The sequence below is a fragment of the Pituophis catenifer genome, unplaced genomic scaffold, assembly GCF_029215685.1.
Source record: "Pituophis catenifer annectens isolate HBS135680 unplaced genomic scaffold, rPitCat1.0.hap2 SCAF_1, whole genome shotgun sequence".
Lineage (NCBI taxonomy): Eukaryota > Metazoa > Chordata > Lepidosauria > Squamata > Colubridae > Pituophis > Pituophis catenifer.
Window position 1 is genome coordinate 124244262 of NW_027256881.1, and position 129788 is coordinate 124374049.

General features: G+C 38.0%; 1 protein-coding gene across 1 annotated transcript; it reads left to right on the top strand.

Moving 5' to 3' along the window:
* The first annotated feature begins 2662 nt into the window (after positions 1–2662).
* Positions 2663–71204, top strand: COL21A1 (collagen type XXI alpha 1 chain). Its single transcript, XM_070954747.1, has 29 exons — positions 2663–2750; positions 4224–4775; positions 12884–13052; positions 13213–13429; positions 14594–14767; positions 16084–16161; positions 16556–16564; positions 17899–17982; positions 19224–19286; positions 26758–26802; positions 27034–27087; positions 29985–30038; positions 31179–31232; positions 32807–32860; positions 32956–33009; positions 36735–36788; positions 44361–44405; positions 44533–44586; positions 47505–47558; positions 48261–48314; positions 50488–50559; positions 52879–52914; positions 53801–53845; positions 55252–55284; positions 58097–58243; positions 58351–58405; positions 59517–59717; positions 69549–69626; positions 71017–71204. The coding sequence occupies exons 1-29, from the start codon at positions 2663–2665 to the stop codon at positions 71202–71204; spliced, it is 2865 nt and encodes a 954-aa protein (XP_070810848.1).
* The last annotated feature ends 58584 nt before the right edge of the window (positions 71205–129788 follow it).

Consider the following 129788-nt stretch of genomic DNA (forward strand, 5'->3'; position numbering starts at 1 on the left):
TGTATGCTAGATTAAAATTTGGCATATTGGAAAGCAGGTCTGCACATTTTTATAGTGCTTGAGAAGTTTCGTAACAGATCATTGGCAGAGTTATTGGTACCAGGTCCTGGATAAATAGTGACACCTTTCCAGAAATATCTTGTGTTACATTTCTGTTTTGTAGATTTGGATAAATGTTTATTTTCTGTATTTAGGTCAAATGCCACAAATACTGAAGAATATTTTGGTGAGCCATTGTTGGACTTGGCACTTTACAGATGGCTATGGGTTTCAAGAAACTAACTTTCATAACATCGATGTTGACGAAAGGAAAAAAAATAGATAAGCTTATACAGCTATATTTATTTGGTTTGTCGTTGTATAACTATTTTTTAAAAAATTATATTTTATTAAAATTCTACAAAAAATGAAAAAACAAAAATGTTGAAAAATATTAGGGAGGGGAGAAGCGCAAGGGAAAAAGAAAATTAAAAAAGCATAATTTCTGACGTTCTTCAAAACAAATATAAAATACATTAACCTTTTGATCTGAATCAAAATTCAATAAGTATTTCGGTAATCGTATAGAGTGACTTTTAGTAGATTCACAAAACTGCAGCTTAGAAGTTTCCAAATGGGATCAAATGTAGACTCAAAGGCCCATAGCGCTGCCATTTAAATTGAGCCTGGTGGGGTCTGTGCTGCTCTCTGAGCTTGGCTGTTTGCTTTCATTACCCAACTAAGTAACATCATCAGTGCTAGAAGGGAGTGGGGTAACTCTCTGCTTATATACAAGTGGCTTGCCCTATCAGTGTTGGTGGGAGTGGTCTTGGTGGTGGTTTGATTGGGCTATTGTTTACTGTTCGATTGTTTGTCTGAGTGGTGGTTCCTTAATTGGAGTATTGTTTACTGCTTGATTGTTGGTTTAGTATTAATCTCTGCTTATTTGGATGTTGATTGTTGGGAAGGAGGTGTTTTGGTCCGTTTGTTTCCTTTTTGGTTTTTTGATTTTCTCCTTTGAACGATATCTAAGTTGTCGTTTATCTCTATGTGCCTGTTGATGGCTGATTTGATTAGGCTCGGCTAAATTGAGATCTTTGGCCCTTATGAGAAAATGAACAGATTAAAGAGTGATAAACCATATCAAACTGAAGTAGCATCAGTGGTTTTGGAATACCTTTCTAGTATGCAAGCCTGAACAATTCACCTAGAGTATTTTATCCTAGCTCTTGCAGAATTCTGAAGCTAGCACTGATTGGCAAAATAATTCTTTGTAATCTGGTCAGGCCCTAATCATAAATTTTAAATTGGCTTAGCATATAGAGTGGGAAAAATGCTTCATGGTAGTTACTATAGGAGAACATCAGGTAGAGGTGGAGTGTGGAGTAAAATGCATTATCAATTTAGAGTTTTTGCATTGCTACAAGAAATCCAAGTCCAACCCCCCCCTTGAATTCTTTTGATCCTTATCTAGTGTCAATTTAATGCTGTTAGTTGACCTGATTCATGTGTATATGCTTCAATAAATGTTTATGCTGCAGTCTGTGCGGATGGTCCTGATTTTCTGCACCTGGGAGCTGCATATAAATGCAGATATACAAAATGTTTTGAATTCATAACACTAGTTTCAAATTGTTCAGAAGTATGTCAAGCTCAAACCATATCAGATTTGAGCTAGAAAAGAACTTTTGTATTGAAAGCAGTTCTACAATAGTTAGTAAAACAATTTCAGATTTCAAAGAACTATTCCTAATTTGAAATGTTCTGCACACCTCTACTGTAAATAGAATTTATATAGCGCTTGTTTTGCCTTGAAAAATACTATAATTATTTGATTTATCTAATCTTTTGAACTAGTCAATGTAAGTCTGGTTCTGGTGAATTGCAGAAGGCCGTTTTGTATTTTTTACATTCTTTGTGGGACTGTGTCGGATTAGCCTTTCTACTTATCCTACACTTAATAACAGATGAACTGAAATCCAAAATTTCTAGAAGGTACCAGCTTGTTGAAAGAATGTCTTGGACCTCAACCTCTAGTGGATTCTTCGTATGATTTTATCTCATGTAGAAATTCTACTACACAGCAGGATAAAATGTGCACATATTTCTGTATACCCGAGGCAATTTTTTTATTCTGATCTATTTTAAGTTTTGGAATGCTGGCCTTTGTGATACTGATTTCTAATAATAAGTATTTAATACAGGAAGAATGTGCAATAATTCCACAGCTCCTTGTATATATCCAGGCTTTTATTCCATGCAGTTCATTGTGTGGTCACTAAATGTCTGATATACCTGGGAATTTTGGCAGGTGGGCTCAAGGCAAGCCACTGAAATAGTATCCCAGTATATATGGAGGTCTTACTGTGTTGAAGGTTTGACTATTATGGCACTTAGTGGTAGAGGACCCTGTTGACATTAGTTTCTTATGATTAAGGCTCTTCAGATTAAAAACTAGTATTTTAGGTCTATCATCAGTCCTAACTAATTGGAATTAATTTAGTTATATAATACAACTAGCTGAACCAATCTGTTACACTGATTAATCTTACGTAACCATTTATAGACATTGCTTTCCTATTTTCTTATATCATTGTTTTCATATTGTTGTAATACTGTTTTAAAATATTTTGTGTTTTCTCCAGTCTATTTTAGGATTTGAAGGATACAAAATACTATATACATGGCAATGACCATAACGTTTCTTCAGACAGTTTTAATGTTCTTACTGCATGGTTGCATATTGGCTGAAGGCGGTGATACAAGAGCAAGTAAGAGTTTTGCTCATCAGAGCTACTTAAAAAAATACAGAAAGTTTAAGTTTTTGCAGTTGTCTGATTATAACGTTTGGGATAGTCCTAAGTGAAACAGAAGTCTCTAGAATTTTATATTTCTGTATGATCTCATTGGTATTTAGATCCAAACTAGAAAACTTTCAAGAGTCTGTTCTGTCTGTTTTTTTCTATTTTTTTTTTTTTTAATTTGATTTATATGCCACCCTTCTCCGAAGACTCAGGGCGGCTTACAATGTGCTCAGCAATAGCCTTCATCCTTTTGTATATTTTATACAAAGTCAGCTTATTGCCCCCACAAACTGGGTCCTCATTTCACCTACCTTAGAAAGGATGGAAGGCTGAGTCAACCTTGAGCCTTGGCGAGATTCGAACCCTGCAGTAATTGCAGACAGCTGGTCTTAATAACCAGCTTTTAATAACAGGGTGCCTTAAACCCCTGTACTACCAAGACTATTTGATTCACTAGGAATATCAAGTCACCTGTTGAAAAAATTATGATTAGGTGAGCTTAGGAACATAGCATATTAGTTCTCTCTAAGCCAATAATCTTTCATTCACAGTAAATTATTCTAATAGGTTTCATAATGTGAAGCTGCAAATGAGTGATATACATGAATTAAAGCTACAATAAAATACTACAGTATGGAAGGAAGCCTGGGTTCAGGCCTTACCATTTCATTCCATTTCTATCTTCATATTTTTCCTCTCTCAACAATATATGCCCATTAAGCATTCACATACTTGTTAATTGAAGTATTATTATTTAAGTCCCTATCTTTTTTAGTAATTTTTTAAAGAAAAGTTTAAAACATGGATAAAACATGATTCTACTAGTTTAGTTAACTAATAAATCTAGTAAAAATATCCTTTTTTCTCCCTGAGAAAATAAAACAATTTGTAACTGGTGTGTGGCATAGAGTACGACTATAGCTATAGAAATCGACAAGTATGGAGCTTTTCCTCAAACACCAAGCTCATAAACATCATTTAAAATTATACTCTTATATATGAAGTACAAAAATATTGAATTGTAAGTTCCTTTCTATTTATTTTACTGATACGGAGTTATTCTTCTAATCCCATATTTACTGTAAGTTTGTTTAAAAGTTAACTCCGTGAACTGAGGCCATTCTACGCAAAAGAAGTTGAGAATAGAGTACAGGTTTCTGCCATTTTTATCACATTTTAAGTCTAAATCCACAATAGGGATTGAAATGACTAAGTCTTCTAGTCACTTGTGATTAACTAACTTGGTTAGATTGTAGCTTAGTTTATCTAGACATGAGATGAAAAATGACAACAACAACCCCAATATCTTTTTTATGTAGAAATAAGTACAGTTATATTTGATGAGGTTTCCATCCTAGTTTACAGTCTAGAGGATGCTAACTATCTTGGATTATGATGATAAAGATACAAGTAAAAGATTTTTCTCTCTGTTTGTTTTAGGTTGCCGAACAGCCCCAGCAGATTTAGTTTTCATCTTGGATGGCTCCTACAGCGTTGGCCCAGAAAACTTTGAAATAATCAAAAGATGGCTGTTCAATATTACAAACAATTTTAACATAGGACCAAAATTTATTCAGGTTGGAGTAGTACAGTACAGTGATTATCCTGTACTTGAAATTCCTCTGGGTTTTTATGATTCCAATGAGAATCTAATCAGAGAAATGTCATATGTACAGTATTTGGGTGGAAATACAAGAACAGGCAAAGCCATTCAGTTTGCAATGGACCATCTATTTGCTAAATCAGAAAGATTCCTTACAAGAATTGCAATTGTTCTAACTGATGGTAAGTCCCAAGACGAAGTCAAAGAGGTAGCAGCTGAAGCCAGGAGATATAAGATCACGCTGTTTGCCATTGGCGTTGGTTCTGAAACTGAAGAGGATGAACTGAAAGCAATTGCCAACAAACCTTCTTCCACATATGTGTTTCATGTTGAAGATTATATGGCAATATCCAGAATAAGGGAAGTAATAAAGCAGAAACTCTGTGAAGGTAAAAATTAATCATTCTTCTTTTTTAAATGTATGAGGTGCTGTTGTGTGATAATATAACGTTTTAAGAATTATGCTTAGGTGGGGTGACAGGAGATATCTAATAGGGATTGTTCTCTTTAAGTTATACTAAAACAACCTGGTATTTCAGTGACATAAATGTTGATTTCAGTTTTTCAGCAGCAACAATATAAAGACATATCACAAATCGATAAAAAAAACCAATCATCATGTTCAGCTGCAGTGATGTATGTACTGAACATAGTAATATGAAATTGGGTTAGCTGGCATGTAATTATCAAGAGCACCCAGTGTGTGCTCTGTGTCAGATATCACCATTCTTTAAACCAATGAATTAATGGTATAGGTAATCCTCCACAATTGAGCCCAAAATTGTGAGACAGTTGTTAAGTGAGTTTTGCCCCATTTTACGACCTTTCTTGTCACAGTTGTTGAGTGAATCACTGTAGTTATTAAATTAGTAATACAGTTGTTTAGTGAATCCGCCTTCCCTGTTGACTTTGCTTGTCAAAAGGTCGCAAAGGAGGATTACACAACCCTGGGACACTGCAACCATCATAAATATGAGCCAGTTGCCAAGCATCTGAATTTTGGTCATGTGACCATGAAGATGCTGCAAAAGTCATAAGCGTGAAAAATAGTCATAAGTCACTTTTTTGGGTGTCATTGTAACTTTAAATGGTCACTAAACAAACATTGTAAGTTGAGTATTATTTGTAATCAAACCTTTGGGGCAACATTTTGTTAGAGTTTGTTGCTACACTCAGTCAATTCAGCAGGATTCAAAACTTCTTTATATATATAACAACACATAAGGCAAATATACAATACCCTTGTAGGTTTTTCCACGTTGTAGAGAAAAGAAATAGTAAGTACAAACACAGCACAAAATGGAAACACAAAATGGAGGCCAACAAAAGGAGGCAAGCAAATGGAAGCAGCAAAATGAAGAAGACAAAATGGAAGAGGGAGAAGTAGTGCCCTCAAGCTTATATACAGAACAGTTAAGCCACACCCAGGCTCCAAACTGTCTCTTATGGCCCCATACAACAAATACTATGTTTCAGTTACCAAACAGTCCCCCATTGGCTGACCTGTTGCTATACCTATTCCAGTTCATGAATATACTGACACCTTTGTCTAACTGTTTAGGCAGCAGTCACGATTGTTACCATGTTGAGAGAAGTTTATGTCTTTGATTTGCCAATCAAGTGTGTGTAAAATTCATGAAACATTGACCTGCTCATCAGGAGAAGGACTGAGGGAGAAAAGTGGATGTTACAATAAAAGGAAATTCCAAAGGAAGGAATTTATTTGATTCCTCCAAAGTTATTCCCAAAGGGGAATATAGTGATATCTTCTCTGGAGGACCAGTGCTATAGCATCTCAGTGGCATAAGCAGAGATGGTTGTATTCAGTTATCCTTTGACAATTATTTTGCTTCTTCAGTAGCTTTGAAAAGAGATGTCAAGGGATTAAGCCCGATGGAAGCTAATCACATTACTTGGTTTGTGATTTTTGCAAAAAACAAACAGCAATTCCCAAATTACATTGTCCGTGTTATATAGACATTTGTATCCTGCTCTATAGATTACAGGTATCTTATACCCCTACAAGAACAAAATTGTGCATGAAGCCACAATTATAAGATGTAGTTAAACAGCATGGTATTGGGTACAGTGGTCTCAAATAGGTACTGTCCAGGGGTGGGTTCTACTTATCTTTACTACCGGTTTGCAATGGGATCGTGCTTCTGTGCATGCGCAGATCGCCAATGATGACATCCGGGGCAGTGGGTGGAGCCTCCCGCCGGTTTTACTACCGGTTCTTGCAAACTGGTCTGAACCGGGGGCAACCCACCACTGGTGCTGTCAGCCTTGTGTAACATTCTCCTTCCCAAAGAATCTTCAGAAAAGAATGATCTTAAATACTGAACTGAATGCCAATAAAGAATGGGTTATCCTAATCTGAGAAGGTGACCGGGAAGGTATTGTGATCTTAGATGAGCTTCTGGACCTGAAAAAAATTCTCATAATCTTTCATGCCATACCTCTTTTTTGTTCTTTCTGCTGTACAGTCCAACTGATGAAAGCATGCTGAAGCCTGGGGTAGAGATATGCAAAATATGATTCACTCTGGGCTCTACATCCATTTCTGGTGCTGCAGAGACTAATCTCAGTGAATTAAATGATATAGCAATTGTTCTGGATCATTGTGAAATTAAACCTAATCCCTAGCATTCAAAATTTATGCTTTCTTATTTGTCAAAAACAATACATGCTGGGTGGGACTCAGAGATTCCATTCTGTTCATGAAAGAAACCCTTTCTGAATTGTACATGGCATATTAGAAGTCTTTAGGGGTTCCCTTGACATCTTTTCAAATGATTCTGGAGCAGTGCTATTGGCAAAAATAATCTCAAATGTACAGAAATGAATTTAAAATGTAAAAGTCAACATGAAAGGTGCTCAGCAGAGGTGGGTTTCAGCAGGTTCTGACCAGTTCTGGAGAACCGGTAGCGGAAATTTTGAGTAGTTCGGAGAACCAGTAGTAAAAATTCTAACTGGCCCTGCCCTCATCTGTTATCTGCCTCACAAGTCCCAGCAGATCAGGAGGAAATGGGGATTTTGCAATAACCTTCCCCTGGATTGGGGAGGGAATGGAGATTTTACAGTATTCTACCAAGCCACGCCCACCAAGCCACACCCACAGAACCGGTAGTAGAAATTTTTGAAACCCACCACTGGTGCTCAGTATTTGCAGCTTGCATATAGCAATAGCAATAGCACTTAGACTTATATACCGCTTCATAGTGCTTTACAGCCCCCTCTAAGTGGTTTACAGAATCAGCATATTGCCCCCAACAATCTGGCTCCTCATTTTACCCACCTCGGAAGGATGGAAGGCTGAGTCAACCTTGAGCCAGTGAGATTTGAACTGCTGAACTGCAGCTAGAAGTCAGCTGAAGTAGCCTGCAGTGCTGCACTCTAACCACTGCGCCACCTTGGCTCTTGTATATATTAAAAAAAAAGATTAAAGGAAGTTACGAAACCATATGATCAACTTAGATTTTGGTCAAAGTAAATTCTGTTCTCTCCTGTATTATTCCTTAAGAGAATGGTTCCCTGGTGATTAGTTTTAAGTACAATATTCTATAGTGCTAATACAACTGTCTATTTCTTTTAAGAAACCATAGAGGATGTAATTGTGAAGTTCTATTTTGTATTTCTTGGAGGGCTGTGATGATAGCCATTTAGAGCAGAATCTTTCCTCCAGCTCTTTTGTTATGGCTTACATTCCTCTGCAAAGTGATATGGATGTAGATGGTATTTAATTATTATTGTTATGATTTATTCTTGAGAGACAGTCCATGAATAACATGCATATAATTTGCTAGTACCATTCTGTTTGTATGTAGAAACTGTTTCCAGTTTTCTCTTTAAAAAAAAAAAAAGAAGATTTAATGGAAACAAAATCTTCTTGTTTATTCTATTGTTTTAAAATATTTATATGAACAAAGTCAAATATTAAAAAATATTTATCTAATGTAGATATTAGATCTAAAAACAAAGTTTTGCTTCTGAGATTAAAAATGCTTTATATCATACAAATAATAGTGGCATTTAGTTTGTAAAATGTCTTATTGTACTTTGAACTCACATTTAAGTTTCAGCTAGTATTGGTTTACATATTACAGTATAAATGATGTTTATGTTTCTTTTAGATTGAGATTTTTCCCTCTTTTTGCTCTGGATCAGTCTCTAGAAATACTGAGAGAGTTGCCAAATGTGTGCAATTGTAACTGTTACAAGAAAGAATGAGGTTTATTAATGAAAATGTTTATTAATTGATTAATTCCTAACTGGATACAGTTCATTTTTATTTTATTATGTGGTTGTTTCTGTGTTAAGGTTTTTTTATTTGTTTCAAGCAATTGTGTTCTATGATCTATAACCGTAATTAACTCGTAACCAATCTTGGATGGAGAACTCATTTTCCAAGCTAATTCCAGAAAGTTCATAAAACATAATAGGTAAGGATTGGAAGAGGCTTTGGTCCACCCTTCTTTCCAGTGCCAGCATCTACTGGACATGGCCATCCAGATTCTATTTAAACAGCTGCTATGAAGGAGAGGGCACCACTTGCTAAAGCAATTGGCTTCTTTGTTGAATAGTTTTTATTGTTAGGGAATTCTTGCTCTCCAATAAAATTTCCTACCTTGCAATTGTAAAGTCATTGTTTCTTGCCTTCTGGAAGAACACTAAAAAAATCTGTTTGCTTTCTGAAAACACCTATCATGTCTTCTTGCAGTCTTTTCTTCTTCAGCTGACATACTGTATATCCAGAGTTTCTACCTCAATTTTTTCTTTCAATCTCCTTGTCTTGGTTCCTTTCCTTGGAATAAACTCCATTTTATTCCAAAACTGTAGTGCCCAGAATTAAACACCATATTATAGGTCAATGACTCTTAAACTGGGGATAATTTGGGCATATCTTGAAGATAATGGAGCTATTTATAATTGCTTGTAATGAGTCAAAGATTCAGTTGGGATTGCCATTGATGACGCCTTCAATAGAGACAGTTTGTTTTGTGTGGGTGAGTGTGGGGTTAATTACATTATTTGAGTCTGGGAAAATGGGTAATTGGGCCAAACAATTTAAGAGGTCTACTAGATGTCTTATGTACTGCATGTTTTCTGAACAATACAGAAGAGATATAATATCTTCTTTTTATCTTGATTCTCTTAATATAGAGTTGATCTGCATTTGCTTTTTCTTGCAGCTACACAACTCTCTTGGCTTATACTCATTTTGTGTTCCACCAAGACACATAGATGATTTTTGCCTGTACTGTTGCCTGAGATTATCACCCCAATCCTACAGTCATGCCTTTGATTATTTTTTAATCAAATGAAGGACTTTGCAATTTGTCCATGCTGAAACTCACATGAATGGTTTCTGGCTTATAAGATGTTACTGTCTTCATCCATCTATGAGCCTTCTACAAATCTGATCAGTGTTTTTGCAAATATGTATAAATCAGTGCAAATCTGAAAAATATTTTCTAAACCCTCATCCAAATCATTGTATACTGAACAGCACATTGCCTAGACTAGAGGACTGCAGTATACCATATGACACTTTCACTTGTTGAAAAACAGTTGGTGTACAATTGTTAGGTGCAATTATTCAATCAGTTCTTTATCCATCCAATGGTAGTGAAGTCCAAACCATATTTTCCTTTCTTCTTTATTAGTACCTTATACTGTATCACACTTTTTTGAAAGCCTTAAGGTCACAATGTACTTGACCATCATACTCTTACAGTTAACTACATTGATCATGCTATTAAAAAAGAACAGGTTGGTTTGATATGACTTATTCTAGATAAAGTAATGCTGGTTATGGCTAAGCAATACCTTCCCTTTGTTTACAAACAGTTTAATAATCTAATATTGATAGCAAGCATTTCCACTTATTTCTTTATTAAATATATTTTATTGTTAATCAAATGCTATACACTGCCCAGAGTCATGGTTTGTGAGATAGGCAGCTATATAAATTTGATTATATAGATCATTAGAGGATTTGGATGATGGTTGATATTGCAGAATATTTTAAAAATTGCTTTTAGATATGACATACTTGACTAAAATTCATTGCATCACAAATAATGTATGTGTGCTTCTAGCTCTCAAGTGATTGATTTAATAAATGTAATTAATAAATAATTTTAATACTATCCAGTCCATATAATCTCTGGTTGTTTATAGTTAATATTTTTGGAAATTGAAAGAACATTTACTCTTTGATGGCCTTCTATCACTACGCTTGTCCTCCACGATCTCTCAAAGATCATAGAAAGGACCTCTATAATGATGTTACTAAGTTCCTTGAAGGCTGTTGGATGTTATTGAACTGGTCCTTAATACTGAAACTCATCCATGGTAGCCATAGTCTTCTGATTATCAGCTTGCTTGCTTTGAATTGGCAATCCCTCTTTGAATATATTCTGATCTAGCTGTCATTGCCTTGATTAGAGGATTTGGATGATGGTTGATATTGCAGGATAATTTTTTAAATTGCTGTCAGATATGACATACTTTACTAAAATTGATTGCATCAGAAATAGTTAATGTGCACTTCTAGCTTTCAAGTGATTGCTTCTACTCATTGTGTTTCGGCTATATGAATAAATGGCTATTGGAACTGATTGTAGAAATTGTCCCTTGATCCGTTCACAATAGGAAGAAATGAAAAGAGTTGATTGGTCTGATTTTGCATTCTGCTGAATGTAATCTCTTGTGCCAAGGTGAAAGTTTATATTCTGTTAAGTGTTGCATAAATTCTGTATCCTATAACATGTATAGTTCTGCAGAACTAACAAATTGTTGTGCACTCTGAGCTTTTCCTGTGGAACATCATTCAATTTTGATTTGCTTTTTTTTTTTAAACGGATCTTTTGAATCCTTAATATTCTGTTGCTGTATCTTAGGGGAGAAACTGTCTTATAATATCCCAGAATGAGATTTTTCTAACCTCTACCCTTTGCTTCTCCTATTGAAACCATTTCCTTTCCCCTTCTCTAAGCTAAAATGGGCATTTGTTATATATTTATACCAGTAAAAAGAAATATTGGCACATTCTTTTTAAGAACTCTTTAATATTCTGTTTCAATGCCCATTATTGTGCTTTTTAAAAAATATATTTTAATTTTTTGAACAGTAGTCTGCCAACTTTGAATATTTTAACAAGCATGTCATGCTTCTTTGGAATGAAAGTAGTTTCAGGCCCAAAGCACGCTCAGGAGATGCAAAGATGTCAAGCCACAATTCATATAATGCAGGTGGACTTACTTGCTGATATTATAATTTCCTTGCCTTTAAATTTATTGAAGATCTACATTATGGGATCTGCAGAGGATTATCTTCTTCCAAGTTCTGTAAAGGAAAGGATATTTACAGTTAGAAAGGTTTGTTAAGGTTGGAGGAAGAGAAAATAATAGTCTAGCTCTAAGTTTCCCCTTTCTTCATTTAGGAATACATCCAGATAAGGAATGTGCAAACAATGGTAATATTCAGATCTAAAGAAGATCAATGTTTAGTCACCAGTGCTAACTCCAGGCTCATGTCTTTGCCTTTCTGTGAAAAGGGAGGAGGGAAAACGTAAGCCCCTAGTTTTTAACAAACTGTAGCTGATGTCAGATTATTCAATTTAGTCCTTTCACTGTCCCAATACAGAAAACTATGGAAGTTACACCTAATAGAATATTGTGTGCAACTTCCTCATAATTTAAGTCAATTTTGTGCTTAACACCACTAATGCAAATAAAATCCAGAGTGGGGAGCTGCTGGACTAGATTGAAAAATATTTCACATCAAATGGCTGGTTTACACACACACATGTACACACACTCCATGCCCACTCCACTCCATAGTAATTATGGTACATGTCTCTGCCACTTATGTGAAAATATAGATATATTTTGATATATAGTGCACTATCTGAAAGTGTTCACTGATACTGAACACAGCAGAGTAGTATCAAGAATTCAAGAGAATTTACCACTAGGAAAAAAAAAAGTAATATAAGAACATGATTATCATTAATGAACTTTTCATGTTTAAAAAGATTTTTTAGGTCCTTTCTCAGCCATCCAGTCCAAAAAATGCAATTATTTACTGTGATGCAAGACAAAAAGTTTTCCTATTTTGTGTTTAATGTTATTAAACACAAAATATTAAAAGAGCCTTGGTAGTTATTAAAAGAGCCTTGGTAGTACAGTGGTCTAAAGCACCCTGTTATTAAGAACAGCTGCCTGCAATTACTGCAGGTTCGAATCTCGCCAAGGCTCAAGGTTGACTCAGCCTTCCATCCTTTCTAAGGTAGCTAAATTGAGGACCCAGTTGTGGGGGCAATAAGCTGACTTTATATAAATATACAAAAGAATGAAGGCTATTGCTTAGCGCATTGTAAGCCGCCCTGAGTCTCCGGAGAAGGGCGGCATATAAATCAAATTAAAAAAAAATGTTATATACTACTTTATTACTTCATTTGCGAGTGATTTGTTCTGTGTATTCTTTATAGAATCAGTTTGCCCAACAAGAATTCCAGTGGCATCTCGGGATGAAAAAGGATTTGATATCCTTTTAGGTTTAGATGTTAAAAAAAAGGTGAAGAAAAGAATTCAGATTCCAAGCACTAATGTAAAAGCTTATGAAATCACTTCCCGGATTGATTTGACAGGATTGACAAGGTACTTCTTTCTTCTGAGCTGAAAGTTCTTATCAAAGTTTGCCACTTTTTCAGTGTGTGTGTGTGTGTGTGTGTGTGTGTGTGTGTGTGTATTTATTATACATTTTTTTGTAATTCTAAAATTATTTCATGTTTTAATTTTTGAAAAAAATGTTTTTCAGCAATGTATTTCCAGAAGGCCTTCCTCCATCATATGTATTTGTATCTACACAGCGATTTAAAGTAAAAAAAACATGGGATTTGTGGAGGATTCTAAGCCAAGATGGAACACCGCAAATAGCTGTTACTGTAATCGGAGAAAAGAAAACATTATCCTTTACTACAACAAACCTAGCCAATGGCAATCAGGTTGTTACTTTTACTGCACCCCGTGTAAAGGTAAAGAGCACATCATGTATCAATTGGAAAAATCTACAACTATACTATTTATTTATTTTAGGAAATTTATATTGCCGTCTATTTGCACATGGCGACTCAAACGACTTACAAGAATATAAACCCTACAGAAAATGTTTTTCTGTAGTTTTTAAATAGCACTTTGATATGGTCAGATGGCTAATTTGTAACATCTGTTGTATTGATTGCATTAATAATTCTCAATTGGAATTTATGCAACAGCTATTTTTGAAGGGGAATTGGAAATTTTACTTTTGTCCAAAATTTACTTTTATTTTGTCCAAATGTCCATTTCCAGACCCAAATCATAACTATTCATACTGATCTAAAAGCCTTAATGGTTTGAGGCTAAAGTATATAAATGAATGCTGTCTCAAGGTTGGGAGCATTGTCCATCTTTAGAACACTTTTATTTATTGGCTAAACAAAGATAGGTCAGTGCCACTTGTAATTGGTGGCATGTTTGATGTGACATAGATGTCTTTTCATTCCCGGCTTATGCAGCAGCCTTTACCCAGGCATTTTGGTAACATAGTTTAACTTTGGTTTTACATATTAGACTAGGACCTAGATTCAAGTTTCTGTGCGATAGGTCATAAAAAGGTGGTGCTTTTTGGAAGACGACCTCTGAATGGGCGTGGATAGCATCCTCCAGATAGTATTGAATCACATTTCCTAGCACCCCCTCACTATTGCTTGTCCTGACTTGGAATATTGAGGAGGTAATATTGTAACATTTGGAGAGTGTTAAATTCTCACCCTTATTACTATTATAGATTCATTCTATGGTCCCTGAAGGCCTTTAGCAAAGAATGGCAGGCTACTCTTTCAAAACCAATGTACAAACATTTTCTAAAGAAGATGGATATGTTATGGTCTGCCTATTCTCTTTTCCACATAGGCACCACTTGGCACAACTGCAATATATTGATTGCCAATATTAAGGAAAAAAAGATTTTGAGTCCCTCTGTGTGGTTTTACCATGAATATTGGGCTATAATATTAAGTTGTTGCAATTGATAATGCTTCAAGGTTAGATGAATGACCGTGTATGTCTCGAAAGGATGTAAATCAGTTAAGGTATAGGAAAATGACTGTTCTATACAGACAAAGAGTCATACATACATTTACTATTCTCTATTCTAGACATTGTTTGATCAAGGCTGGCATCAAATTCGTCTTTTAGTAACTGAAGCTGATGTAACATTGTACATAGATGATCAAGAAACCGAAACGAAGCCATTGCATCCTGTTGCAGGAATCTATATTAGTGGAGTGACTCAAATAGGAAAATATACAGGAAAAGAAGAGACTGTGCAGGTATACACTGGTTCAGATTGCAGTGTTTTATGAAACAGAGATAAATCTATGCACATTAGTATAATAACCTGATCTCATAGCTTAAAATTAGGCCAGTTAAAATTAACAGACTCTGCAATGAATGAGTTATGTTCATTGGTGGCTTTGATTTAGTAAAGGGCACTTTTATTCAAGTTAATACCAGTATCTATTTGCTGCTGGTTTTTTTTTTTAACCTGTTTAAGACCCTGCTATCTACAAAAACTTTTCCAGAGGGCTGGTAGATCTTCTGATCCAGAATGAATATTACTGTACTATGTCTAGGGGGGCTTAACAGTAATCAGGTACTTTTGCTAAAGAAATTAGGAGTGACTTCTGTGAGTGAAGAGGAACACAGCTCAAGGCCTGTGTGCTATGTGACCTCAACCCCATTTATGCCCTTCTAGCTTCCTGGGATTAGACATATAAAATTCAGCAGCAAAATAGGTGAAGTCTACAAGCACCCCTTTTAATCCGCTTAGAAGAAAATTAACTAAAGTGCTTCTGCAAAGAATTTGGGAAAGTGGTAGAGGTGGTAGAATGTAGAGATCTGCTGAATGGGCCTCTTTAACAATGTATTTATTGATCTGTTTTTGTTCAGTAATTTTCAGCCTGGTCATTGTTAACCAGGTTCAATCAATAGGCTGCTGCTTGTCCCAGCAGGTCAACCTGTTTTCAAAGGCATCTTTTAATTTGCTGTTAAATTGCATCTTCTACTAAGCATTGTTTGGTCAAAACAAATAGTACAACCCCATCATTTCTAAAAATGTATGGCTTTCTATGTTTATTTTTTCCTTCTATTCGGTCATGTGTGATTCTTGGAGACAAGTCCATGCAGTTTTCTTGGCAAAGGTTTTTCAAAAGCGGTTCCTTCCTTCCAAGGGTGGAGAGAGAGTGACTGGTCCCCGGTCACTCAGCTGGCTTAGTGCCTAAGGTGGGACTAGAACCCATCATCTCTCATGTTTTCGCCTGGTGTCTTAACTATTACACCAAACAGACATTTTCGTGGGACTTTTTTATTTGTTCCCTCCTCTTCCCATTTATCCAAAGCAGTTCTTAAAACTGACATTATTGGGTAGCACTTGGGAAGTGATCACCAGGAATGGGATCACATCATCTTAGTTGATGTCCATCACCTCCCCATGAAGCCCACTGAAACCCCAACAGTGTATTCTGTCACTGTCACTGACTCTGGGGGAGGACCAGATAATAATGAACTTTTTGGCTGCACGAAGACCTCTTAATAAGATGCCATAAGAAATACTTGTCTAAGGAATGTGTTAATTTCTGCTTTACAGTTTGATGTCCAAAAGCTAAGGATTTATTGCAGCCCAGAACAAAACAGCCGTGAAACAGCCTGTGAGATACCTGGCGTTGTGAGTATTATAGAAGATTACTAAGAACTGTTGGATATTTCTCAATGAAAAGCTGGGGGAAAGAGCCGAGGAAAGAGATTCTGAGAATGGGTTTGTGCTTGTGCTAAAATTATGTTAACATAAGCAATAATCTAGGAATTTAGGCTGCTCTCCATCAGACAACTTGTCTAAAATTCCACAGGGATTATTTTTTTTTCTCCCAAAATGTGTGTGATTGCCCTTGACTAAGATGAGTATTTACAGATCTCTTTGCTGAGCTGTTGGAGATCCAGAGAGACAATGGTCAGAAATTAGCTTTGTGTTTTTTGGCAGTTCTAAAGAAAGGCTTGCTTGTGTGTGCAGGTTTTAAAAGAAGTTTTAATTCCATCGTTTTTTCCCCCCCTTTTCATTTCAGAATGGAGAGGTAGGCCAAACAATGCACATTCGTACAAATGTAAGGTAACATTTGCCTTTCCTCTCTCACATTTCTAGTAAACTTACTATTATCCAGGTGAGGTAGGAATGTTTTGTGTGTTTGGAATATGGGATAGAAGGAAATGTGGGTTTTTACTGTTTGCAAAACATTTTTTTACTTCCATGCTGAGGAATTCTTCTTTAAATAATTCAATTGACGTTTGTTTCAATGTTTATGTTATCTTGATTTTTATTTGGTGTACAGACTATCTTCCATTACTCATTACTAAGCTATTTTTATATTACTAGGAACATTCATTGATGAAATATACTATGTATGTAGAATATACATATGCATATTTAATTCATATTTATATTCTTTGCAAATGCGTATGTACATAAATACACATACAATATAGAAGGATATATTCTACTTTTAAGGCAAATAAAGTGCTGGAAAGTATTCAGTTTTTGGCCGTTATAAGTTAATTGAAATAAGTAATTGACTTATTTCAATTACTGGTATACATGAAAGGGGAAAATATCTAGAATTTGGAAAATATAAGGGATGATTCAGTGGAAATTTCTCTAATTACAGGCCCAGGAGAAAATCTGTGATAGATAATTCTTACATTTAAAAAAGTGTGAACTTGTTACTTTGTTCTTTGCAGTAAACAGATAATATTTGAGCACTTCTATGGGAAACATTCTGAAAGCAGGGGTACATTCCCCCCCTAATACAGATGTTACTGTGAGGGCTAAAAGGATTTATTTTTATAGACAGTGCAAGCAAGAATTGTTTGTCTCAGAGAAGACCATCCCCTGGGCAGTCTGTATGATTTAGTGTTCTTGATAATTTTTTTGTTCAGATCAAATCAGAATTCTTTGTCAGGTGAACCCAGCCTGTTTCTCCATCTGACCCAGGAATGGGCTGACAGGGCTACTATGTAGGTGGGGATATTTTACATAGGTGGGAAGGATTACATTTGGGGAGAGTCTTCATTTTTCAATTGTGATGTGCCTGTTTAATATTTATAGTATAGAAATCAATTACCCCCTTCCTCAAGATTAGAAGAAACCATGCCTTCAGGTTTCAGCAGTTATGGTCCAAGAGGCTTCCACTCAGGGGTGCACCTTATGTAACCTTGTTCCAGTCAATAGAGTCTACAGTGAATTGCAGCTAATCACCAGGGGGTAGTTGAACTTTTAAATTTTGTTAGGCAATGCCAGAGTTTAAGCCTGGGAACTTTTGAATATAAAGAAAATGTTTTGCCAGTGATTTTAGTGGCACAAGTGTAAAAACTATATTGGAGTTGGTATTTGAAAATATTTTTTCTTTAATAGTGCAAGAATGGACCTAGCGATGTAGGATCTACACCACCTCCTTGCATTTGTCCTCCAGGAAAACAAGGACCTCCAGGCCCCAAAGTGAGTGGACTTTGGATCTAATATAGGTGGTATTTTACATATATGTTTGAGATAACAGAAGTGTTTGTGGATTAATGCACCACTGGCTAATCAAGTTGTCAAGAACTGAACTTTTTCAGTACTAGGAACTTCATTCAAAAACCACATTTCGACCATTTTGCCCTTCATATTGGCCATTTTCCTCACATTTTAACCATCCATGTCTTCATGGAAGTCTTAATGGCCACTAAGTAGGACTTGAGTTTACAATGGAATTAATCACTCTAGAGATAGTTGAAATAATAGATAAGATGCTTCACAGATTTATGCTTAAATAGTAAATTCAGAATTTAGCAATCCTCCTTTAGAAGACTAAATTGCAGAAAAATCAGTGAAATGTCAACATTACAAGTTCTCATATGAAAAGCTTTGCTGCAGTAAAAAATGAATTATTGATTCTGTGATATGTAGTAAGACTGACATTGTAAATGAGGTTTCTTTAGTGAACTGATCCATTACTATATTATTTGTTAGAAATATAGCAAAGTCCCACAATTTTAATGTTTACTTAACATGTTTAAGTTTCCCTATAGCTTTCCCAGGGTTTGATTCATATTACTGTCAGTTAAGACATGGCAGCTAAATGCTGAATGTTCCCCTATAATGTTCTTACAGTCTTATATATATCAGCATATTAAAAAACTATAATAATCTGGCCAACTCTCTGAGGCCTCAGCCAACTATTATGCTGTTTTAATATAATACTTACAAAAGTTTTTATTTAATTATGCATATTAGGAAAGTTTGTAACAGCTTAAATATCAAGAATAAGGCCACCTCCTGTGAAAGTAAGAGCAATTGATGAAAATGTTTCCCACGGAAAAGTTAAGGGCTGGATTGTAAAGACAAGTTCTGCATAAAACATCTTTGGTTTACTTCCAAAATTTTAGTTTTAAGAATATATTAGAATATGTTGTATTTTTCTTAAATTTTCTTTAAATGAGGTAACTCCACATAACAGAGAAAGAAAACAGTTCCCTAAATAGCTCCAATCTCAACCATTTTATAATTTTATAGGATGAGGAGGGAATGTTTAGGATGAGGGGAGGACAACCCCCATCTAAAAAAACTCAAACACTGAACTTTCCCTTCATCCTGTAAGCACTGCAGGGTAGTTTCAGTTTGCAGTGAAGGATCCCTTCTAGAGACCGGATAAATGTTTTGTGAGTCTCACCTTATTCTTTACTTTGTCTTATTTCTAGGGTGATCCAGGACAACCTGGGAATCATGGCTTCCCTGGAGAACCTGGTCCAGATGGTAAGCCTGTGAGTACTAAAAACTTAGTCATCTTCAGTAGTTTTTAATGCAAAACTGATAATGGTTCAGAATGTTATTGTGAATAAAAAAATAATAATTCAGCCTAGACCTACTCTTCAATACAAAGAATTAAGATTCCTACTTTGCATTGAAAGGTTTGGTATGCCAAAAAATAAGTATTAATATTTTCCTTAAAATTTAGTTCTGCTTTTTGTATAATTTCCCAAAGTTAATTCTATGTTTTGTAGCCCTCTACCTCTACTGTTATTAAAGACACTTTAATGTGTAGCAAACCCCCCACCCCCATAAAATGAATAGAATAGAATTTTTTATTGGCCAAGTGTGATTGGACACACAAGGAATTTGTCTTGGTGCATATGCTCTCAGTGTACATAAAATCTTGCTCAGTTTGGTGCCCTCAAACTATCTTGGCCATTTTTAAATTGTGAAATAAAAAAACCCTCAAAAACATCAGATTACCAAAGGAAGGTGTAGAAGTCTTTCACAATAATTTGAAATTATTTTATATTTGTAAATGGTCAGCTTTGCTGCTCTAAAAGTGTTTTTGCAGTTGCAATAAAAATGTTTTGGATGCTATGTTGACTTAATTTAGAAATGCTACCTGCATAATAGCATTATAAGATATACTACAGAACCTTCTATGTGCCAATCCAGTAAGGATGCTCTTTGATTAAGGCTTATTACAGAAGATATCTAAAAATTCAGATTAGTGTAATCTCTTTCCGAACAATTAAAGTAGGGCAAATGAAATAGTGAAATAGAATGTCTTCAAAGTTCATATCTTTCTCCAGAATATTCAATTCTTTATAATATATTCAATGAAATTAGTCTTAATTAATAAATAATAAAAGGGATGCGGTGGTTCAGTAGCTAAGACACTGAGTTTGTCAATCGAAAGGCAGTTCAGCGGTTCAAATCCCTAGTGCCGCGTAATGGGATGAGCTCCCGTTACTTGTCCCAGCTTCTGCCAACCTAGCAGTTCGAAAGCACGTAAAAAACGCAAGTAGAAAAATAGGGTCCACCTTTGGTGGGAAGGTAACAGCGTTCCGTACGCCTTTGGTGTTTAGTCATGCCGGCCACATGACCATGGAGAATGTCTTTGGACAACGCTGGCTCTTCAGCTTTGAAATGGAGATGAGCACCAACCTTTAGAGTCAGGAACGACTAGTACATATATGCGAGGGGAAACCTTTACCTTTACCTTTAATAAATAATAATAAAACAGTATGGTCTTTATTATTTTTAATGCTATTTTGGGTGCCCTTTTCTTGCTCACAATATGTTTTCCCCCTGATTTGTTGATACTTCTATATTTCTGTAAGGCTGTTGTCTCTTTGTGGTGGTCAGAGTATATTTGGTTTCTGTATAAATTCTACATGGAAAATCTGAGATAAATGCTTGCTGGAAACTATAAATTTTAGGGATATTGCCAGTTGCTTGAAGAGTTCCATGTTATAAGATGTCCAAATTTTCTTATTTTGGTTTCTTAGTTACATTTTGGCCATGCTCATAGGTAGAACAGATGGTTGAAATTATTATGGTGGTTCCCTTTGGATGCCGACACTGTACTGTTATGAATAGCAGTACCAAAAATACACATTTCCATGTATTGAAGATTATAATGGGAGAGAGTCCAAGAATAAAGAAATCCTAGTATAAGGTTCAGAGAGGACCAACAGCTAGTAGAATCAAGATCTTTAAGAAAATGGTTGGTTTTTTTTATGAGGGAGGATTTACTTGAATATTTCAGTTAATTATAAAGCTATGATTTTGCCCAAATGCTGAACTCTTCAACAGAAAAAGGAAAGTACTTCATACAGATTTTATTTAACTCTCTTGTCTGAAGAGCAACAGGAGGGCACAGGTTGGCAAAGCTTACTACAAGGAACTGTAGTAGATTACATGATGTCATCCCATAGTTCATCTTCCCCAGAGTAACTCTTTGTCAATATTCCCAATAAACTCTGTGATTGACTAGCAACCTGAGCCTAGATTTTCTCATATCAGTATTCACAGTAGAGACGGTATACAGTAGTCCTCGACTTACAACCACAATTTGAACCCAAAATACAATTAAATGGGTTTTGCCCAAATTGACAACCTTTCTTGCCATGGTTGCTAAGTGAATATCTGCAATTATTATGTTAGTAATACAATTGCTAAGTGAATCTGGCTTTACCAATGATTTTGCTCATCAGAAGGCTGCAAAAGGTGCAACTGCAGCCGGCAAAAAATACATGCCCATTTTGATCATGTGGTCATGGGGATGCTGCAACAATTGTAAATGTGAAAAACAGGCATACGTCACTGTTTTCACTACCATTGTAACTTTGAATGGTCGCTAAACAGATGGTTGTAAGTTGAGGACTCCCTGTATTTTGAACAGTTCTGAGATTAATGCGGAAAAATTCTAAAGACTAGAAATTCTGCATGCACTCTCCCTAAACATGAATGGGGCTTTACAACTTTGCTAAATGGCATGTCTGAATATTTTGATGAACATGAGAGAAAGAGCCTTGTATGGGCATAATGTTTAACATGTAATGTTTTTCCATGTTCAGAGTCTTACTTGCTATTGGAGGAATTCTTCCTATGTGAAATTGCTCCATAAGTATAGCTGTATGTGCTTAGCAGATGTTAGCTGGCTGTTTCCAGAAGGGCATCTTAAATTAAACAGTGACAGTTCATGCTTTTACATCCAGGAGATCAAAACAGATTCTATAGCTGTAATGTATTTCTTACATTTTTGCATCAGGGATCTTATGGGTCTCCTTTGCCTAGCAAGCAGGGATGCGTTGACTGGTTCATTAGTCATAACTAGGATGGACAACTTTTTCTTGACAGGGGCATGAATTTAATAATGAAGGAGTGTTAGGGCTGCTTTTCCAGTTTCTATCCTTGTCAGGAAGGAAATGTATTTTCCTGGTGCAACACAAATAAGGATATACTTTATTTAGTGGAGGAATTCTCTACTAAATAAGTAATAATGCCTTGATAAGACCACACTTGGAATATTGTATCGAGTTTTGGTCGCTACAATATAAAAAGATGTTGAGACTCTGGAAAGAGTGCAGAGAAGAGCAACTAAGACGATTAAAGGCCTGGACACATGAAGAATGGTTGCAAGAATTGGGTATGTCTAGTCTAATGAAAAGAAGGCTGGAGTGATATGATAGCAGTATTCCAATATTTGAGGGGCTGCCACAAAGAAAAGGGGGGTCAACCTATTCTCCAAAGCAGCTGAAGGCAGGAGGAGAAGCAATGGATGGAAACTAATCAAGGAGAGAACCAACATAGAAATAAGAAATAATTTCCTGACAGTGAGAAGAAGTAATCAGTTCTCACCTTGCTTTGAAGCTGAACTTTGAACTTGTAGGTGCGCCATCACTAGAGGTTTTTAAGAAGTGTTTCGATATCCATTTGTCTGAAATGGTATAGGATGTCCTGCTTGGGCAGGGGGTTGGACTAGAAGACCTCCAGAATCCCTTCCAACTCTATTATTCTGATATATCCTGAGAGCAGACTTTTTATAACTTTTAGAAGAATCAGATTCATGCCTGAGGAAATAGATGCCATGTGCACTTTGGTTATAAGAAATACAGAAACGTAATATAATTTATCATGATTTCATGTAAAGGTAGATACCTTGCTGCTCATAAAGTCTCCATAATGTAGTATAGCCTCTGGATTAGTGATAAAAAAGACTTTTTGCTATCAATAGTAAGTGGGAAGTTATACTGCTAGTATTTTTAGAAGAGAGAGCCACATCCTTGTTGTAGCTTTTATTCTAGCTGCGGACAAAGCTTCTTAGTAATGATATAAATAACATTATAATGGACCATGCAAGAAAAAAAATCAACCATTCTTGTAGATTTATAATCTGGCAGTTCTACATGTTTTCCTCAGATGAGTCAGTTTTTCAAGTTGAACATTTTTCACAGTATGGAAATTTTTTGAAAAGTTATTTTAGGAATTGAGGGGGCTATTAAGAAGGAGTATTAAAATCATGATGCAGCTCTTGGTCTGCCTAAATGGCAGTCCTATATAATACTTCTTAAACTCATTGGAACGTTTTGTTGTCTTTCAGTTAGTAATTGAGCTATAAATGAAACCATCTTTGAATATTCCTTAGCCATAGTGGGAATTACTATAGAGTAAAATGGTCTGGAAAATAATAATACAAAACCTTGCATCCCAAAGACATATGCTTCTTTTAATGAAAATTTGCTCTGTGGGTAGGTCTATTAAGGCATAGAGGCTGCTCCTAATAAAGCTTTAAATATCATGGATAGTTTGAGTTAGAGCCATATTCCTTCATTGCATACAAACCCAACTTTCCACAGGCATTCATGATCCTTGGGACACATGAACTGCTGGATTATAAGTGTAGTCAGCGGTAATTCTGAGACTGTTTATACAGAAAAGATTGGGAATGTTTGCTTAATTTTGAAATAAATCATAACTGGATAGAATTATATACTATTTTTCTAATGAATTTTGAATTCTTACATAAGTAGCAGATGGAACATCAGAATGTGTGTTATTGGATGTCTTATCTATTTATTTATATTTCACTTTTATTATTTTATGAACAAATCAAGCCAGTGTATATACACAGTACTTGTTGTTCCTCCTATTTCTGCACAGCAAAACCTTGTCAGGTGGGCTGGGGCGTGTGAGAGAGTGACTGGCCCAAGGTCACCAGCTGGTTTTCATGCCTAAAATGGGACTAAATCAGTCTCCTAGTTTCTAGCCTTCGCCAGTAGACCAAACTGACTCTCAATATCTTGATTTTTCAAAAAAAAAAAAACCTTTAAAGATAAATATTGCCATGGAATGAGAGAACTTTCCTAATCCAAATTTCCACTGAAATCTTCCTTGGTCTTATGAGAAAATGAACAAATATGAAACGTATCAAGAAAATGAAACTGAAGAATGTTGATTTAGAATAAAGTCTTAGAATGCCTACTGAAGATTGCTTGGAATGTATTGATAGCTAATCGCCTGAACCACATTGCTTTAATTCACAAATAAATATAACTGAAATAGAAAGATATTTTGCTGGAGTAATTGTAATAATATTTAAGCTGCCCAACTGGGAAAAGCATTCAGAACAAGATATATGATAGTAAAACCAAGAACCATGACTTAAAAAGAACAATGGTATCTGTCAAATGATCCCAATTTAGTCTCCAAATATATGCAATAAAGATAATAGGTAGATTTCTGTCCTCGAGTTACAACCATTCATTCAAGCAACCATTCAGTTATAATTGTGCTGAATGAAGGAGATTTACGGCTGGTCCTCGGAGTTCTTGCTGTCACCGTGTCCCTATGGTCATGTGTTTGCAATTTGGGCACTTAGGGCCTGGCTCACAGTTACTATGTCACAGCAAGCGGCAGTCTCATGATTGAACATTTTACTGTTGTGCATTTTTTACTGTTCCCTGCCAGGTTCCCACAAGCAAAATCAATGAGGAAGCCAGCAGGAAGTCCAAAGTTACTCTGGTTCCCATCCCCTACCTCCCTGTGGCACTCAGATACTTGCCTGTGCTCTGGAGCAGCTTTCAGCAGCAACACCCACCCACCCCCATGGCACCTGCACATCCACCAGCCTGCTTGCCAGGGAATCCCAGCTCTTCCCTGCCTAACAACCTGCACAATTTATGATGGCAATGGGGACCACAGTCCTGTGATGTTGTGCTTTATAGCCACGTCACTTAGCAATGGAAATTGCTGTTGTAACCTGTGGACCACCTGTAAAGATGAATGGTAGTAGAGGTAGTAGCTTCCTCTATAGCCATATTCCCACAGCTGCTTTGCTGACCTCCCTTGCCAACCAATAACTAGTAGGAAAGCATGCCACCCTACATCTCGGTCTCCCCACAGCAAATCTTTACTGTGTACACAAAATGGGCTTGCCCTGGGCTACTGCAGCTTTAATGTGCACTATATAAAGGACTGTGATTGGTAGTTTCTTTGGCAGAAATTCCAGCCCTGCCCAATGTCATCCACCGTGCAAAAATATGTTCACCAATTGGCATGACCACACTCTTGTAATTCTGCACACTGCATTTTAAAAAAAATCTTTGTCTTTCTCATTATACCACTGGCTAATTGAACTTTCTTCCCCCCCCCTTTATTTCTGGGTTGATCAGTTGACCACTAGGTTGCAAGAAAGTATTTTTTAAAATCTCTTGGCTGCCATCTAGTTGTCATCCAATATAGTTGAAACTGGGATACAGTAAAGTATTGAAGAGTTGGAGTTTGAAACCAGGAGACTGTGAGTTCTAGGCCTGCCCTAGGCAGGAAAGCTGGCTGGATGTCTTTGGACCACAACTCAGTCAGCAAAATGTTACATTTCCTGAATGCCATGCAATTATGGGGATTTTTTTCCCTGGCAGCTCATCTCTTTTCCTGACCTTTTTGTTTTTTTGGACAAAATGCTATTAACTAGTATTTATTACTTATTGCCAACAACTTTCAAATTTGAATTAATTTTTATGGAATGTACTTTATGATTCCATGTGAAAATGAACCGTATGTCATTCATAATAGTTGGTTTTGTTAATGAAGATAAAGGAGACATTCAACCCATTTCCTCCACTGAGATACAGAACTGATTTACCGTATATAGCCACATAATCATTGTGGCACTTTTAAAATCGGAATTGCTCAAAGGGGCATATGTGAGTTGGTATATTCTATGATGTGTCATGTTGTTATTCTATAAAATAGCTTTTAGACTTGCAGAAGGAACATAGAACATAAACATATCTGTTTATTAGGAACCAGATTTCTGTTCCTCTTCTATCAACCATCCATGAAAAATGTACCAATAAGTTCACTGATATGAATGTATGTGGGAATTCCTCACAAGAGGTTGCCTTCCATGTAGTTCTGATTTAAAATGGGCTAAACTGTGTAAGGTTCAATCTCTTTGTCAGCTGAAATTAATGGATGGAATAACAATAGCATTTAGACTTATATACCGCTTCACAGTGTTTTTACAGCCCTCTCTAAGTGATTTACAGAGTCAGGCTATTGCCCCCAACAATCTGGGTCCTCATTTTACCCACCTCAGAAGCATGGAAGGCTGAGTCAACCTTGAGCCTGGTGAGATTTGATCTGCCAAATTGCAGGTAGCTGGCAATCATCAGAAGTAGCCTGCTGTACTGCATTCTAACCACTGTGCCACCACTCAAATACATCTACTTCAATCTATTTGGAAAATAATGAAACAATCCTTAATGACTACTTTGCTGTTCTGCTGGAGAAGCTGGCCTGAAATGTATTTTTTCCCCCCAAAGTTCTATTGGCACAGCGATATTCCCAGTTCTGTGCACCTGACAGAAGTTCCACAACTCTCAAGGCTGAGCCATGAAAATGTTGTTGTAAATCATTTAAAGCAAAGTGCTCAAACACATAATAGTATTACTTTTGGGTTTTTCTTCTTAGGGTTATCAAGGAGTAGCAGGTACTCCAGGATCACCAGGGATTCAAGTAAGCTCACCATGTCTTTTTTTTTTTTTTTCAACACTAGAAAATGCTTCTTTAGATGCCTTCATGTTTTGGGGGGAATTGCAAAATTCTTAACCGGCATGGCCAAGATTGGGAAAAGCTGTTCTAAGAACCTCTGTGAGACAACATTTTACATCATGGTTATTATAATTATAAATAAAATCCATAAAATTCAACAAGTTTCCTAATCTAGATTATTATTTTTTTTACAAGGGTCCACGTGGCCTTCCAGGTGTGAAAGGCGAACCTGGGACAGATGGGGCAAAGGTAAGGATAATTTAATGCCTATAATTCATTTCAATCAATAAATGCGGCATCACATAATACTCAAAATATTCGAAATATATTTACTAATGTATACATTATCCATTTAAAATATATTTGATTGCCTGTACAAATTTTTTTGGTTTATTTTAAATTGCTCCTGAATACTTCTTGGTTTAGTGATATCTTCTGCCATGGTTTGCTCTTTATTTGCTGTTTTTTCTCCTACATTTGAAATTTTCCCAACAAGTCCGATGTCCAACCAAATACAAAAGATGGGTTAATTTGTGTGCACCTGTGCAATTTTTGCAAGTTTAAGTACAATGTATTTGGAAGTTAGGCTTTGCATATGTTTATGATCCTACTGTATAAGACACCAGGATTTTTGAAAGATTCACAATAACATAATCTTATATGTGATAATCCAAGTCTTCTGTCTTAGTTTGGAAATCATTCTGCACATATGAAAAATCCAAAAATTTAGAATTGTATTGAATGGTTTTTATGGGATATAGTATACTTACACTGTATATGTCATAGCTTCTCTATAGCCAACACTCTCATATAATTATGTGAAAATTCATCTTGACTAAATTACTTTATATTCTGTGTAGTATTCAGAAAGCTCCCAGTGAGCAATGATTTTCCATTCTTTATAATATCAAAGTCAGCTGTGGTTAAGAATGAATTTGGCAATGAGCCCAAGAGTAATAATGAATAATGAAATGTTCACTGTGGCCCCTTAATGAGTGTTAATTCTCTAAGGTATGCAGTAAGCATTTGGGCCACATGTTTAATATCTGCATTTCTTGTAAGATTAGTTATTGTTGTTTATTTTGCTTGTGGATCACTATAAAACTAATAATATAACAAGCACTCTAAAATAGAAGTAAAAATAAAAAATATTAATGTAAAATTGCAAGGGAATCAAATCCTTGATTCCTATAAAAGACCTATACAGTTACAGTTGGAATGCTATATATAACTAATTTAAATAACTGTAGATAAAGATAAAAGAAGTATTAGGATTTATAAAACACTGTGAAAATGTAAAGCTAACCTCTATTGAACCTGCATTCAGTTTTGGTCACCACGATGTAAAAAAGATGTGGAGCCTCTAGAAAGAGTACAGAGAAGAGCAACAAAGATGATTAGGGAACTGGAGGCTAAAACATAAGAAGAACGGTTGCAGGAACTGGGTATGTCTAGTTTAATGGAAAGGACTAGGGGAGACATAATAGCAATGTTCCAATATCTCAGGGGCTGCCACAAAGAAGAGAGACTCAAGTTATTCTTCAGAGCACCTGAGGGCAGGACAAGAAGCAATGGGTGGAAACTAATCAAGGAGAGAAGCAATTTAGAACTAAGGAGAAATTTCCTGACAGTTAGAACAATTAATCAGTGGAACAACTTGCCTCCAGAAGTTGTAAATGCTCCAACACTGGAAGTTGTTAAAAAGAGATTAGATAACCATTTGTCTGAAGTAGTCCTACCTAAGCAGGAGGTTGGACTAGAAGACCTCCAAGGTCCTTTCCAACTCCATTATTCTATTCTATTCTAATACTTGTCGATACCTACTAAAGATTGTGGAGATTAAGACAGTTATGATCCAATCCAATTTCAACATGGACAAAGCAAAAGACAAGAAAGAATGTAATGGTTGATTTGATTATTGTTGCCAGGATGAGTGTATTGCTTTTTATTGTTTTTATATTGATTTTTTTATCTGTGTAAGCCATCTGGAGTCACTGAGTGAGTTGGGCAGCCATATAGATTATTATAAGTAAATAAATGGAAAATCGGGTGGTGGAGGAAAGAAAGGACAAAAAGATTACAGAATATACTGAGTTATAGAAACCTAGATTAGATGCCATTGTGATTTAGTGATCAAAGCTACCTCAAAATGTATATCTGAACTGAAATTTGAGTTAAAGTCACTTGAGGTCAAGCTGTTTGGGTTTGTCTTTACGCAAAATAATGGTTTTGCAAAATGTCAGTTTCAGACATTTAAGGACATTTTGCTACTTCTTCAAAACAAACTTGATGACTATTGCTCATGTTCAGTTGTTTGAGGTAGAGATTATTTTGAAGTGTTTCAAAAGTTGGGAATAACCAGGACTTTAATTTATTGTCCAGATGCTGATTTATATGTGCTGGTACAGATTTACTGTTCCACACACTGGCAATATACCATTCAGTTGTCTTATTGGAATAGGTTAAGATGAGCTTGCAAATAAATCATTGGTAGTTAAATATAAAACAAGGAGGGAAAGGTCATATCTGGCAGTGATAAAGAACAGCAGAGTATCAAGCCATAAATAAAATTACCTGCTAAATTAACTTCATGAATAAAGCCATATAGATACATATTGACTGAATTCTCTGAAATAATGAAATGTTTTTACTATCCGTAATTCTACATAGTAAATATGTTCTTAATGTTTCTGTGTGGAGTATCTGTTGTAAGAAGATATTTCTCAACAAGAATGTTGGTGGGGGCTGGTTCTAGGAAGAACACCATAGATTCTATGTTTTGTGCATTCCAGATAGTTCATTTCTTAATTATTTCAAAATGAAGATGCTGGGAGCTTCTGGCTGATGGCTAATTATTCCCTAGTTTCTTTTTCCTAGCCAGAGCAGTGCCCTTTGCATTTGTTTTTGTACATCATTTCTTCATATCCTAAGATTCAGTGGCTAAATGTTAGCTCAAGGATGCCTTGGCATCCTGACCAGACCAAAGAATTCATGGCTGCGTATTGAAGAAAGCAGTGGTGTAATTCTTATTTAGAAAGCAAGTCCTGTGGAGTAAATAACTTTGTCTCATTTATGAAGTGATGCCTTTTGATACTTATTTATTTACTTAACATGCTTCACAGTGATTTACATTTTTCCCCTTCTAGGGTGAACGTGGAGTTCCAGGCTTCCCTGGATTACATGGAATTCCAGCATCTAAGGTTCAAACCAAATGCTTCTTGTAACAATGGGTAGGATGTTAAAAAAAAAATCAAGGGATTGTCAAAATAATAAAAATCCTGTCTTTTTTATCTCATTCAGAGTAAAAAAAAACAAACCCCATAGGAGTTATTATTCCATGTTTTCTTTTCTGTTTTCAAGAACACAACTTTTAGTTCAGAATATTGTCAAATAAGTAGTTGTAGATATACATATTTCTAGAAGTGGTGATATCACATAGGCTGACTTGTTTATCCAGTTTTAAATAGTTTTCTAATAAGACTGTGATGCTAGGGGAAGTATTTTTCAATATTATCACCTCCTCTTTCCTGATAATTGAAACTAGCCTGCTCTGAAGGTCTGGAATATTTAGTCTATTTATCACCTCAACATTAGTGTAAAGTTTGTCTTAGATGAACTATTGCTCATCCTTCCATTAATACTACCTCCTAATAGATGGATTTGTTTTTGAATTTTTAATTCATTATTTTACACAATAGACCTCCTAAAATATTGTAAATTTGAACTATAATAGAGGTAAATTAGAGTTGTTATTCTTTCACATTGTTGTTTTTATATGTTTTTATGTTATTATTATATGTTTTATAGCACTGTGTAGGAGAAGGAGCCTGGGGGTGGAGTCAAAGAGGAATCAGCCTAGCATCTCTACGTTCCCACAAGCAATCTAAGTCCAATCCATCTTGAAGTCTAACTCTTATCTAGTGCCAAAGTGGTGCTAACTGTTAGTTGACTAGATTCCTGTACATAGGCATAAGCAATAAATCAGTTTAATTGGAACTTAACACATGGCATTGATCTTTTGCGTCTGATACTGGCTGCAAGAAGCCAAGACAGGCAGGTGGTCTGAATACACAGTTATGAAGACATTTTATTTCTGGTGTGTAAATAAGTATTAATTTTAAACCACATTTGCACTATGTTAAAAGGTATGGCTACTATCACCATAGATATTGCTTAGCGCATTGTAAGCCGCCCTGAGTCTCCGGAGAAGGGCGGCATATAAATCAAATCAAAAAAAAAAAAAAAAAGATATCGTGAGCTAATGTTTTCTTGCTTTATTCTGAACTATTTAATTTGCCTCTTTGCATAGAAAAATAAAGTTATCTATTTATTTTATTAAGGGGGATAGAGGACCTAAAGGAGATCAAGGCATACCAGGAATTGATGGAAAAAAGGCAAGTTAAAGCTTAATATAAGATCAAATGATTTAGTTTGACAAAAAGCATTATGTCAGGTGGGCCATTCTTAGAGTAAAGACTAAATATAAATCTAGGTTGTTATAGGCAAGAAATAAAAGTTAACACAAATGGTGAGCTTAGATTTTTCTCAAAGGGATTGTAAAACAAAATCAAGGGAAGATTTGTCAACAAAAGGATATACTTGTCAATAATTTTCTTGTACACAAATCTCAAAAAGGTTTAAAATGGATAAAATATTTTATGATTTTGAACAATACAAGACTGAGTTTGAAATAAAATTATATACAAACGATGAACATGTTATTGCTAAAATATATAAATTTTTGTTGAAATATTAGAGAGAATAAGTGAAACAAATGTATGATAAAATGGGTTAAATGTATATTGGCTACAATATTCAAATGGTTCAACGGGAAAATATGCGGTTGAAAGAATTTAAATTTACATTATTTTCTGGACTTAAAGAGAATTTTTATAAAATGATATATCTTTGATATTTATCACCAAAGAAATTTATAGAATGCATATAGGTACTACAAATTTATGTTGGAAATGTGAACAAAATGGACAATTTATCGTAGATCTGTGAAAAAGCAAAAAAAAAAAAAAAAGGAAGGTGTGATGGTGGTGTAAAAATAAATACACTAATTCAGAAGATTTTAAAGACTAATATACTATTAAAACACAGACTTTCTTTTGGAATTAATAGATAAGCAACTGGATTACTATATATTCAAAAATCAAAAACACCACCCACAACAGAGGAATGGTGGTGAAGATGATGGAATTTCACAGATGACCAAATTGATTTCCTTGATTAGGGAAAAGACAGTATCTATATTTATGGCTGACTGGAAACCCCTTATATATGTATTGCATGACACAGAAAAATGAATTTATCACATGTGGTTTTGATGATTAGGGTGGAAAAAAGTAAATAATAGAAAAAAGTGAGCTTTCTTTTGTAACCATAGAGTAAGAATTAATTTTGTAATCATGCTTATATTTGTTGCAAAGGAAATTGATTGCTTTTTCTTTCTATTTCTTTTTTTTAATTTTTCTCTGTTTTTCATTTTTTTTAATTCAATGCTAGTTTATAGAATACAAAAGAATATTTGTAGTTTTCATGTTCTTTTTAAAACTTTTAATAAAATTTATTTAGAGATTTAAAAAATCCAATGGGAAGAGATCCCTTAGGGAACCTTCCTTTGCAATTTTAGTTCAGTCCTGGGAGAAATTATTGTGTAATGCATAATGAAAGATAAAACATTTTCACAAATCTCTTGGCCAATTTATATCTTAAAACAAGAGCAAGAACACTACACTTCACCCATAAGAATGTTATCACCTTGAATAAGTACTAAAAGAAGAAAAACATAAGGGAAATTTTTTCTTCCCAGTGCTGTTTTTCCACAGCTGGTCAAGCATATTTAGCACTTCATGAGAAGGACTAATGAGTCAACTCACCATATATTCTATCAGCCTTTAGAGGGTGCTGACAGTTTGATTTACTGCTGCTCTTATTTAGCTTTGTCCTATTCTATTACCAGGGCGCAAAAGGAGAAAAAGGTTCTGTTGGACTTCCTGGAATACCTGGGCGGGTTGTAAGTTTCTGACAAATTTGGGGGATTCTCTTTATTTTTCCTTTTTCTGTGCTATTATAACAGGTGAGTAACTCTAACTTTATTTATAAAAACAGGGAGAACCTGGGAGAAATGGGAAGGATGGCATACCTGGAATTCCAGGTTTTAAGGTATCCAATGTATTGATTTTGATATTGTGTTCATAACTGGAATTCAAATTAACTTCATGTATATACATGACGTATAAAAGTAGTTCTCGGCTTACAACCGTTCGTTCAACTTTGCAGTGGCACTGAAAAAAGGGACTTATGACCATTTTTCACACAATCGTTGCAACATCCCCATGGTCATGTGATCAAAATTAGGACGCTTGGCAACTGACATGAATTTATGACTGTTGCAGCTTTTCAGAGTAAGCGAAATTCGCTTCACAACTGCATTATTAACTTAACAACTGGAGTGATTATCACTTAACAACGGTAGCAAGAAAGGTTGTAAAATGGGGCAAAAGTCACTTAACAACTTTCTGTTGCTAAGCTTCTTCTGCTTAGCAACAGAAACTTTGGGCTCAATTGTGATCATAAGTCGAGGATTACTTTACCTGTATGCATATACTTCTTTCTATTTTATTAATGGATTTTAATTTTATTAATCTTATTCTCGTATGCTTGTATTTCTTTTAAACAAATGTGTTGTTTAAGAGCAGCTATGAATAATTAAATGAGACTCAATGGACTCAATGGACTGGGAGTCCATCTGGCACAGGGAACAAGGAAACAATTCATAACATAAAAAGGAGAATCAGACAACCACCTCATGCTTCCACTACTCATGTTCTTGACCGTTTAATAGCACCCTGTAAGGGTTCCAGACATGTGTATGTGCTCCTAGGTTTGCTCCATGGAAGGGAGGACCTGACCTAATTAGGACTGTTCCATACACCAAAGCTGAACCATGCTTATTGCCATGCAGATAAAGTATAAGAAGTGAGACTCTTGCAGTCCCTTGATCAACTACATGGTTTTGCTCTCTTCCATGTGATATTTATTGCATATGGAATTCTTAGGAAGTTTTTGCTGCAACTTTTTCCATCCCTTCCCTTGCTACATACCTTGGGAATTCCCTAATCAAGTTAAATTGCTCTTTCTGGCATGTAGTGTTGTTCTAGCAGCAATAAATAGAGAGTATAGGAAATTTTGAAGAACAATGCAAGTGCTGATCTGATTTTTTAAAAAATCTAACTTTTAATATATGCTTTTGTTTAAATACACTGCATTCTTTCATTCTTAGATTATAATACAGAGGAAGAGGAAGAAGTATAGCATTTATTTCTGAATAGTTTGAAATTAAAAAAACAATGGCCTCTTGTTTCTGCTGGATTAAAACGTTCCCATTTTGCCTTTTAACATCTGCTGTCTATAAAACATCACTTCACTTGGATTTTATCGTAATCAAAGTCAGAATATTTTAACAAGAGAAGTGTCTTTGAACATTTCTTCTGGAATCTTCTTCAGTTTCTTCCCAAAAATTCAGAAATAGCCCCCCCCCCCCCCCCGGAAACAGTAAATATTCTGCTACCCATCAAAATCATGAGCTCTATAAATTGGCCTCTGTAAATCCATACATTTGCAAACTTTTTGCTGTGGAATAATCAAGGCCCCACCCTTCTTTGTGGAAGAGTTTTCTTTGTCATTGGGAACTCTTTCCATTGGATGGAAAAAGTTATATTTACCAATTTTCCCACTATTCATAACCCCCCACTCTAAGAAACTCAGAACATGAGTATTTCAAAATTAGACTTTATTAAAGATGCAGTTTCTGCAACCTGGTATTCTTCAAAATGTAGGGAATGGAGATTATGTATTTATCATATAGCAATAGCAATAGCACTTAGATTTATATACTGCTTCACAGTGCTTTACAGCCCTTTCTAAGTGATTTACAGAGTCAGCATATTGCCCCCAACAATTTGGGTCCTCATTTTACCGACTACCAGCAGCCGGCAGTCAGCAGAAGTAGCCTGCAGTACTGTACTCCAACCACTGCGCCACCGTGGCTCATATGCACAGCTTACACCAGTTTTTAAATTCTCAGCCAGAATGGGTCCTTAAAAGAATATAAGTAGTCCTGGACTTACAATCACAATTGTGCCCAAAATTTCTGTTCCTAAGCGAGATATTTGTTAAGGGAGTTTTGCGCCATTTTATGACCTTTCCTGCCACAGTTGTTAAGTGAATCACTGCAGCTGTTAAGTTAGTAACACGGTTATTAAGTGAATCTGGCTTCCCCATTGACTTTGCTTATCAGAAAGTCGCACATGACCCTGGGACACTGTGATCGTCATAAATATGAACCAGACTTCTGAATTTTGATCATGTGACCATGGGGATGCTGCAATGGTCGTAAGTGTGAAAAAGGGTCATTCACTCTTTAAGTGCCATTGTAACTTTGAACAGTCACTGAACAAACTGTTGTAAGTCGATGTCTACCGGTCGACTTACAACCATTTGTTTAGTGACTGTTTGAAGTTACAATGGAACTGAAAAAAAGGGAGTTACAACTGGTCCTTGCACTTGCAACAATTGCAGCATCCCCAGGGTCACATGTTCAAAGTTTAGGAGTTGGCAACCGGCATATACTTACAATGATTGCACCATGTGTTGTGACCTTCCTAAGCTAAATCTACAATCATTCCTGGATGACATTGAGACAATGGTTTCATGTGGATGTTAAATGGACAGGGAGGGACTGTTGAACTGTACTCCATCTATATTTGAGGGACTCCCAGTGAAATCTCTCCCAGTCTGATAACAGTGGTTGAAACTAGCCACAAAGAAAGTAGGAAAACCACTGATAAATAGAGCCTCCCATCCCCAGTTCAAAAGCCATAGGCAGATCAAGGAGCACAAAGATGAGCATATTACCCACCTCCTGTCTCCACCACAGATCATGAACAAGCATGACAAATGCCGTCTCCATACTAAACCTTACATAGGTTATATTTCTGGGATTTTGTTGTTCATCTCCCATTGAAGTCTGAATTAGAACTGCCCTATGAGCTTTGGAAGGGTGAGGTCAGTCATGGTTGTTAGCTACTACTAGCTATTTTAGGGCAGTAATGGCTTGCAACCTCTATTTTGAGTGTGTGTCTGGGCATGCATTCTTCCACACATGTGTATGGAATTACAAGCATTATGGAGCACCTCAGAATGATAGCATTGGGGAAAAAAATATGCTCGGACCCTCTTGTAAAAATTATCATTTCAAAATTTCAAACACAGCGACCATTTTTGTACTATTTTCCTGAATACTCTGACAAAATAGCCAGGCAAATTTCTATATATTTTCTTAACTATTTAGTATGTGCTCCTAGTGCTTTCCAACATGAACCTTGTTCCAGTTGCTTTTAATGCAGATAATAGAGCCATAAATCAGCAAGGTCTACATCAGTGGGTCATTGTTAGCTGACAAATGCAGCCAAATCAACTACCCCTGACTCTTTTGGAAAGGTATCCATATTCTGTTAGCTGTGCCCTCTGGAAGCAGAAACCAATAGAGCAGCACACACCAGCACAGTTTTCATGTTCTGCTAAATCAGAATGTGGATGGGCTCTTGGTGCTTTCCAGAGATTTATTTCATAGGGGAAAGGGCCTGAATATAGATTTTGCATCATTGGCAAGGTCTATAACCTAAATGCAAGTGGGGGAAAAAAACGGCTTGAAGAAACATGATGTGTAACAGCAAAGTTTAGCTTTGTGTATTTTACTGTCAGATTTAAGGTATTTCCCATCTCCACCCAGATATTGGTGGAGTTAAGTTCAGGCTGTTATAGTTCCCAGTATGCTACTGGAAATTTAATAGTTTCTTGATTATTTCTCTGTCATCAACATTAAGGGAGAAGTTGGACAACAGGGTTCTCCAGGACCAGAAGGAAGACGGGGGAATCCGGTAAGTTTTTCAGTTTTGAGGTTGTTTTACTGACATTCACTTTTCCTTGTTAAAATCTATTTTTAAAAGTTGGGTGTTAAACAAACACAACCACATACCGAATCCTGGCAACTGATCTTTTAATGTTTTTTAAAGAGATTAAGGTGGATTTTCTTCTTTGCGTTACTACTGTACTTTTCTTTTTGGTGAGCAATTACTGACATTCATCAACATGACTCTTTCTTTCCATCTTAGAAAAATAGTGCTTTCATAGGGAGCTTCTTGACATAATATTTCATATAGTTTATTTATTTAATATTACTTTCTACTGCTTCCATAAAAAAGTCTCAAAGTGGTTTACGATTAATATTTGGGGGCGTTCTGAAGTCAGAATGCTAAGGAATGGAAGCTGGGATAGGTATCTGCAGGACTCACCACTTTCGTTAAAGCAAGTTACAACCCTTTCACACACATTGTGACATCTTAGCACATATATTAAAGGAACAGAGCTTTCACAATGCTGCTTTCATCATTTCCACCCTCCCTTATCCCGGTAAGTATCAGTAACCAGCATTAATATCTGCATCTCCATCTATTTCCAAAAGTGAGTGGTGAGATATGATAGATAGATAAATAGATAGATAGACAGACAGACAGACAGACAGACAGACAGACAGACAGACAGTGTACAGTAGATAGATAGATAGATAGATAGATAGATAGATAGATAGATAGATAGATAGATAGATAGATAGATATTTTTGACCCAAACATCCCTGAGCCTTTGAGGTGCATATTATCTTTTATCATAATTCCAAGTTCTTCAAAATTTTAAGTTGCCAGTATTCTTCCTCCTAAATTCTGCCTGCTGAGCCCATGATCCAGAATTTCCTAAACCTTTCCATTTTTCTGCTCTACATTTCCATTTTTTCCTTCTTGGAGGGACTGTCAACATTTTATCAATTACTTCAGTCTCTGATTCTTCAATACCCTTTTTAGTGCATGTAGTCCTCAATATATGATGAAACATGCTAGACCTCCAAAATCTATGATACTTATGACCTGGTTTCAAAGTTCCAATGTTGCCTCCGCCATGGTCACGAGGCCACATTTTGGGTGCTTAGCAACTTACCTGCATTTATGGCCATTTACAGTGGCATGACCTCAATTTACAATGGTTTTGCAAGAAATAGGCATTTACTTCCCATTTCTGGCAAAAACCGTCTCATAGTAAACAATGGGTTCACGTATTGATTGCAGTGTTGGTGTAATGACTATACTGTTTACTTAATGATTACTGCAAAAAGGTCATAAAATTGTTTTAGTCACCCACTTTACAACTATCACAACTTATGACCATATTTGCCAAGCTCAATTACAGCCATAGCCCGGGAACTACTTGTATTCCTAGCCTACACTGCTTTGATGATCATTTTACCATATAGCAGAAAGCATGTTTTACAGAAAACAATTTTTCTAGAGCAGGAGAGAGAATTGGATTGCAAATTAAAATTCTTCACTCAAATGCCAATGGAGGATATACCCTGTTAATTCCACAAAGGACTTCCCCTAAGACTGCCTTTCCTACAGCCAATGATTCATGAAATGCTCCATACAACTTTTATAATACTCCCAGAGAGTGGCACTTTTCCCATTTGTACAGCATCCAAACATTCTGTTTCCCTTGGTTATTTAACCATTGTATGGATAATCTGCTTTGAGTTAGTGTTTGATCAGAGACAGACATTCTTTATCATCTCAGTTAATGTAATGCTCACAAAAACTAGATGTTTATATGGTACAGATTAAATTGAATAAAGCCAGCAGTTTTCATTATTTAGAAACATTATATTGAAACTTATACTTCATGTTTAATTTCCTATCTGTATTTATTGTGCAATTGTTTAATTTACCACCCATTGTTTCTTCATCATATCATTTGGACAGATATACAGTTGGGGGGTCCTTGGTGCTCTCGGAGCTTGGTTGTTTTCTTGCACACCTTTTATTACCTAACTAGGCAACATCATCAGTGTTAGCATTGTAGTTAGGTCAGGGGTGGGTTCTACTTACCTTTACTACTGGTTCGCAGCAGGGCCATGTGCGCTCTTCTGAGCATGCGCAGAAGCATTTTGATGACATCAGAGTCAGTGGGCGGAGCCTCCTGCTGGTTTTACTACCGGTTCTATAGAACCAGTGCGAACCGGGGGCAACCCACCACTGAGCTAGGTAGTACTGAAGATATTACTTATACCCACAACAAAATATTAGGGACAATAACCATCTTGGTCTTTGACACACTGATTTTCAGATTGATTCTCTTCATGGAGCAGCTATAGAGTCTAAAAATCACCATATATCTGACTTGGGTTGTCAGTGAACATTAATACCTGCTACCAATATATTTCTAATGTCACTACAAGCATTCCTTATTATTCATTTAGTTTATTCATTTAGAATATTCAGAACTGTTTCAATGATGAAACTCTATGTTGTATATCCCAAAAGTACTTTTCAAAGGCAACTGGACTTTGTTTTTCCTTGAGGACGTTTTGCTTCTCATCCAAGAAACTTCTTCAGCTCTGACCGAATGGTGGAGGATGGAAGGATTTATATTCCTTGCAGTTATATTGTTAGCACTCTTTCTGAGAGTTGTTGAAGCCACTTGAAGGTTTATCTGTGTCAATAGGGTCACCTGAAATAGGGATGGAACTTTCGTGGAACTGCTGAAATGATTGTATTATAAACAGAAGATAGGTGGTGTCATATCCCTCCCGCTCTGTTAAGAGAGGGCTTTGATGGCCACTTTGACCCCTTTTGCAAACCAGTGGTCCCCTGTCCAGAATGTGGACTTTGCTGTCTTCAAAAGAGTGACCTTTGTCTTACAAATGCAAATGGATGGCTGACTCTTGTCTTGATGGGTTTGCTCTCCTATGTTGTGCCATGCATTTGTGAAGGTTTGTCCAATGTACAGATCTAAGTATATGTCTCACTGCATTGTGCTGCATATATCATGTTGCTCAGCTTGTGTCTGGGTGTTTTACCCTTGGGCTGGACAAGCTTCTGCCTTAGTGTATTTTTGGGTTTGAAGCAGTGGTGAAATTCAAATTTTTTTTACTATCGGTTCTGTGAGCTTGGCTTGGTGGGCATGGCAGGGGAAAGATACTGCAAAATCTCCATTCCCACCCCACTCCAGGGGGAAGGATATTGCAAAATCTCCATTCCCACCCCATTCCAGGGTAAGGATACTGCAAAATCCCCATTCCCTCCCCATTCCTGGGGGAAGATATTGCAAAATCTCCATTCCCACCCCACTCTGGGCCCAGCCAGAGGTGGTATTTGCCGGTTCTCTGAACTACTCAACATTTCCGCTACCGGTTCTCCAGAACTGGTCAGAACCTGCTGAATTTCACCCCTAGTTTTCCTTCCATCCGGTCAAAGCTGAAGAACCTTCTTGGATGAGAAGCGAAACATCCTCAAGGACAAAGTCCTGTTGCATTTTGAAAAAGTACTTTTGGGACAACCATGACCTGAATGACTGAGAATCTCCATAGACATCTGGATATATCACAAAGCAGATATACCTAACCACTCCACAAATTCTTTTAATCTGCTTTAGAACAGTGAAAAAGTTCACTCGGGTTGCTACATACCTTGTTAATTCATTCATATGAAAAGGTTATTTAACTTTTGAAATTAAGCAACAATTTCATAGCTCTGCTGAAGTATTTTGTATTTGTTATTCTAAAAAAAGAATTAAAAAAACATGAGACTCGTTTGCCAGTATTTGACCAAGTACCCAGCCTTTGCCAGGGACCTCTTACATCACATGATTTTAGACAGACTAGAGAAAGAAAATACTACATACTTTAGAATAACCTTTCTTCCTGGAATTCTATGCCTTTCTACTCTCTGACTTGCAGAGCGTTGTCTGTTTAAAATTTTCAGCTATAATCTTTGCCAAATGCTCTGTGCTCTAGTTGTTCTCCTGGCAGCTTTCTGTGTATCAAGGAATATGTTATGTAACAAGGAAATTTAAGTTTGAGCAGAAAATAAATGGGTTTTCCTGTTAATAAGATCCACCCAGATGCGGAGTGATTCTTCCCTCTTCAATTTTTGCTCATAAAAATGTAGGTGTAAACTCGATGAACTCCCATGTGGAGATGCCATAAGAAGAATCAAAGTGAAGGCTACTTCTGAGCACAGTTTTGGTGGAAATATATTATATTTAAGCTGAAACTGAATATGATTGCTAATAATTCTTCAGCTATCCTGAGGCAGGTTTAAAAAATAGCAATAACAGGAATTATCTGCCAATTTGAAGTCTAACAAAACCTATTAGAAATAGAAATAGAATTCTTTATTGGTCAAGTGTGATTGGACACATACAAGGAATTTGTCTCTGGTGCATAAGTTCTTAGTGTTCATATAAGCAACAAGTGATAAATCATAATCCTAAAAGACAATCATCATAAATGGCTTAGGACCCAGTTATTTACGAGACCACCTTCTGCCTCCGATAACCTCCCACCGGCCAACACGCTCCCACAGAGAGGGTCTCCTCAGGGTGCCGTCTGTCAGGCAATGTCGGCTGGCGACCCCCCGGGGAAGAGCCTTCTCTGTGGGGGCACCCGCCCTCTGGAATGAGCTGCCCCCAGGGATACGACTAATCCCGGACCTCCGGACCTTCCGCCGGGCCCTGAAGACTTTTTTATTTCAGCAAGCCGGGCTGGGTTAAAAAAATTTTTTTTAATTGGTGAATTTTATGGGTAACGGGGTTTTAAATTGGAGAAGCCTAAGATAATTTAATTTTGTTTTAATGTATTTTAATATTTGTATTGTGTGTTTTTAATTTTGGCTGTTCACCGCCCCGAGTCCTTCGGGAGAGGGGGCGGTATAAAAATTTAATAAATAAAATAAATAAATAAAATAAATCATAGATACAACACTCAGTGATACTGATAGGCTACTCAAGCAATCAAAATAAATCATAATAAAATACTAAATAAAAGCAACCAACATAAATCATGAGATACAACAAGTTATAGTCAGAAGAAACTAAGGAATTAGGAAATAGGACAGATGAAAAGGATAATAAGTAATACTTTTCATCTGTCCTATTTCCTAATTCCTTAGGGTGGTTTGACGTCCCAGGCATCCCTGGGGTGTCAAACTGGCAGCCCATGGGCCAGATGCATCACATGCAGGCCATGCCCACCCCAGCTCCACAAAGGGAAAAAAGGTCCTAATACATCATGTGACAGCATCATGACGTGGTGAGTTTGACACCCGTGGCATAGACAGCGTTATGGAAATTAGTTGTTTAACGAAGTGATAGCATGGGGGAAAAACTGTCTTTGTATGGCAGAATTCTACTTTATATATGTATAAATAATAAATATATAATATGGGCTTTGCCTGCTTTGGCATATCTCTAACTAAACATGAACTAAAATCAGTCATTGTTAACACAAAAAATATTACAGGAAACAAAGATACAGTTTTTTGTAAACTCAGAAAGAATGTAAAAAAATCTAAAAGTGCCTTCATGAAAAACAATATTAGAAGTCTGCATGTTTGAGACTGTGCATAGCTTTTCCTTGTAATGGTGGCAGAATTTTTTTTTAGGTAAATATGATTGCCAGATTGCTATTTCGATAGGACTTTTGATCAATGGAGTGATTGATCAAGTCTGTTTCAAATCTTACAGGCCACATAAATAAACCTTCTAGATCAGACTAGACCATTTAATTCTAATAGTGATCAATTTGTGCTAGTTTTCTATTTATTAATTTATAAATCAGTCCATTTCAATAAATAAAGAGAAGCCCTCCAGGCTACGACTCCTATCACTCCAAGCAAAATGGTTGGAGAAGTCTTGGGACCCCGATATATGAAAGAATGCCCATCAGTCACATTCTTTCCTTCTGCGATTTCTATTGCAAATCTAGTTGTTTTCAAATGTAGTGTGGGCTTCTCCAACAGCAATCTCATAAGATATCAATATATTTAGCTATACAGCATTTGAAATATATGTGTACAAGCAAAAATTACACCAGATAATTTATGGTCTTTGTTCCTGAATGGTTCAATTGAAAGTAGGGGTGCCACTTTTATTATATCCAAGTATACTATACATTTTAATTAAAATTAATTCTGTGCTGTCCTTTTAAAAATATTGCCTTCAGAATTTAATTACTCTGTGTTAGACCTTTGGAGGCAAAGTGTGCTTGTGCACAAATGTATTTCCTTAGCTTCTTATGATCATCACAATGTGATAGGTGAGGTCTAAGTTGGAGGTCCCCTTGTAAAATTCAGCATATGGCTGTTATTGCTCCTAGCAAGTAAATCATATGATTTGTTCAAAACTGACAAAAACTGTTGGTTTTTTTACCCTGTGGCTTCCAGTAGCAAAGAAAACTGGCAGCTTCTGTTTGTGGTATGCAAGTTGTGTGATGAAGTCACTTCTGCTAGGGTTAAATGATTGTGGGTGCCATGAGCCTTGGTGGTCATTAAATGAGTCACAGCCACTGTGAACGTGGGGAGTTCTATAGACTCAAGCCAAACCAAGCCAAAAAGCACAACTGTATTTAGATAGTCAGGGTTTTCCAGCAGAGACACCAAGTACTTTTCTGAAGTGTTTTCTTGCCAATGCTTTTTATGGTGTAGGAGGAAAGGGTCACAACCCAAACCTTGCTACAATGAGGATGGAAATTAGATTTTCTTTGTTTTAAATAAAGACCTCATTGTTTTTTGTTAGTTTCTCAGAAAATATCTCAATCCAAAAATAAAAGATAATCCAGCTGTTTTTGAGATGAAACATATTTTTCTTAATATTTTACAATATCCCCAAAATAAAACAGAAAAAAAGAAAGCAGAGAAAGTTTCATGCAAAAACATTCTCTTGAAACAAAGGTCAGTCTCTTGCAGACACAAGGGACATTGTTACAGTGAGAGAAAATAATTAAAACCAGTTCAAAAATAGTTTTGAAGATGCATTATGCACAGTGATTCCATAGTTTTTTAATGAGCTAGAAGCCCAGGATAGAAACAGCTATGTAAGTTTAATTCTTCATAAGAACAATTGTGTATGTAGTTAAAGATCCAGATCAAGATATTTCAGATGCCTCCCTCTGTGCATTGTTGAGTCATGCTCAAGAATCAGTCAAGAATTCTAATGTTGACTCATTTCCTCTATTGATTCACAGCTCAAAGATTATAGACCATGCAATCTGGGATGGAGAGGTGGACATACATATTTTATTTTATTTATTTTATTTTATTTTGAATTTGTATACCGCCCTTCTCCCTGAGGACTCAGGGCGGTGAACAGCCAAGTAAAAACATATAAATATAATAGGTGAATCTGCCAACATGCTGCTATTTCTAACCAATGTTCACGATTGTGTTTCCTCATCATGGGTAGTCGTTCACACATAAACATGAATTTACAACTTCTGTTTCAAGTCTGAGATCACAGTGGGATATGAATGCATAATTATCTCCAAGGATAATTGGAGAATGAATAAAGAACTTCAAGTGAGAATCACAGCGGTGTTTCTATTTAATATTTTCAAATTTATTTTTCCCAAGGGAATTCCTGGGATCCCTGGAGTTCAAGGAATAAAAGGAGACAAGGTATTTATCAGGATGTAGATTTAATATAGAGACATTTCCTTTTTTTTTTGCTTTAAAGTACTGCTGCCACAGTGCATTCTATAATCAATTAAATAATGTTTTGTTTTGTTTTTTAAATTTATCATAGGGTGAAAGTGGGGAGCCAGGACAAGAAGGAGGAAAAGGATCACCAGGATTACCTGTATGTTTTTGTTATTCCATTTTTTGGGAAGTGGGTGTGGCAAAATGCCATGGTTATAGGAATCATGGACTGAAGAAAATCATGCTATCTGGTTCTGTATTATACTTTGACAGCAAATGTAAAATCCAAAAGTCAATATGTCTGAATGAAATAATTTCGAAATGAATTCCTTTGTCAATGTCTGGGCTTGAAAAAACAAAGATGCTAGTTTTAAAACAGAGAAGAAAACCAGTATAACTTCATGAAAACAAATTAATTATGCTGCAGATGCGCTGTCCTGAATTAATGCATACTGAATGCAGCATGGAAATTGAAGTTAAACGGTTTTGGAGACCATTCGCTGCCTTAAGGATGCTTTCAAATGTTCTGCATGAGCTCTTAACAGGACACGTGTCGTGTCATGCACTTAGTAGGGAACTTGAAAATTATGATTCTTTCCATCACATTGAACTGTTTTAAAACAAGGAGGCGCCTCTGTTCTGACCTGTTAATAGCTTCCACAAAATGATTCTCTTTCCAGAATGGATGGTACGCTAATTTTGAACAGATGGCAACTGTCACCAATGTAAATTCAAAGTGATGGGAATTCTTCGTGTAGACATAGCTCCATTTTAATAGGGAAGGATTTTGGAAGAGGCTTCATGTTTCAGCTGTAGGTTTAATCTCAAAAAGTACTACAATACTTCAAGGAGAGTTGCTTTGCAGCATGCTGGTTATAGTTTCTCTTAGATGGTTTCTGCATGTACAGGAAGCACAGTATCAGTTTGGATAGTACATTTTCCAGATCATTTATTGTGATTACCGGTATGTTACATTCTCTTCTTCCCTGATAGGTTCCATTTACTTTCAAATGTATGGAAGATTTAAATATTTAGAATGGCTGAAGAGAAACCAGCCAGAATATAAAGTGAAATTTAGTTGCTGTTAGTTACAGTAGTTGTTCCAGAAGAGAATGGATGAAAATCTTGTTGACAATTCATATGTAATACCTGAGGGAAATTTCATCAAGAATAAGGAAAAAATATTCCTATTATAGTTGCCAGCTTCAATAATTTATTGCTATATTTGCCATTAGTAACTCCAGTTTTGGAGAAAGAAGCAGCAATAGTTTGCTATACTGTATTTTAAAAACTTGCTTCTTTCTTGTTGCATCATTTTTGGCTAATTTTGTAAAACTGCTATATTATGAGTGGGAGCCAGGGGACTTTCAGATGTTGTTGCATTATATCTCCTAGCATCTCTTGTGTTTTGCAGTGCTGGCTAGGGTTGATGGGAGTTGCAATTTAATAGCATTTAAAGGGTACAGGCTCTTCATGTCAGTGCTCCATACTGTGTAAGAAAAACCTATTTGCAAAGAATTTATATCCCGAAAAAAGACTGTCCTTAAACTTAGATGCAGAATATGGGATTGGCCCTTTTGATTTTGTAGGGAACATGTAGAGATTCTTCTGTTAGTTTTATGGATTCTGCAAGATTTGGGGGGGTTTGGGCGGGGGGCAGGCTTTTTAGTCATGGCTATCAATGAAACCAACCTTGGAAAATTTTTTGTTCTATTTCCTGCTTTAATTCTTTCTTTCTTTTGTTGGCTTTGCCTTTGGCTTATGTCAAACTAAGTGCTTCTTGGTTTATGATAAGCCATATTACAAGATATTTATACATTTAGTATCAGGCTTTTCAAATGAACAAAAAAATTATCCTAGAGTGGCATGTTTCACAGGCATTATGGCTAGGCCAAAAAAGGTTAAATCGCCCTGTGATTCCAATGAAAACAGAATTATTTGAGCACTTTGTGCTCACAGTTAAATTTAAGAATGTACTTTTGATAATCTGTTTAGTATTACGTCTGGTTTGAACCTGAGCCATACATAAAGTACCAGTTACATGCACACTTGATCAATTATAAACAGAGGATTTTCAAGCAGAGGTTTGAAATAGGTTTGCAAACCTTGACTGGCAGGAAGCCAATTTGAATTCATTGTACTTAATGCTTGGGCAAATATAATGTAAACACTGATTATGGGAAAGGAAGGAAGGGAAGGAGCGAGTGTGTATCCCATGTGCTAGTTTATCATTTGTATATTTTGTAACTGTTGGTAATATCAAATATTTATGTTCTAACCTTCCTTAATTAATGGATCATTGCACTTAGGAGGCACTAATAACTATGTAGCTTTAATTGGCACTTGCAGAGGAGGAGAGAGAAAATTAATAACGCCTTAGTGGAGTTAAGCCCAAGTTTCTCTTGCGGTTGCCAGAGTCCAAGCAGGATCTCACTGTTGCTGCTTATCTTGGAGAAGCCTCTCAGCATTTTTCCTGGTCAAGTACTTCACACAATATATTTTTGGATCACTCTCTGCCCTTTGTTGTTTAATTTGGTTTCAGTGTCAGGTTTTAAGTTTAGTATCGATGACAATGCTGTTTACTCAACTCCTCATCCATCTCTTATTTCTCTTTTCCATTGTGAAGAAATTTTTCCACTGTATTGAATAAATTGAAATTGTATGCATATAAGGCAGAATGGATTCAGATGAATATGGACTCACGGTGTAGTAGAAATGCCTGATTTTTAAAGCAAGCATATTGTCTCTTATAGAGCACTTCCTATTTTGGAAAGGCTATTAGGAAAACAGATTATCATTCTCTAAATAATAAACACGTAAACCTTATATTTATTTGTATTTGGAAAGAATTAATGATAAATGTTCAATTGCAAGTATAAAAAGGCAAAAAGAGGCGGAATGCAGTAGCAGTGCAATATATCCACATTTTCCATTTGTGTTATTCAAATGTAAGAAATGAAAGGGTTCATGTTAGAAGAAATTGTAACAATCTGTATTAGTTATGTTCCATCTTTCTAATTTTTAAAAAGAAATCTTGGGGGTTGTTTATGTATATCTGTTTTTGTTTCTATTTCTCAGGGTCTTCCTGGACCTGAGGGATCATCAGGTTTACCTGGAGGGTCTGGTCCTAAGGTATATTTTCTGCTTTGACTTGTAAAAAAGGAAATCTTAAAAAAACGTTATCCAAATTATAAATAAACAAGAGAAAAATCAAATATATGAAAACTCTTCTGAACTCTAGCATAGTGAAGTCAATATTTGGGAGCACAGGAAGCTCAATACGTGCAGGAAATACAGGGCTTTTTAAGATTGTTTCATTCTGTCCAAAGTTGAAATAACAGTCCTTTCCTTAAATTGGAAGGGGGAGCAAGAGCTTGCACATCTGAGTAGATTAAGTCTACGTGCTTCTTGTAGAAATCTTGGAACATAAAAGTCTGTGCATTGAAGCTTCTATATCCATGCTCATTTTGTGGGATTTTGTAACTCCCATAAACCCAGTGCTGCAGTCTTTCAATGCATCTCCTTCATGTATGTAAGAAATGAAAACAGAAGAGCTTGTAAACTGAACTGTAACAATTCCCCCTTCATTCTCTAATATGTTCCTCTATTCTCTTACACGCACCAGCACACTCACTCAGATACAGCCTCAATTCATGATACTATTCTAAATCACTCTGTATACATTACAATAGGGGAATTTCAGAAAAGGGGTAGCTCCTGAGAGGAAGAGTTGCAGTGATACAACCTGGCGTATTCATTTAATTTGTCTGTCTAAACATTTTGTACAATTTGTTTTAGTAACACCATTAACTAATTAAAGTCTCATATTCACAGGGCAACAAGGGTGAACAAGGACCTCAAGGGAAATCAGGAATTCCAGGTACCAAGGTAAATTTGGCTAAGTTTCAGTATGTCGTGTGAGGCAAGGAACTACATTCTTTGGTTAATCTAAAAACTATGCTTGCTTTGTGTTCAGTGTACATTTTTCTCTTCCTGAAATGAACTTGTGATTACTGAAAAAATTTTTTAGCTTCTCCTGATAATTAAAGGACAAACTGCCTATATTAGCTACTCCTTATTAAAATAAAAATATATGAGCTATGTTTATGGATGGAGTTCCCTTTTGCAGAAGCTCCAGGGATGTATATGTTCTGGAATTGGGGGCCAGTATCCACGCATGGTTACTCAGGTCTCATACCGCCTTTCTCATGTTAATTTTTGTCACTTTTAACCGTGGCTCATGTTGACATCTGCACAAAGTTTAACCAGGGCCCTTTACATCTAACATTTGTGAAAGATAACAATTGTTGAAAGTACAGATAGTCCTTGACTTATGGTCATTTGTTTAGTGACCATTGAAAGATGTATTGGTGCTGAAAAAATGATTTATCACCAATTGTCACACTTACGACTGTTGTAGCATCTCTGTGGTTCCATGGTCAAAATCTGGGTGCTTGTTCTGTCCCCAACCCCATGCACACACACCAACAGACGTTCAGGAGTTAAAGACCAAACCAGCCAGCAAAATCCTTTTCCTTATGGTAATGGAACTTGGCAACAACCTAGTGGCTGCCTGCCAAGAGTTTATTATTTACAAAGAGGAGAGATAACTTCTCCCCACTTCTGATACATCAAAGGAAAGCAGCTCAATAATTATAATCAAGTCCAGAGATAATCCAGTCTTAAAGCAAAAGTCCGGCAATGCAGAATGGCGTGGAAGCTTTCAGCTTTGTTCGTCACAACGTTTGACTGGCCACCACACTCCCTTTTATATCCTGTTGGGTGTGGTCCAGTGACTCAGCCTAATCTCGGGCACGCCCTTTCTTCTGTTGCATGCGCTTATCTCTGCAACGCTGGCGTGGGTCCAACCAAGACTCATTACCCTCATCACTGTCCATCTGTGGCTGCGTGGACGTGCTTGGCCCTGGCCCTATCTCTTGCCCTTCGGCGGACACCGAAGGCATTGCCAGAGAGGAGGGTCCTGGAGAGGGAGGCCTTGCCAACTCCTCCCCTTCACTCTCGGAGTCCTCTCCTGACGATGACACAGGCTCCGGTAACGGAGCCACAACAGTGCTTGGCAACTATATTTATGATTGTTGTACTATCCCAGGGTCCCATGACCGCTGTTTGCAACTTCCCCAGGCAGCTTCTGATAAGCAAAGTCAATGGAGGAAAGACAGATTCACTTAAAAACAGTATGGTTAACTTAGCAACTCTTGTGATTTGCTTATCCACCACAGCAAAAAAGGTCACAAAATTGGAAATGACTCACTTAACAACTGCCTCACTTACCAATGGAAATTTCAATCCCAATTGTGGTTATAAATTGAGGACTACCTGTACCTAGAGCTCGATTCCCAATTTGAACATGGACTGGTGGGGAACTTGTTGGCTAAATGCTTGTAGCAATTAGAAATGAGGTGATTTTTTAAAAAATGATTTACCACTGCAGTTCTTTTAAATGTTTGCATAAATCAAGTTCTGAAATCATTTTATCAGGATTGTGATAGAAGAGCTGTGCTTTTATGTAAATAGTTCAATTTTCTTCATGTTGATGGATATTTTCAGTATTCTGAGCAAAGCCAAGAATAATGAATGTGCTTATGAATTTTTATCAAGTTTGTTATGTTTACAGCTCATTTGATGACAAAATGTCACAGGGATTTACTCTGTGCTGGAAATATTCAGGGAAAAAAACCCCTGAAAGATATAGAATAGAATTCTATATTGGCAAAGAAGTTTTCTTCTCCAACAAGTGCTGGGAAATAAAGATATGAAAGAAATACTTTTCTGGGGAAGTGGGACAGCTGCACTGTATGCCCTATAAACAATATGGCAACTTTAACACTATGTAAAGAGTTTAAAGATCCATTTCATTCATGCACCCTCATATTGTGAAGAACCTCTTCTTAAGATTTTGCACAACTGTAATGTGAAGGCCCAAGAAAAAAGAAGTGCAAAGTCATTACCACCCATGTGCTTTCAAATCAAGTATTTGCAGAATTCTGTCCACAGCTTCACAAGTAGTTTCCTATTTATGGAGTTCTTTTTGGTTTCTTAGGGAGAACAAGGAAGACAAGGTGATTCAGGTGAACCAGGCTATCCCGGGATGCCTGGTCCTCCCGGTTTGAAGGTATGCCTGTTTTTTTTAAAAAAATATTATCATGGACCTGTATTTCCTTTTATAACAAAGCCCAAAGAATCAGTGAGCCTTTAGTTGTGAATTACTCTTACAAATGTAATACTTAAGACCATTAGACAAAAAGTTAACTTTGTAGTTACATTTTTCCCAATCAGAACCAGAAATTGCAAGACTCTTCTCAGAATATATGGCTGCGCTGCTGACTTTTATCAATGAAAAGTGCATCTACTTCAGACAATTCCCTTAACCTCTGAAGATATGAATATTTAACTGGAATAATTTGTTTTGTCCATGTGATATCAGTCCAAAGATAGAGATTAGTGGATTAAATTCCACTAAGGCCTTCCTTAGAAGAGAAGAAACTTTAGTTAATATTTATTTGTTTAATTTAGACGGCTTTTGTGCCCATATAGTTATAGTCCTTTGGGAGTTCTCATGTGTGAAATGCCACAAAACGTAAGAAAAAACCCAACCAATAATTTTGTGTTTGAAGGTATACTAATGGTACTTAAAGACAGGTCCTTGAAGTTCTAGTTATTCCAGCATCCCTGCAGTCTTGTGATTGTGATCTGGGTGCTAGCAAGTCTTGCACTTACAATGGTTGCCGTATCCTACATATGTGATCATGTCTATGGAGATTCTCAGTTATCCAGATCATGGTAATTCCAAAAGTGCTTTTTCAATAGGGTTATATATTTCTCTTATCTCATCACCATCAAATAGACCCTCACTTTAGGGTTAGACAGGACCAAACAATACCTCTGATCCCCAGCCTTCTTAAGCGGCTGAGAAGAATGCCATGGGCTAGGGTTAAGGTTAGGATTTTGAATGATATTGAAGGCCACTGAAAGCTTAACATAGGAAAATTACATTTGAAAGAGTCCAGCTTGCATGGTATAATAACTTGGAGAGAAAGATAGTTCATGGCTTGTCATATCAACCTCTCCATAAGGCCATATGATACATGGCCGGTGGAGATGTGGATACAAAAAATATGAGTGGAGGGTGAAATTATACCTTTCTATTATGAGTTCTAATTTTTACCCCTCTATCACATTTTTTTTCATTTCCATCAATCCAAAGTCCATGAATATATTATGTAATATTAAGAAGTAAAATATTGCTTTTATCACGTCTACAATTTTCTTCCTAGTCATTAATTCAGTATCATAATACACACATTTATCCAAAGAACACAAGCTTTACAATATACTGAAATAGTTTTTTAAGATCAACTTATTTTCTTTTCAATATTATAAATTTACATTTGGGAAAATAAGTTATCTCAAATGGAGTATTAAAATTACACATCACTGGACATCTTTGTTTAAAAGGACTTTTACTGGCTTTTAGGGAAACTGGGCAAGAATTTACCTGAATGCAACAGTAAGATCCTATTTGCAGCTGAAGATGAGTGTCTTCTTGAAGATCTTTCAGTTTCTGAAGACTTTAAACATTTGCAATACCCTTCCTTAACATCAGTTTTTCTTCTTAGATCATGGGCTCTTTAATCAAAGCAGAAATATACACTGATACACTTGTTACTGCATTGAGAATCTTTGTTCAAAATTGTTTAAACAAATAAGTAGGATCCAGAAATGTGGGTGCAAAAGAAATTCGAACAATGATGTGGTCTAATAAACTGGCATGCCAAGAATGACTGAAGATGTGAAATTAAAAATGAAAATTGTGTAATGCCATGTACTAGCATGGCTCTAAGATGTGCAAACTATTGTTCAAGAGATTGCACATTGCCTTGTATAAATATATTTCATGATGTCATGGAAAAACCATTTCATATGTACAAGACATGTCTACAAATACAACTGCAGATAGTCCTTGACTTACAATCATTCATTTAGTGACCATTTTAAATTACAACGGCATTGAAAAAGTGACTTGTGACCAGTTTTCCCACTTACAACTGTTGCAGCATCTCCATAGTTATTTGATCAAAATTTAGGTGCTTGGCACTGGCATGTATTTATGACAGTTGCACTGTCCCAGGTTCATGTGAACACCTTTTGTAACTTTCCTAGCTGGCTTCCAACAAGCAGTCAATTGACGAAGCCAGATTCGCTTAACCACCACATGATTCAGTTAATAACTGCAGTGATTCACTTAATAATTGTGGCAAGAAAGGTCATAAAATGGGGCAAAACTCATTTGACAACTTGCTTAGCAGTGGGAATTTTTGGCTCAATTGTGGTTGTAGGTCAAGGACTATCTGTAATAGTTTTTAATTTGTTTTGGTTTAATTTCACCATTACTGTTACAAATAACAGTTTAACAAGAAATTTTACTTTTCAGGGAGAGAAAGGAAACCAGGGTGAAAAAGGCATCCAGGTATGCTGCTTTCTCCTTTTTTTTAGTGATGATATAACTAGGAATAATGCTTGCTTGACGAAAAGAATATAAGCTGTGAAACTTTGCTTTACATGTGACTGTGCTTTATTGTTCAATCAGAGAAGCCATAGATTGTTTTAGGTTTCATTCTCTGACCTGTGCTAGACAGAACAAACTACCATCCCAGGATCATAAATGTGATCTTGTAGAGTTAATTAGGCTGGTCGACTTGTTGAGAGTATCTGGAGGATCCAATTGGTGCAGATTGGCACCTTTGTTATTTAAGACACAATCTAAAGTTAATATGAAAAATTAGCATTGCGTTTTATTGAGGTTTTAACACAATGAAATATGAACAAGTTACATCAAAGCGTGGCAGAGCTACTATATCAAACTAATTAAGACTCTTTTTCAGTCCCCCAACAACCCCCCCCATTGTTTTTTCAGTGAATATATATATGTTTTATTGAAAGTTCTATCTGATGTTATACCTGTGGAATCTTTTCTGATTTTTTTTTTTTTGACATTTCTTAAGCTATTTTTACATCTTTGGTTTAAATATTCTTTAAAATTAGGATCCAAATTAAATTTCCTATTGTTTTGCTTCAGGTTTAGAAATCAGATGTGGTGTGTGTATTGTTTGAATCAATATAAATGTGATATACAGCAATATACTGAAATTTAGACAACACAAATTACACAGTTGGAATGTAAATAATGGAACTTAATGATTCAAGCAATCTGTGAAGTCTACATGTAATCCTCCTGAAAGTAGATATATTGAAATAAATGAATAGGCTTGTTAGGATCCAGCCTATATGTAGTTGTGTGAATATTCCATTTCACATCAGTAACCAATTTGATTTTGTTTTGTTTTTTTCTTAAGGGTCATAAGGGTGAAGGAGGCAAAATCGGTACTCCAGGCCATAAGGTGAGAAGGAGAGATTATCAAGTCCTTTCTGAATTCCACAATTTTTTACAGGACATATTTGCTGGTAATGTGTTTTTTCCATTCTTTTATCCTCAAACAAAGCTTGTCACAGTTTTGGCAATTCTCATAAGGCTCTGGTTAATTTCTGACAGCAGACACTAGAAATATTTTGGGTTGATGGACATACTAGGAATATGCCAGTAATTCTCGATTTACCACCACAATTGAGCCCAAAACTTCTTTTGCTAAATGAGAAATTGTTAAGTGAGTTTTGCCACATTTTACCACCCTTCTTGCCACTGTTGTTAACTGAATCACTGCAGATGTTCAGCTACTGACATGGTTGTTAAGTGAATCTGGTTTCCCTATTGACTTTCCTTGTGAGAAGGTTATAAGAGGTGATCACATAGCCCCGGGATAATGCAATCGTCATAAATATGAGCCAGTTGCCAAGTGTCCAAATTTTGATCATGTGGCCGTGGGGATGCTTGAACGGTCATAAGTGTGAAAAAAGGTCATAAGTCACTTTTTCCTGTGCCATTATAACTTTGAATGGTCACTAATGAATTGTTGTAACTTGAGGACTACCTGTGCTGTCAGCGTGTACATAGATTCTCACAAATAGCTGTCATGGTGTAGGTGATCAGTCCCAACATGTCTGTTTTTATCACAAAACAAACTGATGTGCTCCTCTCCTGCAACACTTAGACCCCATTCCCTCCCTCAGGATGTTCTGTGCCAGAGACCCAACTTACTTTTGGGGCACCTGGGTGCATTTGCTTGCTGCCAAGTAAACAAAGTTTACCACTTTTATCTTTATTTTTAAAACAAAAAATGATGGTGGAGGCCTGCCCTTTTTTCATGGCTCCCCATTGTTTCATTTTTAATTAAAAGATTTTGTTTAAAGGATGGTAAAGCAGAGAGCCTGACTGGACCAATAGACACATTTTCCATGGTAACTAAATGGGACTGAGGTGTCCAATTTAATTGGACAATAAATTGGACACCTCAGTCCCATTTCTTTCTGACCTGGAGCATCTTTTGTGTGATTTCAGAGAGGAGGATTCAGTTAACAATTTCTTGCCTCTCACTTGCACCCACGAAGTGAGATTATTATATTAGTTGAATTTTGGAGTTTTGGATCCAAGTCTATACATTTAGTTTTAAAAGAGTATATTTTTCCCATCTTAATCTTGCAGAGTGAATTTTTCCTTGCTGGAAAAAATAATACTTCAAGCTATTAGATGTCAAGATGAAAAAGATAGTTTGCAACTGTAGTTGCTTGGAAACTTTGTGTTTTTTTTTAAAGTGTGCATTTTAATGTAAGTAAATTTAACTATATGTCAGTAGAAATAGTACATTTTCACAATAACTCATTATGTGTTTTACAATTTTGATTCCAAAAGGGATCAGTGGGATTAAAAGGAGATAAAGGAGAGGTACGTGCTGTTTTTTTGTTTCATACTCATTTCTTTTTTGTTGTTCTGAGTATTTCAACTGCTAGTTTGAGCATGGATTTTATGTTGCATTATGTAAATTTTTCATTTTGCTTTTGCTTAGTATAATCGTAACTTAAACTTAGAGCTTAAATAAAGACTCAAATATCAATCAATCTCAAGCATTAGTTGTGTGGTGTGTTTAATTACTACAATCTACCCTAGAATTCCCAACTAGTGCAACCAGTGAACAACATTCTTACTGGGAATTCTGGGAACTATAATTGCAGCCATTCAAGAAGGTTTCGATTTATTAGTCCCCTTAATTTTGATCTTGATTCCTGATTAGCCTTTTGGACACATTCATGTAATTTTCTTGGCTAACAAAGAAGAGATTTACCTTTGTCTTCTGCGATGCTTTTTCACTTCCCAATTTAGCCTACAGGTTTGGTATTTCCTTGCAAGAACTAGCCAAGCCCTATTCTACTTAATTTTCAGGCTTAGAAAAGGCCACCTATCCCCATTAATGATTCTCAAAAAGCAAGAAGAATGCTAAATAACTGGTTTTCTTTAGTTTCAACTACATTGCAAACTTATTTAACAAGCAGATTTCTTTTCCTTTGATTTTATATGTTTTTTTGTAGAAAAGATTTGCTATCTTCTTTAGTTTTAATATCATTTTTTTTTCATTTTTTTAAAAAAAATCTCTATTTACATTCAACTTTAGTTATTGTACTTTGAGTCTTATTCTTTCTGGCAGAAGACAAGAAGAAGGAACATCTTATGAGAGAAATGATTTCAGTTTGTTAAGTACCATCTCAGATCTGCAGATTTCTCTGTGGCTTTCAAACTATTTCATTTTGCAAGGAAGTTAAAACGGGATTAGGATGTGCTACTAATCACCGTCACAATAGTAAAAGAAAACAGGTCTGCCCAAGTGTTTGTTCCATTGTGGTTGAGGTGGATTTGGCTTTCTATTTAGAAAAAATATATAATTCTGACTGATTTTCCAACATAGGCTTAACTGTATTTTGGAGCCATTGAAATTCATGAACTGAAGTGCACTGAAGGGCAGCATTAGATTGCACCCGCAGTAACCTCTTGTAAGAAGAAGCGCTGAGGCTTCAAAATGTTGACTCCTATGCTTGCATATCATTCAGTGCATTCTTCCCCCAAATTCCGCCCAAGTCTCCAATTCTCAAACATCGAGGACGAAATAAATAGGGAAAGGCTGATTTAATAGTTATATCAGTTAACCATCTTGAAACAAAATACAGTTTACTTTGCTCCTCTCTCACTTTTTATATTACCTATGACTCTGGAATTTCATATTTTTCAGTTTTAATAACAATCTAAGCAGCATTTCAGATGTTTACCATGAAAGTGGGTGGGTGGGTGGGGGGCAGAGAAAAGGATTATTCTTGCACTGGACTTTAACTTTTGGTGTAAAACATTAGACAACCTATGCCCCATTGGGTCTTCATTTCAGAGATATTTCCTTACCTAAACAGAGAAGCAGAATGATCACGTATGGGCAAAAAAGTTGCATGGGAGCAACTTCTGAGTTTCTGCCAGCTTCTCCATTGAGTTTCCTTGTGGGAAACTGGCAGGGAGCATCAAACATCTTCCTTTCCTTTCCTTTCCTTTCCTTTCCTTTCCTTTCCTTTCCTTTCCTTTCCTTTCCTTTCCTTTCCTTTCCTTTCCTTTCCTTTCCTTTCCTTTCCTTTCCTTTCCTTTCCTTTCCTTTCCTTTCCTTCCCTTCCCTTCCCTTCCCTTCCCTTCCCTTCCCTTCCCTTCCCTTCCCTTCCCTTCCCTTCCCTTCCCTATCCTTCCCTTCCCTTCCCTTCCCTTCCCTTCCCTTCCCTTCCCTTCCCTTCCCTTCCCTTCCCTTTCTTCCTCCTTCCCTTCCCTGCCAGCTTCTCCATTTACTTTGCTTGTGGGAAGCTTGCAAGGAGAAAATCAGTGGGGAAGCCAGCAGAAAATTGCAAGTCCAAGGCCAGCAGGCAGGTAAGTGACTGCTGCCAGGTAGGGGAGGGAGTGACAGGGTGTGCGAGATCAAGAATGGTAGGTAGGGCTGTGCAAGAGGGGCCATGCGAGTCAGATAAGGCATGTGCAAAGTGGTGTGGCTTAGGAAGGATATGTAGGGATGCAGAAGAGATGCCAACAGGTTGGAGAAAATTCAGAGGGGATGATGTGTGGGGGTATATAAGAGGTGCCATGATTGGGAAAGGTGTGCAGGAAGGAGGATCAGTTGGGGGACCTGAGGGGGTGATATGGACTGGGAAGGGTACGCATGTGTTCCTTTCTTCCAGATCCTTCCTTCTCTTTCCAGAAGTCATGTAAATGGCTGCTGCTGGGTGAGGGAGAAAGTAATTGCAAGAATGGCTGGGAAGCTGTCACAGAGTATTCAAAGTGAGCATCATGTGACCACAGCAGCAGCTTGGCAGAGCCAAAGCAGAAGCAGCCCAGCAACACTGAAGCAGCTATAACCTTCCCAAATTTCATTCCCTCCCAAGTCATGGGTCCTAGATTTTGTACAGAATCTCTAAGTCAGGTCATTTATGGTATCTTAGTTCAAGAATTGTTGCCCTATGATGCACTATTTCATCCAATGAAAGGTTACAGAAATTAAGAGTTTTAATGCTATATAGGTAAATATTAACATTAAGACCACAGCTTAAATAGCATGACTGACTCATAACAGTATGTTGTGTTGTTCTTTATTTGTGAAATGGCGACACACGATGCCGAGAATGTCAATATGCTGGTAGCAAATTCTGCTGTTGCTTAGTACTGCTTTTTTTGTGGATTTCAGATAGGTGAGAAAGGAAATCCCGGCTTCCATGGCATCCATGGTCAGAAGGGGGAACCAGGAGTGAATGGCTTGATGGGTACTCCAGGATCACGGGGAATGCAAGGAGAGAGGGGGTTTCCAGGAATCCCTGGATCAGATGGAAAACCCGTGCGTATATCAGTTGATGGATTTTTTTTTTAAAAAAAACAACTACTGTTCATTTCATGGTACAATCAATGTGTGTAAACCTTCTAAAATACCTTTGTTCAATGCAGGGAAGAGGTTTCTCAGAAGAATTTATTCGGCAAGTTTGTGCAGATGTGCTGAGAAGTGAGTCCCCAGTCAACAGAACTGATTTTCAGTAGAGGCAGGCAAGGCAGTCTGTTTTGAGATCAAGGGCACTCTTGGAATTTTAGGAAGTGTCAAGGCACCCTGAAATAGGTTGCCATTGGGCACGGCCATTCATAAGAACAACATAATCACATAATTAAATGGATGGTTTGTTCCACACTTTAAAAAACAAGGCATGCCCAAATAAAATTAACTACCGGTACTTAATTTAAAGATGTCTCATCTCTAATATCAAATTTCTCCTTTCCTGTCTATAAGCATGCAGCCTTATGATACTCATTTACTCATGTCTGAACTGATGAATTATATCCCTAATTGGCATACTTCTTTTAAAATAATTAATAACTGATTTAGGGATCTCCGATTTGTAAATGAATTGTTTTTCCACCTTTGATTAACTTTGTTTATGGCTTACCAGTTCACAATCACCATAATTTTTTTAATGCCTCACCACTATAAAGCAAATATCTGAAATAAAGGATGCTGTTGTCCCATCATGCTGGATCCTTAGGGCTGTTATTGAAGCACAGTACTTGTATAGAGTGGCTGTTCCTTCTCCCAGTCCCCTGATATTTTATGTGGTTTCAGTGATGACTTTGCTGCTTCCCCACATTTCTTTTGTTTGCTATCTTGCTGTGGACAAACATTGATAAAAATGAAATTGTTCCATCTAGATCTTTTGAACTTCATGAAGTTCAAAAAAACTAGATGAAACATATTTTTGCCTACCTATTGGAAGAAGTGCTAGCCACTGAGTGGGAACTGTTGAGAATTCTTGTGATGGCACAGTTTAGAGGGCCAAATTGATATGTCAGATTTCAGGTATAGAAGTGCCCGAAATGTTTCTTGCTCCCGGTTCATGGCTTAATAGTCCTAGTTTTTCAACATCGAGAAAAGGATTGTGGAAAATATATTTTGAAGTGAAAATGTGCTGTGCATAAAGCTTTCTTGCCAAAGTTGAGGAACTTAAAATTGTTTAGCTGATCTAGATCTAAATTTAACCCCCAAAGGTTGAGGTCAATAGATGTTATGCCTTGATAATGAGATGTTTATGTTTGATCTAAATATTTGTTGTCTGAATTCTTCTTAGCCCAGTTGCCTACTATACTTAGGGACAGAAGGTTTCAGCATTGCGATCATTGCCAATCTCATGATGCCATCTCTGGACCTCCTGGTCCACCAGGGCAAACTGGTCCACAAGGTCCTCGAGGTTTTCCTGGTTTGCCAGGAAGTGATGGGTCTCCAGGTCTGGCAGGAGTTCCTGGGCGTCCTGGACCTCGTGGCACAAAAGGTAATTGTATGCAATACAAACCCATTTCTGTTTCTAATCTGTTTTGAATAGGAATGGAATTTGAGCAACTTTCTCCAATTCATTGCTGTCTAGATTCTGTCCAGACTCAAACAATTAGACCACTACTCCATCCTGATATTTTATAAATGGATGAAGGCTGCCAAATTCCTCCTCACCAAAGTAGAGTTATTTGTCCTATGCATCTTTGTGTGTGAATATTTTTTAAAAGGAGAAATAGCTATTTTAATGTTAAAAAAGATAATTGCTTCTTCTGAGGCACAGAGCCTGCTGGTAGTTTTAGGTAAGGGGAAATCTTAAAAATACAAGGGATAAATGAAATTACTTACCGTATTTCCTTCTCCTGGATAGGAACTGATCCAGACTTGCATGTATCTGAAAAATTAATCCAAGTGATATTTATTACTATTTACAAAGGATTGTGCTAAAGGATCACAGCAGATTACACATATGCAAATGAGTGTAGAAACAAAGATTTGGTTGGGACTTAAAAGAAATATGGGTGGGTGGATGGATAGACAGACAGACAGACAGACAGACAGACAGATAGCACTGATTAAGTTGTACCACAGCTGAAATCTTACTTGGAGATTCCCTCCATTCTTTGAATCCCAAAAATAGATCCCTGGCTTGATTCTCTGATTACGTCAGTGACATGTGGTAGAGAAATGCTGGGCTAAAAAATAAGGTGACCAAACATCAGCACCATGCTGCTTGAAAGGGGGTATAAAATAAAATAAAGAGAAAGAGTTGCTATTAAATATCTGGATTTTTATCGGAATTGACTGAGGCGAGTGTAACGTTCAACACAACCTTAATTTCACTAATACTACATGAGAACAACATTCCCGCGTTTGACAGCTCCTTTTATACGGGCTGTCAAAACCCCAGAACCAATCAGAACAGTTTCAACTTTCCTGCTTGTCACTAGGGGGAGATGGCTAGCGACTATGCTCAATATGTAACACCCCTTCCCACCAAGCTCGCGCATGCGTAGTCTTGTAAATACGCAGGGCGACGTTTAATCCGTCCCGATTGTCGGAGCACAGTTGGCAGCGCTATGTCCCCTAAGGGAATAGAGAGTGCCTCATCTTCCCTGGCTGTGGGTGCCTTTGTGCTATCTCCAACCCCCCCTGGCAGTACATCGGCCTCCCTTACATCAAGTAAGGTCTGGTGTGGGAATGGGGATTGGCTGGTCGGTACCTTCGTTGGGCTGTTCCATTTGAACTTCGGTTGTTTGGTCTGGGTTTGGGACTCTTGCGCGCAGTTGGTCCTGATGGCGCCGCCAGATCTTACCCTGACCCATATCTACGCGGTATGAGCAGGGGCCTGCAATGCCCCCAATTTCTCCTGGGAGCCACAATGGTTGTCCAGCGTAATTCCGGGCATAAACCGGGTCACCTATTTGGAATGCCTTATGCCAACTCCTGGAATCAATGGGCTTGGTAGGGTAATGTTGAGGGTGTATGTGGTCTAGCGCTGTGCGCAATCTCCAGCCCATTAGCAACTCCGCCGGGGTCTTATTTGTAGTTTGGCAGGGTGTGCTGTGTTGAGCGAACAGGTAGTTGTCCACTCGCTCCTGCCATCCCCCAGGACCCAACCGCAGCAATGCTTCCTTGGCCGATCTTACAGCCCTTTCAGCACATCCGTTACTAGACGGATGGAACGGGGCTATTAAACAGTGTCGGATACCTTGGGTTGCTAGGAATGTCTCGAAAGGAGTGGCCGTAAATTGGGGGCCATTGTCCGACACCAATAAGTTGGGCAACCAGTGCGTAGCAAACACCCTTTGGAGAGCCTTAATTACTGATTCGGCTGTGGTGGAATGCATCAAGATCACTTTGACTCATTTAGAAAATGCATCCACCACAATTAAGAAAGACTGCCCATGGAGTGGACCCGCAAGGTCAATGTGTACACGGGACCAGGGGGCCCTTGGCTCTTCCCACTCCCTTGGGGGCTCTCTAGGTGGCATTGGGCGACTATCCTGGCGCTGAGGGCACTTGGCATCCCACGCCGCGATGTCCTTATCTAGATGTGGCCACCACATATAACACCGAACCAGTGCTTTCATACGGACAATGCCTGGGTGACCGTGATGTAGTTGGGATAACAGGGCGGGTCTTAAAGGGGCTGGCACTACCACCCGATGCCCCCACAATAAACAGCCATTTTGGGTTGACAATTCTAGCTGCCTGTCCGCAAACGGTTTCAGTTCCTTGGAGTAGGGACCCGGCGGCCAGCCCCTTGCCATCCAGTTGAGGACACGGGAGAGCACAGCGTCCTTGGCAGATAAACGGGCGATGTCCAGGGCTGTGACGGGGAAAGGCACGCTGTCAATCAAACAGATGGAGGAGGCAGGAACAGGATCAGCCAGCAGAGCAGGTAGGGGGCAACGGTTTAGAGTGTCCGCGTGAGCGAGATCCTTGCCCGGCCGATGCACTAGGATATACGAGTAAGCAGAAAGGAAGGTTGAATAACAAGTCATCTGGGGCGGTAAAATTAGCAGCGCTTGGCGGTCACTGGCAAGGATCCCGAGAAGCGGCTTGATCAATAGGAACGAGCGGACGTAGAGATAGTGGTGGAAACGCCGAATCCCAGCGATAAGAGCCAATGCTTCCCAGTCAAGTTGTGAGTAGTTGCGTTCAGCAGGGCCGAGAGTGCGGGAAAAATAAGCAACGGGAACTTCTCGGCCACTTGGTAATTGGTGGCTCAAGACAGCGCCCACCCCAAACAGGGAGGCGTCGCAGGCCAGTACCAGAGGCAAATGGTCAGAGTACTGGGCCAACACAGAGTTAAACACAAGGATCCGTTTGACGGCAGTGAAAGCGGCGGCTTTCCTCTTGCCCCAAACCCAAGGGGCTCCGCGGTCCAACAGGCGGTGCAATGGCTCGGCAACGGACGCTTTATGAGGAAGGAACATAGCGTAAAAATTCAAAAGGCCGAGGAAAGCCTGGAGATCCGCTTTGCAGCGAGGGGGTGGGGCATCAACGATGGCAACTGTCTTAGCAGGAGTAGGGTGGAGGCCAGCACTGTCAACGAGGAATCCCAGGAACTCCACCTGTGGTACGGCAATCTGACATTTGGCATGGTTCACTTTGAGTCCCACAGAGTCAAATTGGCGGAGGACACCTCGGAGCCTGTCCATCAGTTCCGACGTATTGGTGGCCGATACCAAAACATCGTCAAAATACGGCACGACCCCGGGGATTCCCTGTAAGACCCTCTCCATTAAACTTTGGAAGAGCCCCGGGGCCACACTGACGCCAAATTGCAGGCGACGACACCGGAAAGCACCTCGGTGTGTAACGATCATCTGGGCCTCAGCAGTCTCATTATCCACCAGCAACTGCTGGTAGGCTTGGGAGAGATCCAGCTTTGCGAAAACTGACCCCTTGCCCAGGGAATGCAGGACATGCTGAACTACAGGGACAGGATATGTGTGTCCCAGGAGGGCCTTATTGATAGTCGCCCGGTAATCCGCGCAGATGCGGATCGATCCATCCGCCTTGATAGGTGTTACTATAGGTGTTTCCCAGCGGGCAAAATCAACAGGCTCCAAAATCCCTTGAGATATGAGTCTATCTAATTCAGCATCAACCTTCGATTTGAGAGCGAAGGGCACCCGCTGAGGCTTGAGCCGGCGAGGTGGACACTGAGGGTCCAAACTAAAAGACACCAGTGAGCCCTTATAGCACTTCAGCTTGCCATCAAATACTCCGGGAAATTTTCTTACTAAGCTGTCCAGCTCATCAGACAGGATGGCATTGACCCCATGAATTGTCAATCCTAAAGCCTCAAATCAGTTAAGACCTAATAAGCTAGGCAATGGGGCCTCAACTATCACCAGAGGTAACTTGCCAGAGAAATTTTTGAACTTAATCCTGAAATACCCACAGCTCACAACAGGAATTGGTTGGCCCTGGTAATCCCTCAGGTGGATATTACAGGGAGTGAGGCGGCTCTTTGCCAAGCGCGGCACCAGTCTCTTCACCGTGCTCCATGAAGCGAGGGACATAGCAGAGCCGGAATCCACTTCCATCTGGCACGGTTTACCCTCAATCGTCACCGATATGTGGATCTTTTGGCGGAGTGGCACAGGTGTTGCAGCAGATACCATGTTTACTGCCGCTGGATCATGGCCTTGGTTAGGGTGGTTATACTGTGTGTTTGGCTTCCTCGCCGCACTTCTCCTATCCCAGCTGGGCAGCGCCGCAGGACCTGTTACAACTTGCGGTGATTGACAGACCCTAGCAATGTGGCCGCGATGCCCGCAATGCCTCCTTGGAGCGGCAGGCGGATCGTGGGTGGGGGCCACCACATCCTCTACATTCCGAATTCGGTTTGGGGGGTAATCGGACTGGCTTGCGCTCGTCCATAACGCGATTCACAGCCCCATCTGCCTCATAATTGTCCTAGCTATCATAGTTTGCCGTACTGCAATGGACAGGCTCCCTTTTAGGTTGGCTCCCACTTTGGCCCCGGAGAAGGTTGGCTAGGGATAGAGTGGCAAGCTCTGCAGCACAAGCTTCATCTAGCACCTCTTGGAATGACAGCTTGGGCTTTGCTATAAGCCGCCGTTTTAAGTTCTGGTCCCTCACACCGCTGACAAGCCTATCCAATAAATAGTCATCCAAATCAACAAACTGGCAATACCGAGCTGCCTTCCTCAGTGTGGCCACGTACTGGCTAATTGATTCCCCCTCAGCCTGGTCTCGGTGATAAAAATGCTGCCGTCGGGCAATTTGTGACGGCGCTGGGGCGTAATGTTTTTTAAGTTTATTCATAAATTCATCCCAAGTTCCCGCATGAATGGACTGGGGAGCCATTAATGTCATGGCGGTGTCGAACATTTCGGGACCGCAAAAACTCAGGAAATAGGCCCTCTTCTGTTTGCTCGACAGATCCCTATAATCGTTAGCGATGAGGAAACACTTGAACCTGGCAACATATGCCTCCCACGATTCCATTGTTGGATTGAACGGCGCGAACTGCTGTGGCGTAGCCATCGTCCGTTCACTCACGGCCCCCTCAGAAATTTTCCTCGTCCAATTCCACCACCGCTGACCGGCCCGACAGCGATTCTCACCAGTGGATGTCTCCGATCAGGGATATGGCCGATCCCACCTTCGTCGCCACTATTAAATATCTGGATTTTTATCAGAATTGACTGAGGCGAGTGTAACGTTCAACGCAACCTTTATTTCGCTAATACTACATGAGAACAACATTCCCGCGTTTGACAGCTCCTTTTATACGGGCTGTCAAAACCCCGGCAACCAATCAGAACAGTTTCAACTTTCCTGCTTGTCACTAGGGGGAGACGGCTAGCGACTATGCTCAATATGTAACAGTTGCTTTAGGACCTTTTGGGCTTGGTGTGTCAGAAATTCAGAAAACGCCTAATTTGACTCTGCTTGTATCTCTTTCCCCCTTCCCTGAACAAAAGAGAAACAGTTCTCTATCTCTCTCCCTTCCCTCCATCTAGACCGCCCTGAATAGCCTCACTGGGCGGCCGTGGCAGCACTGAGGTTGGACCTGAAGTGAAGGCCTGGGCCTCGACTTCAGCACCTGTTGGGTGCCACTGCTGCCACTCCAAAAGGCCTGGGCCTCACTTGCTTTGGGGAATGGTGCAATTGCCCCCACAGCTCAGTGCTCCCCAGGATCTGCCAAGTGCTGCTTGCCTTCAGGCGGCCTTCTCTTTCTATTGACAGGCCCTGCGGCCTACCTGAGGCTGCTCCTGCTTGCCCAAGGCCTTTGTTTTTGAAGTGTTTTCAGAAAATGCTCTTCTGTTGTACCCAAAATGGGTCCTAGCCTGGTGCCAAAGCAGTGATGAGATTCAAAAAATTTTACTACTGGTTCTGTGGGTGTGACTTGATGGGCATGGCTTGGTGGGCGTGGCAGGGGATACTGTAAAATCTCCGTTCCTTCCCCAATCCAGGGGAATGTTACTGTAAAATCCCCATTTCTTCCTGATCAGTTGAGACTCGGGAGTCAGAGAATAGATAGGGGTGGGGCCAGTTAGAGGTGGTATTTACCGGTTCTCTGAACTACTCAAAATTTCCGCTACCGATTCTCCAGAATTGGTCAGAACCTGATGAATACCACCTCTGCGCCAAAGCCAATAAAGGCATGAGGAATGGCATTTTCAGCTTCAGCAAAAGGGTCCCAGCCTCAAGGGAGCTGAGACCTCGAACAATGCACAAGCATAACTTTTATACTGTTGTGATTAAGGAAGTTAACATCCTAAGAATCACACATTGGGTTCCTTGACACATGTTTCTTTTGATTGGATTTTTCTACTTTACCCTCCTTCTTCATACATCGCATGTTTATGTTAATAAGCTTTCTTATCTAAAGAGGTGTATCTTTTACTATTATAATAAGCTAGAGGTTACCAGAGTTTATATATTACATACCTTAGCTTCTAGGGTGTCCTTTTAACTTGCAACTGTTTTGTTGCTAGGCAGTAGTGTCCCACCATTTGTTGCACTCATCACAGCTGCAACATCCTGCCTCAGCAATTCCTTTAACAAACTTTCCTAATTCCAACCTGAGACTATCACTTCCACAGCCTCTGCAGCCTCAGAAAGCCTCTCAAAGGCACAGCCTGTCCTCACAGAATTTTTAGAGAGCCCGGAGGCTGTGCAAAAAAGCATACACCATTCTTGTGTGGTCTCCACAGCCTCCAAAAATATTGTGAGAATGATTGCACTTTTGAGAATCATTCTCAGGTCTTGGTGAATGCTGGTGTGTCATTCAAACCTCATGGGTTGTCGTAGGATACGCAAAAATGACAAATGCAAGATTTTATTTAACAGGGAGGGCAAGTGCAGGGAGGATGCAGAAGAAGTAATTAGGTGCCTAGAAAAAAAAAAAATCAAGGAAAGTTCTTCACTAAGCAAGGAGAGATAAAAGGATCCAAGAATTAAGATTCTCTGTTGATAAAGCCTGCAAGAATTTTGAGCTTTTTTGATAAAAATAAGAAATGCTTTTTTGAAGTATTTTGACAATAGTTTGATGGTACTGTCATTTTATTGGGTTAGGAATAATATTGTTAATATTTTTTAATGCTGTAAGCCCCTCAGACTCAGTTCAAAGCAAGGTGGGTGGCCAATAAATTTAATAAATTAGTACATAAAATAAATAAATAGGCCGTAGCCCTTGTCACATGGGACTAGGTCAGTCCTGAAGTAACTGCTCTTGTATGCTTTTCTTGATTATTGATTCAGGATATCTTTCAGACTCAATCAAGTTTTCTTTTGCCTTCATTTGGGAGTTTTCTCTGTGATACCCACATCTATAAGCCTGTGCTTTTAAAATTGTTTTCATAAATCATTGCTAAAGCCATTGTCCAATCGTACATACTTAATTGTTTGACTAACGTTATAAGAAGTTCATAACGGTAGTTTTCTAAGGCAAAATGTAGGCCTGAGGATCGGGTTGTTTCATGAACTCCCCCTTTAAAAAGCGGTTTCTTTGCCTGCTTATAGAAATGGAGTGGACACTTGTGTGCTTTAAACTGGGAGACTGGGAAAATTGCCACTTTTCCTTGAGAGTTGTCCTGAGCCAAGAGAGAGCAATTATGTGGAAAATGTCTGTCATAAATACAAGGCTAATGCACTAGAAAAACTGCTTGCAATCTGCATAAAGCTTTTTGAACTCCAGTTGTAATAGTTAGCAGCAAAAAAAAAAAAACCTCACCCCAAGCCCTGCAGCAATAAACAGCAAACCAAAATAATAACCCGTCAGCAATTAATTATTAAAGCAGTGCTCTCAGGTTATTGCCATTTTAGTTACAACTATATACAGGTAGCCCTCAACTTATGACTATTTGTTTAGAGACTGTTCAAAGCTACATGTTTTCCCAAAAGTGCAACATTTGATACAAGAATGGGAGTTGTGGCATTTGCATGGTGACATCATTGTATACCTTTAGTTCAGAGGCGGGTTTCAGCAGGTTCTGACCAATTCTGGAGAACCGGTAGCGGAAATTTTGAGTAGTTCAGAGAACCGGTAGTAAAAATTCTGACTGGTCCTGCCCACATCTATTCTCTGCCTCCCAAGTCCCAGCTGATCGGGAGGAAATGGGGATTTTGCAGTAACCTTCCCCTGGATTGGGGAGGGAATGGAGATTTTACAGTATCCTTCCCTTGCCACTCCCACCAAGCCACTCCCACCAAGCCATGCCACACGCACCAAGCCACACCCACAGAACGAGTATTAAAAATTTTTGAAACCCATCACTGCTTTAGTTGCTTGCTTCTTCATAGCAGACAACTAGGGCAATAAAATAATTTTCATAGGGAAGATAAAAAGTGCCAAAAGTGTTTTCTGAGTATCTTAAAGGACTGACACTCATTCTCATTCATTTAACCAACTCATTCTCATTCATTTAACCAACATTACTATAAGCTGCTACCCATTGACAGTAGTTAAAGCATATCAACGATTAATCACTAAAGCAGAGCTATCAGATTGTTGCAGTTTTATTTACTACTGTATATGGGTAGTCCTCAACTTACGACCACAATTGAGCCCAAAGTTTCTGTTGCTGAGATATTTGTTAATTTTGCCTCATTTTATGACCTTTCTTGCCACAGTTAAGTGAATCACTGCAGTTGTTAAGCTAGAAACACATTTGTTTAAGCAAATGTGGCTTCCTCATTGACTTCGCTTGTCAGAAGATCACAAAAAGTGACCACATGACCTCAGGACCCTGCAACCATGCTAAATTTCTGAATTCGGATCATGTGATCATGGAGATGCTGCAACGGTTGTGTGAAAAATGATCATGTCACTTTTTTCAGTGCCCTTGTAACTTCGAATGATCACTAAATGAATTGTTCTAAGGTATGCTAATTTATAACCTACCTGCATAGGTCGTCCTTGCTTTATGAGTATTTGTTTAGGGACTGTTCAAAGTTACAACTGGTCTGAAAAATTGACCAGTCCTTGCACTTACAACTGTTGCAGCAGCCTTACAGTTATGTGATCAACATTGGGGCAGTTGGTAATCAGTATGTATTTAAGACATTTGGAGTATCCTACAGTCACATGACCACTATTTTCCATCTTCCCAGTCAGCTTCCGACAAGCAAAGCCAATGAAGAAAGCTGGATGTGCCCAATGACCCCCTGATTCACATAATCACCTTAGTGTTTCATTTAACAACCACAGTGAGAAAGAGAAGCTGTAGAATCTGGCATAACTCTCTTAACAACCACCTCAGTGACAGAAGTTCTGGTTCCAATTGTGGTCATAAGTGAAGGACTACTTGTATCATTGCAAAAGTTAATTTCCATCTTCCAATTTTAGCTACATGAAACAAAGACTTGTGTAATAACTCTTCTTGCCTTTCTTCTGTTCATTTCTAGTACAGGGTTTCCTTTGTGGTACATGGTTTTTTTGTCATACAGCCATGAACTATCAGATTATTTGAAGCAAATCTTTAATTCATCTATGTCAGGGGTGTCAAACTCGTGTCGTCACGGTGGTGTCATTTAACGTATTGGGACTTTTTCCCCCTTCGCTAAACTGGGCAGGGGTGGAGCCAGCAAATGACGGCTGAGAGTTTGACACCCCTGATCTATGTAATCAATTAAACCGTGATGCTCAGAGTTACTGGGGCTGTTTCTTCTAAGGCTGCAGACGAATGATTAAATATTCATTGTAAAAATAGAGAATTATGTGCTCCGTCTGCTAACTTTCAATAGGAGGTAGAGCCAGGACACTGTATAGTAACCTACTGTAGAAATGTCTTAATATACACTGTTTGAGAATAAATGATCTCCCATACTTCCTATCTTGTAGGACTACCAGGAAAAAGTGGAGCTAAAGGAAACCAAGGTATTGGAATCCCCGGGATTCAAGGCCCTCAGGGACTTCCAGGTATTGTTTGGGAAGCCAGGCATTTCTGTTGGTTTTTCTAGTGAATATAACCATTAATTTACTTCTGCATGCAGATAGTTCTCAAGTTACAATCTTTTATTCACTGAACCTTCAAAGTTATATCAGCAGTGAAAAAAATGGTACTTATGCCTGATCTCCAAAGTTATGATTATTATTGCAATGGTCACATGATCAAAATCCAGGCACTTTGCATCCATCTGCACTTATGATCACAGGGCACTTAAAATCCTCCCACCTGTCTCTCTCAACACACACACCCATCTCTGCTCTTTTGGCTGCTCTGCACAGTGACACTCTGCATTGGTAGAAACCTGGAGGCTTAAGCAGTTTAAGCTGTAAGCCATTGCCCCAGAGACCCTGCCAAAGAGTGCTGCCTCAGGTCCCATACTTCAGCCCACTACCCCAGAGCCCCAGCACAGAGCCCTGGCTGCCTTCATCACTCTGTTTTCTTCAGGCTCTGCCATGTCCAGCTGACCTTAGCTGTCTTCCTCCCGCTGCTTCTGAGGTATGCCCAGCCTGGCCCTGGCTCCACCAGGCCTTCTTTCCAAAGCCATTTGTGCCATTCTCCAAATATGCACACCATTTGTGTGATGCTTTGGAAGGACTCAGCAGTTTTCCAAAGGCTTTCTGAAGTATTGTGAGAATGGGATGCTCCATTTGGAGAATGGTGGGTGCACTAGTCTCCCGATGTGTCAGAAGGCTTCAGCAACTTTTTAAAGGCTTTCTGAAGCATTGTGATGACAGGGTGCACCATCTGGACAATGGTGTCTGAGGGGAGCTCAAGAGGAAGTGGAGGAAGTAGTCTGTTACCTTACTGAGGCTCAGAGCTGGGAGAGACCAAGCTGAGAATGCCTTGGGCCAGTCTGAGTCCTAGCCTAATGATTTGGTTAATGATAGCAACAGGGAGCTCTGGGGTTGCCGTCACTAAGTGATAAGGTCATGTGATGTTTGACCCAATAATCACATTACTTAGTGATGAAAGTTCCAGTCCTAGTTGCCATCATAACTTGAGGACTACCTGAAGCTTAATTGTATTGAATGGCATCTTTCTGTAGCAGTTGCCATTGGGAGCAGGGTTTGAAAAGTTATTTTATTCAGGGAAGGCAATTATATTTTTTAGATTGAAAGACTGAAAAGAACAGAATTAGGACATGATCCTGTGGAATCTGATGGCTGAGGAAGGGTATTGTAATGGTATAGTTGTAACAATGATTTTCCTCATAACTTGTCTTTTTGCTCTGAAGCTGTAGAGCAGGACTAAGCAGTAGGGGGTAAGTTATCTAGCTGGGATAATTCAGGCTACAGATCTTTACTCAACTACAATATTGTATGGGTGCTAACCATTCTATACATTCCATATTTTGTCTAGGTCCTGAAGGCCCACCTGGGATAGGTAAAGAAGGACATCCTGGACAACGTGGGGAGCCTGGGAAAGATGGAGAACGTGGAAATCCTGGAATCCCAGGGCAAACTGGACAGCCTGGAATTTGTGACCCATCTCTGTGCTTCAGTGCAATTGTAGGAAGAGATCCATTTAGAAAGGGACCAAATTATTAATCTGAGGTGGCAAACTAGCCTTGGTGCTTGCCCTTGATGATCTTTCAAGACTCAGGAAGAAAACTGGCAATAATTCCAAATCCTAGGAACTAAAGTACCTCTTATGGTGTAAAGTAATATGGTAAAAAATTACCATATTCGGCATATGGGATTTAGGGGCTCTGATCCAGTTGAATTTAGTTATCACAGAAAATAGCGACAGCAGTTTCTTCTCCTTACCTTAAATCAGGACTGCTTGTCAAATACAGTATGGCTCACTCTCTGTATTCCAGTTCTTTTCTCCAATGAGTTTAGTTTGATAATTATGTTTGCCCAGCAGCACATGCTGGAATCTGGATTGGGCTCTCTGCATTTGGTAATCGAGTGTAAATCACTGTGAAGATTTTTCTATTCAGCCGGCATATACACATCTTAATTTTAACGGAACATTGCTGGTTATTATTTCACATGTTGATGAATTCCCCCAATTTCTGTTTTTCATATTGAGAAAGACACAAATTATCTGTTTCTCAATGTTTAATTTATCATTGAGCAATTTGATGCAATGTATTTTTAGCTATGCTGACCTTAATGAATTTATGCAAAATATTCAATTATACGCTTCTATCCTCAAGAAAAACATCTCTGGAAGCTTCTGAAATAGACTAAAATGTGCATTTAAAATGCTGGTTTCAAAGTATAGTCTAGCAAAGGTTTTCTATTGTTGAAAAGCAAATCTTCACAAAGTAAAGCATAACCTTATTTAATCTGTTCATCCTGATTACAGAACGTGAGGTTACCATTTTTTTCCTATAGAATTGCAAATGTCAAACCAAAAGTTTACAAGAGACCTCTGATGCTTCTTCATATTTACAGTCTCTGCGATGCTGCTTTTTTCAGTGTTCATTTTGTAAAATGAGATGCATTCAAGAAATGTGCTGGCATCGTAATCAACTCAGTTGTACAGTTTCCATCAGAATCTGAATCGGTGTTAAATATTAGTGCAAAGATTTCATGTAAACTGCATTTACAAAAAGCGTAAACTGCATTTAACTAGCTACAGTTGCTGGTTTTTCTGTTGTCATTTGTAATATGCTTGACATTCAAGGTTAAATAAATTTTTGTTGAGTTTCTGGTAACAAAAGTGATTTTATTGGGTCTTATTTCCATTTCATAGAACTGGGGAGGTGGGAGAGATATAGAGAAATGTAATCCAACCCTTGCTCATTGTTGGATCTATTAGATCATGATGACAATCCAACCACTATTCTGAAGATCTCCAAGGAAACAGAACATGCCACTTCATGTGGCAATGTCTTCCACTGACTGACAGCTTGTTCTTTCAGCCTGCTCTTTTTGGTTTTAACTCATCGGTTCTGATTTACCTTCTGGGGCAATAGAAAATAACCCCACTCCCTCTTCTATGCAACAACACCCCAGTTATTGGTAACCTACTATCTTATCTCCCCACAGTAGTCTTTTCTGTCTGCTAAACATACCCATACACTTTCATTGTTCTTCACATGGTTTCCTGATCCCTTCTCATTTTGGTAGCTTGTTTCAATTTGGCACTGTCCATTTTTTAAATGGTGCTGGATATAGTATTTCAAATAAGGTCTCAGCAGGGCAGAGTAGAGTCAAATCAGGGGTGAAATGCTACTGGTTCGGACCAGTTTGCCAGAACCGGTAGTAAAAAAAATGCTACCGGTTTGGGCGAACTAGCATTTCCAATGATCAGCTGTGCTGCGCAATTTATATTTGCTAGAAAGCAGGAAATCCTGCTTTCTAGCAAATTAAATCGCGTGGCACAGCTGTTCCCCCCCTCGCTGTTCTACTTACCTTTGCAAACTCAGAAAAGGCTTATTAATCCTCCATTTTTAGCACTGCGTGGTAGTGCTTGCGGTGTACATGTGCGTGAAGTGTGCATTTGGCGCACATCACACATGCGCGTTTGGCACACACCGCACATGCACTCGCAAAGCAAACCGGTAGCGAAGCGAACCGGTAGCAGACTTCTGAGCATTTCACCTCTGAGTCAAATAATTATTTCGTGTTATGGACTCTATGCACCTGTTATGCACGTGACGATAGCATTTGCCTTCTTAGCAGCTGCATCATGTTTCATGTTTAATTTCATACCAACGAGAGTATAAAGATCCTTCTCACATGTACTAATGCCAGGCCAAGTCTGTCCAATAATACATTTGTGGCTTACTTTTTTCTAACCCAGATACAGAGCAAAACATTTCTTCTTGTAAAATTCAATTCTACAATATTTATTTCAGCAAACTATTCAAGCCGATCTACAGCTTTTTGAATCTTTTTAAAAGATTGGTTACTTTTTCAGTTTTGTAATAATCTCTGATTATCATTATTTTTTTATGATTCTTTGAAAGATTGATCACTGATCCAGAAAGGCCTCATCAGTGTCTTTTGCCAGTTCATCTGAAATCTCACAGTAATATCATTTTTAATTCTCTCTTATTACCAGCCAAACATTTTCAGAAGGATTTCTGTGCTCTGATTCCTGATTTTCAGGACAGGTATTCCTCACTTAATGACCATTCATTCAGCCATCTTTTAAAATTATGACAGCACTGAACAAAGGGACTTAAAAGCTATGCCTGAATTTACAGCCATTCTACCTCCACAGTCATCTGATTGTGATTTGGGCAGTTGGCAACTCATTTGCTCTTATGGCATAGATGATCATGTGATCGCCATGTGCAATATTCCCAGCCGGCTACCCCAAAAAGTTAGTCTGTCTAGATTTCTGGGGGAACTTTTTCACCCTGTCTCCTTGAGAACAAAAGTGGGTCTTGGTGCCCCTTGTGGGGCGAAATCAATCCATTAGGCAACAGATTTGCTCTCAAAGAGGCTGGGTGAAAAGATCTCTTCGTGAGTCAATGGTAGACCAGGTGAAAAAGAATTGTAAAACCAAATAATCGTGTATAGCAAGAGGCTGAATCTCTATGGATTCAAGTTGCTTTTTGATTAGACTTTCAGTCTATAATTAAATGTGTACAGTAAAAAAAAAAAAGTAAAATATAACTTTAGAGTCAATGTGGTTTAGTGATTAAGGTATTTGATTAAGACTTAAGAAGCAAAGGTTTAAATCTAATAACAGCCATGGCAGATTGCAGTTTTAATTTGTAAAATCTCCAGGATCAGTTTAATAAAACTGAAACTTTCATTTTGCCGTCAGAAAATGACAATTTTTCTTTTTTCTCCCCCACTAATACGGTTGCTTGAAAAGGTGCTAGATGAATGTCTTCCTTTCTTTAATATGTAACAGCCAGCAGATGGCAGCAAAATAAAATACTTTGGCACTAATAATGCTCACTGAATGGAGCCATCCCTTAATTTAGATAATATACTCTTGGTTGTAATTTAGAAATATGAGTTATGTTATTTACTCCCACAAACCAGCTATAGCCTGAAATCAGTTTTTTTATTACCTCTCTTGTATTAACAGATGATAAAATAAAATTGAAATGTCATCATTATATTTTCACACTTAACACAAAAGGCACTTATGACAATAAGTTCTTGAATAGGCAAACATAATACCTGGTATTGTTTTTTTCTTTGCATATGGCTGCTATGGTCAATTTGGCCTAGTTCCTGATTCAGGAATCAGGTTAGAAACTGGGGGACAGTGAGATCTAATCTCACTGGGCATGAAGCCAGCTGGATGATTTAGGACCAGTCAATCATAGAGAAAAGAATGCAAGGGCAAACCATTTTGGAAATTTTGCAAATAAAACTTTCTATTTCAAGTAGTCACCAGGAAAGTGACTCAAAGATGCATGCATACACACACACACACACACACACACACACACACACAGAGAGAGAGAGAGAGAGAGAGAGAGAGAGAGAGAGAGAGAGAGAGAGAGAGAGAGAGAGAGAGAGAGAGAGTTAGTTACTGGTACATTTCATGTGTTTTTAAATCCTGATCTTCAGTAGAGCTATCATTGTCTGGACTGCATGACTCCTGATGGCCCACAGACTCTAGGGCCTAGAGCAGGGGTGTCAAATTCAGATCTAGCCTGCAGGGTAGTTAGTTCTGGTCCACAGGACCAACCTGCAAACAGCGAAGGACCAGCCTGTAGTGCCTCTGCCAGGTAAAATGGAGCTCAGGAAGACTGTGGCCTTCCCAAGCTCCATTTTACCTGGCAGAGGGTTGCAGGAGGCCGTCGCAGCCAAAAACGGAGCTCTGGAGCCCATTTTCACTGGGAGAGTGCTCGGGCCACCACAGGTGCCCTAACACGAGTGACATGAAACTGGCTATGTCCACCCTGGCCACATCCACCCTGGCCCCCCTAGGTCAAACACAATTCTGATGCGGCTGTCAATGAATTCAAGTTTGACGCCCCTGGCCTAGAGGATATTACTTCAAATTTTGATCACTTTTCTGCATTCTTGTGGCCATCTGGGATTTTCAGCTCAGACATGGTAGGCTTCCAGAGTAATCACAAGAGCCGAGGTGGCGCAGTGGTTAGAGTGCAGTACTGCAGCTACTTCAGCTGATTACTAGTTCAGCAGATCAGCGGATCAAATCTCACCGGCTCAAGGTTGACTCAGCCTTCCATCCTTCCGAGGTGGGTAAAATGAGGACCCAGATTGTTGGGGGTAATATGCTATTTAGTACACTGTCTTTGGTGTAAGCTGCCCAGAGTCCTTGGAGAGTGGGCGGCATAGAAATACAAATAATAAATAAATAAATAAATAAATAAATAAATAAATAAATAAATAAATTTACATAAATTCAGGAACAACCTAAAAAATTTGAAAGTCCCTGGCTTATCGTTTAAAAGGCATAACATAAAAAAAGAAGGTGAAAGATGAAGAAATCAAGCAGGTCTATAATATAATTAGATGCTGTGAGTCTCATCTCCATTGTTTTATGACCAGATTGTCTTTATGGACAATTGCAGTGTGTAAAGAAACATTAGGATGCAAATATGCCTTTACAGCTGAGAAAGTTGGTGCTGGCTTGAAAGCTCCAATTCTGCCAGGCTTATTTGGAAATAATTTTCACTGAAATAAAATTCAGTGAACTTCCAAATCAATGAATAGGCACAGGTTGCTTAGTTTTCATGTCAATTGTCAAGGAAAAGACACTACTGGAGCCAAGGTGTTTTTTTGTAATTAGTGAGATCTACTCCCAGTCCAATCTGCTCAGGCCAGGAATTGTTCTAGCAAAGCCAGCTTCCAGGTTCTTCTTACTAAATCTGAACTCAACTAGCAAAGAAGTTCTAAAAATATATTAGTGGAAGTGGAAGTGGAAAAGAAGGAAGGAAGGAAGGAAGGAAGGAAGGAAGGAAGGAAGGAAGGAAGGAAGGAAGGAAGGGATGTTGACAGTATAAATATTGGCTTTCTACTCAAAGTGGATGGAATGGCTAACAAAAATGAAAATAAGAAAAATGTAAAAAACTAATTACATTTTACATTAGAATATATAAATTTTATTCATATAGAATAGGGGTGTCAAATTCGTGGCATCATGTTGTCATCACGTGACATATCATGACTTTCCCCCCTTCGCTAAACCGGGGGTGGGCATGGTCAGTGCGTGACACATCTGGCCCGTGGACCACTATTTTGACACCCCTCATATAGAACATACATTAAAAATTAAAAGTCAAACTACAGAAAAATTTGTAGCAAATTAACATGAGGCCATATATTTTAAGGGTTGTTCTCACATTTTAGAAATTTGAAAACAATCCTTTATCAAGATAAGTTTATAAAGGATTGATATTTACAAATATGTACAACTTACTGTATTTTAGTAGATCTCACAATATTATTTAACCAAAGGTCACCATGAGCTAAAGACAGAATGAACCAAATGTCAAGGATGAATCAAGTCATCCTTGATTGCCTTTAAAAACATCAGAGGAAAAAACTCTCCCAATATACAACAATTAACTTCTTTATGCTTAAGGAAAATGAGAATGAAAGTTGCAACAATATCTACTCAGTTATCTAAGAGTTGGGATTATCCTAGATACTATTGCAGCTACAGCAGCAAAAATTCAGGCAAATTTGACCAAAGCTGGGTCCACTTGAAGTACTCTTTCTCAACTACTATTGCACTAGTTGAAAGTCAACCAGCAGAGGTTTTTTTTCCAGATAATCAAAAACATGACCAGTAAGAGGAGAACAGGAGCCATTGTGATTAATCTGCTTGTTGGTCTGCACACAAAATTGCTTTTATCCATGCCAACTGGATTGCAGTGGTCAATGCAGACTCAGTGGCTATAATATTAACTGCTCTTCTTGGATGTGTGCATTATATAGTATGCCACAGGACCATTACAGCAAAGCAAAGAGAAGAAGCTGCTATACGTGAGCCAAGCTTCCTAAAGATTTAACTAAGAGATCTATCTGGTCTTCGGCCATTTTGAATCTTTGTGGTAAGGAAGGACAATCCCTATTTTTCTCCATCAAGCCTGGAAAAATGAAAGTTGGCTGGGTGACTCTCGTCAATCGCTTTCTTTCTCTCTCAGCCCCACCTACCTCACAGGGTTGTTGTTGTGGAGCAAATGGAAGGCAGAAGTTTTAGATATGTCCACTGCCTTGAATTTACCAAATATAGGGCAGGATTTTAAAAAAATCTAGTAATAATAAAATTTATGGATATCAGAATAAAACTATGCAATAATAAGACATCTATATGTAGTCCTCTCATCCATTTTTTGTTTTCAACATACTGAAATTAATCGTATTTTTTTTAAAAAAAAAAACAGGTGCATAGTGTGAAGAATATTTTGTTGACTTAATTTCATTTTAAATTCATAACACAAACTTAATATATTACCCTTTAAATCCCTTAACCATTATTTTATCAATACAGGGTATTCTAATTGAGTCTCAGGGCTAAGCAGGATACAAAATAATATTACTAAACTAAGAAACATTTCATTCCAGAGTTCCTATCATATATTAATAATTTTAGGCATGCAACTGATAAAAAGGTAAAAACTGATTATTTACACTAAACTTCTTTTGGAAATATCTAGTCAACCTTATAAGAGTCCCTTTTCACATTAATTGAAAGCTCTACTATTTGTTTTGATTTTTAAATGTATATCCAGAATATCATTTAATACTCTAACATTATCAGAAGTGTGATGCCTTTGTTTTTATAAAACTTTATAATGTGGAATGGTTGATTCAAAGTAAAATTATATGTTCCCTGTGCGTCAAGTTTGCTATTAATATTTTTGCATCAAAGCTTAAAAGAAAATTTAAACAGTTGGATGGGTTTTCATCTGTCTTCGGAATTACAGTTGTGTAGACCGTGTTTATTTATAAACCTCTGGCAGTAAAGGAACACAAAAAATGAAATATACATTTTGGATATCAAAACTGGAACTTTGCCTGTTTTTATAGATTTAATTAAGTTTTTTTTTGAGACACATGAAAATGAAGCTAATTGCATAGCTTGCTCATACATAATTTTTTTAAGTTCTGTATTATACAAACATTAATTTTTTGTGTGTACTGTTGAGAAAAACCATTAAAATGTTGATTTATTGGATAAAAAGTATTGTAAATTTCACTCTGAGCCCCTTTAATAGCTCTACTGTGTTTGTAATTGCTTCAATGTGGTTGCAAATAAATTGCCAGATCTTTTATTTTATTCTCAGAATCTTTGTTTTCTATATACCTTGAATATTCTGTTTTTAGTGCATGAAGGAAATCAAATTCTTCTCTAGCATGTGTAAAAGCTGTCTATAATTTTGTGTAGACTATCTTGTGTATACTAAACTGATATGTAATTTTTCTCTCCCAGATTTTCTTTAATTCCTTTTTTTCCATGAAGCATAAATAATAATATGAGCATATATGTAGAGGTGCCCTAAACAACCAATACATTAATAAAAATAAAGGTGTGAAATCTTTGCACAAAATAAAAAAGGAACCCTTTCATCTCTTGCTGTATCTGATTTATAAAATATATTTTAAAAATTATAAAATATACTTAAATATTCACAAAACAAAATGAAATGATCCTTCCATGTAGCAATTGATAATGTTAAGAGCCTGTTCTGATAAAACCATGAATAGAATAGAATAACAGAGTTGAAAGGGACTTTGGAGGTCTTCTAGTCTAACCCCCTGCTTAGGCAGGAAACTCTACACCACTTCAGTCAAATGGTTATCTAATTTCTTCTTTAAAACTTCCAGTGTTGGAGCATTTACAACTTCTGGAGGCAAATTGTTCCATTGATTAATTGTTCTAACTGTCAGGAAATTTCTCCTTAGTTCTAAGTTGCTTCTCTCCTTGATTAATTTCCACCCATTGCTTCTTGTTCTACCCTCAGGTGCTTTTGAGAATAGCTTGACTCCCCATTCTTTTTGGCAGCCCCTGAGATATTGGAACACTGCTATCATGTCTCCCCTAGTCCTTCTTTTCATAAGACTAGACATATCCAGTTCCAGCAACTGTTCTTTATATGTTTTATTCTTGAATCCCCTAATCATCTTGGTTGCTCTTCTCTGCATTCTTTCTAGAGTCTCCACATCTTTTTTATATCATGGCGACCAAAATTCGATGAAATATTCAAAGTATGGCCTTACCAAGGCATTATAAAGTGGTATTAACACTTTACGTGATCTAGATTTTATTCCTCTGTTTGTGCAGCCTAAAACTGTGTTGGCTTTTTTGGCAGCTGCAGCATACTGCTGGCTCATATTTAAGTGATTGTCCACTAGGACTCCAAGATCCCTCTCACAGTGACCACTATTGAGTAAGGTACCACATATACTGGACCTGTGCATTTTGTTTTTCTTGCCTAAATGTAGAACCTTCCTATTTTCACCATTGAATTTCATTTTGTTAGATAGCACCCAATGTTCAAGTCTGTCAAGATCCTTCTGTATCTTAAGCTATCTTCCAGAGTGTTGGCTATTCCTGCTAGCTTGGTGTCATCTGCAAATTTGATGAGTTCCCCATGTATCCCCTTGTCCAAATCATTGATGAATATGTTGAAGAGTACTGGGCCTAAAACAGAGCCCTAGGGTACCCCACTGCATACCTCCCTCCATATAGATGCAGTTCCATTGAGGACTATACATTGAGTACGGTTGGTCAGTCAGTTATGAATCCATCTGGTGGTGATGCTGTCTAACCCACATTTTTCTATTTTATCAAGTAGTAGGTTATGGTCTACTTTGTCAAATGCCTTACTGAACTCCAAGTAAATTATATCAACAGCATTGTTCTGGTCCACTAGTTTTGTCACTTTGTCAAAGAATGCAATACAATTTGTCTGGTATGAACTGTTTTTGAGAAACCCATGTTGGCTTTTGGTTATTACTTTGTTTGTTTCTAGGTGTTCACTGATTCATTGTTTGATTATCTTTTCCAGAATCTTCCCTGGTATTGAGGTCAGGCTGATGGGTCTGTAGTTTCCTGGATCTATTTTTGTTCCTTTTTTGAATATGGGAACTACATCAGCTCAATATGGGAACTACATCAGCTCAAGATTAGTATTATACAATACTACATTGTTCTTCCTATTAAACCAATCCAGTGAACAGCTGTAGGCAGACAATGGCCAGCCCTGCCTTGGCAAGAGAGCAAAGAAATGTAATTCCTCTTAAAATTGCAGAATTTAGACTACCTTTATTGTGTGAGTGGATTTTTGGCCTGAAATTATGAGAATTGCAATCCAATGTACACTATTGGCCCTGATTGGAAGAAGGTTGAATTAAACTTTGAGAAGAAATTTTGCATCTTTGCAAAGAACTTTAAATATCTTTTGTATTTCATATTGGAAAAGCTGAAATTCTTGTTACTTTGAAAATAAGTCAGGGAGATAACATTTCTAATAATAGTGGCCAAATAGTTTGTAATAGAGAGCAGCAATCAAAAGTACTTTGAATCCAGTTCAAATTCTTTCTCTTCCTTCAAAATCTTAATATCCTTTGGCAAATTAATAACTATTATTTGACCTCAGTTACCAATATAGGGGTAATTTTTAAAAGAGATAAATCAACAGAACAAGCTACAGGATATGATAACTGTAAGAAGGACACAAAACAAAGAGTCTACTTGGGAAGGGTTGCCAAGAAAAAATATATAGCTGGTTCCCTCACAGTTTACATTTGTATCATTTATTTATTTGTATTTACCTTTATTTTATTATAAACATATCTTACATACAGTACCTTCCTCCTCCTATTTCCCACAACAACAAACCTGTGAAGTAAGCTGGGCTGAGAGAGAATGACTGGTCTATGGTCAGTCAGCTGGCTTTCATGGCTAAGGCAGGACTAGAACTCATGGTCTCCAGCTTTCTAGGCTGATGCCTTAACCACTAGGCCAAACTGGCTGCTCTGTTTTCAGTGGAGGACAACAAGAGAACTTGCAGAGCCAATGTCTGGACATCAGCCAGCTTGGTGACCTTGGGCCAAGGTCCACTCTCTTTCACTCTAAGTAGAGGAAGCATGTAAAGTGGATATTATTACTTATGACTCTCATTCCCATTCCCCAAAATAAACTGGTATCTACTTTAGAAACTGGGAATGAATGACTTCTTTCAGGGCATAAAGGCCAAGATCCTGGAATGCCAAGGGGTTTTTTTTTTGGTTTCTCTTAATGCCGTACAAGGATGACTCAAGAAGATGAAAACATTGATAACAATTCTTTAATTTTAAAAATCATAAGAAATAAAAAAAATGCATGCCTTGGCAGTGACAAAAAGTGTTATGTCTAGATTATCTGTTAAGTAGAAAAATATCATCTGCTAACATGTAGGTTCCTTGGCTGCTGTTTCCTGAGAGAGAAGTTGATGGATTAGAAGTGTTAGAAATCTTGACAGTCTTGAATCAGCATTTGGCTTCTTTTATGCTGCAAATGGCTGGTATGTTCACTTGAAAGGATGAACCACTGGAGAAATGAGATTTCAGGATAAAACCACAAGATTTGAGAATAAACACTGTATATAGAAGCAGTGCTGTCCACACATAGAATAATTTTACAATCTTAATAGACTGCGAAACATTTTTAAACTGCATATTTAAATAATGTATCAGGATATTTTTTTAAAAAAAAATTGCAGAAATTGGCTCTTTTAAGTCAGAATGCTTCTCCTGAGTTGGATCCGAGTCCATTTTAGTCAATGGAGTTCTCCAGCTGTTTCCCTTCTGTACTCACTACAAGTGACAGCAGCTGAAGCTGATGTGTTTAAAAGGCTTGATGGGTGCAATGTGTTATTTGGCTTTTAGCAGCTTTTGTCATTATCAGTAACAAATGGCCAAAGCAGATTACAGTTTTTCATAATCAGCAAAGTTTTTTTTATCTGAGAAAAACTCATGGAGGCTGGAAGCAGTAATCATATTCTGAAAGAGGTCTTGGAAAAACAATGAGCTAATTATGGCCACTAGAGTGTAGCCTAATTGCAAGAGTTACTTTACAAAAAGAACACACAAAAAAAAGCAGAAAGTGGTATGAGGAAGAATCATAGAAAAATGCATTCTACTTCCATCACCACCATTACTGTAATCATCTGAAAACAAAGTACACTGAAACTATTTTTAACAATCGAATTAACAAAGACCTACAAAGAAGAGTTCAGTTGCAAAGCTTGCTATCTAATTTGTTTTATTTCTAGTCCTTATAAATTGTAATTATGGATTCCTAAAGCAAGTTTTGTGTGATGTGAAATAATATACATCTACAGTACGTAAGTCTTTTATTGTTTCACATTTAGGATTTTGCATTGTGGTGTTTGTTGTTTTACCTGACAGAGAGCCTGTTGTGTAAGATTCTTCTACAGGACAGATAATGGAACATTTCAGGGGCAGGGGTGGGGGGTGGGTGGGGAAGCAAAGAGGCCAGCTTTTCTATTTCTTTTTCTTTTAAATGAATTTACCATTTTGTACTTCATCAAATTATTATTATTTTGCCATTGTTGGTATTAGATTTCAGTCTGCACAGAATGTTTAATCCTATAAACTCTGTGTTATTTAATTATAAAATATTTTTAAATAAATCAGAATAAATGCAAGACTAAGGCACCCTGTTATTAAGCTGGTTATTAAGACCAGCTGCCTGCAATTACTGCAGGTTCGAATCTCGCCAAGGCTCAAGGTTGACTCAGCCTTCCATCCTTTCTAAGGTAGGTAAATTGAGGACCCAGTTGTGGGGGCAATAAGCTGACTTTGTATAAATATACAAAAGTATGAAGGCTATTGCTTAGTGCATTGTAAGCCGCCCTGAGTCTCCGGAGAAGGGCGGCATATAAATCAAATTAAAAAAAAAAAAGACAATTTAACGTTCTGTTTATGCCCATTATTTTTGAGCTTTGGGGAAAACATTTAAATGACCTAATTTCAAGATATTTTTTAATACTAATGGCAGTTATGTACATTATTAAAATGCAATTCCTTCCATGACAATCTACAAACAGATCATTCATAGCTTGATCATTTAAAGCTGTCATGCTTGCTTGATGAACTATGTATACTATATTATGTGCTTCCTCATTTGTATGAATGGCAGGGGTAGTATATTTCGGTCATAAATGGTTGGCAGCAGGGGTGAAATGCTCCCGGTTCGGACCAGATGGCCCGATCCAGTAGCAATGGCGGTGGGTGGTTTGGAGAACTGGGTAGCAAAAATCCCTGCCGCCCCCTGCCCATGCCCAGCTGAACTGCGTGATCATCAGAGGCTTTTTTTTTTTTACTTTTAAAAGCATTTTTTCTACAACCTCTTTGGCCGAATGCTTTTAAAAGGTAAAAGGTAAAAAAAAAGCCTCTGACGATCACAGCTGAGCAGTGTGATCGTCAGAGGTTTTTATTTATTTTTAAAAGCAATTCTTTTAAAAGAAAAAAAAAAGATTGCATGCCCCAGCTGATCATCCTCCCCTCGCGTGCTGTTCTACTTACCGCATGCCTCCTTTTGGCATGCACTGCATGCGTGCACCTCGCATTTGGTGCGTGGTGCGCATTGCGCATGCACAGCCAGCGAACTGGTAGTAAACCGGTTCAGATTTCACCACCGGTTAGCAGCAATAAAAGAATTATCAATAAATCCACACTAGCAGAACAATACATTTATTTGCTTACTGACACCAAATACAGACTGCATATAGGCTGTTGGAATTTATTGATTCTGAATGGCATGCAAATCCCCATATCTGTATTTTTTGGTAAAGCAAATACATAATAGTTGAGAATTAAAACCAAAAATTGCAGTATAAACCTAATCTGCACTGGGAATCAAACATCCTCCGAAACACCATTAAAAAATTGCTCAGACAGAGAGGGATCGTTATAACAGCCCTGCCTCCCAAAATTTGTTGAAACATGCAAGTCTTCCCTGATTTCCTGGCTATTAGAAGTGTGGGTCGGTGGGTGGGACAGACTAACTGAATTTCAGAGGACAGAAAAGGCTGGTATTCATGGCCTCTATAAGTGGCAGTCTCTGATTGAGAGGACACATAAGAAGACTGCCCTCCTAGTTAAAAGAAAAGGCAGCAATTCTAGTTGAGCCCTAAAAAGCATTATACAAGGGCAATCTAATACATGGTGAAGGCCAAGCGCTACAAAGGTGGATACTAAACCCGCAACCAGTCTACCTATTGTTGCATTCCATTTCTTTAAAGGTATGGTGATTGCTTTTAACTTGACTTGGGGTGGGAAATCTCTGACTCTGCAGAGGTTGGACATCAGCCCCCATGGATCCCACCCCTCATTATTTATGGTTGTTGGGAGGATGGCAATGGCAGGTAGGTGACTCAAAGGGGAATGGGTGACACATCTGACACCTAGAAAAACCATCAGACCATTCACTAGTCTTCCAGTAGGACAGATGGAGCAGGATAATTTGAAGAGAGCATTTGTGCATAAGTATAAAATAGCCAAATATATCTAGGAGCCACAGGACAGGAGGGAGTTAGGAAATTGTAGTGAGGTGATACTTTTAATGCTTCAGTATCAGGGATTGTAGCTGGCTATATTTACTGGCATTCATAAGGTGGCAGGCAAAAGAATGAAGATGGAGATGCACATATATGAAGATGAAACCACAATGGCATGGTATGAGTTGCCAACTTGATTGTTTTGACTGGTCAATGATCTGATTACAGGTAGTTCTCGACTTACAACCATTCATTTAGTGACCTTTTGAAGTTACAACAGCACTGAAAAAAGGGACTTATGAACATTTTTCACTCTTATGACCATTGGAGCATCGCCATGTGATCGAAATCTGGACGCTTGGCAACTGGTTCATATTTATGACGGGTGCTGTGTCTTGGGGTCATGTGATCATCTTTTGCGATCTTCCCAGCTGGCTTTCAACAAGCAAAGTCAATGAGAGAACCAGATGCAATTAATGACTACATGATTCGCTTAACACCTGTGGCAAAAAAGATTGTAAAATGAGGCACAACTCACTTAACAACTGCCTACTTAGCAACGAAAGTGTTAGATTCAGTTGTGGTTATAAGTCAAGGACTACCTGTACGTTATTATATTTTTAATTGCTATGTTGTTTACAAATGCATATTTCAGTATACGTTTACATGTACATTTTCATGCAGGTTTTCTTAGTCACACATTAAGGAAGATTTAATTGAATGAAAAAAGAAAAAAAAAGAAAAACTCACCCAGATTGACAACAAACCAATCTCTTTTCACACTAAGGATTTTACACAGAAAAAGAGATTATAATCTTTTAGTAACTAGCAATCTTGTCTTTCTTATTCAAACATTTCATTAAGGCAAAGCATCTTGCAAAGCAGGTAGGACAACAAATAATGAAACATCCTTAGTTACATGAGTTCTAAAAAAAGATGGCCATGTTTCGAGACTTCACATATGTCCAGAATGGGAATGAGCCTCCTCATGTTTTTAGCAACATGTCTTTGATTTTTTTTTATAGAGTTTTGGGTAAGTGTCTTTGATACTAAGCTGACACTAAAAGAAGTAAGCCTTTCCTTATACAAAACTCCAGCCAGTAAAGCTGCAATATAATTTTTCTTCCAGGTGGATAGCAAAATATGACTTCCAGCTGTATTGCCAGTATGTCAGGTAAAAAAATATTGAAATGAGAAGGTTGCCAAAAGAAATATTTGAATCCTTTACAATTTTTGAATGTATAATGGAATGTCCTTCCATAAAAATACTTAAAGCAAATTTTTGAACAAATTAGAATTACTTTGGGGCTTTGAGGCAGAAGGTGTTGAAAAATTAAAAGGCATTTTACACATTAGTTTCAATATATCTGAAAGAGAAGATGTTTTCAATTGTGAATTGATTAGGGTGTTGTGAAGCAGACTCTACTTAATTTAAACTACTACTGCTACTGCCTTTCCTCCATTTCTCACTGTGTTTTTATGAAAACAGGAAAAATGTTTATGCAACAGTTTGAAATTTGCAAAATGCATTTCCACTTATAACTCTTAAAAATTCCACAGATGACATTTGCGCCATGTGGAGAGGGTTTGGCTCAAAAGGGAAAATATGAAGAAAGCAAATTCTGCAGAAGTAGCAGGAGATTGCTAGGTGAGATGGCCTTGAAAAGATCTCCTGAAGTTAACTCCAGCTGAACCAAGAGAGTTGGCATGACTACCATTGTCCAAGGTGATGAAAATTGGTCCTTATCCTTTCAATGTCAAAATGTTCATACAGCTAGCAGGTGCATTTCCTATATAATGTGTGCATGACATGATACACAGTGGTGGGTTTCAAATTTTTTTACTACCGGTTCTGTGGGTGTGGCTTGGTGGGCGTGGCATGGCTTGGTGGATATGGCTTGGTGGGCGTGGTATGGGAAGGATACTGTAAAATCTCCATTCCCACCCCACTCCAGGGGAAAGTTATTGCAAAATCCCCATTTCCTCCCGATCAGCTGGGACTCAGGAGGCAGAGAATAGATGGGGGTGGGGCCAGTCAGAATTTTTACTACTGGTTCTCCTAAGTACTCAAACTTTCCGCTACCGCTTCTCCAGAACTGGTCAAAACCTGCTGAAACCCACCTCTGATGATACAACCTGGCTTAGTTACTTATATATAGGAAAAATAATTTATATATAGGAAAAGTAATTTAAATGAAATAAAACGAATATGTATACAGGAGTCATACATGTTCTCTCCATGTTTTTTCTCAAGTGCCCTTTTCTCTTGTGAAGAAATATGATCTTTGTTAAAATAAAATCAGCTTAACCCTTGCTGGAGTGCTTGATGTTTTCTTGGGAGAGATTACTTCATTTGTTTATTTTATATTCTACCTTTACTATTTTTTTTATAAACAACTCAAGGAAGCAAAGATATCCAATACTCTTTCTTCTTCCTATTTCCCCACAAAGAACCCTGTGAGGTGGGTTGGGCTGAGAGACAGTGACTGTCCCAAGGTTACCCTGCTGGCTTTCATGCCAAAGGCAGAACTAGAACTCATGGTCTCCTAGTGTCTAGTCTGATGCCTTAACCATTAGACCAAACTGGCTTGTTTCCACAACCATTGTGATGTTGCGACATACAGTATGTTCTCCCGACACCTACATTGTGACATTATATAGAAATACATAACGGAAAGACATTTGTGTTGCAATGTTGCCCCGTAGATTATGTCACTTGCTGTCTCTTTCTGCTCCTGCGGGTGCTTATGAACAAGGCACTTTTAAAGGAAAATGAGACCAGGAAGCAGCAAGCAAAGGAATTTCTCTTTTGTGAACATAGGATTTACAAATCAGGCTTTCTTCTTGGACATATAAGCCATATCCGATTACAGCTGGAATTCATAACTGGACGTGCATTTGTCTAAATAACTTAAAAAAAAAAGAGAAGGTATACCTCTTGCTATGCTATGCTATGCTATGATGCCCTTTGATGTGCCTATGCAAGTAGACAAGACTTTGGCTCCTGATTTTTAGGCCTAAAATGTGAAGTGGCTTCAGCACCTAGACTACTTAAGGCTTTGGCTAGAAAAGATTTATCTACTGCAATGATGCGGGGGAATAAACATATTGCTTAAAGATGTTATCTTCAGGATTTTAAAGAGTAAGGTGGAGGATATTGCTGAATTTTATGCTTGATATTTTATGCTTGCAGAATATAGAATATTCAGAATACAGAAGCTTCCAAGTGTCTTGGGAACGTGTCCTGTGAAGGAAATGACTCTTTGGTCAGGTGCAACTATTATTCAAGGAAGAATAAATAATGTGAACTATCTTTATAGAAGCAAAACAAAAACTGATTCACCATAAAGATTTAATTTTTTTCATTTCCAAACTCTATGTGGACTAATTCATGCTAATTATGCTTCCTTTAGGAATCTAAATAGGTTAGTGAAAATGTTATCATAATTATACTATTTATTATTTATAGCTGTACTAATAGCATCAAGTATGCAAGCAATTTGCAGACAATAATTTAGTGATTGTTACCAAATCCTCCCCCCTAATTTTCTCTTAAAGGGAGACAGTGAAAAAGGAATTTCCAATTGGGGGGTAGGTGAGTACAATTTCTTGCTCAGATATAAGGATCAGACAAATATAAAGGACTCAAACATACTGAACCATAAATATGGTGCATAAGTAGATCCTTTTTATAACTCATACATATTTAGAAATTAGTTCAGCCAGTTGCAGCATTCTACAGTCACACGAACATGATTCACATTTTAACTGATTTTTAGCCTTTTCAATGGGTTTCAATGGGCAAAAAAGTCAACAAACAAACTCAGAGAAAGCCTAAGCAAAATTTCATGGATAAAAATCCTAAAGGGGGAAAACAACTCAAGAAGCATTGGAAACCCTGAAAAATATGATCATAAAAGCCCAGTCCAAAACAAAAATGAAAAACAAGAAATCATCATGGTTCCACAATGATCTCTCTGATAAACTGAAAGACAAAAAGGGTAAGTGCAAAATACGGAAAGAGGGACACATAACTAAGGCAGAATATCAGCACATAGTCTGAATCTGCAAAGATGAAATCAGGAAAGCAAAGGCTTAGAATGAACAAAGACTTGCAACAAAAGTCAAAGGTAATAAAAAAAGTTTATTTCAACATATAAATAACAAGAAAAGAGTCTAGGAAACAATCAGTCCACTAAAGAGAGAAGATGGCAAGGAAGTAGCAGGCAGTAGAGAGAAAGCAGAGTTACTTAACTCAGTGTTTGCATGAGTTTTTGCATTCACACAAAAAGAAACTATAGCCCAACCTACCAAAAACCTAACTGTAAAAGACAGACTAGAAATAAAAATTAAAATAAGCAAAAAAATGGTTAAAAAACACCTATCTAATCTTGACAAATATAAATCACCAGGATCTGATGGTTTACATTCCAGTGTTCTGAAGGAGCTGGCAGATGTTATCTCAGAACCATCCATTGTATAATATCTTTAAAAAATCTTGGAGCACTGGGGAACTACCAGAGGATTGAAAAAGAGCTGATGGGGTTCCCATCTTTAAAAAAAAAAAAAAAAAAAGGGTGGGGGAAACAGACCCAGAAAACTACAGACCAATCAGCCTAACATCAATACCTGGGAAGATACTGGAAAAAATAATAAAAAAACAGATCTGTGAACATCTAGAAACAAATCAAGTTATAGCTAGTAGCCAGCATGGGTTTGTTAAAAACAGATCATGCCAAACCAATCTTATTTCGTTCTTTGACAAAGTGACTATATTAGTAGACTAGCAAAATGCTGTGGACATAGTATATTTAGACTTCAGCAAGGCATTTGACAAAGTAGACCATAACCTTCTTCCTGGTAAGCTAAAAAAATGTGAGATAGACAGCATCACCACAAGATGGATTTCTAACTGGCTGACAAACCGTACTCAAGTACAAATAGTCCTTAATGTTACTAGATCTACATGGAGGGAAGTAAGCAGTTGGGTACCACAAGGTCCAGTACTCTTTAATATCTTTATAAATGACTTAGATGAGGGAATAGAAAGGGAATTGATCAAATTTGCAGAGGATACTAAAAATCTTGACAGACCTGAACAATGGGCCCTATCCAACAAAATGAAATTGAACGTGGAGAAAAGCAAGGTTTTTCACCTGGGCAGGATAAACCAAAGATACAAGTACAAATTAGGTGAAACCTGGCTTAAAAACAGTAACTATGAGATGGACCTTAAACATGAGTGAGTAGGGTGCAGCAGCAGCCAAAAAAACTAATACAGTCCTTGGTACTATAAACAGAGGCATAGAATCAAAATCATGTGAAGTATTAGTACTGTTTTATAAAGCTTTAGTAAGACCACACCTGGAATACTGCATCTAGTTTTGGTCACCACATTACAAAAAAGATGTTGAGACTTTGGGAAAAGTGCAAAGAAAAACAACTGATTAAAGTTGATGATTAAAGGCCTGGAGACTAAAACATATGAAGAACGTTAGGAGGATTTGAGTTTGGCTAGTCTAGAGAAAAGAAGGACTGGGGGGGACATGATAGCAGTATTCCAGTATTTGAGAGGCTGTCACAAAAAGGAGAGGGTCAATTTATTTTCCAAAGCACCAGAAGGTAGGACAAGAAACAATGGATGGAAACTAATCAAGGAGAGAAGCAACCTGGAATTAAGGGGGAACTTCCTAACAGTGAGAACAATTAACCAGTGGAACAGCTTGCCTTCAGAAGTTGTGGGTGCTTCATCACTGGAGGTTTTTAAGAAGAGACTAGACGTTACTTGTTTGAAATGGTATAAGAGTTCCTGCTTGAGAATGGTGCTAGACTAGAAGATCTCAAAGTTCCCTTCCAACTATATTCTGATTCTGATTCTTGAGTCTTCTATACCCGTGATGGCGAACCACGAGTCATATCTTTGGGCACGCGAGCCGTTGCCCTAGCTCAGCTCCAGCATGCATGCATGTGCTGGCATGTGCTGATTTTCCAGCTTTCCGGGCCCACTGGACATTGAGAAACGGGCTGTTTCTGGCCTCTGGTGTGGGGGGCAGAGGCCATTTTTGCCCTTCCCAGGCTCCTAGAAGGCCTCTGGAGCCTGGGGAGAGTGAAAAACGGGCCTTCCAGTCCCACTGGAAGTTGGGAAATGGGCCATTTCCAACCTCAGGAGGGTCTCCGGGGGTGGCTGGGGAAGGCTGTTTTTGCCCTCCCCAGGCTCCTAGAAAGGCTCTGGAGCCTGGGGAGGGCGAAAAAATGGGCCTTCCGGTCCCACCATGCCATCGTGTGCCAATGCTGGGGGGAGCGCGGGGGGGGGGGTTGCACACAAATGCATGGGTGGCGGGGTACGTTGAATTATGGGTGTGGGCACGCGCGCACGCAACCCCCCTGCACTCCCCCCGCTTTTGGCACGCGATGGCAAAAAAGTTAGCCATCACTGTTCTAGACACTTTAGGAGAGGCTGACCATAGATAAGGGATACTATAAAAACAGTAAACTCTGAATTATACTGAATTAATATATCTTAGGCTAACAAAGAGGTCTCCAAATTCTGACTAAATGTGAATAAAATCCACAACTTGTTAGACAACACACATAAATATTTCTTTGGAAACATAATTTTTATGCATAATTATGCTTAACTAATGAGGTTTTGGAAGATATCTTTGCCCAGACTGTTAAATTTCTTTTTGTATTAATCAGGGCCAAAAAAATCATGTTAACTATAATTGAATTTTTAAAAAATATAAAATTGCAAATATTTTAGTTAACTGTTGTAATCATCCTTGTGAAAACAAAGAAAAAGAGGGGCACAAACTTGGCAGCTTTGAGCAGCATATTCCAAAAAAATGTATTACTGCAATTAAATATAATAGCTTCTGAATGGTTAAGAAATATTTATATTTATAATTATTATATTACATTAAAATTTTTAACCATTATCACACAGGATATTCTATTTACTTGTGGTAATGATTTTATAGTCATTATGTAAATAGAATTAATATATATAATATCGTGTTTCTATCCTATTCCTCACACCAATTCACAAAATAGTTTGAGATCAAGTAGATAAAATATATTCAAGCTTAGACTGACAATGTAGTGAAAATGCTATCAGCACACCTCATGAAATAGTCTAGTAAATAAGCCTATGTCCTTATAAGCTGGGCTGCACATTCTGGTGCTTAGGTAGAACCTGATATCATCTCATCATTCTAGCCAAAGCAAGGTTCATAAGTACAACAATGAGTTGGGATAGTAAGTTTTTGTGCTTTGCTTCTTCATGTAGTTATGTAGGAGACAACCAGGCTGAGCCTGAGGGTGGAGTCAAGCAGATCATCCGTCTTGAGTCCTTTCACACCTACAAGAGGTCTAAATCAAGCTCACCTTGAATTCCATTGACTCTTATCTACCACCAATTTGCCTTGACCATTAGTAGTTGAGATTCTTGTAGAGAACATTAACATGCAATAATCTTTACAGTAGAACCTCTGGTCATGAGTGCTTCTGACCATGACCAAACTGGGGTCCGACCAAAAAGTTCCCAATTTGTTTTTTGTGGCCGATTTCCCCTTCTACTCCACTTTTTTATAAGCGCCAAATTTCCAAAATTAGGTTCGGGTCACGACCAAATCGGTTTGCGACCAAAGTTATGAAACAAATTATGGTCGTGACCAGAGGTTCTACTGTATATTCATTCGAATTGCCCGGACTCCAGATTTTTTGCACCTGATTGGCAATACATTATGGTGAAGCAACCATTTATAGCAGAGGGTTATGGATTATGTTGAATATGCCAAAGGTAGTTCTTCACTTAAAGCTATTCTTTAGTGACCGTTCAAATTTACAATAGCACTGAAAAAAGTGACTTATAACTATTTTTCACATTTACAAACATTGCAGTGGTCATGTGATCAAAATTCAGATGCTTGGTAACTGGCACCTATTTATGATAGTTATCATAGTAGTGTCCTGGGGTCATGTGATCACCTTTTGAAATTTCCTGACAAGCAAAGTCAATGGGGAAGCCAGATTCACTTAACAACTGTGTCAGTAACTTCACAACTGCAGCGATTCATTTAACAACTGTGGCAAAGGTCATAAAATGGGGCAAAACTCACTGAAATATATTGCTTAGCCATGGAAATTTTAGGTTCAATTGTGGGCCTAAGTTGAGGACTACCTAATTCAAAACCATACATGAATAAAGTTAAATGACTGAGGTAACTTGGTCCAAGATATGTTAATCTAATTCAGCGATTTTTAGTGATACCAATGACTTATCTCAAAAGGAACAAGAGAACTAGGCCACTAAAATTATTATTCTACTATTGGGGAAAGTTGTGGCACAGTGAAAATGGATTCGATTTTAACAGAACCCAGCTACAACCTAATTTAGTTAATAGAATGATTGCTAGGAGAATTGAAGAATACTTTAATTTAAATTATTCCTCTATTGTCCTTTAATTTTAGGAACACTAGAAGCATATATGCGACAAACCTCTACAATGTGCGTTGATGGGAAGAATTCCTTTTTATTTTGTTAAAACTGTACCAAGACCATGCTTCCAAAGACTATTGCTTAACTGTGTACTTTTTGGTAGAAGGGAGATTCTTTTTCTCCATTGGCTTTGTGACTCTACATAAGGGTATGTAACCCAATTGATTCATGCTTTGCATATGTGTGGGCATTTGGAGCCTCTGAGTCTACTTGTAGATTCCCAGTGTAAACCACCCTGTATGAGTGACAATCAAGGCTTGTCAAATCCTGACCAGGAATTCCTTCAGTGCCAAGGGTCTGAACCTTGTTAACTGAGTAGGTTATTGGTATATGCCAGGCAGAAAGAAGACTTTGGACAAGTTTAAGTTCATGATGTGCAACCGCATGGAGTTCAGTCAGACCATAGGCCTCCAAATTTCATGGTAAATTGCCTCTGTGGAATAGTCTGCAAACTTCTCTTGGATGGGTTCATCCCTCTTCAATTTCATTTTGACATATTAACTTTCTCTGTGGTTTCTTTCCTTCCTAATTGTTCAAACATATTGATAAAAAGATGCTTTAATACATATTGTTCCAGGAATATTAAATTCCCGGAATCATCTCATAGGTTGCCAAATTATTTGCACTAAGGATGAAACTGAAAATAAAAGACTAGCAGCTGAAACAAAGCGAAGCAACTTCTGGATGCAGCTGATCTTGAAGGATAACCTGTGTACTGATAGAAGCACCATATGTCTTGGCTAATAAAAGGCATCTCGTTGCTGTGGGCCTTGCTTTTGGAAACTGACTTTTCTGCTTAATGTTAAAACATGACAGTTTCTGCTATAAACAAAGAAAGTAAAAATGGAAACCTCTTTGCTAATAAGCCATTATTGTACTCTTAGGCTTTATATCAAGGTAAATGTTGGTTGGACATCAATTAGATAAGACCTGTTAATTAGATTGTATTGTTGCTACAACCGGCAGCTAAGAAAATAACGTGGCAAATTAAAGGTAATTTACAGACTTGACTCTTAGGAAATGTTAAGCTCCGTGCTTGAATAATGGTATATGGTGATTCCCTATCAAGTTCTCAATAAAACTGGGAAGCACAATAATGCTTAGTGTTAGAATTCTTTGCTGTGGAGAAAGAAGTGGTAATCGAACCACAAGAGCCTTGCTCCTGAGGTTTTGGTGTAACATGCAAAACCACAAAATCTTGAAAACCGATAGAGTTTTAAAAATTTGAATTCTGGCTTCAGAATCATTTTTCAATTTCAAGCACATGATATGAATGCATGGACTTCAAGAATATGTATTGCTATCCTATTTTCATCTATCTCTCTAAGCACTATAAACACCATCTCAATTTTGAATCCAAGTGGATATAGTTTAGATTGTAAAACTGCTCAACACCTGCAAAGGAAAAGATAACATAACTTTTGAATACAGAAGTGAACATTCATTTTTATTTTCCAAGTACTCCTCAAAGTTATGACCCTAATTGTGTCTGACTGCCTATGGAGTCCAGCTAGGACTTAAAGGCTAGACTGTAGATTGCCTTCTATAGGCAGTCAGGTGGACAGCTAAAGGTTGCAAAGACCCAGCGTCCTCCATTTTCTGGCACAACTTTTAGGAATTTATATTTTTAATTTCAGGGGGAAAAATGCAGAAAGACTTTATCTCCTTGCTCGCTTTGTTCCTCTGCTCTTCATCCTGGTAAGGTTTTTAAAACGGGTATTGGTTGGAGGCCATAAAGGTAAAGATAAAGGTTATCCTCACATCTATGTGCTAGTCGTTCCTGACTCTAAAGGGCGGTGCTCATCTCCATTTCAAAGCTGAAGAGCCAGCACTGTCCAAAGACATCTCCGTGGTCATGTAGCCAACATGACTAAACACCAAAAGTGCACGGAACACTATTACCTTCCCACCAAAGGTGGTCCCTATTTTTCTACTTGCATTCTTTACGTGCTTTCAAACTGCTAGACTGGCAGAAGCTGGGACAAGTAACAGGAGCTCACCCCGTTATGTGGCACTAAGGATTCGAACCGCTGAACTGCTGACCTTTTGATCAACAAGTTCAGTGTCTTAGCCACTGAGCCACCATGTCATTTTAATTTTAGCACCTAATTAGGTCAGGGGGAGGAAAGACCAACAAGTCTGTCCCTCTCAGCTTTTATTTTTAATTGAAGAAATGTGGCTTTCTGAGGGAAGGAAGGGAAAGGTTTGGGGGAGCTTGTTCTGAAGCTGCCTTTTGTGCAAGGGCTTTTTTCTCAAAGCCTAGAGAGGCAGGAGAGCTTTGCAGGGTCCCCATGAACAACTGATGGGAGGATAGCTTATTAGGGTTAGAAAGGTCTGCAAGCCACCACCATTTTAGCAAGGAATTGTTGGGGTGCTGAAAATGCTGGCTGCTCCCAGGAGGCATGGGAGCAGACCTAAGTGCAGCACAGAAATGGGGTGTGTGTGTGTTTAGACTGCCAGGGGATGACATTGCAGCATTGCCTGCAAATGACGGTGGGAGTGTCATAACTGTCATAACTTTGAAATGGGTTCATATTTACTTTTTGGGTGTCGGTCGTTAAATGTTTTGAATGTCGTTAAATGGCCTGTCATTTCTTAAGGACTACCTGCATTGAGGAAAACATTGAGATGTTTTCTTGCAATTAACCATTTCTAATCAGCTGTATCTGGTACAAAAATATCTTTTCATGACAGACATCATTTGGGTACATCCTGGAAGATCACACTAATATGTGAAGGGTTCCATAATTTCAGGGAAATCAAAATGTATTATTTATGGCTAAAATTTGAGATTCACTTCAGAATTTTAGGTAGAATGGAATTGGAATGTTTGCCTAGATAAATCTGTACTGTGGAGAAGATATAATGCTAATTTAAATAATTAAACTCTATATTCCTATTTTTCCAGGAGGTATATTTTAAGGATCCACAATTTTGTTATTTTAGGAAATGGACAACAGTATAATAATATGTACATATCTTTAAAAGGTATATTTCTGGCATCTCCTGGCATTCTCTGTGGTTACACTGACCTTCTGGAATGGGTTACCCACCGGGCTCCGGACGGCCCCCGACCTCCGCACTTTCCACGCCGACCTGAAGACATGGCTTTTTCAGCAAATTCCCTGATCTGCCACAAGGTTTTAATTGTCTGGGGATTTTAAATTGGCTTGTTTTAGCACTATTTTATTGTTATGTTGTTTCTATTCTGTGAGCTGCCCCAAGTCCTACGGGAGAAGGATGGCATATAAATTTAAATAAATAAATAAATAAATAAATAAATAAATAAATAAATAAATAAATAAATAGATCTCCTGCATTCTTGAGTGCATCTACAGAAAATAATAGATGTTTAATATCCATGAATGGATGAGCAATGAATAAAAATGGAAGAAGAGTGCCACAATGGAAAATAAAGTAAATAGAATATCATGGAAGAGATGGATAAAATGGTTTAACTAAGTACTGCATTTTGATCCATAAAAAGGGAGTACCTCATGTTTGCAAGGTTTAATTACTCGTTTCAAGTACTTAAAAAAAAATTAAGACTGTACCTGCTGATCTCTAATATTTAGGATGATTTAACACTTTTACTTACTGTGTGTGGCTGATGAGAAAACAACATTCTAAACCAATTTAATCTTTACAGTATTCTCACAATTCTAATGAAGTATATTTTGCAGATGCTTCCTATATGCAAATAGGCTTCTTCGCAGTGATTAATGTTGCCAAGCACAACTGCACTATTGTTGCAGGCAAATAGCTGTTGAAGATTTGGTAGCTTTCCTGCATCAAAGGTTAATTTAAAGAAAGTTGTAGTGTACCAGCTGGCAATTTTGTAACCTCAAGGCTCAACCTGGCAACTGAATCATTAGGATTCAGATATGGCTACCCAAAACAATTTTCTTTAGCAATAGAATGGGAAAGAAGTAATAATTGATTATGTGTCATCAGGTCATTGTCAGTTTTTAGAGACCACATAGATTTTCTCCATGACATAGATTGCATGGTGAGATAATGTACATGATATATGTTACAGATGTAATAGCAGAAATTTTTTTTCTGACCTACTTTGGGAAAGGTGGAATATACAATACAAAATAGATACTTGCTTTATTCTTCATTGTTCTCTTGAAATATCCCTGTTGGTGATGATCTTCTCTCCAACACCCTTAGTAGTACACTGATTTCCTGCTCTTTCAAAAGAGTATAGTTTAAGAGTATAATTAGGACTGAATATATGGTTTATGGACTATTGAGCAAGAGTGGGACTTGTTAAAATAAAACGAGATGCTCCTTCAGGGGGAAATGAGTAGACTTTTACAAGAAATGGTGTTGATGTTCCAGAATATTAATGGTAGTATGACAAAAAACCACAAGGAGATAAGGAACTTAATACATGGTATAGATGGGAAAATAGAAAATGTTTCACAAGAGATAATGAACAAAGATCAAAATGTCCAGAGAAAGGAGAAGACAACAGAAAGAATGGAGGAAAAGATAGAACAGATAAATCAGCAAATAAAACAAGAAGAGAAGAAGGAGAGGACAATAAAGATAATAATGACTGATGTAATAAATCAAGGAAAAAATTATCTTAAGAGATTTAAAAATAAAATCAGATAAGCAGGAAGATACCTTTGAAAGGGAGGTAGGGGCTTGGGTTGATACATTGGAAGACTGGCAGCATAAGATGGTAGAGATGGAAGAAATATTTAGACTAGATAGAGATAAAGATCCAGGAGAGGAATATGAGAGGCAAATATTAAAGTATTTAGTATTAAAATGGGAAGAGATGATGGATAGAAAAGAACCGTCTTAGAAACAAGAAAGAGGTGGGCTATTAGTATACACATTTTTTATATAATAGAATAAAAATAATAACTAGGATGGGAAGACCAGAGGTTGAAAGATGGTATTACTATATATGTTCAACTAATATTGTGATTGGCATTAGAATGGCATACTGAAACATTGAACAACTAAATATTGAAGGATTATATCTTAATACAAATATGTGCATCAATACTAAGATTTCAAAAGCTTGATTAACATAACAAATATTAATATCATTATTGTTATTTGTATGAAAATGAATGATACCCAGATGCCACACTGTTCATGCATTGATGTTGATGTGTATCTTAAAAAAGAGAGAGTATACTGTACTTTTCGGAATATAAAATGCTCTGGACTATAAGACACATCTAGCTTTTGGGGAGGAAAACAAGAAAACAAAATCTGCCTCTGCCTCCCAGCATCCATCCGGTATTCATCTAGCCCATTCGCTGCATCCCGTTCACCGCCGCCCGTTTGCCTTTGCTGTGGTGGCCCGTTTGCTGCCATGGCCCATTCACTGCCATGGCCTGTTTACCATCATGGCCGGTTCACATCTGTGGTCCATTTGCTGGTGCAGCGCGTTTGGCGCAGCCCATTCACTGCTGTCGCCGTGGCCCATTCTAGAACAGCTGATCGGTACCACACCAACTCCTCTCCCCTCCCACCGCAATATTTGCTGTATAAGACTCACAGATTTTTCCACCCACTTTTTTGGATGGGAAAAGTGTGTCTTATACGCCAAAAAATACAGTAATTTCTCTATCTCCAGATACATTTGCATATATCTGCCAACTTACTGTTTACAGCGTTCAAAACCATCCTCAAAACTCACCTAAGAGAATAATATTTGATAGGGCTTCAGCTGGCACAAAAATGTACAACTGAAATAGCTGTATCTTTTTTTTTTCCTGTTTATCCCCGCCTTCCCTTGTTTCTGTTTCTCCCTGGATCAAAATTAATAATGTAATCTCTTGAAAGAATGCCCTACAAGATGTTATGTTTGAGGGTACTGCTAATGCGGATGATTAAATAGCAACCATAATGTATCTCTGCTTGCTGGAGTTCATTAGAAAAAGATGACAAATCTCTTTGCACCTTACTTATTTACACCTACTTTGCTCTTTCCTATTACCAATTGCTTATCTGCCATCAAAGTTCCTTACCTGCCATCACTTTATTATCTCTCTGTCCATTTATAAATAAACAGATGGATTTCTTTTTTCCAAATGACAAGGTTCAGACATAACATTTCTCAGTCAAAAAGAAAAAAAATAATAACAGAAACTAGTTTTGTGCTTGTGCATTCCTCTCTTTTCTTTTGTTCTCTTTTCTGCATTTGGCCTAAGTTATTGAATTAAATTCTGGGTTGATGAAATCTTAGTTAGCTGTGATATGTGAACTGGAAAGTTATAGTTTGTTTGTACAGTGGTACCTCAGTACTCGTTAATTGTTTTTGGGAGGTGCGATGAGTACCAAAAATGACGAGTACCAAACACATTTCTCCCATAGGAAATAATGTATTAGTCATTGATGACAAATTCTAGCTTGTGCATCAAGTATCAAACAAACGAGCACTGAGACAAAATGTTCACATCAAAATGCATTGAGTACCAAATTTGACAAGTTTCAAATCCATCAAGTACTAAAGTACCACTGTACTTTTAAGATCAAGATTATCAAGGAGGATTAAACTGTGTTGCAATCCTGATTTGAAGAAAATGTTGGAAAGTGTGTTTAGGTGTGATAGTAAACTGGGAGCTGATTAATCATTAAATCGAAAGAAGAAAGAACATTAAGATAAAGGAAACAGGTGTTTGCGAAAGGCTTCTTTTTGTTCAGATAATACAAATATAGGCCACCCAGTGCTCTCCAAATGGCTTGCCTCTACATTACCAGCAGCCCCACCAGCATGATCAATAGGAAATCATTGTGGGAGTTGTAGTCCATCTTAATGTCTGGAAGGCACCATGTTGTCTGTCCCTGTCTTGAACCACAATTTGTTATATCCCCCGAATGGAAAGGAACAAAGAGCAAAAATTGGCAAAAACCATCAGGCATTTTCCTAGAAACAACAACAACAAAATTAATTGAACTGGTGCCTGACTGCCTCCAATTAATTTCAAAGAGCAGAGACTTTCCAGGTGGATTACAGCCAGAAGTATCCTGTTACACAACCTTATATTTCTTTCAATGGGTTTTCAGAGAAGATGTTCCATACAATTGTGTTCTTCTCCAGTTTGCCTGGATGAGAACTTTGGGTCTTAATTCAGTAACAAAGAACATGTGTTGCCCCAGATTTAAAGTAAAAGTAAATTCCACAATTAAATAAAATTTCAGCTGATCTGAAAATTAAGTAACATTTTCACCAAAGCCCTATGTTTAAATAAAATAATCCTTCCGGTAATTATAAACAGTAGATAAACAATCAGATAGAAAATACAGGAAGTAATTTGCACTTAAACTGTATGGTTTTCCAGGCCAGTGCTTCTTCTTTTTTTAAAAAGAAAATTGTTCTTTTATTGACGATGTCTTCCTTATGCTTAATGTCAAACATTGCCCTCTATTGCCATTAGAATTAGCCACACTTTGATGAAGTTTTCCTTTGTTTATGGCATGGCTGTAAATGCTTTCTGTAACTGACATGTTGTCTCTTAAAAGCAGCCAGTATTTCAAATAATGTTCTCTATATATAAAATAACAGTTTGTGAAAATAAAGCCAGAATACATCTGAGAGTGGCACAATCTGAAGAACTAGGCATCGGATTTCTTCTTCAGTATTGGGCATAGGCACTCTGGGGGTCCAGATCAGGGGTGGGTTTTACTTACCTTTACTACTGGTTTGCAACGGAGCCATGTGCACGCGCTACTGCACCTGCGCAGAAGCTTCCTGATGATGTCGGGATTGGTGGGTGGAGCCTCCTGCCGGTTTTACTACCGGTTCTATAGAACCGGTCTGAACCGGGGGCAACCCACCACTGGTCCAGATCTAACGGGACTATAATTTCCAGCAATTTTTACCATCAGCCATTGGTGGGAAGGAAAACCAGCCCCATCAGGAATGTCAGTGGTTGCCCAATGTTGTGTCTACTCCTACATGGTTTTATAGTCTGGTTCACAATTTTTCATCCATTGAGAAATCTTGATTGGTATTTTAGTGCTGGTATATGACCATAATAATGATTGATCCAATTGTTATCTGAAGTAAATGAATATTTTAAATTATGAATGGACACTTTTGCAATTATCAATTTTACCCTCTTCACCAGTTCCTTTTTAAAAAAATCCTAAAGTTGATTAAATATTTCAGATAATCTATATTGTAATGGCACTACTACTATTACTACTACTTCACACACACACAATAGTTGGCTGGTCTCTGCAATGTAGTTCCACATACATACATACATACATACATACATACATACACACACACACACACACACAAACACACACACATATAGAACTATGCTTGCAGAGAGCAGCCAACTATGCAGATAGAGAGGTCTTCAGGATGACCAACTTCTCTACCTCCCAACCTCAGACCACTGGAGATTAATCCAGGTATATTGACTACTATAGATGTATTTGATATAAAGACACTATAAACCTGGGCACATCTTAATTATTTTGAATCTAAAACCATCAGCCAATCTGGTCTCTTCTTTTGACCCAATAACTTAGTATAGATGAACACAATAGTCAACCCATTCTCATTTTTCTATTCACCAATATATTACTTCTTTGTTTTACCCTCTTAGGTTCTGCTTATTCTCTTACCCATCTTATTAAAACATCTCTTACTCACCTTAATTAAAAATGCTTTTATTCTTCCTCTCTTGTGCACCATATATTTTGACACAGGTATTTAATTGACTTATTTTATTTTATTTTAATTTAATTTAAATGAACATCTGTCAGTTATAGCACAAAGCAGCCTAATGACACAGTAAAGGAAATTTGCACAAGAGGAGACTGATTTTATACCCATAGACACACACACACACAAACACACATACCTAAATGCATTAAAAACCTTCAGTAGCTTCCAGACTTTTGTATTTTATGCTTCCAAAGTCACATTCTCTGAGATGAGTGGCTATATAAATCTGAGGAATAAATAAATGGATAAACAAACTTGCCATGGCAACAAACCTCTATTGTCTTCCAAATCCCTGTGAACTATAATGCAGGCATCGCAGCAATCAAATGTTCAGATCATAGCGGCCTACCACTGCAACAGGAGTCGGGAGACAGACATTTCCTTTGATGGAAGGGCAGCCTATATCTTTCAGCAGAAAGCAATAATTTGTTGCTGTATCTAAAGTAGCTTGCTCTGCTTTGCAATGGAATATCACAACATGGGCAGTGTTTGCAAATACAGGTGGTGGCAGCCTTAGAGAACAAGAGAGCTTTTCCTGTGACTGACTCTTGAATCCTAGAATGTTGTCAATTGAGGGTGAGGGGTCAAAGAGGGTAAAAATGCTGTATACACCAGACTTTATAAACATTTTTTTTCAACCTTGGGAACTTTAAGATGTGTGGATTTTAACTCCCAGAATTTGTCAGTCAACATGGCTGGTTGAGGAATTCTGCAAGTTGAAGTCCACACCAGTGGTGGGTTGCCCCTGGTTTGGACCGGTTCGCAAGAACCGGTAGTAAAATTGGTGGGAGGCTCTGCCCACTGCCCCGGATGTCATCATCGGCTATCTGCGCATGCGCAGAAGTGCAATCCTGTTGCAAACCGGTAGTAAAGGTAAATAGACCCACCCCTGGTCCACACATCTTAAAGATGCTAAGGTTGAGAAACATGCTATGCAGGTAGTCCTTAGTTTATGACCACAATTAAGCCAGTGGTGAAATCCAATTTTTTTTACTACCGGTTCTGTGGGTGTGGCTTGGTGAGTGTGGTGTGGTTTGGTGGGCGTAGCAGGGGAAGGATACTGCAAAATCCCCATTCCCACCCCACTCCTGGGGGAAGGATATTGCAAAATTTCCATTCCCTCCCCACTCTGGGGCCAGCCAGAGGTGGTATTTGCCGGTTCTCCAAACTACTCAAAATTTCCACTACCGGTTCTCCAGAACCTGTCAGAACCTGCTGGATTTCACCCCTGAATTAAACCCAAAATATCTGTTGGTAAGCAAGGCAGTTGTTACGTGAGTTTTGCCCATTTTACTACTGTTGTTAAGCAAATCACTGTTAAGTGAATCATGTGGTCATTAAGTGAATCTGGCTTCCCTCATTGACTTTGCTTGTTGGGAACTGGCTGGGAAGGTTACAAATGGAGATCACATGATCCCAGGGCAGTGCAATGGTCATAAATGCATCTCAGTTTCCAAGTGCCTGAATTTTGATCACATGGCCATGGGGATGCTGTAAGTGTGAAAACCAGTCATAATCCCTTTTTTCAATGCTGTTGTGACTTTAAATAGTCAATGAATGAATGATTGTAAGTCGACCATTATCTGTATAGGGCAGTGGACGTGGTGTTTATACATCTGAATTGAAATAACTGCAAATTTTGGATTCCAAAATTTGAATTACTTGCCTATGAAAAGTTTCTTTCTGCTAAATATCCTAAGGAAAACATTGCCCCCTGGTTTATAAATTGTAAAATGCATTTTGGATACATTAATATAAAGCTGTAATTAATCACCAGAATACTGTTTTTTTTTTTAAAAAAAACCCAACCTCTTCCCCAGCATTTAATTTGTGGTTTAGACCAATGTTATAAATCTTCCCATTTCCCCCCCAAAATAAAAAAAAATAAAAAAATGCAATTCCACAGAACAAAACATTTTAACAATGAATCTTCCATCTAGTTTATAGCCATTTCATCTAACATCCTTTTTTTCTAATTTCAGTAGCTGTTAATATAAACAAGGATTGTAGGGCCAGGGAAATGTTGATTTTGCTAGCAATAGACCAGATTCCATTGCAATGTATGTCCTTTGGGTAATGATGTCATTTGTATTATGATATCATTGAACAAATGTCACAATTTGTGTCACTTCCATTACATACACTTTGATTTATCAGATTATGGGCAATAATGGAGACCTCCTGCTACTCTAATGAGTCTATTAAGCTCCAGGGTAATAATTAAATAATGTCTCCTATTGGACTCAGGAAATACACCATCTTTCTAGCACCATTTGCTTTCTGGGAGGAGGCTTCACCCAAAATTCAAAATGTTTCCCACCCCTAAGGGCCTTAAAGACCAACCCTTTGTAGAAAATGACTGATGCCTGTTTCTTCCTTTTTGTTCCCCTCTTGATTTATTTTCTTTTCATTGTTTCCTTTGTCTGGCATTGTTTTTGTATTTGTTATATGGTTCTCTGTTTTTTGTTTTTTTTTAATAAATGGTTTAACAATTGTAAATCGCCCAGAGACTTTGGGAGTTGGGCGGACTATACATTTAATAAATCATTATTATTAAAACAAGATTTCACTGTATATCACATCATCCAGAAGAAAGCAAATCTTACCAGTAGAGTTTCCCAGATATTCTGATATTAATAAGCAGGTTATAAATTCAAATTCTGGATTGCTTGCTGAGTGAAGTAGACTATATTGGCTTGTTAAATAAAGCACACATTAAAAAAAAAAACACAACCACCTGGATTTAGCACAGGTTGGAGGGCCACAGATTCTAATCCATACACTCTGGAATAGCCCATACACCAGGATATGTTTTTAGTTTTTCCATGAACAACTCACAGGTAGACGTGGTGTTTTCCTTCCTCTGTAAATATAAACAGCTCCTGTTCCTGTTTTTCTGACTCCAAATTTATCTGAATCTAAATCTGAGCAGATTTGCTCAGTTGCTATGTGAGTTTTGTCCAGTGGTGGGATTCAAGTAATTTAACAACCGGTTCTCTGTCCTAGTGATTTCTTCCAACAACCAGTTTGCCAAACTGCTCAGAAAGTTAACAACCGGTTCTCCGGAAGTGGTGCGAACTGGCTGAATCCCACCACTGGTTTTGTCCCATTTTACCTATCTTTCTATAGTTGTTAAGTGAATCACTGTAGTTATTAAGCTAATAACATGGTTTTTAAATGAATCTGGCTTCTCCATTTACTTTCCATGTCAGAAAGTTACAAAAGGTGATCACATGACCCCAGGACACTGGAACCATCCTAAATACATGCCAGTTGACAAGAGTCTGAATTCTGATCACATGACTATGGGGATGCTGCAGGGGTGAAATCCAGCAGGTTCTAACAGGTTCTGGAGAACCGGTAGCAGAAATTTTGAGTAGTTCAGAGAACTGGCAAATACTGCCTCAGGCTGGCCCCAGAATGGGGTAGGAATGGAGATTTTGCAATATCCTTCCCCCAGGAGGGGAGGGAATGGAGATTTTGCAGTATCCTTCCCCTAGAGTGGGGTGAGAAGGGAGATTTTGCAATATCCTTCCCCTGCCACGTCCACCAAGCCACGCCCACAGAACCAGTAGGGAAAAAATTTGGATTTCACCCCAGGGATGCTGCAATGGTTGTGTGAAAAATAGTCATAAGTCAATTTTTCCAGGAGAATTGTAACTTCAAATGATCAGTAAAAGAATCGTTGTAAGTTAAGGACTACCTGTATGACTCAGAGGTCTAGGGAATGAAACTTTTTGCTGTATGTAAATCATCCGAGTTAGAATTAGTGTCCTAGTTCATGTGCTAAGAGATTTAACACGTGAGTTAACTCTTTTGTATACCTCTGGGTGCATAAGGGTATAAAATAAACTGGTGAATCTTTTGAACTTCGCTGCCCTACAGATGTGTAAGATTAAACTGCCAGCATTCTTGGACCATCCCAGAAGAAAATGCTTATATTGAAGACATAAAAAGCTGCATCTGGTAAATTAATGCAACCAAGAATGACATCACTGAAATTTCTATGTTTTTCAGAAGGGCAAAGGCTCTTCATGTTAGGATAAGCAGAAAATTAATGTCTGTAGTGAAATGGGCTTATTACTTTTGATCTGCGTTTCCTTAACTGGTAGCCATTTCAATTTCAGCTGCCTGTTTTCAAAGTAAGATAGTAACCAGATATCTCCTGAATTGGCTAGCAGACTATTCACCTGCCATTTACTTCAACTAATTGTTTGAAATCTGACGTCTCTAGAAGAAAAATTGCTATGATTCATACAGCAGTGGCAAGATGGACATTTATCAACATTCATTTCAAGAGCTTTTCTGGTCTTTATTTCTGCCTCTATAGAATTCAGCATATGGTCAACAGACAAGGTAGGATCAAGGAAATGTCTTTGGAGAATGAATGGTCTGCTATTTGTAATTGGCTGCTTTAAAAAAAAAAAAAAACTTAAACAGACTTTACATGAGCCCATTACCCAGGGGTGGGTTCTACTTATCTCTGGTACTAGTTTGCAATGGGAGTGGGCGCAAGCTTCTGCACATGTGCAGATCGTTCATGATGACGTCTGGGCAGGTAGACGGAGCCTCCCGCCACTGTTACTACCAGTTCGCAAAAGAACCGGACTGAACCGGGAGCAACCCACCACTGCCATTACCTTCAAAATCCTATTTTATTTAGTTTCAGGTTGAAAATTTACTTTCATAGTTCTTAATACATAACACAGCCTTACCGAATCGTCTTCCATCTGGATGAGTCTGACTTCAATCTCCATGATTTCCAGTTACAAGTCATATTGACTGTAGGCTAAAGGTAAAGGTTCCCCTTGCACATATGTGCTAGTTGTTCCTGATTCTAGGGGGCGGTGCTCATCTCCAGTTCAATGGACAGCCAGCGCTGTCCAAAGACGTCTCCGTGGCCGGCATGACTAAATGCCAAAAGTGCATGGAATGCTGTTACCTTCCTACCAAAGATGGTCCCTATTTTTTACATGCTTTTGAACTGCTAGGTTGGCAGAAGCTGGGACAAATAACTGGAGCTCATCCCATTATGCGGCACTAAGGATTTGAACTGCTGAACTGCCGACCTCTTGATCGATAAGCTCAGCGTCTTAGCCACTGAGCCACCACGTCCCTTGACTGTGGTCTATACAAGTTTAAATCCAGTATTTATGGTGAGTTTCAAGCTATATTCAGTGATATTCAGAATTCATGAAGAAACTGACTCTAACTTTGATTATGTGCCCAACAAATGGGAAACCTCTTAAACTGATGTCAACAGGACCACTACTATTTTGAAATTTTCCTCTCTATGTACTCATTAAATTCATCAAGGTAAGGATAAGACATCACCCACTGTTCACGTTGACAAGGTATATGTCAACTCATGTGGGTTCAACAGAATGTATACAAGTGACATTGTACAGGTAAAGTTGTATAGACCTGGAGGAATTGAAGCAACATGAGAATCTGTATTACTGAGGGAAAAATCAGATCCATCCCATCAGTTTTCACACCAATGTGAAGGTATGAAAAGGGCTTTCAATCCTATAGTAATGATATTTATTCATTGTGAATGATTCTTTTTATATCCTTTGATATGTACGTCATCATCGACTCTTGTATCTGAAGCATATTGGTTCCCTCCCCATCACTACCATGAATTAAAAAGCCATAGTAGCCATTATGTTATGTTACTTAACTATTATGCCTGTAGAATAATAAGTGGTATGTATTTTGTTTCTGCTTTCAGAGAAAATAACTGAATCTTTAAAACAACACAAACAATTAAGACAAGGAAAAGGATGATTAAATCAATAAAAAGCTATCACAAATAGCTCAGGAGAATATACGATGCAGTTTACAGCTGAACTGTGATAGCCCTGGTGCTCTCTGAGCTTGGTTGTTTGCAAGCAAGCAAATGTCTGCAAGCAAACAACCAAACTCAGAGACTCACCAAAACTATCACTAGATGGCAGAAAATGCTTAGGACTAGAATTAGAGCTGGATTTATATTTTTTTTTTTAAAAAAAATTCCAGTCACACACATAGATTAAAAGTAAAATCCTATAAACTTAACTGGAAGTAAATCCAGTTGAACTCAGTGGAATTGGCTTTTGAGAAGATCTAAAATTTATTCTAAAGCATGGTAAGCAGTTTTTAATCAATTCTAATCATGTACATTAAGCATCTAAACCATCAGTGGTGGGCTGCCCCCGGTTCACACCAGTTCTGTAGAACTGGTAGTAAAACTGGTGGGAGGCTCTGCCCACCGACCCTGATGTCATCAAAATGCTTCTGCGCATGTGCAGAAGAGCGCGTGCATGCGTGAGCGAAGTGAGCACAGATGGGCGGCTATGTTGCGAACCGGTAGTAAAGGTAAGTAAATCCCACCCCTGTAAACCATACACTTTTAATTACTGTATATTTAATATAATAGTCTTTATTATCATTTCATCTTGTATAGTACAGATGCACTACAGTAGTATCTTGAGCTATTGCTATTTTCAGTGTTGGCAAACCCAACATTAGTCTATCATGCATGTATTACTGATAACAGCTTAAATATTTTATTATGTAACATTTTTATGCTACCTCTACTGGATTTTTCTGATCTTGATTTTTTTAAAAAATAATTAACATTACTAAATTTAAATACAGTTTGGCAACCACGTTCCTCCATCCCCAAAGGAAAAGAGAAAAAAAGGAAACCGAGCAGCCCCCCTCCATTCATTTCTCTGGTTTAATCCAATCCTCCAAGTCCCTCAGTCTGTCGGTGTCACTTCTGGAAAAAAACCAAGCTGAATACCAAATTGTCAATGAAAAAATGACTTTGTACTTATGTATGAAAGGAAAAAAAAAGATTTTTTTTCCAAGTAAATAATTAAAAACCCAGAAGGATGTGTAAAACTTCCAAAGTGGAACTGCACAAATTGATGGCTGGTGGGAAAAATAAAATTCAGTTCATTGTACTTCTACCGTGTCAAAGAGGCAAAATGCCAAAATGGACTGAAACACCATGTTACACTCATGGAGAGATAATTTCCCCTCTCCGTAGCAATGATACTAACAGACTCAAGATGATGGGCCAATTTTGCTTGATGCAAATCCAAAATCATACCAAGAGAAAATCAGAGAAGCTGAATTTCTAATGTGTGTCCAGATTCTTCCACTTCATGTCAACACCTGTCCGAGCTCCTGAACTGAAATGTCATTCCTCAGTGTTGATTTATTTAGGGAATTGTTTAAAAAAAGCACAAAAGACTTTCGGGAAAAGTACATTGTCTTGATTTTGTTGTCTACTTGCAGTGATTGAAGCCCGGACACAGTTCCATGATACCTCTATCAAGTGAAGCTTATCCCCTTTTACACACGTGTTAACACTGAATACATGGAAAATGTAGACAGAATTCTAAAAAGCAGAGACATCACCCTGCCAACAAAAGTGTGTATAGTCAAGGCTATGGTTTTCCCAGTTGCAATGTATGGCTGTGAAAGTTGGACCATAAGAAAGGCTGAGCGCCAAAAATTGAGGCCTTTGAACTATGGTGCTGGAGAAGACTCCTGTGAGTCCCTGCAAGGTGATCAAACTGGTCATTCCTAGAGGAGATCAACCCTGACTGCTCTTTAGGAGGCCAGATCCTGAAGATGAACCTCAAATACTTTGGCCGCCTAATGAGAAGGAAGGACTCACTGGAGAAGTGCCTAATGCTGGGAAAGATTGAGGGCAAAAGAAGAATGGGACGGCAGAGAATGAGGTGGCTGGATGGAGTCACTGAAGCAGTAGGCATGAACTTAAATGGACTCCAGAGGATGGTAGAGGACAGAAAGGCCTGGAGGAACTTTGTCCATGGGGTTGCGATGGGTCGGACACGACTTTGCAACTAACAACAACAACAACAACACTGAATACATGTACAAATGAGTAGGTCTTGGATTAAATTGTCAAAACCATCATCTTGACTTCTTTTTTTAATATTCTTCTCCCAAACATTGTTGCCACAAGAATTATTTTTTAAAAAAGAACATTATTTATTCCATCTTGATTATTTTGTTTTAATTATTTAAAAAACCTGAAAGAAACAATAAGTAAACCAGAATATTCTCAGATTGATATAACTTGTATTCCTATCAAATTTCATGTATGAATCAGATGCTCATGCTTAACTATAAAATGCCTACACATGAGATATTAATAGCAAATTCATGACAGTGTCTTATTTTATATTGGCTACTTTTGGAAATTGATTTGACATTTGAAATTTGAGGGTACTTATAGCTGTGGTTACAAAAGGCTGCTATTAAGCATATAATCTGTCTGTCTGTCCAGAATTGAACGCTGTCAATTCTCTCCCCCTCCCCAAATTAGTGAGCTGCTTATTTATTCAGTATGTTCTACCCAGCCCATTCAACAACCCAGCATATTTGTTTGGCACACACTGCCAAGCAAAGCACCATTTGCATTTCCTAAGACTGTTTATAGGGCACATATAAGGCTGAGAGTCATTCTTGGAAACAAAGATAATCCTATGGGTTGCCACTTTGTTTTGTTGCACACCAACTTCCTTGTTTTATTTTTGATTAGTTCAAACAAAACATTAAAGCTAGAAAGGCCAGAAATGCTAGAAGCAACAGATTTTTTCTATCTTAACTGGGTTAAAGTAAAATTGCACAGTGAAGTATTGCAATAGTATCAGTATGAGGCAATCAATTGCCACTCTTTTAAATAAACAAAAATTATTTGTATATTAGGCACACTATGACTAGTAATGGTCCCGTTTAATTGTTTACGTATAGTTGGTATATAAAACCAACAAGCTAATAGAAACTTTATGTAGCCTAGAATAAAAATGCATGACTAGAAATATAAAAATAGACAAAAATCCCTTCCCTAATCCTTTATCAATAATACTTTAGATCTGATTTCGATTACCTGTAACATTCTAGTATTTAACAATTCTACAACATATTTAGCTATCGTAGTAGAATTTTCTTCCTCATCATTGCCATTTACAATACATAGTATCAGGTGGGACTAGTGATGGAGGAGTGGTTGCACCTTGTGATTTTCTTCTGGATGCTAGCAAAAAATGCAAATCTCTCCTGGGAGGAGAGGCTGAAACAAACTGAGGTGTTTTCTTAAAAGCTGATCCAATAAATCAATTGTATGCTTCTTGGTTTAACTTAAGAGGAGAACAAAGGAAACCGAAACTGTATCTCTCGTATGTTAATGACTTCTGATAAGGCTGGGAATAAGTTAAGAACTTTATTTAATCCCCCAAGGTCTTCTCCCTAATAAGTAATCAACCGCTGGAGAGAATATAAAAATTAAAATGAATGGTATTTGTGGAGACACCATCATATCTGCCAAGTTAGTAGATTTAATAGTCTCAGGTGATAGTATCCATAGACATTTAGACGTAATTAGAGGAACTGAAAAACTTAGAGTGGTTTCCAGGAATAGCACACAAGTTAGCTGGCTAAATTAAAAAAATCTAATCTCTTTTCCTGAAGTGCTTGAGCAAGCAAAGGTAAATTCATTATGATTTATTTACCCCCCCAAAAAATACAGAATTCAGTCTTTCTTTAGCCTTCCCTGCAGTGAAAATACAAGGCATTGTAGGGATCCAATTGTGTGCTCCAGATACCAAGATGCTTCAGTATAGTGTCTTAATCAGAGGTGGGTTTCAGCAGGTTCTGACCAGTTCTGGAGAACCGGTAGCAGAAATTTTGAGTAGTTCGGAGAACTGGCAAATACCACCTCTGGCTGGTCCCAGAGTGGGATGGGAATGGGGATTTTGCAATATCCTTCCCCCAGGAATGGGGAGGGAATGGGGATTTTGCAGTAGCCTTCCCCTGTAGTGGAGTGGGAATGGAGATTTTGCAGTATCCTTCCCCTGCCACGCCCACCAAGCCACACCCACAGAACCAGTAGTAAAAAAATTTGGATTTCACCAGTGATTTCCACTCACAAAATCTCCCAACTAGCATGGCTGACTGAGCAATTGTGGGACTTGAAGTCCACAAGTCTTAAAGTGGACAAGTTTGGAGACCCCTATTCTAGTCCACATGGAGCTTGACTATCAGTTGGCAGCAGATATGTATCTGCACAAACCCTTGTACAGAAACAGAGTAAAAAATTAAATACATAGCTAAACTTGTAGGTTTAACCACCTGTCAAAACGCCTCTTTCCTGGCAGCCCCATCACACTTAATGAGAGTGATTACTGGATTATAACATTAGTGAGATGCACTGAAAATGAAACAAAGGGAATCCACCAATCCCTGCCTTTAATGTTCCTTACGCCCTATAAACAAGGACAACCAGAATCATTCTTAAAGGAAGGTAGAGATCATCTACCAGTGGGGTATAAAAGTTTACGTTAATAAAGTTTTTAGCAATTTGATGGACAAGTTTGGTACAAGGAATTGACCTAGGTTGGATAATAAATTGAGAGACAGTGACTTTCATAATTCTTAAAGGCAAATATAAAAAATAGGAAAAACAATTCACTCCAGGCTAAGGTCTGCATTTTATGAAATCATTTTGAGCGAGCAGCCCTCTGGAATGGGTTGAATACATTTATATAACACAAGTAAAACAAGAGAAAATCTTAATCCAAACTCAAATTGTTCGTGAATTATGGATGTAAAAGAGAAGTCTAGCAAAACAGTGGAAAATGCTGAAATGTTTTTGATATGTTATTCTAAAATTACTCTGGGAAACACTGACTGGCGAGTCCTAGAAAATGACTCATTGGAAGGTAGTGATGTCTATCACAAAATGAGTTTTTGTATTGCGTTTCCTTGGGGAAAATGTATCAAGTGTAGGCTTGCAATTTTTTTTTTTTAAAAAAAACAACAATTAGCAGCCAAGCAAATCTGAAGCAGCCTACTGTTTTGAGAACAGTTTACTTCCCTTTAGACCCTTTTGAAAAAGATCCAGGTCCTTTTGGAAAGAGTCTGCTCCTCCAAAGTAGGCAGTTTGGGTGTGTTTTTCAGATTTTGTCCAAAATGGATGCTCACTGCAATGCTAAGTCATGGGAACACCATCCCCACTGTTATGAGAAACAGTCTCTTGCAGAAGTTATTTTTCTTCATTCGTGCCAGTAGAAGTTAAATTATTTTCAGGAATCCTAATCTAATTTAACTCTTCAAAGAGTCAAAACAAATTTTTGAGTTAATTAAACAACAATGAGAAAATGCAGGAGAATAATACATTTAGTAGGATAATAAAAAATTGATGGCCAGCTTTTAAATTTCCTGGACCTTTTTTTTTAAGATTAGATGCAAGCCAATTTTTGCCCAAAGGATACTCCAGTGAAATATTACATTCCTACAGACATTGTCCCATTATTAATATTCACAGCAGAGAATCTTTTGATTTTTGGTGATTTTGTGGACTTTTAATATACTTGTATTGGCAATACTACCAAAAGCTAGAATGCCAAAAGCTTGTGTTATTTATCTGTCTCTCAAGACTGGCTGTATTTTGGGGGGATCCCTAAACCAGGCCCTACCTTATAGGATCACCAGTGATTTCCAGAGCAAAGACTGTGAATAATTATTTTAGAAATGATTTCTTAGCATTTTAACATCACCTCTAGATAAGATAGGCAGAACATATGTAAATTTAGTAAGTAAATAAACAAAAATAAAACCAAGACACTAAATGTTAACATCCACATCAAACTATATGAATCACCAAATTGCTAGTTACCTTCAGTCTGTTTCCATAAATGGTACTTTATGCTTCATTCATAAATTTCTTCGATTTAACAGACATTAAAACTGTAGACAAATTCATTGGGAAAAAATATGTTTATTTTATTGTGCTTTCCTCAGCATTCTAGACACAAAAAGGTTCCAAGCATGTAATTGTAGCCATCTGTTGTGTTTTAAATCCGATCTGTCTAAATAGATCTGTCTAAGCTGTCATGGCAGCAGCTCTCAAAACAATGGCAATCATGCAGGTTTCCTGTATCTTTATTTGGGGACTAAACAAAGTTGATTTGGGGATGTATCTAAATCTCCTTCCTGGAAGCATTTCTTCTAAATTTGCCTATCAAATTCAGCTGGTATCTCATGACAAGTATGGAGTCTTTCCAGAAATCTTTCCATGTGCAGAAGGGCAATCTGATATTCAGCCTGGCTCAAGTGAATCCTGATTTAGATTCAGATGATATGTCATTTTCTTTCTTTCTTTCTTTCTTTCTTTCTTTCTTTCTTTCTTTCTTTCTTTCTTTCTTTCTTTCTTTCTTTCTTTCTTTCTTTCTTTCTTCCTTCCTTCCTTCCTTCCTTCCTTCCTTCCTTCCTTCCTTTCTTTCTTTCTTTCTTTCTTTCTTTCTTTCTTTCTTTCAATGGCCATAGCTATGAACAAATGGACTACTGCTGGATCTAGCTAAAGTCATGGAGACCCATAATCTCTGCAGATTAGCCACTCTGTATGTGGAGGTAGATTTATTTCCAAAATTCCAAGCAGGATAGAGAGGATCTCCCCTCTCTTGCCTGCTTACGTTTGGAATGAAAGATCCTAGGTTTTGTTGTGGCTATTCTTCAATACTCCATATACATTGGTGTTGAGGTTTCTCTTCCTTTTTTGAGGAGCTCTGGGTAATAACATTGCAAAGCAGCCAGCTGGAGTTCTAGCAGCAGAAGAGAGATGCCAAATCCAACCAAGCATAGCTTAAAGCCTTAGCGGCAGTAATGCTGGAAACTGTAGGTCTGTAACACCAGAGAACTAGCCAAGTATTGTCTAGCAAAATTATTTCAGATGCTTATGGGGATTGCTGCATATTCTCCTGCTGTCAGATACTGTGTGGGCTGTTGCAGTGAATTTGCAGAATGGATAAAATTGCCTGGATCCAGAATGACGGCTACTGCTATTGGTATATGGTTGTTTGAACCATCTCCTGCGTGAATTCTGGTTTTAATTGCCATGTACTGAAAACACGAGTATGAATTGGGAGAACTTTGTGACTGAATATTTTCACACATGGCTTTTGACTTTTTTTTTTCTTCGATTGCCACTTGAGCAAAGGAGATGGATATCTTTTATTTTCGTTAGACACTAACAGTTCCAAGGGACAAAGCAATGAAATCATTGAGTGGGTCAATTTGGAGTTCTGGGATTTGCTGGGATTATTTCAATGCAATAAGCCTTTCCATTGGGGGGGGGGGGAAGCATGCAACATTTCTAGACTCTGCAAAAGTAAAGGCATTGGTGGCTCATGAGCATATTATCCCCGCTATAAAGATTTCGGAATATGCTTCAATGATCAATCACCCAGGAGCTTTATTTTCCCTTTCCTTGGGATATTTTCAAACCAAGGGGGACAGACTATTTTGTAAGAAAAAAAAATCTGAGTGGGATTCACACAAGACGGTGACAATACAGTCCTAGCAATTAGTTTTATGAACCATCTAGTTTACCATAAATCTCCTGAATTTTCCCTGTCTTCTGCTACTGGGAATCGGCAGAAATGGTAGCCATTATTTCCATAAATAGTTCACAGAAATATTTTTATGACTTACCTATTTTCTTTCTCCTCTGGGCCAAGAAAACAGACCTGAAAAACAGATTTTTTTTTTTCAGCAAAGCTATGTCCTTCCTGCCTACAATGTTTTCTTTGGTTTACTGTTTTATTGAACTGTCATGGCTGTTGACTTCTTCACCCCTATTTAATACATTTTGCATTTTTTTTCTTTTGTAGCATTTTGGTTCCCCCTCTTTCTAATTATGATACAAATATTGCAAAAACTAATAGTACACATTCTCTGTTCAAGAATTATGCACATATCCATGCAAAAGCCCTACAATTTTGTCAAAGGTTTCTCTATGAAATACAGGTAGTCCTCAATTTACGGCCACAATTGAGCCCAAAATTTTTGTTGCTAAGTGAGAAATTTGTTAAGTGAGTTTTGCCCAGTTTTACGACTTTTCTCCCCACATTTGTTAAGTGAATCGTTGCAGTTGTTAAGTTAGTAACATGATTGTTAAGTGAATCTGGCTTCCCCCTTGACTTTGCTTGTCAGAAGGTCGCAAAAGGGGATCATGTGACCCAGGGACATTGCAATCATCATAAATGTGAGTCAGTTGTCAAACATCTGAATGTAAATCACATGACCATGGGGTTTCTGCAGTGCTCATAAGTGTGAAAAATGGTCATAAATCACTTTTTCAGTGCCGTTGTAACTTTGAATGATCACTAAGCAATCATTAAGCAAACTGTTGTAAGTCGAGGACTACCTGTAGATAGCTTGGTCCTGAATGATTGATCCTAAAATTATAGGACTGCTGCACAGTACAATATATAATAGATATGCACAATCAGCAGCCCAGGGCTGAATATGGCCCTTAATCTGGTTCCCCTAGTTCTTCCAAAAATGATTGCCATACTTTTGAATATGAAAAAAGGGATAATTCTTCATTTTTTTTTCTTGTCAGTAAGTCAATGTCCAGGCTCTGATTTTTGTGGAATGTACAAAGAGGTTTGTAGCAGGGGTGGGTTTAAATTTTTTTTACTACCGGTTCTGTGGGCGTGGCTTATTTTGTGGGTGTGGCTTGGAGGTCATGTGACTAGGTGGGCATAGCTAGCTGGTTTTAACACTGATCAGCTGTAGGACCGCCCTTTGAGGCCCCGCGGCAAGAGTTTAAACAGTTTTTTTTCCCTCTAGTCATCAGCTGGGACTCAGGAGGCAGCAATAGATTGGGGGTGGGACCAAATAAAAGGTAAGAATAACGTGGGGGGGGTGGGGGGGTGGGAGGGCGGGGGGGGAGAACCGGTTCGGTGATGTCATATCGTCACCGCTACCGGCTCGGCCGGACCGGACCGAACCGGGAGGAATCCACCACTGGTTTGTAGCAAACCTCTACTACCAGGGTGATTTCAGAGTTCAACGTGTAACCAATGGTGCACTTTTAACAGTATTTATGAAGAAGTCCCACTGAATTCCATATGAAGTCCTTCCAGAGCATATAATATTAATTGCCACTTCTTCAGTGATAATCAGAGCATAAATGGAGCTATGGTGAAATAATCCCTTTTTATGTTAGAGTGCTCAGAAATCCATTATATATGATTAGACAGGGAGCAATAGATAATTCTGCAGAATTGTAGGAGAATGTCTTGGAAAGGTAATGACTTATTAAAAAATGCTAAAGATATTTGTTGCATTTTCAAGAATTCAAAGATTTTCACTTATGTTAAGGTTCTCAAGGATTTGGAATTTTTGACCTCAGGACATTGCTGAATTACAGCTTCTTCAGTCCCAGACTGCCTAGCTAATAGGTATGTTGGAACTTATGGTTCAGTAAGGCACTGTCATTCATCCCTATTTTAATAGTAGACATATCCAGATTTATAAAAATCCAGATGATCATGACAGCCAACAAATAGGGAAGAATCCAAATTTCTCATTTTATTTAGTGGTCATTCGGATTGCTTCAGTCAGAGATTTATCTAATTGCAATCAAAAAGTAGCTTTTGGACAGATCACAAAATAGCAAATGGAAGAAGGAATAGAAATTGGGACTCAAAGAGAGTGGCCAATCTAAGGTCACCTAGTGAATTCATGGTAGAGTCAAGATGCCCCATTCATCTTAAAATATAGTTACTGAAACAGTGTGCATATTACTCAACAAATGCACATTGTACTCTACCCAATTTTTTTTCCAGAACAGCTCTGTGGTTGAGAAAAAAGTTTTGTGAGGACTTGCAATAAGTGGTCATTAAATAGTCCTTCCTTGCTGAGGGAGACTCTGTTTTCATTGCCAGCCTCCAAACCAGCTGCCTCATTGCAGTCTTGGCTTTCCAAAAATCTCCATGGAGGAACTCCACCCTCTTCTTCTGACTCTGCGTCTGTGTCCCCATGCATTTGCCTCTTCTGTTGTTCCAATCTTCATTTCTCCAACTCAGTCCCTCCCCTCAGTTGTGTTCTTTCACTTAGGTTGCATCATCTATCGGGAACTGAATGAGTGAGTCACTTCCACATGCGAAATCTCACCTAAAAACCAATTTTCTCTCATGGAAAGTATCTGAGAAGAAGATTGGATAGATATTTTTGCAGGCTGATTCGGAACATACTCTCTTGGAAGCAATAGCTGCTGAGTTCAGGCTTAGATTGGAAAAACTCTATCTGGTTTTTTTGTTTGATGGGCAGCATTATTAACTGTTCAACAACATTAATATTTTCCATTCCCAATGCAAGCACTGTTATTTCTTATAATTCTTCAATGTGTAGCCAATGGTGCAAATCTTAAAAATACTTACGAAGAAGTCCCACTGAATTCCATATGATGTTCTTCCAGACGAGGGAATATAGGGTTTCTTCACCTTTAGCAGATCGTTGGTTGAGGGATCCTTGGTGCTTTCTGAGTTTGTTTGTTTTCTTGTAGACACTTCATTACCCAACCAGGTAACATCATCAGCACTGATGATGATGCCTAGTTTGAGTATTGAAATGTCTACCAGAAAACAACCAAGCTCAGAGAGCACCAAGGACATTTTCAACCCTGAGCTACAAATATTCTCCTTTATTAGATCTTTGGTTCTCTGCTGAGTATATAGTAGCAAAGCTAAGTTTTCAGCAGACAAATAAGACATTTTATTACTATTAGTTTCAATAGGATAAGAAGACTTCATACAGTACAAGGCAACAACCATATTTTTGTCACTGCCATACACTTAGCAGAGTATAGCTACTCCAGGCTAATATACAATAGTTCCAAGTTAAAAAAAACAAATGTGTTGAAATATTTTTTCTTGAATAAATGACCCAGGGTAAATGACTCAGACACCAAACATTAGGACCATTGCTAGAGATAGAAAAATTAAAGAAGTTTGCTTGTTTACTTTTAATGCAACCTATTAATATGGTTGCAGAGATATGATGAAGTAGGTTACTAAGATCTGAATTGAATTTTACAGTATATGCCACAGATTTTTAAATTACTTCATATAGTTTTTACGAACAGTCAGGTTGGTGTAGTAGTTACGGAATCAGGGTAGAAACTGGGAAACCATGAGTTCTAGCCCCACTTTAGGCAAACAGTCACCTGAGTGATCTTGGGCCAGTCACTTTCTCTAAGCTTTTGGAATGAAGTAATGGAAAACCACTTCTGAAAAACTTTGCCAAGAAAACTGAGTATTGAACACAATTGAATGGATTTTAAAAAAATGTCGCTGCTTTAATTATCTCTACAAAACTTTGGAAAATGAAACATTTTAGATTTGATGTGAGTCACACCGGCAAATTAGGAAATGTGAACAGGATCTGTTTAAAGAGAACTCAACAATTTTTGCTTTAAACTGACCTGTGTGTCGTGGGTGCTGTAGTACAATAGTGTACTACATTTTTTTTACTTCCAAAGGTGTAATAAATTTAGTGTCTTCAACTTTGAGAAACTATTTGGAGTAGAAGGCTGCAAATAAATGTATAACTGACGTATTCAATCCCTTTTGATCACATTAACAAAACTTTTTCTGGAAGAGATTTAGATGTATTTAACCTTAACATGAAGAACCTTCTTCACATTAAGAAGCTTAATCTGTCTCCAGTAAGATATCCCATAAATTGTTTTGTGGGAATCTTTTTGTTTACTTTTGTTTTGAATAGCCACTGCAACTTTAATACATTATTTGGATTAAATAATGGCCTTGGAAAGAAGTGCCAATTTTGAATTAGTCATTAAAAGAAATGTAGACTACAATCAGTCCACACAAATAATATGTAAAACCAAAAGGCGTCAGCTCCTCACACCCTGTTATTAATGATTAAAAATGTTCACCCAAACTTAATATTTTTTCAGATATTTTCATTCACTTTGAATGTAAGAACTTTGTGTGCATGTGTGTGTTTAATACTACATATACTAATTCAAATTATTATGGAAGGGTGTGCATTCACACCTAGCCAAACAGAGAAGGCGATGGAAGGGCTTTGACATCACAAAAGAAATTGTATTCTATCAGACAAACAGTATGCAAACAAATCTTTCTTTTTTAGCTCCAAAATTTGACTGACAATTTCATAAGAGGACGTGTATTTTAGTGTAATGATTCATGGATTTTGCCATTTGGGGTCAACTTTTATTGTAACTTCTATTATCCAAGCAAAGCTGTTAAATTATGTGTTACATTCAAGATTATAAGATCGGATTCCTGTTTGTATAGCACAATTTCATTTTGCTCTTCCCTCTGGACCTCCACAATCACACACACAAAGAGAGAGAAACTCACATATACACACACAACCCCCATATCTGCCCTGGGTGGTCCTCTAATCTTTTAGAGATCTGAGGGACAAGAGGAAGAGAATTTAATATCCCCACCTTTAGAGAAACACAGCATAGGCTTAAAAATATCTTGAAACAGCTGCCTTGGTTCTGGGTGGAAATTCACTATTGTGTTTGGTGTAATATAAAGTTTTCTGTGTGATGATTGCTACCAAAAAAAGAGCATCTCTGAATGGTGCCGTAAACTTGGATTACTGATTCAATGTATTACCTCTCCAAGCTGTCCTGGGGAAAATACAGTAATGCAACATTCCACTAAGGAAAATTTCAGGCAAAAGAGAGCTGATAATTTGCTGACAAAGCACTTTAATTAGCTGTCCAAGCCAGAATGGTTTCTGAAGGCAAGTTTTTCTTTTTATGAAAAGCATAATAGTCAGTTATGACAAACAGAATCCAGGTTTCCAAATTACAATTCAAATACTGGGCTCTCTCTGCTGCAGAGCCTGTAATGAGTTATATTACCAAAAGTCTGTAATTACCTTGGTGCCTGCTGGTACTGTCATAGCAGAATCTGACCCCGTTTACATTACATTGCTCATTTTAAAAGAAATTTATGATATAATTGCTTTTAACAAGCACGTTGAAATGAAGGAAATGTATGGACTCGGTATACCATAACCCAGTGGTGAAATTCAAATTTTTTTACTACTGGTTCTGTGGGCGTGGCTTGGTTGGCGTGGTGTGGCTTGGTGGGCGTGGCTTAGTGGGTGTGGCAGGGGAAGGATACTGGAACATCTCCATTTCCACCCCACTCCAGGGGAAGGATATTGTAAAATCCCCATTCCAACCCCATTCTGGGACTAGCCAGAGGTGGTATATGCTGGTTCTCTGAACTACTCAAAATTTCTGCTACCGGTTGTCCAGAACCTGTCAGAACCTGCTGGATTTCACCCCTGCCATAACCTTGAAGAACCAGATGAATTTCAGTGTAAGGAACTACTTGAAGTAGAAAAGGTAGCAAAATTAGTTAATAAGGGCCTCCCAGTTTTCAGTGTCAACAATTAGCTACAGAATAACTACAGGTAGTCCTCGACCTATGGCCACAATTGAGCTCCAAATTTGCATTGTTAAGCAGAACACTTGATTAATGAGTTTTACCCCATTTTATGACCTTTCTTGCCACCGTTAAGTTAGCAACATGGTTGTTAAGTGAACCTGGCTTCCCATTGATTTGGTTTGTCAGAAGGTCACAAAAGATGTTCACTTAGGACATCTAGGACAGTGTAACTTTCATACGTACATGCCAGTTGCCAAGCATCCAAATTTTAATCAAGTGACCATGGGAATGCTGCAAAGGTCGTAAGTGTGAAAAACGGTCATGTCACTGTTTTCAGTGTCATAACGTTGGACGGTCACTAAACAAATGGTTGTAAGTCAAGGATTACCAGTAGTTGCTTTGAACAGTGCAGGGAAAAATGAAGCATACATCCAGCCTATTAAGAGGGGCCTAGATTAGCCTCACTGTAAGATGCCATCCTGTATGTATTCCAGTTCTCATTGGCTCGACTGGAACAAATCTGTTTTAGAGATTTTATGTGGCACCAATCAAGGTCACATTTAACAAAAAGTACTTGCTCTCATTTATGAATTTCATACTCCCCCACTTGTAAAACCACTGTAAAAAGATATACTATAATAAATTGGTTGCACTTTTTGGGGGGATTAACTCTACACTGCATTAGACCTTAGATTTTATTAGTGTATTTTAAATTGTGCACAGAAGTATAAGAATGTATTCAATCAAAACACATTTACAACACACTCTACAAACAGCTAACCATAAACACACCCGTATATACTTGAGTATAAGCCGACCCGAATATAAGCCGAGGCACCTAATTTTACCACAAAAAACTGGGAAAACTTATTGACTTGAGTATAAGCCTAGGATGGGAAATGCAACAGGTACTGGTAAATTTCAAAAATAGCTCAATCAGCAACCAAGCTAAAACACAAGAGTTAAAATCCTAAATAAACGTACTGTATATCCAAGACCAGAGATATACCGGTACTTGTATTCAGCAATGCTTGGGCGGAGCAAGGGAGCGTGACCAAGCATGGGTAAGACTGTAAAGGCTACGTCATTGGTCACAGCCCTGGAGAAGAGCGGGAGAAGAAGAGCGGTGATATCAGCAGTTATCGGACCACCCACAGAGACTGCAAGCGCCCGCAGATAAGCGGGAGAGACCGGAGAACACCCGCAGTGCACTGGAGAACAGGTAAGTGGGACCCTCACTCGAGTATAAGCTGAAGGGGGCTTTTTCAGCATAAAAAATGTGCTGAAAAACTTGGCTTATACTCGAGTATATACGGTACAACCAAAAAGAAGACTACCCACTCTCTTAATAATTTAATTCTATCCTTGAGTTATTGTTTCTCATGTAGGACAAGATCCTCAATCTAGCTCCATGGGGGATAAATGATTCTTTCACTGGGTTTTTGGCTCCAATGTAGGCCCAATCATGGCACTTGCAGTTAGCATGGACAAAAATACCCAGTTGAAATGAAAACGCTATAAACAGGAGTTCTCACTCAAGGTAATAAGTTGTGTTGATGCAGTGGTTTGTGTGCATGGACGGATGCTGAAATATTCAAAGCAGAAGAATATCTTGTGCAATGATCATGTCTATTTATTGCACAAGACAAATAATTAGGATGTTTTGTGCAAAATTCAATGAACAGCTCCAATGTTTTCATTCTCTATTGCCTGGCATACCACATTAAAGCCTCGACCTGATCAGAAAACCAGGGAATGACTCTTTGAAATATAAATCAAGACAGCAACAAATCAAATTGATATGGCTAAATAGAAACAGCATTGCTACAAAATAATGAGTTTCACAGGTACTATTTTGTTCTTAGCAGCTCAGTGAAATGCTTTATTGGCTGAAGCAACTATTGACATTTAAGAGACTGACTTACAACGGTCTTCTGCAACCAAATGTTTTACATTTGCCACTGTGTAATTCCTGTGCTAATCAGAGCCTTATTGTAGACCAAGAAGGATTACCCAAATCTCTTCAGGTAGATAGACTTGCAAATCACAGTGATATGATGATGGATTGTGTCCCTAATTGCAAGAGAGGGGGAGGAGAGGGGGGGGGAGAGAAATGCAATAAGGAATAAAAAAGACAAAGCCTTGTGACTTTCTCTCTCTCCAAGATTTATTACATCTCTGAAAACCATATCCTCTGTGAACAAATGAAGGTGATTTTCTCTCTCTCCAGTAGTTTTATCTCACATTACAACTGTTGTATCTGAAGGACTGAGCCTGTGTGGGTGATACTAATTTAGTATTTTGCAGTGTTGCTAGATCCAGAAAAACAGGATTATGCAGCCCAATCAAGACAATCTTTTTACTTTTACTCAAATACTGCATCCCGCGGGCAGGCAGGTCAAAAAAAAGACTGCATTCCCAACTTCAGAAAGCCATGCATCTGATGACTCACTGTTAGTTGCTTGCTTTGTTCTTGCAAAGGGATGGAAAGAGGAAGTGTATCTTTTGTGGGAGCAGTTTCGTATATAATTGCTTTGGCCAAAAGACCCCTGACAGAACAAGAGTTTTGGGGAAGAGAGGGAACTTTAATACTGGTAATATTAGTAATATTTCCCCTGATAGATTATTCTATTATATATTAGTATTTTTCCCTAATAGGTTGTCCTCATCTATACAAATGTCCCTTTGGTGTGAATTTACAGTCTTAAGGGCCCTTTGGAACGTCAAAATGTATGAAGCCAATCTAATATTGGATGGAAGGATATTTCATAAGATAGGCACCACAGCAGAGAAGACACATCTTCTGGAACCTGCCAAATGTAGATTCCTTGTCTACAAGATCTGATGGGACAGACTGGTGTAACTGAGGAAAAGAGGTCCCACTGCCTGGTCCAATACCTTGAAGGGCTTTGCAAACAGATCGAAATCTACCTTAAAAACTGACTTGTTAAATAAGCACTTTCATTCTTACATCATTGTTAATTCTTTGGGTCAAATACACATTACATCAGTGGTGGGTTGCCCCCGGTTTGGATCGGTTCGCAAGAACCAGTAGTAAAACTGGTGGGAGGCTCCGCCCACTTACCCGGATGTCATCATAAGTGATCTGCACATGTGCAGAAGCTTCTGTGCATGCACAGAAGAGCATGCAGGCACAATGCGAACCGGTAGTAAAGGTAAGTAGAACCCACCCCTGCATTATATCTAATGGAATGGGGGCAGGGTATGGAATAAATTATCTCTGGTGGCACAGTGGTTAAAGTGCAATATTGCAAACTGTGTTGACTCCCCTGGACGCTTCCTCGGATATCTCTCCAGATGTCAGCTCGGAGGAAGATGTGAGCCAGTTCCAGACATGTCTGGAGGGGAGTTGGTTAATGGCTCCAAGCAACTGTCTGAGAGGGACTTGGCTCAAGCACAGTTGCAGCAGGACAGTCCTGAGGCTGTGGGGGGGGGGGGGGAGGGGGACAGGAAGTATGCAGCTGCAGCCAGTCAGTGGTGAGGAAGAGGAACTGCCTTCTGCACTTGATCCAAGAATACATAGGGTAGAGAAAAGGTCATCCAGATTACTTGTGAGGAGATGGCCTCTCCCTTCTTAATGAGCTGCACCAGAAGCTGGCAATTTAGCATTGCAGACAGATGGAAAGTGATGGTGGGATCAATGTGTTCATTTCCTACCTGTGTGTTTTCTGGTCATTGTGATTCTTGCCTTGCTTGGATTGACACCTTGACTTGTGCCTTGTGAGCCCTCTTGTATTGTGGATTTAATTTTGCTTGGTGGGTTTAGAGGAACTGCCTTCTGCACTTGATCCAAGAATACATAGGGTAGAGAAAAGGTTTATTTTGATTGGAAACTTTCAAGTGCCTTGTGGACTCATTGGCCATTAATTGGGACAGTTCTGGGTTTTTGGTGAAGGGAGCTGGGTGGGTATTAATAAACCCACTAAACCACAGGTGTGTGTGTGTGTGTGTGTGTGTGTGTGTGTGTGTGTGTGCGTGTGCGTGTGCGTGTGCATGTGTGCAGGGCAGCACACAGGCAAACTGCCCACAGCCTGGAGTTCAATCCTGATGGGACTCAAGGTTCATTCAGCATTCCATTCTTCCGAGGTTGGTAAAATGAGAACCCAGATTGTTGGGGGCAATATACAAATAATGCTTTAACATTGTAAACTGCCTAGAGAATGCTGTAAAATGTCATGGGGCAGTATATAAGCCTAAAAGCTTATTGCATTTTGGGGTCTGCTCAAAGTGTTATAGGATCTAGGAGGAGGAAGGAGACATTTACTTCCATTGTATTGAATGCAGTTGGATCTACCAACTCCATTCAATTAAACTATTTTTAAAAAACCAATGTTGGTATCTACCTGAATGAACAACATACACAGATAGTCCTCACTTAACAATGGTAATTGTAATCAGAATTATTCTTGCTAGGAAATGGAGTAGTAAAGTACAATATCATGTGATCATGCCACGACAGCAATTCTGTCAGTCCCCAGTTACGGTTGTGAGAGAATTATTGCAGCTTATTAAGAGAGAACTTCACATGACTGCACCTTTCAACTTCCTGGTGGCTTCCCCATTGACTTTGCTTGGGGGTAAAGCTAACAAGGAAGCCGACAAATTGCAACACATGATTGTGGGAAGCTATGATGGTTGGAAATCCAGACCACTTACTGAGCACCTGGATCATGATCACATGACTGCAGGGAACCGGTGACAGCCAGAATTTCAAGGACTGGTCCTAAGGACTGCTCATCCAGGGCAATGAACGGTCACTGAAAGAGTGGTTGTTAACCAAGGACCACCTGTAAACTGATTTGGAAATTGCATTTCTATCCAAGAAAAACAGAAGTTTTCACTGTGATTCTTCAGTGGAATAAAGAATGAGAATGAGAAGTCTTTCTTCCTTTAGATTTATGTGCTGCCCATCTGTCTAGACCAGAGGTCTTCAAATTTGGCAGCTTTAAGACTTGTGGACGTTAGCATAGCTGGCTGGAGAATTCTGGGAGTTGAAGTCCACAAGTGTTAAAGCTGCCAAGTTTGAAGACCTCTAGTCTAGACTAAGGCGCATTCTTAGATTCCAGAAGAATATTGCAGTTGTGTGAGTCTGTTACAACAACCCAAAGCCTCAAAAGGTTGTTTCCAGTTTATTGCAGCACAAGTGCCTCTAAAGTGCAACCCATCTCCTCACTTAGGAGCCTGATAAAGTAGACTGGAGCTCATAGAAACTCATGTCCAATTTCTTCATCTTTATGAATTTGTAGTCTTTGTTGCATATTTGCCAAAGTATTTTTCTTTATGAGGAGTTTCGTTCTCTCAGAAAACTGCTTTCACATCAATTTTTGCCTGAATAGAGCAAGGTTGATCCCCCTGGCTCAATACAACTTTTCTCTGTGCTGCCTCAAAACTCTGGAAATGTTTATTCCTGGTGTGCTCTTGTTTTTGTCTCTAAAGAGTTGTCATTTCACTGAAAATGGCTTTTCTTTGTGATCTTTCTCAAAAAACAAGGCGGCAACAGAGCATTTGCAGAAAGCAAGCCTTTTACCCTTTGCAGGATGCCAAAAATTAAAAATTTCTGAGCCACTGATGTATCTAATTGTCTGGGTCTGCTTTAATTCTTTTCTGTCTTACACAGCTGGAATAATTTTGATAAGCATTGAAATCAGGACAATTTTATTAATATGTAAGTCTGGTTTAAATCAGTGAGACCTGTTTCCAAATGGATTGGACTGAAGTGTAGAACTTTTTAGCTGTTTTAATGCATCTGAGCCCCTATTTGCTGCATTAAAGTATCTTTTATTATTTATCGCATGATTTTCTTGGATAATTCATAGCAATTTATATCACACCTGAAATGTTGCTCATTAATGGCCGGATCCATTCCACAGAGGTGTAATTCAGAATCTAAACATTGACAGGAGTGTTCTTTTAAGGCCATATGTATACTGTTCTCTGGATTTGTTGGTTGCCAATTCCCACAAGGGCCAGCCATTATAATGACTCAGAATGATGGAACAGCATCTGGAAATACATAGGTTCCTTAACCATGCCATATGATACTCAGGTCTCTTTGAAGGAAATGTAATTGGATCTGAGAAGAATCCAACTAGGTTTCAGAAGTATTTTATTAGGTTATAATGAGAGAATATGGATGATGATAGCAAACAGTTTGTGTAAATAATGTACCAGATATACAGTATTGTTCAGGAGTAGCCCACCATAATTTTTCTCCTGGTACCTGCAAAGTCAATAAAACCACAAAGATTAAGTTAAGTGAAACTAACTGGATGAAAATTGATTTTTTTCCCCCTAAATGTCAAGTAGTTGAATCAGTCCCTTAAGACTATTTCTTGTTCTGGATTGCTATATTTGTCTTCTCTTATTTGGCCATGGTAGCTAAATGGAAAATCCCTTAAACCAAATTTTGAGTTTGGTTAACTCTATGAACGTCTATGAACATCTCAGAAACTCTTTATTGGCCATAGTTGGAAGGAAGGCTCTGGGATGGATGTAGTTCTAGGTCCAATCCAGCAGGATTGTTCTTATGTTTGATCGATATGTTGGCACCAGTCCAGATGTGACCCTAATGTGGCTATACCAGATGGGAGAAAGTATAAATGCATACACATTTGTAGATAATCTCTGAGTTTGTCACAAGTTAAATTTTGTTATGCTTACTTGGTATGAGTGTCTCAATAAGAGAGGGACTTTTTTATTATAAATATCTTGAATTGTAATCTCAACTATTAGAAATCAGGCACATTTCTTTAAATCTACTTAGGAGCTTGATGACTTAGTAGGCCTCTGGGTTTCTCATTATCTTCTGGGATTGGGTGGGTGAGTTCATGACACATATTATCTGTTTCTGTTGTAGTTTTCAAATAATGAAACCACCTTAGCTCTTTCTTTAGTGTGCTACAGATGTGACTCCTTTATCCAAAAAATATGTTCTAGTTGTTTTTAGTTTGTTCTGGCCCAGTTTTGTTTCCTTGTCTGTTAATATTACCCCTCTTACTTATCTATTGGCCAATAGAGTCATTTTTAAGTAATAATAAATAAAATCCAAGTATAAAGATACCATTTAAATGGTTGGAGTGAGAAGAAATGAATTCACTGGGAATCTATTGCCCATATACAGCGATGTCCTCATCTAATCAATCACTAATCTTTTCCCCTTTTAAATGTAAATTTTAATTTGTTTTAAATTATTGGGTATTTTAAATTTGTCTCAGCCAAATTATTTAATTCATTTTTTATTCTATTTTAAATTTTTGTATTTATGTGTTTTATTCTGTGGCTGTTCACCGCCCTGAGTCCTTCGGGAGTAGGACGGTATATAAATCCAATAAAACGAAAATGAAATAATGTCCCTTTGGTATGTTCTATTTGATAAAACAAAGAATGTACTTTTGTGTTGAAGGTATGGTGAAAAGAGAAATGGAAAATGGAAAGCTGAATTCACAAGTGAAGGTTCATAACTTGATTATTGAAATATTGAGTCATAACTTCCATTTGATTAGTGCAGCACTATTTTTTATTAAAAAAATGCAATAAACAAGCACTAAACAAACAAGCCCCATCTCTTTTCAATACAACAGTCTTACAAACTCAGCTGGCATGTCAATGGATCTCTGTGATCTCTCTACTGTGGTGTCAGTTGGACCTGCTATTTTTCATTTTATCAGATGAAGTGCTTATCCAATTCAAAAGGTTTGAATTCCTCTCGGGAGGCTGAGATCAATGGCCTTGGCAGTGGCTCAGGACTGCCTTGAAAGAAAAAAAAAATGAACCAAAATATATCAGAAAAATGTTCAGGGTTGCTTTATTGTCAATCAATCCCCACAACAGACCAATAGTTACTAACTGTAACATATCAAGAAAAGCAAACAGGAAGCAGAGAAAAGGAAGTATTATAAGGGTTTGTGAAAAATCCACCACATCACTTCTACTATTTTGTAAATAAATGCTGTTTTCGGTCTAGATTTGGGCGATAAATAGGTGAAAAGCAGCATTCACGCTTGTGGTATAGAAACACCAGTCCGTTTCAACTGCATCTACTTTAGGCAGCTGGCTCCAAAACTGTATCCTCGGTCATGCTCCTTTAACTGGAAAGATAAGCCTGCTTTTTAGGTCTTTGCTCGAAACCGTGTGACTCTGAAGTGCTTCGCTGCAGTTAGATGGGACCCAAATTAAGGAGCATGTCCGGAAAAAACTCCAGGCCTCACA

What these genes read in the sequence shown, in the direction of transcription:
- COL21A1 (XM_070954747.1), top strand. Translation starts at nt 2,663, where the DNA reads ATGGCAATGACCATAACGTTTCTTCAGACAGTTTTAATGTTCTTACTG. An exon ending in CTGGGACAGATGGGGCAAAG is followed by an intron (nt 27,088 to 29,984) that starts GTAAGGATAATT and finishes TTCCCCTTCTAG; the next exon opens with GGTGAACGTGGAGTTCCAGG. An exon ending in AAGGATCACCAGGATTACCT is followed by an intron (nt 44,587 to 47,504) that starts GTATGTTTTTGT and finishes TCTATTTCTCAG; the next exon opens with GGTCTTCCTGGACCTGAGGG.